At 42.8% G+C, this 124,746-nt stretch overlaps 2 protein-coding genes and 1 pseudogene across 5 annotated transcripts; 1 reads left to right on the forward strand and 2 right to left on the reverse strand.

Annotated features, from left to right (window-relative positions):
* Positions 1 to 3,185: 3,185 nt before the first annotated feature.
* LOC114773154 (potassium voltage-gated channel subfamily C member 1-like) lies at positions 3,186 to 22,158 on the reverse strand (annotated as a pseudogene).
* Positions 22,159 to 35,917: 13,759 nt separating this feature from the next.
* LOC114773151 (tyrosine-protein phosphatase non-receptor type 13-like) lies at positions 35,918 to 106,047 on the forward strand. Of its 4 annotated transcripts, XM_028965687.1 has the most exons (36): positions 35,918 to 36,128; positions 36,746 to 36,886; positions 37,051 to 37,205; positions 41,165 to 41,230; positions 41,362 to 41,541; positions 42,360 to 42,435; positions 48,115 to 48,204; positions 48,488 to 48,566; positions 48,697 to 48,850; positions 48,945 to 49,016; positions 49,158 to 49,332; positions 49,409 to 49,544; positions 49,675 to 49,813; positions 50,081 to 50,233; positions 52,839 to 53,024; positions 60,053 to 60,212; positions 61,646 to 61,832; positions 62,448 to 62,536; positions 62,631 to 62,705; positions 70,573 to 70,680; positions 72,247 to 72,363; positions 72,469 to 72,644; positions 72,738 to 72,839; positions 73,141 to 73,234; positions 73,463 to 73,548; positions 74,379 to 74,550; positions 79,115 to 79,320; positions 84,778 to 84,876; positions 90,114 to 90,523; positions 97,457 to 97,676; positions 99,354 to 99,524; positions 99,863 to 100,037; positions 100,108 to 100,318; positions 100,403 to 100,440; positions 103,022 to 103,091; positions 104,236 to 104,294. In XM_028965687.1, exons 2-35 carry the CDS (start codon positions 36,763 to 36,765, stop codon positions 103,069 to 103,071), a joined length of 4,731 nt encoding a protein of 1,576 aa, XP_028821520.1. In that variant the 5' UTR covers positions 35,918 to 36,128; positions 36,746 to 36,762; the 3' UTR covers positions 103,072 to 103,091; positions 104,236 to 104,294. The 4 variants fall into 4 exon arrangements, with proteins under 4 accessions (XP_028821520.1, XP_028821519.1, XP_028821521.1 ...); XM_028965686.1 differs by lacking the exon at positions 103,022 to 103,091 and having other exon boundaries at positions 36,743 to 36,886; positions 104,236 to 106,047; XM_028965688.1 differs by having other exon boundaries at positions 102,000 to 106,047.
* Positions 106,048 to 110,447: 4,400 nt separating this feature from the next.
* On the reverse strand, positions 110,448 to 124,272 carry LOC114773152 (AP-3 complex subunit mu-1-like). The gene is made up of 5 exons (XM_028965689.1): positions 124,064 to 124,272; positions 119,323 to 119,456; positions 118,939 to 119,146; positions 115,406 to 115,550; positions 110,448 to 111,530 (listed from the first exon to the last, which is right to left on the reverse strand). Exons 1-5 carry the CDS (start codon positions 124,088 to 124,090, stop codon positions 111,430 to 111,432), a joined length of 615 nt encoding a protein of 204 aa, XP_028821522.1. The 5' UTR covers positions 124,091 to 124,272; the 3' UTR covers positions 110,448 to 111,429.
* Positions 124,273 to 124,746: the final 474 nt, after the last annotated feature.

The raw sequence follows: 124,746 nt of genomic DNA on the forward strand, positions 1-124,746 counted from the left end.
GTTTCTGTTTATGCCACCATCTGGAACCATTGCAAATAAAAAGCAATTTCTGTTCCTGGCAAGATTACTGAAGTGTCTCCTTTCTTCTCATCGTGATGACAACTCGCCACAATACAGTAACACCGTATACAACCAAGGCTAAGAAAAATCACAGACAAAAATAAATAAATATCGAACGATGAACAGTAATTGTTAAGTCAATATATTGACTCGTGAACAACCAGGGAAGATTTAAATATCACATAAGTGAAGGAGGAAAAAATATAAATACAAAAGAAACCAGGAAAGCAGAGAATGTAAAAGACAGCACGTAGCCCACATGGAAATAACAATGCGGTAATGCAGGAAATGGGGGTGAGGGACAAACTAGCACAGGGTTCTAATCACCCACACCAAACAAGTGTAAACTGGCGGTGATTAGAATCTGTGCGTGCATGTAATTGGCTGACCCAGGACTGCCAGCAATCACAGAGCCCCCCTCAATGGCCGTAAAATTGAGGTGCCCCAGAACAGACACAGGACTCCTGTTTTGCCTGCCTTGGTGTCCTCTCAGGGTTCACCTTCTCTGGTGGCCATGGCACAGACAGACCCAGACCCTCATGTGGCTTCCCTCACCGGACCTGTTGCAGGTCGGCCCGCCTGGAGGTTTGTGGTCCTTGCCAGTCCTGTCCCAGGTCGGCCCGCCTGGAGGTTTGTGGACCTTGCCAGCCCTGTCCCAGGTCGGCCTGCCTGGAGGTTTGTGGACCTCGCCAGTCCTGTCCTGGCTTGGCCCATTCAGCATTTCAGGGAACACATAGGCCTGCATGTCCCCTCTGACTGGTTGGGGACCTCCTAACTCAGCACCTCAGAAGGTGGGCCATGTTGCCCTACCAAGCTCCAGCCCCCTTCTCCTCCGTGATTAGACCCCACTGCTGGAGTCCCCAGCCCATAATGTGCCCCTTAAAAATGTCTAGATAAAGGGGAACCTGGAGGACATGCAATCCCAGCTTTGGGCTGGTGCTGCTGGGTCAGTGGTCTCCACACTATGGTCTGGATTCTCAGTGTGCCCCCTGAGAGAGGGGGAAGGAGGATCAGTCGGATCCATTCCTGGCATCCTTTGTGGAGCAATCTGATGCGGAGACAACTGGGGTAAGGGCAAGACTTGTGGACTCTTATTCCTGCAGTCTGAATTAGCCTGGATTCACCCAGTCTTCCTTGACATTGGCCGTGCTTAGCACCGGTCCAGCTTTCCAAGGGGAGTAGTGGATGTAACCAAGTTAATGTAGAGAAGTGCGGGTGTAGGGTTGAGGATGCCACAGCAAGTGACCTGGTGACGGAGCCCTTATTGCATTTGGATCACACCAGTCACCTTCTTCGCTGCAGTACTATACTCTAATGTGCCTGTCTTCCTCCCATGGGCAATCAATGAATCTTTGCCACCATCCCATCCTCGTCCTGACATGTTCCCCCACAAACTCTCACATGGCTTGATGCAGGCTTGGGGCTATTCAACAGCGCATGCTGCCACTGCGCCATCCTCTCACCCAGATTGCCAAAGGTAGTCATTGAGCAGAATGGGATAACGTTATTCCCCAGTCACTGTTGCCCCCCACCTTGCATGTTGGCAGTGCTTCGTAGCGGTCCTGCATTCTGTAATGCCACAGTGGTAAGATGCCAGGCATGTTAAAAAAAAAAATGTCTCTATTACAAATACTAACTCAATCAAAAAACAGCCAGATTAACTGGTTTCTACTTTCTCAGCTCCGCAAGTGCAGCATTCTGCAGTATTAATGAAGTTCTTTTATATAACAGATCCAACTGAGTGTGTTTGTCTAACACAAGCATACACACACAGACACACACACAAAACTAAAAAGGACAGTGTGTCTGTGGTAGGTGATGGCCCCTGTTTGGTTTGGTTTAGTTTGCTTTCATTTTTTTTCATCTTTGTTCTCCACACTCATCCCTGGTATGCCCACATCAATAATAGAATACAGTTGGACAATTGTTGGACAAGTGGCCACTGCAGTATCCCATTTCAATGCAGCATGCAAGCAGACAATCACGTCACTTGTTACAATGTTTTGGCTGATCACTGTACCTTCTTACACGCATTCATTCTTTCATACTCAAATGCATATCTGCTCGTTTTGAATGCATACAGGCATGATAATTTCACCATCCCCCCTAATTTGTTTTTACAACTCGACTACTGGTAACAACCAAATCCGCACAACCAATCCACACATGCAAGAAATCAAGCCACAGATGTCCATAAATTGAGTTATGTGTAATAAAATGAAATGACAGGAGGAAAGTATTGAACACAGGCAGACAGACCCTACAGCTGTTCATTGGATTCTTAATATTATTTTTCTGCCTTAAAACTTTGTTGTGCAGTGATTCTTGGCTTGAGCTGCAGCTCATGAGACCACACCCATCAATTTCCGCCATATTGAATGTTTTACTAATTTGCTAAACCAACTTTTTGACCCACATGCACAAATTTGGTGTCATTTGAAGCGCAAGAGCCTTTTTGTAAATAATAAATCACAAATCTGTGTGATTTTACACAGTTTGCAGAATCAGTAATTACTCAAGAACCACGTGGACTGTGGCCACCAAAAAAAAGAGTTGCATCTTGCATGTGTGTTCCAAGTAAGAGAGCCAAATTGCAGCAACATCGGCCCCTAGGTGGCGCTATGGCACATAAAAAAGCACTGACTTCACATTATTAACGCTCGTTCATCAATGAAATGGCAAAAATGTGCATTATTAACCTCAGACAGTGGGTCTAGCACACTGTAAAATATAATTGTCATAATCAAACTCTATTAAGGAGAGTAAAAATAGCAGGGGTCCGAATAGTCAATGAGGAAATTGCCAATCGCATGTGGTAGAGAGACCAGGGGAGATGGGGATCTACTGGATTCAGTTTCTCAAGGTGAAAACCATGATCGGTCAAGAGGAGGAAAATCTATTTAATCTATAAAGCAAAAAAATTTCAGTCACTTGTTTCATGTAGTAGGAGCGTGGAAAGACAATCTCCCCCTTTTTTTGCAGTTTATGACCACAATCTAGAACATTGGGGAAGTTTCCCAAAGCTTTTGGTTTAGCTCAAGTTTTGATCCAGGTATCTTGTCAGTTTCCAGGATATCATATAGTTCAGATATTCTCAATTCAAGGATTAAATTTTTTTTGCACTTTTAAATATAATTATCTTCATTTAGTTTCCTTACCCGGTAAATTGTATTTTTTATCTCAATTATCTTTTTAATTTTCTGATAGCAGTAGAAGTAGCAATAGTTACTATTATGAAAAGTTTTCTTTTCATAATATATGTGTGTGTGTGTGTGTATTTATATATAAAATAGAAGATATTTTTGATATTTCTTTGTATACAGCAGTAAAATAAGTTTGAACATTCCCATTTAGCTAAGGTTTTCAAGATTGCTGCCACTATGGCTTCCTGGTTAGTCGCCCCAAAACCGGAATGGTTTATCTGAATAGAGAATATCTGAACCATATGATATATATCTTTTTTTATATCTAAAAGTCACAAATAAAACACAGAGCAGAGACTACTGGACATACTTAGACATACACTGCACGATTAAAATAGTCAGTCAATCATCAAGCAAATACCTACTATCAAATCACATATGTAAAATGGTGGGATTACAATCCTAACTACAGGCAGACATGAAACAGATTGTGGGATTAAGTACCTACCTACAGTCACATATTAGATATGTTTGCACTGCAATGGCGGCCTGGGAATGGGATGGAGAATGAGATTCAATTAAACACAGAAGAGAGGATGAATAACATATAGGCAGATATTGAAAAAGAAAATATGATGGGTAAATGTAAATATTCAAACCAGGTTTTAAGAGTGCAGTGTATCTTGTTCTGCTATTAGGGTCACTCATGTAAATTGACCTCATAAAGGCTACAGAAGGCTACAGAATATATGATATAAATCAGCATTCACCACTGCAGATCAATGAGTATTTATAGAATCAGTTTGTGTTTCCTGCAATTGATTTCAGGATTTGTTCATCAGTTGAGTGATTCCACTCACCAAAATGTGTAAAATGCACAATGCCCTGGATCAAATATTTGCAAGGGAGGTTGTCACATAGACAGAGGCTAAAAAGTCATACAGAATGCCAGAACACTACAGTAAATTAGTCTGATGAAAGGGGACAGCAGATATTTTCATTCATAAGAAGAAGCTTTAACAGAAAGAAGAAAGCATATTCCATCTGCTCTCAATGGGTCTAATTCATGAAACTTCAGACGAAGTGTTTGTAGAGTGAAAATTTGTAAATTATCAATATTTATTGTCAAACCAATCGTGTGAATAAAAACACATTATATACAGTACAGGCCAAAAGTTAGCTCCACATGTGTTCATTCATAGTTTTGATGCCTTCATTGAGAATCTAACAATGTAAATGGTCATGAAAATAAAGAAAAAACAATGAATGAGAAGGTGTGTCCAAACCTTTGGCCTGTAGTGTATAAGCCATTTGTATCTCACATTTTAAATAACTAAAACACACATAATATATTTTATGATGTCACATGCTGGCCAGAAATTTTAGCTTCCTTAAATGCAGGGCACACCTGTATTTGTTAAGATTTGGGGCATGGATGGTTATAGATGATGAACTGACTTTACTAAGCTGACAATCTATGACAGACTGTGGGCTATTTGTGGACCTAAAAAGTGCAGTAAGGGAAAAATATATTCGGAATTTTATCAATATTTAATGAATGAAATTCAATGAGATTATTAATGTGAGATTTCACAGACAGATTAGGGCTCAATGACACAGGTAGGAACATTCATTGCAATGCCACCACTCACACACACACAAGTTCAGATAAAATGTCTACCAATAATAACTGACAAAATTATTTTTAACTTATGTACTCTGCACTGCAACAAAATCCACAGGACAAGCAGAAGAACGGAACAGAAACTGCAAAAGAAAGAAAAGAAAAAAAAGAGCAAATGTCCCTTTAGGCCAAAAAGTAGGAGGAGCTACGATCCTGCTTTACACTCAGAGGGGATGCTGGACCTGCCTGAAGGCCAACATGCCAGTGGTCTTCAGTTTGGTGGCTCAGCAAGACTACAATTTTATTGTATTTTATACAATTATATTTCTAAAAATTTTTAGGCAGGTTTTACCCGTTTCTTGATTGACTGAAGTGGTCTTCAGTTTGGTGGCTCAGCAAGACTACAATTTTATTGTATTTTATACAATTATATTTCTAAAATATTTTAGGCAGGTTTTACCCGTTTCTTGGTTGAGACACTGATGCCCCACACACTCCATTGTGTTTTAAAGCGGGTGAGCTAGGTATTATTTTAACAAAACTGAAAGTATTTAGGCTGTCTTACCTTCCCCTCGAGAGGTTATCTGTCAATCAGTCAGTCCAGTATCTCCAGTAGTCTGTCAATATGTCAGTCAGCAGGTCAGAGTTTGCTTCACAAACACAAACATATGCACAAAAGTGGCAAAAGCCTGATCGCTTCATACCACGCTAAGCCTGGTGTGAGGAGGTTGGGTGAGTAGAACCTAGCCAAGACTGATAGGCGCGGCACAGTACAACTCACACAACCTCTGACACTGGTGACACAGACCTGCTGACAGAGGGGAGATTTTCAAACAGTTCCCCAGAGTCAAAGGTCACGAGCAAGAGAGACAGAAAAGGACAGAACACAATAAGCAACACAACACACAACACACAAAGTACAGAGCTCACACACTGGGCAAAGTGTATTAGGTATGAATGAAGAAGCCTACATACAAACGCGTGATATGACACAACCTACAGAGAGAGACAAACCAGAGCACATGAGACAAGGTCCCGTCATCAACACAGCAGAGTTTCATCATCATAATTTAATCTACAACACATCTCCTAAACAGAAATCGGATGGAACATGCAGAATTATCTAATGTCAGGTGTTAGGAGCAGTCTTCTGTGATGTGTGTGTGTGATGCTGGTTCATGTGACTGTTTTCTGCTGTGATTTACAGCCTTCCTGTGATGGTCCAGTTATTGATGAAATTTAGATCGGAAGGACAAGTGAGGGATAGGAAGAGGGGAACACTGGATGAAACCTGTTTCTGAGGAGACGAGGATGTAGCTGTTGATGAAGCTACTGAGCAGGACCATGTCCACATGGCAGCTATGCAGATGCTCACCTTTCCTCACGTTTGAGTCCGGTGTGTGGAACTCGCGCGTATTCAGAAGGAAACAGGCATGGTCCAGCTGGTAACGCTTGTGGGCATGGCTGGCTGGACTGCGCTCCTCTGGACTCAGCACCTGGTCGATGGTCGGGCAGTCCTCGTTGGCCAGGGCTGCGTTTGCAGTGTCACCATTTTGCTTTGAGTCTGAGAGATGAGAACACAAGGAAAAGATGGAGGAGAAGCAGGAAGTTAAGTAAGTAAAAGGTAGAATTGAGAAAGAAGATGGAAGTGTTAAAGGAAGGATGCAAGAATGTGGAGAGGGGAAAGAAAAGAACAGAAAAAGAGTGAGATACCTGCTACAGATGAAGAGAGAAAACAGATCATCAAGCAAACACACACACAGGACACTGCTCTGCATGCAGGATGTTACACAGTTCTAAATGGACAAGCAGAATGGAGGAAATAAAAAGGTAAAGTGGAGGGGGAAAGGGAAGGAGATAAAAAGAGAGGAAGGTTGTGGAAGGTGAATGCTGCTGTCCTGCTGTCACAAGTCCTCAGTATTACTGGTGGCACCATTCACTCACACGCTCCTGCCTTAACGTCATATCAGGATTTACATGAGACCCCAAATAACTGGTCTACAACTCAAGATTTCCAATTTTAGTTTTCTAGCATAGAATCAGTGTAACCATGTTTTTATCCCTGAAATGATCTTCTCTCCCTTCTAGAGCCACCTGAATTCTCACTGATGACTCCAGTTTTACCCCAAACTCACCTGAGATTTACCGGCAGTTACATACCTCTGTTTATCTCAATAATCTCCTCCTGAGCCAGTGGGCAGTCTCTTCCAACAACGCCTGAGCCCATCACCCCCCTAAGACGTTTCCCAGAATTCCTTGTGGTGAGGCGGTTGCCATGGCAAGTGCATCTGGTTTGCAGTAATTGGGTGAGCCAGGCTGTGGAGCTCTTGGAATGTGTTTGTTCTTCTTCTTGGGTAACTTCTGCTTGGCCATTGCCAGAGAGTAGTACATACCAAAGTTGTTGACAATGACAGGAACTGGCATGGCGATGGTTAGTACACCTGCCAAGGCACAAAGGGCACCAACCAACATGCCTGACCAGGTCTCTGGGTACATGTCCCCGTAGCCCAGTGTTGTCATGGTGACCACGGCCCACCAGAAACCAATGGGGATGTTTTTGAAGGTGGTATGGGCGCTTGCTGTTGGGTCATTGTGGTCAGCTCCAATGCGTTCGGCATAGTAGATCATAGTGGCAAAGATGAGCACACCCAGTGCAAGGAAGATGATGAGCAGCAGGAACTCATTGGTACTAGCACGCAGTGTATGGCCCAGGACCCTCAGACCTACAAAATGTCGAGTCAGCTTGAAGATTCGCAGGATTCGAACGAAGCGGACAACACGTAGGAAGCCCAGAACGTCCTTGGCTGCCTTGGAGGACAAGCCACTCAGGCCCACCTCCAGGTAGAAGGGCAGGATGGCCACAAAGTCGATGATGTTGAGGGAGCTCTTGAAGAACTCAACCTTGTCTGGACAAAAGATGACCCGTGTGAAGACCTCGATGGTGAACCAGATCACACACACACCCTCCACATAAGTCAGCCAGCTGTCTGTCACCACTTCGAACACCACCTCCTCACGGGTCACATTTCCCACAGTGACGTTTTCTGTGCGGTTGTAAATGGTGTTGAAGGCCTCATGCGTCTCCATGCAGAACGTTGAGATGGAAATGAGGATGAAGAGGAGAGACCCAAATGCCACATACTGGAGAAAAGGAAAATAAGAAAAGAAGTCACAGGGTTAAAAAACAAAACAAAAAACCTCTACATAAACACAGAGCCAAGTACTCTAGAAATACACTGTTGAGAAAATTGAGGACATAATTAAACACTTTCACACCTTTAATGTGACCAATATCCTGAACAATTTAATCATTTTAACGAAACTGGTTCCAATAAATACTTATTAGACAAATTTCACTGTGTGCACTGTGTGCTGTGCTGCTGTGTATCACGTGTGACAATCACTTTCACTTTCACTTTAGTTATTACAAAAACCACCCAATTTAGATGTCAAAGGAGGGAGGGGTCATAGGGGTCATAGAGGGGTCACAGTGACCAGTGATGTCGAAAAAAGCATCCACACACGCACAGAATGGGGTTGACTTTTTAATTCCTCTTTGCTCTCCCTGTATCACTCTCAACATGCACTCCGCCCAGTGTGTGTATGGCTCCTCTGCTCAATGACCTACTTTACCTCCACTGCAGTGCTTCTCTCCCCATCTCCTCCCCTCTAGCCCTCTAGACACTTGCTAATATACTTATATTCTTATGCAGATTTAATAGTTTAGCCTTTATTAGTGGTTTATTATCTGTTGCCTTTGATCTTCTGAGGTTTACTCACCTCATCAGACAAGTATCTGATTATCCTAAAAAAAAAAATTGAGAAATGAGTCTAAAGGCCCCTTACTGGAAAATTATGCCAAATTATGGCAGTCGTAAAATCTAGCTTCTTCCAGTTGAGACAATTGAGTAAAATTAAGCTAATTCTCTCCAAGCAGAACTTTGCAACCGTAATCCATGCTTTCATTACCTACCGTATAGATTATTGCAATGCATCTACATGGGGGTTGGTGGATCGTATATCATGCTGCGTATCTTCTAACTGGCACATGAAAGCATGACCACATTTTACTGGTTTTAGCAATGCTTCATTGGTTACCTGTTTATTCATTTTTTTTCTTTTATTTGCTTTTAAGGCTCTGAATGGTCTTGCTACTCCATACCTCTCACAGCTTTTACAACCTTACACACCCTCCTGGCCTCTAAGATCAACTGTTGCTCCTTAGTGTTCCTAAATCTTAGCATAAGCATAAAAGGGGACTGTGATATTGCTGCTGCAGCACAGAGACTGAAATGACTTGCCCTTGTATGTTAGACAGGCTTCCTCACTCTCAGTTTTTAAATCACTCCTGAAAACTCATCTTTTCTCCTTGGCTTTTGACTCTGTAAGATGTCAATTTTAAATTGTTTTATGTGATTGTGCTTTATTTATTTTTATTATTTACAGTTAAGGCGTTTGGCAGACGCCCTTATCAAGAGCAACTTACAACGTACTTTCAAGTTACCATCGATGGAGTGAGCAGTTCTGGTTCATTAGGACCCCCAACTATGAATACAATCATTTTATTCACTCTTGTTGCATATTCTGTACACAAGTTAGACAATAAGAAGTTAATCTAAATATTCTCTAAAGAGGAAGGTCTTGATACTCAGTGACTGAGCCGTTCTGACCTCAAGGGGAAGTTCATTCCACCACTGAGGGGCCAAGATGGAGAAGAGTCTAGATGAGTGTCTTCCTTTTACTTTTAGCGATGGGGGGACAAGGTGAGCAGTACTGGAGGCTCGGAGTATACAAGGTGCAGTGCGAGGTGTAATAAGGGCTGTGAGGTAGGATGGTGCTACTCCATGTTTGGCTTTGTAGCCAGTATTATAAATTCTTATCCTGTATATTTTATTTTAATCTACATATAGTTTTTTTTTAATGCTCAATACTCTGTACAGCCCTTTGGGTCCCAAGACTATGTTTAAGTGCTTTATAAATAAAGTTGGTATGGAATGGCATCTGTCTTTCGAGAATCGCATGACCAACATTTGTGTGACTGCATGCTTTCAAGACAAAATTCTTACATTGACATACAAAAACATAGGCTGGTCTCTGATTACTGGAGTAACTTGTAAACAAAGCCCGACATGAGAATCCAGGTTTTTACTGGTACCGAGAATTAACACATTTGCAACAGGTGGACAAGCTTTCTGCTACAGAGCTCCCCTGGTTTTGAACAGCATTCCTGCTAATATTCGGAACTCAGTAGATGCAGTGTCAATATTAAGGTCCAGGCCAAAGACACATGTTTAAAGCCAAGCATTCCATACAGTAACAGTTAAAACACACAGAAACTATGATGCTCATCTCATCAAGGCTATCCTAGAACACCAGAGTTATTGTTGCACTGGACATGTCCACAGGAATCTACCATAACTCAGTCCCAGCCACCCGAGTCTAATCTGGTTCTAGATTTACATTTACGGCATTTATCAGACGCCCTTATCCAGAGCGACTTACAATCAGTAGTTACAGGGACAGTCCCCCTGGAGCAACTTAGGGTTAAGTGTCTTGCTCAGGGACACAATGGTAGTAAGCGGGACTTGAACCCGGGTCTTCTGGTTCATAGGCGAGTGTGTTACCCCTAGGCTACTACCATCCCCAGATCCTGGAGGAACCAGCTTGAAATGTACCAGAGGCTCACCACAGCCACCAATAGGGATCTTCAAATAGTTCAGTAGCATTATAAATGACATGCAGTGTAGACCATGACACTGGACCTATTCTGCACTGTCCAGTACCTCCAAACATGGACCTGTTGGACATTTTCTCTCTTCTTTTTCCCTCCCTGCATTTTTTATGGGAGTTCTTCATGGTGTAAAGTAAGGGTCATTATGTGGGGGGTGTCAGCTGTAGGGCCTGGCAAAGATCATTGAAACACACTGTATGTGACTTTAAACTATATAATAAATAAATAATGTTGTTGTTGTTGTTAAATAAATATACTATTACAGAACAATTTGTTTGGAATATTTATTAATTATTTTGTTGTTTTCCCACAGAACTCAGCCTCATTGTAGGGCTGAAATTACAGAATTGTCTTTTTTACTAATAACATGATGTAACATCTTTGGAAATGAAAATAAATAAAGTTCAAAGCTGACTGATGTCCGTCACACAAGCCCTACCCGATAGATGGTTGGTACCAGTGACAAAAATGAACAGTTAATATTTTATTTTAAAATAACTATATGTATTTTATTTTTAGTTCATATTTCTTCAAATGTATAAAAAAGATTATCCTTTTTTTATTATAGGTTACAACAGTATAGACAGCCGCTTTTTTTGTTTGTATAACAAGATGTACTTGACCGAAGCTGACCTCCATGATTCAGGATGTACCTCAGTTTTGGTGCACTTGTACCCCTAAATTATACAGGGTGGGACATTTATATGGATTCACCTTAATAAAATGGGAATGGTTGGTGACATTGGACACATTTTATAGGTGGTCAGAAACTTGTAAATAACTCACAAAAGAATACGTTAAAACTAAGCACCACCATTGTTTTTCTTGTGAAATTACCAAAAAATTTGATGTGTCACATGACCCTCTTCCTATTGAAAAACAAAAGTTGGATCCAAGATAGCCGACTTCAAAATGGCCACTATGGTCACCACCAATCTTGAAAAGTTTGCCCCCTCACATATACTAATGTGCCACAAACAGGACGTTAATATCACCAACCATTCGCATTTTATTAAGGTGTATCCATATAAATGGCCCCAACCTATATATTAGGCCCAAAGTCACTAGAGTTAAAGAGCCTAACAGTAGGTTTAGTGTCTCAGTGGGACACCCAAAGACCATTACCTTGGTCTTATCATTACATCTTAAAAAGTTATAGGACAGCCAGGCCCTTAGTTCATAAAGATGTTGTAGTAGAGGTATCATTTTTTTCTTTTCTGGTGAATCTCGGATCCATGCGGACTCCAGTAGGTCTCCTGCAATATTTGCGCCGACTGTGGTGTAATTCAACAGAAGATTCATCTGAACGAAATACACCTTCTGCCACTTTTCCAGCATCCATCCTTTTAGCAGGCTGGGGGCCTTGGCAAATGCCTTTTGTTTAGTGCTGGCTTCTGGACACTGATTCGACCATGGAGGCCATTTCAAGACAGAATCTGACCAGGTCTGGCCTTGGATTTTTGAGCCAACAAATTGTCCCCTCAAGCAGTTGGCTTGGGGGTGTTTGCCTGACTTGGGCTTGTCAAAAACGTCTCCAGTCTGAAGGTGTCTGTCACATCAGCAGTGGATCTGGTCTTCAGCCTCTTGATAATCAACATTTTAGTCTCAGGGTGAATCTTAGGCATGTTTTGCAGAGGTCTAGTTGCAGTTGATGTGAAGGTCTAGTGTACTGCGGTTCTTTTTATACACACCTGAGACATAATTGATCCATTAATCGTCACAGGTGAAGCTCATATGACAAGGCGACAAACACTTATGTCTTTGCAAAAAATTGACTCATGGGCTTTTACCATGCTTTGAATATTAGAATACTTTAACAGTTTTGTTTTGGCACTGAAACATTACTACAAAAAATAAAACATTTCTTGTAAAAAAATCTTGATTAGAAATATATTTCAGCGGCACTTAAGGTCAATTTGTACGCAAGCAACAAGACTTTTGTCAGGGACTGTATTGACACTTTATCTCACGCTTCTAAAACAAGAGCTCCTACAAGAAACAGGAAACTTAATAAGTTCCTGTGATAATGTCTGATCATTTCCTTATCACTTCTAAAATATGTTTTAGACGCAACTTCCCGCACTATAGAGACAAACGGACAATGACATCAAGCACAGTGCAGAGGTTTATTAATACCCCTACCAGATTTATAACTGCTGATAAATCTGGTGACTCACCCTCAGACCCCTCGACCAAGCATCTAAATGCCTGGAATTAACACTGCGAACTATGTTAGATTAAGTTGCTTCCTTCAGAAGGAAAATGTCAGAGATAATACCTTGGTATAATATAATACCTTGGTATAATGAAAATTATAATGAAATTAGTCTATCCAGACTATTCCACCAGTTACTGCATCTGAAAAACATTCCCCACAGCATGATGCTACCACCACCATGATTCACTGTAGGAATGGTATTGGCCTGGTGATGAGCGGGTCTTGCTTTCCTCATAACATGAAGCCCTGGCATTCAAACCAAAACAACAGAGATTTTTATTTCTTATGGTTTGAGAGTCCTTCATGTGCCTTTCAGCAAACTATAAGTAGTGGCTTCTATCTGGCCATCCTAACATAGAGAGATGGTAGAGAGATGGTTGTCCTTTTAGAAGGTTCTCTGTTCACATCGAGTACTTGATCACCTTCCTGACTAAGGCCATTCTCCCCCTTATAGCTCAGTTTAGATCGCCGGCCAGCTCTAAGAAGATTCCTGGTGGTTTTGAATTTCTTCCACTTATGGATGATTGAGGCCACTGTTAGGACAATTGATATGATTATGTTTGCTGTAGAAAGAACAAAAAGCACAGTTTGTTAACAAGGAATTGTTACTCAATTTCACAATTTTGGATACTTTGATTTTGGCTTTATTTTTTTTATTGTAATGTTTGAGTTGACCCATACAACCCGGCTACTGTGACCTCAGAATTATCTCCCCCCCCCACACTTCACCCCACAAGCACCTCTCTTGCAGTTTCAGAAAAAAAATAATTCCCTTCCTTTCTCTATGAGTTCCCAACCCACACATCCATGCAGGAGAGAGAAGGATGGAGGCAGAACACCACACCAAGAAAAATCTAATCAAATCAACATGATAAACATGACTTGCCACATCCTGTCCAACCTGGACTTCCACATGCTCTCTCAGCATCTTACACCCCTCACAGAGTTACAGCGGAAAGAACAGTGGGAATACCAAACCCCCTTAGGTCACCTGATGCAGCAAGGGACACTGCGGAAAACTGAAGGTCAGTGGGAGACGGTCAGGTGTGGGAGACAAGAGAGAAAAGACAGGGTGTACCTAACACACAGCATCTGTTCTGACACCACACACAAACACATACCCCCTCAGTGGCAGATCCTGAGGTTTAAGTCTCTTGCACTGTTTACAATTACAGTATTTATCAGATTTTGTCTTTATCTACAGATACTTAAAAATCAGTGGTGCTAGGGAAAGTCCCCCTGGAGACTCTCAGGGTTAAGGGTCTTATATACACCACTGTTATCAGTTATGGCTAAAATATTATATTATATTCATAACAATATATGGAATTGGCAGATCAGTACTGTTATAATTTCGCAATGTCCCATCTGATGCAGGCCTGTAGAGAACACCCGCATCACAGTCACTTTTTTATATGCCCTGTGAAGGATGTGTATGTGTGTTTGTGTGGATATAATATCATAAAATCTTTAAATTTACAGCATTTATCAGATGCCCTTATCCAGAGCGCCTTACAATCAGTAGTTACAGGGACAGTCCCCCCCGGAGCAACTTAGGGTTAAGTGTCTTGCTAAGGGACACAATGGTAGTAAGTGGAATTTGAACCTGAGTCTTCTGGTTCATAGGCGAGTGCGTTACCCACTAGGCTACTACCACCATACCACAATATCGCATATCAAGTCTTTATTACCAGTCAACCCAAGGAATACAGTTGCTTAAATGTCCTAAATAAACAAACAAATAAATATGCAGCAAATTGGTAGGAAAATATATTTAAACATAAACATGCTGGAATTTTACAGTTGTTCTGTTCTCTTCATGAAAGCCACATCTCTTCCAACTGTTCCTTTTCCTGATGTTGCTGCTTAGTCACCCTCACTAATGTGATGGGTTAAATGCAGAGAACACATTTTGATGTGTGCACCGTGTGCTGTGCTAGCGGTGCATCATAATGACAATCACTTCACTTTCACTAGACGATATGAACAGTAAATGTGGCAGCTGCAGATTTATTACAGGTTGTAGCTGTAGAATTTCAGAATTCCCTGTCTTGTCTGGCTTCTGATTTATTCCAACCAACACAACTGGAACATCCCTCACTCAATGCATCCTTTGAGGGTAGTGGAGGCATAGTGGGTAAGGAAGCGGACACATAATCAGAGATTGCCGGTTTGAATCTCGAACTGCCAAGGTGCCACTGAGCAAGGTACCATACCCACACACTGCTCCAAGGCACCTTTCATAGCTGCCCACTGCTCACTAAGGTAGTGGGTTAAATGCAGACACATTTTGTTATGTGAACTATGTGCTGTGCAGCATTGTTTCACAATGACAATCACCTCAGTAATAAACTGGCTGCTATTGGGCTGTTTCTGCCCCGCCTGTCAATTTGGAATCTAAAACCAGCATCAGCAGCTTCCTAAGGTTAAGTGTCTTGAACAGAAAGCGGACAATGTCATCAAAAAAGTGCCTAGCATTGTTGAACTGGGGGCTATAAATATATAACAGTTTTCTGCTGTGTTGGCACAGTTCAGATTGTTCAGTGGCTCCATACCGCCAGCTCAGATTTGTCAAGCACATCTGACAGTGTTCCTGAAAACTCCATGCGACCTTCACACACCAACACACACAAGAGTTGTTCTTAGTGAGGACCCAGTGCACTAATTTTACAATGCTACACACAAGGAACATACTAGCACATGGGCAATTTTAGGTGTCAAGGGGTTGTAAAATAAAATAAAGACGATAAATAACCTTTTCTATGATGGAAATTCCAATAGAATTCATCTGTAATCATAATGGGTCTCATTTATAAAAATGAGTGTATATCACAGTGGACAAATCAAGATATGGCAAAGTTTCAAGTACGATTCATGAAACAGAAATACCTGTGCCAATCAGTGCATAGCACATGTCCGACTTGATAAATCAGACTGCTAAACTTGAACTTGAAGGAACGGGAGGTGGAAGAAGATGTTAGAAGATGTAGAAATCACAACTGAGGTAGAGAATTTCAAATTTAATTACATTTAATTAGTTTCAGTTCGATACGCTGAATTTGAGTCAGATTGATTTAGTGATTATTCAAGCACGTATCTGGATCCACGCAGCCTAGCCGAGACCAAAATAATAAGTCATCAAAAATAAAATGTGCTAATATTTACAAGTGAGAAAAAATGTATATAAAAGGTCTTGCATGAAAAAAACAACAAAAACACACCACACACACACACACACACACACACACACACACACACACACACACACACACAAGAATAGAGATCTCCGTACTCAGAACAAAAAACAAAAACACTGTTAGTAGGCTATATCCATCCTGTATCCTACATACCCCTGAAGATTAGCAGCATCAGGCATCTAGTCCAAAAGCCAGCATAAGGCCGCCTAATTATGCAATAGAATCAAGGCTCACAGACATAAAGCATGTCAAAAACAATGGTGACCATAGGCATGTCTGTAATTATGCAATTAACTAATCAACCTGTAATCTCACAAAGGTCATTATAACTAGCTATGATGTCATTTACTGTCTGTTACAGCTTGATTTCCTCTGCTGCAGCTAGGGTCCGCAATGACAGGAATTGCGCAATGCAATCTGGAAGCAGCCGTGGACTTTAGGGTATCGTACGCTATAAGGGGTGACCCTCTTTTTCCAGAATAATCGATTCATTTTATTTTGTGATCAATACCAACCGATGTAAACTTCAAAATTATGTAATTTTTTTAAGAAGAAGCATATGGGGTGATCAATCCAACATGCATCTTAATGCAACAACATAGCTACAGCTCCAAAAGTACTTGCATCCACCTCCAGTTTAATAGGACACTGGAAGTCAGGAGCAGTTAGAACCGGGGCACTGCAAAGATTTTACAGACAAAAGCAATTTGACAGTCGTCAGTTTTAAGTGAACTTTGCATGCATATAAAGGACTGCCTCCCCCCCACTGCCCTCCACTCCGCTCTGAATCACCTAAAGAATCCCAGAACTTCAGTAAGAATGTTCTTCATCGACTTTAGTTCTTAATGCAATCATCCCAGACATCCTTATAGCCAAGTTGGTAACCCACCCACCCCCCCCCCGCTACATGTGCATGGATTTAAAAACTTCCTTACTGACCGGCCACAATCTGACAAGGTCGGTCACCAAATATCATCCATTCTGTTACTCAGCACTGGCTCACAACAGGGATGTGTGCTGAGCTCTCTCCTATACACCAGTGACTGCACCCCCACGCATCCCCTGCAACACCATCATCAAATTCGCAGATGACACCACCCTGGTTGATCACTCGTGATGACGACACTGCCTACAGAGATGAGGTCCAGCGTCTGACAAAATGGTTGTGACTACAACAACCTAACCCTAAACCCCAGGAAAACCAAGGAAGTGGTCATGTACTTCCGTAAGACAAAACTGATCCCCCTCCCCTCTCCATGAAAGTTGATTATGTGGAGAGAGTGTCCTCCTTCAAGTTCCTCGGGACCCACATTTCCGAGGATCTGTCTTGGTCTACAAACACAACTGCCCTAGTGAAGAAAGCCCAGCAGCGCCTCCATTTCCCAAGGGTCCTGTGATGGAACAGGGTGCAGACCAACCTGCTGGTGTCCTTCTACTGAGCCACAATCAAGAGTGTGCTGGTGCACACCATCCCCGTGTGGTATGCTGGTTGTACAGTAGCAGACAAGAAGAGACTCCAGAGGGTCACTAGAACAGCAGAGAAGGTGATCGGCTTCCCACTCTACTCCCTGGACTCCATTGCCAGCTCTAGATGTCTCTCCAGAGCCAGGGCAATCATAAAAGACCACCTCCATCCTAACCACCATTCAACATACTGCCCTCTGGTAAAAGGTTCAGATCCATCAAGTGCAAAACTAACAGACTAAAGAATAGCTTCAATCCATGTGCAATTACCAATTTACCCAATAGTTTCACTTATTTGGGTGGTAGTAGCCTAGTGGGTAACACACTCGCCTATGATCCAGAAGACCCAGGTTCAAATCCCACTTACTACCATTGTGTCCCTGAGCAAGACACTTAACCCTAAATTGCTCCAGGGGGACTGTCCCTGTAACTACTGATTGAAAGTCGCTCTGGATAAGGGCGTCTGATAAATGCCGTAAAATGTAAATGTTATTTCTACTGACCTTATATATCATATTTACGGGACTGCTTCTGGAAAGTGTGTGGCATTGCTAATTAAAGTCAACAAGTATTTGTTACCCCAGCTGACCTACATAATTTAAGATGATTTTTGAAAAAGGTTCCATTAAAACAAGCACAGGACAAAGTGGTGCAGGTGGGATTGACTGGTTGGGTTTTTCCTGCCAATTGACAGATGTGGCACAATCTACAATGCTTAGTAACATCCGATTTCAATCCAGGCCATAAGATGTAGTAAGTGATGCAAGATACGATTGTATGTTTTTGCCACTCCTATGTGCCCTGAAAAAACATTATCATGTCCTAAAGATAAAAGCTGTGACTGGAACTTAACATTAACCAGAACACTAACTGATACACAGAATTCCATACCAAATCACCAACAGAGGGAGGACTTCCTCATTAAAACTCCTTCCCACAAATATGCCACCAGATGTGCAGTTAAGTTCTCCTTGATAAGAACGGATGGCTGTCACTTATCCAAAATTAAAATCCTTTAGTTGTTCCTGCAAAATGAGCGGTTTATCCACGGCCAGGGATATCACATTTTCAGAACTAGTTGCACTGGACAGCGACAACATTGCATGTCCACAGCGCTGCACATGGAATAACAGGGTCCGAGGCAGAAAGTCTGTTTCACACAAGTCTGTTTCACTCAGACGGTGGGAAAATAGGAACAAGCTCTCCACCCAGCTCAACCAACAATTGCAGTGTCATGGGGTTTTCAATAACTTTTCCTCCAGCCAGATCAGTACTGAGAATAAACCAGATTCCTTTTATTGTCAGCTCTGAATGAAAAGCAACTACCTGAAAACAGATCACACCGCAGAGTGAAAGTTAAAAACTTTTTTCAGTTTTTAACAATTAGCAATAAGATTACCAGTTTTGTGGCTTTAAAAACATGCACAAGCTTCACTAGATGTTTTGTGGGGACAACAGTGGCACTTCAGTATTTGAATCTGCTACCTTCTGATTATGGGTCCATTTCTTTTCCTTCCTTACCATGATCAGAAGAAATGGACAGTGTCAGAGTAAATGAGAATGTCGACAGTTCTGTGTTTTTCTGTCAATATGGTGTGCTGTGTGTACATTCAGGTTGGTATATATTATAATTTTTTCTTCGTCAAGCATTTAACAATCTCCGAGCATGCTCTTTGCTGACAAGTTAGGCCTAATCAGGGCTCTTAGTTTTGTAAACTCAAAATCTATAGAAATCGAACGAGAATTGATGGTGTCTTCCTCTTGTAAGTCGCTTTGGATAAAGGCGTCTGCAAAATAAAGTAAAGTAAAGGTTGGAATTGACGATACTGATCTGATACTTTATACAAAAAAATCATAATGAATGTGTTTGTTCTTATTGTTTAATTATGATTAATTTAAATAAGTCAACAACCAAACTAGTTCAAGAAAGTGTGTATAAGTGTGTGTAACTCGTTGATGTATCAATCATTTTCTGTATCCATCATGTTTCAAATTACTGAGATGATTTTAACTGCACGACATACAAAAGAGGGGAAAAAATCTAAACCAACAAAAATGTTTCTTATGTTATATGAAGAATACAGTCTATTTACAGTCTAACTGACACTCTGACTGAGCAGAGTGCAGTTTTCTGTTAATCCACAGTTTTACAGAAAACTTCCATTCATGGTGGGGACATTTGATTAACAGAAGAACAGGCCTACTTTAAAAAATATAAAGCTTATTGTCTTGGAAAGGAATTTGCATGGAAAGTTGCGTGTTTATTTGGTTATGCTGCTAAATAAAAAGCTAAATAAATGTCTGTAGATATTAACACACACAATATCTACAGAAGTGCAGACTTCATACATGCAGACACACAACATCTACTCTAACAGACCAGCACCAGGCTGAACGACTGAGGGTCTACCAGCTTGTGCCCACACACACTGTTGTGTCCTCTACAGCCATCCACACAATTCAGTCCACAGAGCTTTTACTTGCCCAAGGCACCAAAGCCGGCACCAAAAAAAACAAAAAACATTTGTGAAGTGAAGTGATTGTCATTGTGATACAATGCCTGCAGATTCTATTTATGAAACTGAACTGACATTTCAGAGTGATCAAAAGACCAAAGCAGAAAATAATCCATCAGCAGTCTGAAGCTGACTGGATTTCCCAGAGTAGAACTGAACCAGAGATGTGCTTCCTCTCCTCTTCCCTTGTCTTGGTCTTTCAGGCACAGAAACTGCATGACCATCAAATGCAGTGGTGGCCTAAATTGGGGCAGTGGTGGCCTAGCAGTTCTTTTTGAAAGAACATTTTCCCCCTCCCTCCTTGTCTTCAGATCAGTGACAGGATGCAGATATGAAGGCGCGCACGCAGGCACGCACACACACACACACAGTGAAAAGCAGGAAGATAAAACCTGGCAGCAGAAAACATACAAGAATCTAACCCCAATTAACACACAAACCTGCCACATACCCATCTCAACAGTCCTGCATTATTTATGACATCAACCTCGCATCAGGACATGATACAGCATATGGACAGGTGCATGCATGAGGCATTTACTAGTCCAGCCACAGTGGGCTCCACAATTTTCTTACCCGAGCGTATTTGGAGGAGTAGGGGTCTTCAAACAGGGCCCAGATCTTCGGCTGCCACAGGCGCCACCAGCCAACCTTCCTGGCGTCCTCCTGCAGACATAGTCTTTTCAAGTCCCCGTCCGCTCCCCCCGTGACTACGTGATCGTCGTCGGGCGCGAAAGGCTCGGGGTTCTCGAAGCTGTCCAGCGCCTCCTCGGCGTCGCGGTGCTGTCGGTAGTTCATCCAGCAGCACGCCTCCACGTCCGTCTCGTCGATGCCCCAGAAGGCGAGCTCCTCCTCGAACAGCGGGCCACACACGTCGTTGGGACAGTGCAGCTTGCCGGTGCGGTAGTAGTTGAGAATAAAGGAAAAGACGGATGGGTGTCGGTCGAAGAAGAACTCGTCTGACCTGGGGTCGTAGTCGAAGTTACTGTAGGCGTCCGGCTCGGTGAGCCACGACAGGCGGGTCCCCGGCAGCGTCTTCAGGGTACTGCGGTACGTCTCGTGCCGGACGCCCCCGCAGTTGACGACGATTTTCTCGCTTTCCGGACGACAAGTCATGTCTGCGCTGTAACATGCTTTGTTAGCCGACTTGTTCCCACCCTTACGCCCTTTGAAAGAGGAGACGCACACCGAACTGAGCATAGGAAGGGGGGCTGGAGGTAGGGGAGGGAAGAGAACGGAGGGGGGCGGAGGAGGAGGAGTCTGTAATGAGAGAAAGACAGGAGATAATTACAGAAAAAGAAACATGAGCACCTTTCACGCCGAATCCTCAGTAAACCACATTAAACCTCAGTAACCATAAAAACATCTATCCACACACACACACACACACGCCCTCTGGATGCAGTATGTGTGTGCGTGAAAGTGTCACTCTCACACACACACACACACACACACACACACACACACACACACACAATGTCATTCCAACCATCAGATCACAACAAGCACTGCAGAGGCTCAACATGCAGGAACAGTCAGGGATTGTGAGGGACAGTCATGGACGGTCAGGGACAAAGAGGAACAGTCAAAGATGGTGAGGGACAATGACAGATGGTCAGAGACCGTGAGGGACGGTGAGGGGTGGTCATATACAGTCAGGGACAGGAGGGACAGTCAGGGACAGAGATGGTAAGGGACAGTCAGGGATGGCCAAGGACGGTGAAAGTCAGTCAGTGATGGTGAGGGACAGCAAGGGGTATGAGGGACCGTCAGAGACAGAAAGCAGGCTGGAGAGAATCAGCTTGATTATTATGGAAATTTCAACAAGACAAATGGGGGATGGTGGAGGATGGAGGAACAGAAGGAACAGAACTTGGTCGTCCCTCCCCCCTTTTCTCCATCCTCCAATCCTTGAACCACAGAGCTAACAGCAGGGCTAGCAAGGGGAGCGCTGAAAAACAGAAATGCCGCAGTCACCTCCCCTTGAAATGCAGTGAAACCAAACCCCGTCACACAGCTCCCCTCCCCACCTTCTCCTCATCTCTACAACATCTACACATGGATAAAAAAGACAGACATCTTTGACTAGAACCAAACAGCTGAAATGAACAGATATTCATTCCTTTTTACAAATGCAGCATCATTTCAAATGATCACATATAAAATTTACATATGACAGGAAGTCCATACAGATTTTGCTGTGAACAGAACTCCAACACCAGCAGGGGTTGACAAGAGCTTTACATGCCCCACATGGTGTAGCACCTGCCAGGTCCCACCAGCAATCAGCAGCCTCTTCACCCCTCCACCAATCAAAAGAGTCTTCATTCCTCCACCAATCAACAGTCTTTTCACCCCTCCACCAATCAACAGCCTCTTCATCATTTACAGCCTCTATGCTGCCTTACTACCCTGATGTTATCTCACCTTGGGATGGAGCAGTCATCATCAAATACAAACAGGTCACACACAACAGTGTCTTTTGAAGATCTGTCGAAAATAATGTTATGCCATGAAGGAATGGAACATGATGCAACCCTCTCACAAGAGATGACCAACATGACCACAATGCATTGTTCTGATTACAGTGCATCTGGAAAGTATTCACAGCACATTAATTTTTCCTAATTTTCAGCTTTACATGTTTTACATTTTAAATTATACCAGCCTTATTCCAAAATTGATTTCCCCCTCAGAATTCTACACACAACACCCCATAATGACAATGTGAAAAAACTTTACTTGAGGTTTTGGCAAATTAGAGCCAAATGGGGCAGTGGTGGCCTAGTGGTTAAGGAAGCGGCCCCGTAATCAGAAGGTTGCTGGTTCGAATCCTGATCTGCCAAGGTACCACTGAGGTGCCACTGAGCAAAAGCACCGTCCCCACACACTGCTCCCCGGGCGCCTGTCATGGCTGCCCACTGCTCACTCAGGGTGATGGGTTAAATGCAGAGGACAAATTTCACTGTGTACACTGTGTGCTGTGCTGCTGTGTGACAATCACTTCACTTTAAATCATTTAAAATATGATACCACAAGTTTGGCACACCAATCTATAGCCAGTTTTTGCCCATTCCTCTTTGCAGCACCTCTCAGGCACCATCACTTTGAATGGGAAGCCATATTAAGATCCCCCCAGACATGTTCAATCAGATTCAAGTTGTTGTCCTACTGAAAGATGAATCATCACCCCAGCATCCCTACAGCATGATGCTGCCACCACCATGCTTTTACAGTAGGGGTGGTATTGGCCTGGTGATGAGCAGTGCCTGGTTACCTCCAAACATGAAGCCTGGCATTCACATGAAAAAGTGCAATCTTTGTCTCATTAGACAAGATAATTTTGTATCTCATGGTCTGAGAGTCCTTCAGGTGCCTTTTACTAAGAAGTGGCTTTTGTTTGGCCACTCTATCATACAGGCCTGATTGGTGGATTGCTGCAAAAGTCGTTGTTCTTCTAAAAGAAGATAGAGTGATCATCATGTTCTTGGTCACCTTCCTGACTAAGGCCCTTCACCCCTGATCACTCAGTTTAGGTGGCTAGAAGAGTTCTGCTTGTTTTGAACTTCTTCCAGTTATGGCTGATGTAGGCCACTGTGCTCATTGGGACCTTAAAAGCAGCAGAAATGTTTCTGTAAACTTTGTGCCTGTAAAGATTTGTGCCTTGAGACAATCCTGTCTCAGAGGTCTATAGACAATTCCTTTGATTTCGTGCTTGGTTTGTGCTCTGACATGAACTGTCAACTGTGGGACGTTATATAAATCATGTCCAATACACTGTTTCTCCACAGGTTGAGGCTAATTAAGAATGCAAAAAATCTCAAGGATGATCAGGGGAGACAGGATGCACCTGAGCTCAATTTTGAGCGTTTATGTGTTATTTAAGTACACTAAGTTCTTTATTCTTTTCTTTATTTTTAATAAATTTATCAACCTCAAGTAAACCTTTTTTACATTGTCACATTGGGTATTGTGTGTAGAATTCTGAGGAAAACAAATTGGAGTAAGACAGTAACATAACAAATCCTGAATCCTGAAAACCTCAATCCTGCCCTTCAAATAATGCAGTCAAGGTTTAAGCTGTGAGGTGGTGGTCTGTTAAACTTACACTTCCTTCCTCATCTCATTTAGAAACGAAATGCACTTTTCAACTGAACAGCTTTAATGTTTGTCTTCATCCACAAGTCATGTTGTGTAATGTAAAGCATTTGCTGTTAAAAAATGCTGATGTCCTTGATATGGATACACACACACACACACACACACACACACACACACACCAGTGAAGACATTAAGGGAGTGTCAGGAACGCTGAGCAGCAACCGTGGCTCCAACATGGACACAACATTACTTGTTGAATGTTCACAAAGTTAATACATGCACACACACACATGCTTCAGGGCCCCAGCTGAAAATGCTACTCACTTGCTGTTGGTTTGTCTGTTGGCTTCTGCGTGTGCACATGAAAGAAACCCGCACATGAAATATTTCAGGCTGTCTCTTATGAATCTGGTCTTCTTTCCACTGGAAACACAGATATTACATTCAGTTAGTGGTCAAACCTCATATATTCTTTTCTTTTTCTCCTCCTGCCTTCTATACACCTCTCCGCCTGTGGAATTATATATACAGAACACGCATGCGCACACACACACGCTTACAGGTCGCTCCGTCTGTTTTCACTTTGGGTCAGGGCTGTGACTATGCAGGGTGGAGATGATCTGGCACAAGTCATAATATGGAGATCAAATATTCAGAACATTAGCACCATTGACAGATGAAACGGTTACTGTTCCACCTGGGATATATTTGGTGTAGGATATTTTGGATTAGAGCAACAAGGAGTAGAGTGTGATGAATAGAAGGTTGGGTATTAGTATCTCCCAGATCTGCAGTTCTTCAGGGATGTTCCTGGTCGGCAGGACCTACTACAAGTGGTCCAAGCAAGGAAAATACACAGACCGTGTAGCTTCAGGTCGGTCAGGGTGTTCATGTAGATTCATATCCACCACAAGGGCTCCTACAATGTCCATGTGAGCAAATCATGTAGATAGGCGGGGGATGGGGGAATGAAGGTAAGTCACTGGTGGTATTTTAATGCTTTAGATAAGGGCGTCTGATAAATGCTGTAAATGTAAACGTATGTAAATGGTCATCTGGCATTCAAGCCAAAGCGGTGGAGTTGGTTGCAAATGGTTTGTCTGGAAACCCTAGTACCCCTCGTATCTCGTAAACGGGCCTGCAGCTGTGTGGGTGTTGCATAATGATGTCTGAGTGCATAGGTCCTTAGGTACTGTTGATCATTGTGGTCTGTCACTCGTGGGGCTCCACTCCTGGGCCTGTCATGAATTCTGCCAGTAGTTCTGTGTCTTGATGCAAGTCTGCTGATGACACTTTGAGAAGCACCAAGTTCACAAGCAGCATCTGACTGCCTGCCACCGACCCGAAGGCACGCCATGGCCAGGTGACACTGCTTGTCCTTGGCTGTTTGAATGATGAACTTGGAATGACATACTGATACCAGTGTTTTATACCCACAGATTGATGAAACATTGAAAAAGGTTGTCTCTTTGTATTGTACACAATAAGACCATTGTATGGAAAAAAATTAGGTGTGTCTATCACCCCAATACAGTTGCTTCCCTATCCCAAAAATGTCTGAAATGAAACAAACGCCACATGTATGACATCCACTACATTTACATTTGCAGTATATAAGACGCCCTTATACAGAGCGACTTACAATCAGTAGTTACAGGGACAGTCCCCCTGGAGCAACTTAGGGTTAAGTGTCTTGCTCAGGGACACAATGGATGTAAGTGGGATTTGAACCTGGGTCTTCTGGTTCATAGGCGAGTGTGTTACCCACTAGGCTATTACCACCCATCTAAGTCTCTCATAATATCCCTAACTTATTGTGAGTAGTGTATTTGATATTAGTCTTCAAATTAAGGTAAATGTCATGTTTTTAGTTGTTATAATCTGATGAGAAATCATTTATTAGATTTTTGGTCAGGGGGTTTGTGTCTCTGTTACCCTAAGAGTTACACCAGCAGAAGCTCTACCTTCATGACAAAGTGCAATCCAAATAGATTACAAAAACACTTATACGCTGAACACCCCATCCCCATCCCTACTTATTTTCTGCCGATGCGCCCCCTCATACATACCTGTTGAGAACCGGCCTTGCATGGAGGCCAACTACAAGTAGGATGAACAGGCGGATCCCTGCATGCCTGCACCAGACTCCCTCCTTTCATTTTTCCCTGCTATTGCCAAGTATGGCTGTTGCATCCTGGACTCCTGTTATCTGGAAGTGATGCTATTGGTTCCCTACATGTAGAAAAGGAATGATTTGAGGAAGCCTACAAAAAAAGATCTGTGGTCACCAGCAGAGTTTCTTCAAAAACTGTGAGCAAGCATATTTTAATGAATGGATGCTGGCAAATTTGAAAGAACGGAGGCTGTTGGTAAAATGAAATGTTGATTTGATTTAGATTTATCTTCTGCTGATTCCCTGCATTTTGTTTTTGAATGCATTTTTAATTTAGTTTATAGCATTTTTAATAGCATAAAACATTTGCATGTGTATTTTATTAAATACAGTTCGTTTTTATTTATCCCATGAGTGATATTTGCATATCTCACTCAGGGACACAATGGTAGTAAATGTGGTTACTTCATGCACACGGCTAATTAACAGGGCCTAATCATTCTCAACTGAAGCTCGTTGAATGGGAACAATTTGGCCCTGTTATATACAGTAGATAAGAGAAGCTACTGGAAAACATGGCAACATTAACCTAGACCTTGAACCTTACCTGATGTGTTTAGTTTCAGTTCCTGGCAAAAGGGTGAGATTAGTTTATTATTATACTCTCTCCCTTTTTGACCCTCGTGCTGTTCTTGTATAATAAATACCTTTTTGTGTCTATGTCCTTTGCTTGCGTTTCCTTCCTCCCTCAGCCATTGGATCGTTTCCAGTGCGGTGTGGACCCATGTGACGAGGACCTCAGGGTTTCGTGGTGAGATGGAGTGGGGAGCTGGGTGAAGAATGCAACGAGTTGTCACTGGCCTGATTCTGCCTTGAGGTAACCCCACCTGTCCTGCATTAATAGTAAACTCATTCCCCCTTTGCGCAGATGTTCTCCCCGCAGGCCAGAAGCACTGTCCCAGCACTCCAGTCCACAGCAGAGAATTGTCCCCTCCTGGCAACCACCTGTACCTACTCCCTGCTTACGCCTTCCACCACCACCTGGCGCGCCAGAGGAGTCCACAGGGGTTGCCTACTATCATCACTGCACTCACACCACCATCAGCAGTGCAGCATCTATCTCTCTGCCGATATCTGCGGTTGTGCCATGCCATCTATCAGCTATCCCATGTCTTCTCATCCCCCAGGTGGCGTTGCTGATCAGAACCCTGAGGAGGGGTCAGGGAAACGACGGGGCTGGAACCTCAGATAGCTGGTGTGGAGGGTCGATCAGGCACAGGCCTGGGTCCTCCTCAAGGGGGGGCTCAGCAACAAATAGACTGCAGGTAGGCAAGAGCTTGCAGCCACGACTGGCAACTGGACTGACGACTGGAAGAGGGCCTGCTCCTCCCAACGGACTAAAGAGGGGTTGAGCTGGGAGGGGTCCACCGACACTGCTCCTGCACGTGCTCTGAAGGCACCTCCCTGTGGTCTCAGGGCGGTCTGAGACTGGGCCTCCTCGGAGTAGGGCCCTTCAGGGGGGGTACTGTAATGGCCAGGGCCTGGCCTCGTGCAGCTGCTATGCACACGGCTGATTAACAGGGCCTAATCAGCTGAAACTCGCTGAGTGGGAATGATTAGACCTTGTTATATACAGAAGAAGGGCCACTGGAAAGCGTGTTTCATAAATCCCTTTTGTGTCAATGTCCTTCCAATGTCCCTCAGTCCATGGATGTGACCAGAACTCCTCACCAGCAATCATCTCTCCAAAGCCATTATACTTCTGTGACATTATTTGATTTCTCTCCAGTGATTCATTTGTCCTCATCGTCGGAATCTGGCTAGTTGAGCAGTTCCGAGATGGTTTATTAAGCTCTGGGTAGGCTGATGAGCTTGTGTGGAATGTTGCTGGTGTAGTATTAATGAGTGGGACAGGAAAGGTTTTCGTAGGAAGGTCGGTTTATTGTTATTAAAAGTACAGACTCAGGAACACACTGCTATCACACCATAACACATTAGCAAACTAACTGGAAATCCTCATGTCCTGCCTCACATTGGAAGCCTACACACTTAAAATCTTTACACTCATCACCCTTTTCTCTTATCTTTGAGTAGGTGCATGCTGTGTGACGCTCAGTTTTTCTGTCCCATTCTAGAGAAAGCACAAGGTACAACTGCAAGTCATCTTTTTAAATAATGAGAACATAAAACAAAAACAGCATAACAGAAATGCAACAAGGACTGGAGAGACAACCGAAGCAGGAGAAGGAAACAAACTAGGATACAGAGATTACAGCTGTAATGCTATCTTTTCTGTATGATGTAAGTCTTGCGTGTTGTAAATTATTTTTGTTTAACGTTAGTTTGGTTTGCAAATCTCGGCCACTATCGTGAGGTGATGTATCTGCCTCTCGCAATTATGTTTTAAATCTGTTAATTTCCCCACACATTTCCTTTCCCTCTTAGTGTAGCGCTCGTAGTGCACACATAGAAAGCTGGGCTTTAAAAAAGCTGTGTATTCGGGCTATTACAGCTGTAACGTTCAATAGATAAATTTGAAGGTTAACAGAGATATGGCACCACCTTGTGGGCCAGGTGGAATATGATTCTGCCCTTCGCCTGCATCATAATGTACTGTCATTTTGCACTGTTTATTGCATGTGACCTGAATACTAAATATTATAATAGGTAAAGTCCTGGTTTCATTAAAATTGGGAAACTTCCATTAAAAATTTTAACATGATTTATTCTATTTCAAGCAATGGAAGAATATTACAGAGAATTAGAGTGGAATTAAGTACGATGGTAAAAGGAATACTGTAAATGTAGTTTAATACACTACAGATTAGTTGAAGCAAATAAGATTAGAAAAATATGAAATACACATTTCAAAGAAAGAATTAAATTGTATATTAAATATTACACTCTTTTTGTCATTCAATAGTACTGTCTCTGGAACAAATTCAAAACATAAACTGAAACACCTCATACTCAAAGCATGGTTCACTCCACACACACACAAACAAATACTCCCACATAGTTTCCTATAGAAAACATATAAATTCCTTCATAGAGTTGGAATTTGGTCTCCTCAATATTGATAAAGCTATCCTTGCAGTAGTAGCCTAGTGGGTAGGACACTCGCCTATAAAGTCCCTGGTTCAAAACCCACTAACTGCCATTGTGTCCCTGAGCAAGACACACACCCTGAGTGTCTCCAGGGGGGACTGTCCCTGTAATAAGGCACTCTGGATTTTGTGTCTGATTAATGTGTTTACAGTCTATTATCAGACTAATTGGAGAATAAGTAAGAGTAGATTTGGTAAATATTTTCCATCCATTACTAATTAGTAAATTAGTAATGTATGGAAAATAGAAAAATGCGAGTTGGACATTCTCTCCCACACATTATACATAGAGTGAATAAATGTGGTCTGAGTACTAGGACACCTTTACAGACTGGCACAAATTGTGATCGTTGGGGCAGCCAATAAGCCAAACCACTGACTGCTGAGACATTTGCACACTTTCAAGCCTATACACTAATATGTTGTGGTCAATTGTGTCAAATGCCTTATACAGATCAATACACAGATACACACAATGTTTCCTATCACAGGCTATATCCTTTAGAACATTTATAGCAGAAGTGCTTGTGAAACCAGACTGATGTTTTGATAAAACTGATTCTTTAACTTGCTCATTGATGAATACTAATATTTTAACCAAAACTGAGTGTTTGAAAATAGGTGTGTAATTGTTAGGCAATGTCACCTGCTTTAAAAAGTGGCCAATGAAATGTTTTTAATTTTACGCCAATCATGATAGAGGCAAGCACATGAAGACCTTGCTGCCCTCCACCCTGGACCCACTGCAATTTGCCTATTGTCTGAACCGCTACACGGATGCCACCATCGCCACCACCCTGCATCTGACCCTCACCCACCTGGACAATAAGGACACATACACACAAATTCATAGACTTCAGTTCAGCATTCAGCATCTTTGTTCCTGAGCACCTGATTGAGAATCTGAGCCTTCTGGGCCTGAACACCTCCCTCTGCAAGTGGATCTTGGACTTCCTGACTGAGAGACCATCGTCTGTCCGGATCGGGAACAGCATCTCCAGCACTACCACACTGAGTACTACAGCTAATCAGGGCTGTGTGTTAAACCCAATGCTGTTCACCCTGCTGACTTTGCAGCAAGGCACAGCTCCAACCACATCATCAAGTTCACCAATGACACGACTGTGGTGGGTCTCATCAGCAAGAATGATGAGTCAGCCTACAGAGAAGAGGTGCAATAATCTGTGAAACAATCTGTTTCTAAACATGAACAAAATGAAAGTGATGATTGTTTACTACAAAAGAGAACAGAAAAGAGAACCACTCTCCACTGAACATCGACAAATTTTGTGTGGTGATTGTCAAGACACAAAGTTCCTTGGTGAGAAACATCCCAGAGCCCCTGATGTATGCCTACCGGCCAAACAGGTCAACATCAGACACCATTCAGATGCCCTTCACTGTTCCATCTACTACTAAAAAAACAAAGTTCTTGTTCAGTTTATTTATAGAGCACCTATAAACAACCAGTTGACCAAGGTGCTGTACAAGGTAATGTTTACATAAAATGGACAGCTAAGAATAAATGCAAGTAAGCATAAAACATTAAAAACATAAAATAATAAAAGCATAAAAGCAGGACATAAAGCAATAAAACATAACCATAGGACATAAAAGTTGCAAAAATAACAATAAACATCACTCCTTACCCAGTTGTAAATAAAAGCTGCAGAGAAAAGGAGAGTTTTTAACTCTGTCTTAAAAACCTTTAGAGTGGGAGCAGATCTAACATGCCAGACCCTATCCATGCCCTATCTCCTTGAGTCTTTAGCTTAGACCTAGGGATGGTCAAGAGCAGCTGGTCAGATGACTGAAGTTGTCTTGCTGGACTGTAGATGTGGAGATGGTCACAGAGGTACTGACCCGTTAAGAGCTTTAAAAAAAATTTGCGAGATCTTAAACTCTATCCTGAACTTCACAGGTAACCAATAAAGTGAGGCCAGAATCTGGGAAATGTGGTCACACTTTTGCTTGCCAGTGAGCAGACAGGCAGACTGTGCATTTATCTTGCGTAGAGGTAGAGGGAGAGACAATCATTGAGAATATCTTTAGACCTGTCCTTTTTCCACTTACTCTCTGTAGGACGTCGTAGGACAAAGAGAGAGTTATTTTGCCATCATTCAGACAACGTTTTAGCACGCTTGTGTCTGAGCGGTGCAACAGAGTCCATAACATTTGTGCAGAGGGAACTGAAGTGATTTAAAAGCAGCTCAGTACTAGAGGAAGGATTTTCATTCTCATTACAAGATATTGAACATAAAAGTGTTGGTGTCTGTGGAGTTACTCTGCATATTTGACATGTAGAAACAGGTTTTAGCTCTAAAATTGGGAAAAGAGATAGAGAAAAGTACAGCCATATGGTCTGTACGATAACACAAGGTCCAGTGTGTGTCCTTTTTCATGAGTCGAGCAAGCCACAGACTGCACAACATTAAAATAGTCAATAAGATTTAGAAATCGCTCACCATAGGCTTTGTCTGACAAAAGACATGAATATTAAAATGCCCAGCAATTAAAAAGTAATCATACCTTATGGCAACCTATGATAAAAACTTCCAAAAAATGGAGCATTTTCACCAGTCCAGAGCCAGGTCTCAGTCAGAAGCATAAAATCAAGGTCATAGGAGGTAAAAAAGTTGTTCAGCAGGAGCATTTTGTTGGCTAGCGATCTGACGTTTAGCAGAGCTATGTGGAGAATTATTTCGAGATTCCCTGGGGGTGCAACATGTCTCACTGTCTGGAGGAGGGAATTGCAGATGCCACGTCTGCAGGCACGAAGCTTGTTGGAGTGCCGTGGGAGGGTACTGGTGTTCCACAGAAATCGAGCACAGGTGTTCCACAGAAATCGGCGACTCCTCAGTTGCCGTTTACTCCTACAACACTGTCATACTCTTTGTTGATTACAGCTCTGCCTGAACATGGTCATCGCCCACAAACTCACCCACAAACTGACTGCACTTGGCCTGCAGCCCTCCTTCAGCCAGCATCACCACAAATACTGAAATTTGGGCATGACTTTGTCAAGAAGTTCCATTTGAAGTACTGATAAGGACTTTATCATATGTTGAACAGTGATTTAATGCTGTCATTGCAAACCCGGCGTACATATTTTTTTCCTGCAGTGGAAAGACAGTTTAACCTACATGCCCCAAACCTGGTACACATGTGTATCATTTTAAGACAAACACATTTATAATTGTGTCACGTTGGGCTGGACATGGCGATCAAGGAGGACGCATACGCATGACTTCACACGACAGGGGCTTAATACAAACTACACATGACAAGGGAACATCAACACGCAGTTGACCCGACGGAGAACAGACACGAACCGGATAACTTTATTCAATTATATAAATATACAACAGGTGAACACGATCAGGGAACATTACACAAAACAAACATGAAACTCCGGGCCGAACTCCGGACCTGGAGTCACCCCTGCCGGTCAGGATCATGACAAATTGATATCCCTGTGCTAAAATGAAATTAGTTTTTTATTTGTGTTTTCTATCCCAAAAACACCAAAATTGCCAGTTCAGCATTCCACTTATCTTGGAAGGTATAGATGTGAAGATGCTTTAAAACGACCTCTTATTTGTTGACTCTTTACGTCCTGGTTTTTATGTGTCTGAAACTGGCTGCTTGTCGCTGATTATTAAAAATCAAAACAGCACACACATGGTTTTATCCTAGATTCCCCTGCAATTGATTCCAGATGTGAAACCCTGTGAAAAGACTAACTTGACTAACAAGACTAACTTGTGGCTTTCTTATAGTTTGTCTAATGCAAGAGAAACTACAACAGAGTGAAATAAATTATTATGTTTATGGTTTGAGGCCTAGTGAACCAGAACTGATAACTACATTGATGGTGACATGAAAGCACATTGTATGTGGCTCTGGATTATGCATCTGGCAAATGCCATAAATGTAAAAGGCTCAACGGCAGCTGTAGTTCCTGAGGAGGCTGAGGAAGTTTGGTATGGAGATAGTTTAGTTTAAAAATTCATTTGAGAAAATTGTTATTGCTCATGCTCATGCTGTAATTCCAATGATCAAAGTAAAAAAAAAAATCACGAATATAATTATTGATTCAACAACTAATGTAACAAGATTCACAAATATATTTTAGGACTTACAAATAAATGTAACACTGACAACAAATGCAAATGCAACGTGATGCACAAATGTCAGTGCTGCTTTTATTCATAAACCGATAAACGATAAACAAGATTAGGCTTGCTATAATTTAATCTAATTTATAGCACTAAATTTATAGGACTACATGCTATTATTTGTTATATTTGATTTTGAGCAGCTATGTGAAATCACACATGAAGTGGTATGAGTGGCTGGTCTTCAAACACCTCCAGAACATCACCCATGACTGAAAAATCATTATAGATTTGCAGATGATAGCTCCGACCACAGTGGTGGCCTAGCGGTTAAGGAAGCGGCCCCGTAATCAGAAGGTTGCCAGTTCGAATCCAGTTTGGTGCCATTGAACAAAGCACCCCACACACGGCTCCCCGGGTGCCTTTCATGTCTGACCACTGCTCACTAAGGGTGACAATCACACTGATGGAGGCAGACAACAACCTTGTCCAGAAAACGAAAAGATCCTGAACTTCAAACTAAATACTTACATTTACAGCATTTATCAGACGCCCTTATCCAGAGCCACTTACAATCAGTAATTACAGGGACAGTCCCCCTGGAGCAACTTAGGTAGTAAGTGGCATTTGAACCTGGGTCTTCTGGTTCATAGGCAAGTGTGTTACCCACTAGGCTACCACCCTACACTGCCACAGGAGCTTTCTATTTTCTGGTAAAAGCAGCACAAAGACACCTGCCTCTGCCGCTCTGTAGCAAGTGCCTTCCTGAACTCCAATCTCTGCAGTTTTAATTGGACCAGAGGCAATCAATTCGATATCCAAGGGTCTGTCCGCAGTGTCCTCAGCCTCCATCATTCTAATATGCTCTTGTTGGGAGTTAGGTTAGTTGCTGGAGATAAGAATGTTTTATCTAGAAGAAACGCAGCAATCTTCTCCAAAAATTTAGGACATATGTGTGCAGGAGTACCTGTAGAACACCACCTTCCTGGGCACTGTGCTAACATCCACAGGCAGTCTGTAGCTGCTCTTCTGGTTCATTTAAAAAAACCCATATCATCTGTGGTCAAAATCATTGTGTTTGCTGACACATCTTGCTCATGAGTGACTGTAGAAAAAGCGCAATGTGTAAAGAGTGAGTTTTGAATGTTAGTATCACACCTCTTTATCCAGCAAGGCAATGCACATTTGCGTGGGGATTCGGTCCGCACCAGCTGCACCTGTTATTAAAACCTGTTTCTCCTCTCTCAGGGGTGTGGTCTCCGCCTAATGTTAGTGTTGCTCAATCTCTATATGGAGATCTTGGGCTCGACATCCATCCTGGCTGCTTTTGCTACCCCCTGCAGGCTGCCATCTGGAGTGATGGTCATGGCAAAGCTATGCCTACCTGGCAGTGCCCTTCACTCCAAACCTTTATGGCACTTGTTCCATTGACACTGTTTCTACTACTCTGTTTCCTTTTCATTTTGTGTTCAGTTTTCAGGTCACAGTGTTTCATTTATTCATTAAAATCTCACATATTCATTAGTGTTTTAGTGTCGAGTGTTTGCAATTGCAATTGTGTCTGCATAAGAACAATTTTAGATTTTATTAATATATTTCTGTTCTAAACATGATACCAACAATACAGACACCCATATAATGAAATCATTGCCACAACTAGGGTACAACTAAGTAGCCAATAAAGATACAAAAAAATAAAATACATATTTAGAGAAGACGGACATTACGGACATTATAGAGATTAATTCCATCTCTTCTTCATGTTTTCTGTGGTTTGACTGACCTGTAAAAATAGCAAATATTATTGCACTGCAATACCCCACTGTTTTAGTAAATAAATCCTCACTCCTTATCTCCTCCTCAACTGGCTGACAACACCACAAATTATGCAAATAATTTCAGAAACCTCTGACCATTGGTCAAGGAGCCATACCTGAACAATAGCCAGAAGCAACAACAACAACAACAACATTTATTTCCTTTATAGCCCAAAATCACATACAGTATGTCTCAATGGGCTTTGACAGGCCCTACAGTTGACACCCCCCACACTTGACCCTTCTGCACACAAGGAAAAACTCCACACAAAAAAACTCTAGGAGAGAGAAAAAAAGAAAGGAAGAAACCTTGGGAAGGAGTGATACAGAGAGGGACCCCCTTCCAGGGTAGAGTGAACCTGCAAATGGTGTCAGTGCAGGGTTGGGGATGATATAATAATAAGTCCTACAGTTGTAGGGTTGGAGTAGTCCAGGATGTAGTCAGTGTCAGTTGTTTTCCTCCTCTCCAAGCCCTACAATCAGTCCTAACATCTGCCAATATTCATTATTACCTTACTACATGCCAAGAAGGTCATAATGAATAATTAATTAATTATTAATTAAATTGCATCCCAACAGTTGAGGTACATATAAGTCCATATATATTGTCATTGATTAGTAATGTCTGGAGTAAAGGGTCATGTGATCAGAAGTCCTGTCACCTCTTAACTGTTCCTGTAATCCAATTGAGGTTTTATTGCAGTGCTCTAAGAATAGGGTCAGTCTAGCTGCGTGCATGAACGTCTTATGCATTTTAAAACAAAGCACAGCAGTTTAAACTGTGTAACAAACAGATTTCTGCAGGACGTCTCTCTAATGAAAAAATCTATTTTGGAAGGATGTTCATGGCCGTGTTTTTTGTAAATGACAGGATTGTAAATGACAGGATTGCAGCACAGTCCCAACCAATAGCCAGAAGGTATGTATGTCTTCTAAGTAGTACTCTATGTTTATGCAAAGTTTTTAATAATATACTTAAATATTTATGGGGTGTGATTGGGTCATTGGTAAAACTGTAAAATCACTACTTAAAAAATTCACTACTTAATTATTTTCTGATATCACCTGGATTCAATGAACAGAATGAAATCTAAATATGATACAGTTTATGATTCCCTTTGATAACCAGGTCGTGCTGAATAATGTCATTGTTCCAAATGCTGCAGAATATTTATTAATTACTGCATGTATTGCAGTATATGAACTGAAACCTTTAACACAACATGGACATAACTTCCCAAACTCTACGTGCTGAAGTATGAATTAGTTCTTAAAGGTGTTCATGTTATTGTGCAGGATTCACCCCAGGCTTTAATCTGGTCATCCCTAGATCCCTGGTCATCCCTAATTAAATTACACTTCCTGCTTTTCTTCAGACTATGAGCCCTAGCGCTAGATGTGTAAACTGGCACAAAGGTCATTGTGCATGTGAGAATGGCTTGTTTCCTAAGTCACAATTAATTTTATTTGAATATGATTTATATTTGCATTTTCTTCTAGCTTTCTTTAATGGTCTTTCTTTCCTGGTCTAAGCAGTGTGTGTTGAGTAAGGGATGAGCAGAACATTTGTGACCCTGGCAGAAGTGCTGGAAGCAAGGGGAGGTCCTCTGGTGGAGGATGAGGTCTGGTCCCTCCTGCTAGGGGCTGCTGAGTCTCTGCTGGGCCTTGCCTACAAAGGTACAGAGTATGGAGTGACAGTGACAGAATCAAATGCTGGATTGGCCTGAATATTTGTCAACCCACCCTCTTTTCAAGTGTTTTTCAAAAGCTATCTTATGTCAGGACATTTGCAGTAATTGTTGTCGTATACTATATGTGTGCATGTTTTAATGTATTTTCAGCTCAAGGTAGCATCATCACCCCAAGCTCCATGTTGCTGTCTGGAACTGGCTTGTTGGCATTTAAAAACTGTGCCTTGTCAGACGCTGTGTCCATGTTCACTGCCCCAGAGATGCTGCAGGGACGGCAGCTGTCCACAAAATGCGCTATGGAGAAGGTCTTATACACACATACACTACTCTTTCTGACATTCATGCCAGACTGATCGTTTTTTACAACCGGAATTCCAAAAAAGCTGGGAATTTTCTTCAAATTAGAATTAAATGAACACAAAAAGACTTTCAAATCACATAGGCCAATATTTATTTCACAATAGAACACAGATAACATAATAAATGTTTCAACAAAGTGATGCTTGCTACATATCTCAAAAAAGTTGTTACAGGGGCATGTTAGCATTTTGTAGCATCTCCTCTTTTTTCAGAAAAAATCTGGGCATCAATTTTATGATTTTGGTGCTGGAATTTTTTGCCATCTTTCCTGACGTTGGTTTTCATCTGTGGAAGAGCTTGTGGTTGTCTTTGATGTATTTTTCACTCAATTATATTCTCTACGTTGTTGTAAGAGCTGCAGTATGTGATTTTTGTATTTTCCTCCTGAAATACACAAGGACGTTGTCTGGAGGGTGGCATATGTTGCTCTAAAACCTTTGTATACCTTTCAGCATTCCTAGTTCCTTCCAAAACATAACTCTCACAGAGCCTGTGATTATCAACAAGAAATTTTAAATTTGGACTATTTCTCAGATTACAGAGCCTCTGACCATCTTTAATTTTTTTGGCAATTACTTTTTTTGCTGCTGTTAAGTGTTGACTTAAAGAACCCAAGTCAATTTTAACTTTATCACAGTCACCCCAGCCTGATCTCCCTGCCTCCTTCACCGCTGCTCCACACGGAGACAGAGTTCCCCTCCCACCATGCTGCGGTGCGGCCTCAGGCCAAGCGCCTCTGGCCATCCTCCCCAGCTCTTCCAGTGCCCACTCCCCATGTGATGACTTGTCCCGCCAATGACAGTTTTCTGTAGTATCCATCAAATTTGAAATTAGCTCATTTAGTGGATAAAGGAGAATTCCCAGTTGCAAGAGCCCATTTATAGTGTGGGCTGCAGGTGCAAGGGGGCATGCCCAGCACTCAGTGTTTTGGGTACTCTTGGTCAATGGGCAGAGCCACAGCTGGATCAGCTGTGACTATATCCCCCGCAGAGCAAAGACATGAAAAGGGAATCCCATCAGGGGGCCAAACCCAGCACTCAGAGCGGAAAGTGCCCCCAAGGCAGACCAGCCACAAGATCTACGAGGAGGGAGGGTGACTACACTACCAACAGGGTCGGGCACCTCACAGGACACACAGCCCGCAGGTGCACGCTCTCATCACATAACATGCAGAACCCCATCAACACACGCATGAACTGCCACATCAAGGACAAACCACAGAACCCCAGTTCCAGATTCACCACTTATCAGACCACTGGCCTTTCACAGTTTGGAAATTTGTTGTCTTATCTGTGTTTTTTTGTTGTTCATGTGTTTTTGAAAATCGTTCAGTTTTCATTTTATTTCAAATCAACGTCCCAACTTATCAGGAATTTGGGTTGTAATTAGATTAATAGGGAAATGGTATTTGATATATAGATGGAAACTGGTTAAATAACTGAAAGTTGCTTACTGCATTTGCACTTTATTACTTTTCATTTGTCCTATATGATTTAAAACTAAAAAAATAGACATTTAATAAAATCTACCTTACAACCTGCAAAATACTTTTACCAATCACCCAACCAAATTTACAGGCCTTGAATTGTATGGAAAGAATAGATACTATAGAGCAGAAGTTTGTGTTTGCTGACCATTTACTGCACAAACTCAACCTTATCTGAACCCGACTGAAATGATAGAAATTGAGCCCAAATTTACTGGTCTAACATACACCATCACATAACTGAATTAAGGATAAATGCAGCCTGCATGGCATTCAGAAAAGCAGCTTTTACTGAAAAATAGTTAAACAACAAACCAATGGTAGATGGCTGAGAAGTTGTTACAAAATCTTGTAAATTTAGCAAAATTTTGTAATTACCAATGTTTAACAACACAGAACGGGGAGGACACTGGTGCAGGTTCCACATATATTTAATTTTGAAATCAAAACAAAACTCATAACACCACTCAGGAGTCAGCCTGGGACAGAGGAGAAGTGGCAAAGGGAAACAGGCAAAGGGAAGTCAACTCCACTCCTGTGACACAAGAAAAATGAAATGATTTTTTTGGCCACCACTGTGGCCGAGCATTACATGTGGGAAAATTAAAAGACCAAAAAAGGGAAAACATATAGTTTTCCATATATATAAACATTTTTTTATAAACACTTTCTGTATGATTTGCTGCTTGTAAATTTGTTTCAGTGATTGTGTAAGCCTTGTTGATGTAATATATAGAGAGAAATATGGACCAGTTGCTTGGTTCAATAGGATTACAATAGAGTGGGACAGAATGAAGTGGATGGAGACAGATTCTGCAAGAGAAATTATTATTTTTAAGTGAAAAATAAATGATATACAATACAACAGTCAATGATAACAACCATAAGCCATCAAAGCAAAATAAACCAAAAAATATTGAGCTTTTTTTCAAATTTGTATTTTGGTCTTCAGTCACTTATTTGATGGATGATTCAAGTGATTCAAGAAATTAAGTTCTTCAGTCCAAGAATAGGTTTATTTCTGGGCACAGGCATCTTCATCCCAAGAGAATTCAGAAATCAACCCAGGGTCTTAATCAGATCCGGGATAGACTCAACCAAAACATTCTAGCCTGCTCAATAATAGAAAACATTATTATATGGTTTCCTATTATACTTAATTATTTTCCCAAATCTTCATAATACCACAGTAATATTACATGCCTGCTTTTTAATCCAAAGTATCCTTAAGCATGTACAATGAATGAATTTCCCTCTATTTTCATTTTTAACCATTTAATATGATTAAAAATGATCAACAATTTATCTGATAAAGTCTGAATCAGTAAACTCTATCTACTTTACCATTACATGGAAAGTATTGTACTTTCACATGATAAGCCATTAAAATATACATTCTACATGTGATTAACATATTTAACAACAATTCAAGAACAAATATTTCTTTTTCACATTTCTTAACTTTTTACAGTTTCACCCATTTAACAAAATGAACTAATTTAACAATAATTCCAATCTCCCCTTTCATCTTTTCATCAATTTCATGCATTCCACGGAATTAACTAATTTAACAATAACTCATCCTTTCTTCCTCTCATCTCTTTTACCGCTTTGCAAGCCAAAAGTGAAGTTTGTTCACAAACATCCCTTTTCTAGTTAAAAATGCAACAATACAAGACAACACAACAAATTTGTATGAGTAACATAATATTTTATTATTAGAAGAGCATCTGGCCCTCAGTGTCTGTCAAGAATAACTCTTGCACTTGAACAAATTAATGTTGACAACCCAGATGTAGGGTCTTAAATTTGATGAAAGTGGGCTTAAAAAAGTTAAGTGAAAGTGATCACTTTTATTTATAGAATACACCACAGCACAGCACCCAGTGCACACAGTGAAATGTTGTTGGTGCTTTGCTCAGTGGTACCTTGGTGGATCAGGATTCGAACCAGCAACCTTCTGATTCAGCTTTCTTACCCCCAAGGACACCACTGCCTTCCTTAAACCTACAGAAACCCTTGTGTGAACTGTGTGCTATGCTGCATGAATAATAATGTATGATAATGAAAAACAATCACTTACACTTCACTTTCAATTTTCCCAATTATGAAATTATAAATGGAAAACAGTCTGTGATTGAATTTTATTAATGTTATTTCAAACTGACAACACAAGAAGCTGTCTTATTGCAACTTTCTGGCCATATTCAGAACTTAAATTTCTTTATTACAAAGCTAAATACAAGAATCACTTGCACAATGATTCATATTTTACACATGCAGAATAATGGCATGCATGTATTTTGAGACTCTAAATGATTTGTGGATACCAAATTATACAAAATATTATATATTAGACAAGAGAGAAAATAAATACATTTATTAAAAGATATAACATCTCTCTCTGTTTGTTTGTAGGTGGCTGTGTACTCTTTGGGAATGACACTGTACTGGTCCGTAGACTACCATTTGCCCCAGGATCAGGTACTGGAACACTAGTGTATGCTGTGATTGAATGTGATTGCATGTAACATAATTGTGTGGAGTGTGAAATCAATTTTATGGCCTTGAAAGTTTGTGTGAGTGCACTGTATTTGTGTGTCATGTTCCCACAGCCCATCCAGTTAAGTGACGCTCTAAACAGTCTGTTGTTGGGCATGTGTGAGGATCTTGCCCATCGCCGCCCGAACCTCACCAGCACCCTGGAAGCTTGTCAGCTGCACCACAGTGATGCCCTGCTACCGCCCCCAGGCCGCCTCATCAGTCAGCTGGTGGAGGACCTCCTTCAGGACCATGTGAGTTTTACCTGTCACTTTACACAGCAGACTTCACATATCACACATCGCGACTCCTATAAAATGGCAAGATGGCTGCCTCCAGTTGCTGATATCCTTCCAGTTGCTGATATCCTTTCTCCTCTATCCTGCTGCCTGTTTTTTGCCTGTCCCTTGTCTTGCCTGTTTCCACAAACGTCAACATCCATGGATGTTGCAGCTCACACTGGTTACACGTTCCCAGATTTACTCGACGGAGATTCACCTGCCTTCTTGCGCTTCTCCACAACTGGGGTTTCATTTTCACCTACACATGCTCGATCCCTTGTCTCGACTCCTTCCTGTGACACTAAGAGATCTTGCTGCAGTGGAGGGGTGAAGTAGCACCAGTGCAACCAGGCATTCACAAACTCCCTGTGTTTTGAGCAACAGACACATTAGGGCCATGTCATATTCTAAAACAATCCAATGTTTCAAAATGTCCATGCTGCAGTCAGAAAAGAGTGGATGTAGCCGTTTTTCATGTTTTCCACACGGGTTTGGCTCAGTGGACTTTGACCACTCTTTTTCTGCACAAGCCAAACCCGAGTAAAATGCAGAAAATTAAACGCTGAAAAAGCATTATGCTTCTATAAATTACATTCAGCAGTAAATTTACTGGTCTCATGTTCCCGTTGCCTTTCAGTAACAGGCAGCAACAAACAGATCAGTAACACATACAGTGAAAAAATAGAGCAATGTAATACACATTATGACATAATGTGTCTCCATAACTACCTCTCAGTTTGCTGAAAGATGTGTGTCTGTGTGTGTGTGGTTGTGTGTGTGCATGTGTACAGGTGGAAAGCGCATCCCTCTCTGATGGTGGCAGTCAACTAGGCAGCAGGAGTCAGATGATTCGGAAGCGACTTCATGGTACAAACAACACACAATGCTCTGTCCGTGAGAACAGAACAATTTCCACTATATCCTACCCAGACTAACCGCTGTTTCTTTAAATGCAGCTTTTTATGTCTTTTACTATGCAGATGTTAATAATACCTAAAATAACTATAATACAATAAATATGCAAATTTCAAAGCCCTTTTGTTTCTGTAAGGATTCTTATTGGGCATATTAGGGCTCGTACTGTTGGGGACACACTAAAGACAGAATTGGGAATGTATCTACGGAGCTGGCAAAGGACATAAAAGAAACAGTGGTCACTGTAGGAGACTGCTCAGGCTGACCTAACTGCTTCAGAGCATGGTGGGCTGAGGCATGTGTCTATGTCACGCTGTGTGCCACGAATTGAAAAATGATCTCCTTACGTCATACAGAAACCAGGCTAACTGATAGACAACAACACTGAAGTACCTAGACCATAACATCATCCTTTTCGAAATGAACTCAATAGCCTCCTGCAGGGCTAACTGGTGCACAAATTGCCTCAGGCTCTGACATTTCGTGGGCATCCCGTTCCGATGCCTCAACCAGGTGAAGGTTGACCCAGTTACATCTGTAGAGGCTGTCGTCTACATCCACCAGGTTTGATCTCAGTGCATACAAATTTCTGTTCCCATTAGTCGAACCTGTGCTTTTTCGTGGCCTGACTGTGTTTCAAGGCGTGACTTGTACTGTTTTGTTTTATTAAAATGACCTCGTTCAAATGTTTGTGGCATTTCCCTCCCTCTAATTGTTCACGTTCCTGACCTAGACCAGGACGTAACACATGAGGTGCTGTGCTTGGCTGCTATCCATGTTTTCAGTTGAGGTGTTACGACAGTGCAGGATGGCTTTTCAGGGATCATCACCATAATGTGCTGCTTTGTGCAACAGCATCTTTGCGATCTTGACAGCTGAGTCTGCCTTGCCATTGGCCTTAGGGGCTGTGGAGAGGAGGTTAACTCCATCAGAAGCAAAACGTGTGAACTGCTGGGTAAACTGTGGACCATTATCTGTGATGACCCTTTCAGGTTGACCATGTTGGGCAAACTGCACTTTGCAATGCTTGATTACTGTCTCACTCATCAGGTCAAGAATGGGCTCAATTTCCCAGAAGTCTGAGTAATGGTCTACTATGAGTAAATAGTAATTTTGCCTGTGGTTGAAGAGGTCCATGCTCAGAATTTGCCACGGCCTGGTGGGCAGGTCATGTGAGAGCATGGTCTCTTTTTGCTAATTGTGAGCATGTTCACTGCAGGTTCAACAGGTACTCATAAAGACTTGTTATGCCTGCATGTTGGGCCAGTAAAGTGTCTCGTACATGTCTGTAGCATGTGTGCCCCTCCTATGTGACTTGAGTGTATCCACTTGAGCATTTCAGGCCACAGTGATTTTGTAATTATTACTTTTTGCCCTCCGAATATGATGCCTTTCTGTGTTAATCTCTGTATGGCCAATATTCTATGGCAGCAAGATGTGTTTTGTTCTTCACATCTGGCCACCCTACAAGAACTGTGGAGTTTAGTGATTGCAGACTTTATTTGTTCCAGATGCCTGTCAGTCTTGTTCGGCTAGGTTACCTGATTCAGGAAGTCCACCTGCTACTACTACAGATGCTTGATAGATGTGGCATGAATTTGGCTACACAGTTTGCAAAGCTGGTGAGGCACTGCACGCCTTTGGCATCTGATGGGTTTGCATGTCCTTTATGGCCATCACCTTCTCCGGGTCGGGCTTCAGAGAATATGTCCATGAAACAGGACGTCACTGACCATGAACTGTAGCTTCTTCAGGCCCAATGTCTTCTGCATTCAGTCCTGCATGAAGTTCATATTGCTTCCTCTGATACACCTAGGGCGCCACTGATACATCCAAAGGCAGTTTGAGCCACCGTGCCCTCCCCCAAGGGGTTCAAAATGTAGTCTTTAGGCTGCTCTTGAAATATAGTTCGCACTGGAGAAATTAATCTCGGGCATCCACTAAGGTAAAGATTCTAGCATTTGGTAATTTGTAATGTATGACCTCCAAAGTAGGCATTATATAGTTAGATCATCTCAGGGCCTTGTTCAAGAATTTAGGATCAATGCAACTGGTTGCTGACTCCTCGTATTGGAATATCGACACTGTCAAAGGTGCAGCGATACGACAGAAAGAGCTCCTGGGTAGCTTACAAGTGGCAGTTTGAGTTGATAGCGTTGGTGGCGGGCTGGAGTGAGAGCGTAAAGACAGTGCCGCTCACCACGGCACTAGAGGGATCTGCCCTCCAGGTACTAATAGACCTGGCCGAGGGTGAGGTGACCTGGGCAAGATTGGTGGCCTCGTTGGAATGGTGCTTTGATGAGTGGGAGTGGCCAATGCGGGTCAAGGAGCGGTTGCATCATTGGGAGAGACAGGCTGGAGAGAAGCTAGGACCCTTGGTGGCAGATGTTGAGTGGCTGGTGAGTACAGCTTATAAAGAGCTCCCAGAGGTGGCCAGGGCCAGCTTAACACTTGATGCATTTCTGAGGGCCGTATGGTCAATAAAGCTACAACAGCAGACACGCCCAAATCATTACCAGAAGCCTTACAGAAGATATTGAGGTGGTGTTGGGCGGAGCACCTCCCTGAATGCTAGTCCGAGCGGTCATGGATGAAGGCCGGAGTGAGGAGGATTATGGAGAGATGGAGGCAACCAGGGCCTTCCGTGATGTGATCTGCAGGCACTGCAAGAGACCAGGGCATATTGTGGTGTACTGCCAACACAAGACGACAGTGGGCCGGTGTAGAAGTAGCGTCACCAGCCCGGGGAACAACAGCCCCTGAAGTGGTGCGGGTTGTGGGAGGTCTCAGCTCCAAGTCCCATGCCAGCTGGACGGTAAAGAAGTGGTGGCCTTCTTGTGTTATACCGCACAAGAATCAGTGGCGGTCCACCTCCACCTGGCTGGAGACGGTGACGGGTCAGATGGTGGACATGCAAGGTCAGCAGGTGGTAGAGCTTTGAGTGGGGACTGCCACATGTGAACAGTGCTTCTTTGTGGCTGACATTACTGATGACTGTATCCTGGGGTTTGATGCCCTGGCCAGACGGGGGGTGGAAATATGCCCAGCCGTGCCCTGTTTACGAGTGGGGGGACATACATTGGCCCTGACTCCACACTGGGTCATGAAGAGGCCTGTCCAGCTAACAGGACCACAAGAACACAGGCTGGGGAAGGGAAGCTTGCAAGACCAGATGACGGATGGGGTGATCTAGAGCCGGAGCTCAGAGAGGTCCTCTCCCAGCTGTTAGAGTGGAGCTCGGAGGGGCTGGAACCAGAAGAATTGGCTGGATTGAAGGCCCTTGTATGTGAGTTTAGTCATCTGTTTGCAGTGAAGTATAGAGGCTGCAGCCGTACAAGCTTGGCGGAGCATGGGATCAATACGGGGGATGCTGTACCCATCCGGCAGAGAGCATGATGCCTCCCACTGTCACTGAGGGATGAGGCAGACAACAAGATTAAGGAGATGTTGGCAGCGGGCATCATTCAGCCGTCCCAGAGCCCTTGGGCTTCACCGGTGGAACTAGTTAAGAAAAAAGATGGGCCAGTGCGTTTCTGTATAGACTACAGGCGGCTGAATGCGGTGACGAAGAAGGACTCATACCTGCTTCCCCGCATTGATGAGGCCCTGGATAGCCTTTCCCAATCCACCTGGTTCAGCTCGCCATTGGCCCCGGAGGCACGCCAGAAGACGGCCTTCACGGTAGGCTGAGGCCTCTACGAGTTTGTGGTGTGCCCTTTGGCCTTTGTAACAGCCCGGCTACTTTTGAGAGGTAAATTGGAGAGGGTCCTGGAGGCAGTACCATCTTTCACCTACATTGTGTACCTGGATGACCTCTTGGTGCATGCGACTGACTACGGGACGGCACTGGTGAACTTGAGGTTGGTGTTCCAGCGAGTGGAGCAGGCACAACTCTCGCTAAACCACAGGAAGTGCAAGCTGCTCTGCCGGGAAAACGAATTCCTGGGACATGTAGTGGGGCCTGGGGGAATACGCACCGACACAGCGAAGGTGGAGACAGTTCGAGGTTGGCCGGTACCGACAACCGTGCTGCAGGTGCGCAGTTTTTTAGGATTAGCCTCCTACTACCGACGCTTCATCAAAGGGTTTGCCAGCATTGCTCGTCCTCTGCATCGTATTACTGAAAAAGGTCAGCGTTTTGGGTGGGGCGATGAGTGCCAAGCCGCCTTCAACCAGCTGAAAACAGCACTGACTGAAGCACCGGTGTTGGCACTTCCTGACCCAGAGAGGGGTTTCATCCTGGACACGGATGCAAGCTAAGCAGGACTGGGTGCAGTACTGTTGCTGGCCATGCTCATCGGCCAGCACCAACAGGATTGACATGAGCATGTGCCATTATTACTCCTGGCATACCGGAGCGCGGTACAGAATTCGACAGGGTGCACCCCGGCTGCCCTCATGCTGGGCATGGAGCTGCTGACACCAACTGACCTGATGTGTGGGCTGCCTCCGGATGACACACTGCCCAGCACCCCAAGCATGGATTACGTGGTGGCTGTACAACAACAGATGGAGGCAGTACATGAGTTAGCCCGCGAACATCTGGGGCAGGCCAGGGTCAGGCAGAAAAGAGCCTATGACCTCCGAGCCAAGGGACGCGGGTTCTAGCCGGGCAAGCGAGTGTGGGTGTACAACCCAAAGTGAAGGAGAGGGTGTTGCCCGAAGCTAACATCGAGCTGGGAGAGACCATGTGTGGGGCTTACATGGCTGTCATGTGGTGTATTGGGTGAAGACAAGGGCAAACAAACAAATGGTGCTTCACCTGGGACCGGCTGACACCATAGCTGGAGGATGTGGTTCATCGGCCAAGTCCAAGGGACAGTGGACTAGATGAGGGGACTTTGGTGGCAGCAGCAGTAGGAGAGCCGGGGCAGGGCGTCTGGCCGAGGCAACCCCAAAAGTGACTACTGGCCAGCATTCGGGGAGAAGACGCCGGGCACCAAGGTGGTATGCGGACTTTGAAGTGGGGGACTGGTGACAGCGAGGGTGCTGTGTTCTGTTATGTAGTGTTGACAGTGTACAATGTAGCGTTCAGGGAGAGGTTGACACACCTTTCTGGGTGAATGCTAGTGGAATTAGTGAGTTCATGTTTTGGATAGGGGAGGAGTTTAGAACTGGGTTGTACTGTGATCTGACGTGAGTGCATACTGCTGTTCAGTGTTTAATAAATACAAGCATGGCAGAACGTCTCAACTCTCTTTACTCCCCATCCACACCCCTCGCTACAATATGTAATATAAAATGAAGTATTAAAAGAGACCACAAGAGCTTGGTTGATGAAGGGTCAATCTGCACAGCATAGTGCCATGTGCATTTAAAGGAGTATGTTCAATGAATACGACTGTTATAGCTTCCAGTTATTTTTATTATTGAATTAATTATTTACTTGATTTTTGATTTCGATTTTGGTTTTGATTTTTTTTTTTTACCTATTTTTCCTATAGATTTCTTAATAAATTATAATGAAGTTATTAATTTTAATTTCTCACTATATTCTGCTATTTTAGTTAACAGTTGGTGCATCTTTGATTTTAATCTTTTTTAACTATTTCAATCCTCATTTCTCATGGTAAAATTTGTATCGTTTTGCATGTGTGCCTAAATGGGTCTCTGTGTTCTTTGCTTGGATAGGAAAATGTGGAATTTACACTTTATACAATGAGGAAAACAAAGCATCCAGGCATCTGCGGCGACTGTCTTCAGACTCTGACATACAGAAAGGTGTGTGTGTATAAAAAGTGTGTGTTCATAGCACAGGGTGTGTAGATTCTTGATTATCTATGTATGTATGTAGCATTACCTCTCAAGTTTTGTTTTGTAATCTACCAATTTTTTTATGCATTTTTAACATAATAATAAATTATCCAATACTTCAATACTTTTTATTAGTTTGTGCGTGTGTGTGTATACTACATATGTAAATTATATTGAGGTGTGTCTAAATAATTATCGTTGTGTCTGTGTGATTGTGTGTATATGTGGGCGCATGTGTGTATTTATGTAGGTGGCTTGTGCCAGCATAGGGTTTCGGCCCCTAAGGGGACGTTCTCCCCGCCCCACTGTTACCAGAGTCTTCCTCATAGGTGAGCAGAGTATACACCCTTCTGCACCAATCAGCAGTGACTCCACACACACACACACAAACAGGCTATCAGTTCTGGGGCAGACACACTTCTGCTGTCTGAGGTGGTGTGTGTGCATGTGTTTGTGCAGGATTGTTCCCGGGTTGCGGCAGCAAGGCAGCAGCTGCTGGCTCTCCCACCGTCCCTACCTCAGCAGCCAGCTCCACTCCACCACCGGACCCCTCAGCCCCTCCATCAGCGTCAGCCAATCCTGCACCAGCCTGGCCAGCCAGCGCAGAGCCAAGGTCTCTGTCACTCCTCCTTCCTCATCTCTTTCTCTCCTCTACCTTTCCTTTTCTGTCTGCTTCTCTCACTGTCGTGTTTTCATGCTTTTTTTAGACTCTGGGTCCAGAGTTTGCCAGGATGGTGGATGAGGCTGTGCATGTTCTGGAGCTGCCTGGTTCTATTGTGGTAAAAATTACCTTCAATTTTTATCAATTTCTTTCTTCATTTTAATATTTACATTTAATATACTCGCACATATATCTCATATAGATGTAACATATGTATTTATAACATGAAGTGACATCAATTTGTATCCATTGCTTCTAGTCAAAGAAAGGAAAATCATGTGCTTCTCAGAGGGAAGTGTATGTGGTTCTGCCAAATGACCAGAGTGTCGCGGTCAAATGTGACATAAATTCCAAAGGCAGAGATGTCTTTGACATGGTGGTGGCACACGCCAACCTGGTGGAGCATTTCTATTTTGGCCTGGCCTTCATCGATGGTAATCTGAATTTTCTATCTCTGATAGAGGCTTTTTGTTTTTGTGGGTGAATTTAATAACCTACGGATTTCTACAGATGGGGAGTTCTTCTTTCTGGACTCTGAGATGAAAATCTCCAAGGTTGCTCCTGACAGCTGGAAGAAACTGCCCACAACGCCGTTTACTCTCTACCTCCGAGTGAAGTTTTTTCCAGATGACGTCTCTTTTATTCTGTATGTCTTGCCCATTTTCATGTTTCATATGTGATAATAGTATGTTGTACGAATCTAAGTGATGAAGATGTGTGATGTGTGTGTGTGTGTGTGTGTGTGTGTGTGTGTGTGTGTGTGTTTGACCTGAAAGGCACAGGCTGACACGCCATCAGTACTACTTGCAGCTGAGGAAGGACATACTGGAGGACAGACTGCAGTGTAACAATGATACCGCCCTCTTCCTCAGCGCTCTGGCGCTGCAGGCGGAGTTCGGGGACTACATGCCTGAGGTCAGCCACTCCCTGCTGGGCTACTGGGGCTGCAGACTCAACAAAGAAAAAGCTTTCTTTAATCTTCAGATTGATTCACAGTGGACAAAGAACACACACAGCAAAATAAACAAATAAATAAATAAAACATGCAGGACAATGCTGTGCACTGACCTTTTTCACTACACAAGGAATTCTACACTTACACAACCCAGTGTTTGTTCCACTGAAATATTAATTTCACCTGTTACACAATTTCTCATGAGGTGTATTTTGCTGTTGCTGCAGGTGTATGGTAAAAACTACTTCCAGGTGGAGCACTATGTTTCTAAGAAGATCCTGGAGAAGATGGTGCTGCCATCATTTAAAGAAGAGCTGCTACGGTTACATGCCAATAATGCACAGATGCTTCCAGAGGAGGCAGAGACAGAGTTTCTGAAGGTGCAGTTCAGTCTCTTCTTTTTTTCTGATTTCCATTCTCTCATGTTTACCCCAAATATCATTTAGCTTATGAATCTGAATCAAACTATCAGTACATGGAAGTGGTGGAGTATAGACTAGTACAGATGGCCAGTATGTGAATACACTAATACTACTATATACAAAATACTCCAGTTCTCTCTAATTTTTTATTGACATTTATTTGGATATTCGAAAATGTATTCTGCAATGTAAAGACACAATATAAACAATTAAAGTTTAAACAGAAATACAGTCCCTGACAAAAGTCTTGTCGTTTCTGTATTTTGTAGAAACACCTGCTATTAACTTGACTTTTAATTAATGAATTGGTGTTAGAAAACTCTACCAAATAATTAAGGCATTGAAATGAATTAGTTTCACTGAAAAAAGATTTATCATTTAATCAAGACAAAAGTTTTGTCCCCTAAGAAATTGAACAAACTTTGAAAATTGAACAAAGAAAAATATGTCAGCAAATTAAGTAGTGGTGCTGTGAGATCCAAATTTAATATCTTGTATAAGCTTGAAGGGCTGCATCCATGCCGTTTGGCAAGGATTCATACAATTTATTTATGAAGTCATCAGGAATAGCAAAGAAAGCAGTCTTGCATGCCTCCCAGAGTTCATCAATATTCTTTGGTTTCATCTTCCACGCTTCCTCTTTCATCCTACCCCACACATGCTCAATTATGTTCATGTCTGGTGACTGGGTTGGTCAATTCTGGAGCACCTAGATCTCTTTCGCCTTGAGGTACTTTGATGTGGAGATGGAAGTATGTGATGGAGCACCATCCTGCTGCAGAATTTGGCCTATTTTATGGTTGGGAATATAAAAGGTAGCTAAGATTTCTTGGTATTTCAGATGATTTATGTTGCCTTTCACCCTGCAGATCTCTCGCACGCCCCCATACTGGATATAACCCCAGGCCATGATTTTTCCGCCACCAAACTTCACTGTTTTATGGGTGAATCTCGGATCCATGCTGGCTCCAGTAGGTCTCCTGCAAGATATATCTGAAAAAATCCACCTTCTGGCACTTTTCCAGCGTCCATCCTTTTAGCAGGCTTATATTATATATAGCAGGCTTATAGGCCTTGGCATATGAAACACGTTGTTTCAATTATCTTTTGTTTAGTGCTGGCTTCTGGGCACTGATTCGACCATGGAGGCCATTTTGAGACAGAATCTGACAAACTGCTGTGGTTGACACTGGTGGGACTTCAAGTGAATAAGGTCTCGTGGAGCTCTGCTGCAGTGGAAAATTGTCTGGCCTTGGAATTTTGAGCCAACAAACGGTCCTCTCAAGCAGTTGTCTTGCGGGGTCTGCCTGACCTGGGCTTGTCAAAAACATCTCCAGTCTCTTCAGATCTTTTTGATCCTCTGTACTTGATGCTGACAAACACTGAAGTGGATCTGGTCTGGTCAGAGTGTTGGGATGAGCAGGTCGTCTTCCCTGCACGTATTAACTGGTTCCACCCGCAACCCGGGCGACCCCAACACCTACTGCATAGTCCACGTCAATGCAGCAACCTGCTGCAATCTCATGGCATTCTGCCTACAGTAGAAATTACATTTTCTGTTGCAGAAGATAGGTAGGGGAATGTATGTAATGTAGTTTGGACGCTTGTGCATCTGCATATGTGTAGATCACAAAGCCAAATGTAAGTAAACACTCTAACCATCTCACCCATATGCACTTCATCAACATGACAAAAAGGAAGACCTAGCCAATGGTGCACAGTTGGGCTAAATGCCCTTCTTCCAAATCATGTGTAAATGGACCTATAAAATGGATTCCTGAAATGGATGCCTGTTACAACCCCAGTGCCATTGCTCCGCCTGCAGGAGGTGCCCAACCGTCCACAGGGCCATCCACCCGGGAGCAGGCGAGGACGAAGTAGAAACCCGCTATATACATCTGGCCACAACCTTAGCTCCTCGCCCGCTCTTCAGTAGTGATTAACCTCTTTTGCTGCTTGCCTCTCCTCACGCTGACCCTCTTTGGGGCAGTGGTGGCGGCTTAAGGAAGCGGCCCCGTAATCAGAAGGTTGCCAGTTCGATTCCCAAGATGCCAAGGTGCAACTGAGCAAAGTACTGCTCCCCGAGTGTATCACAATGACAATCACTTCACTTTCACTTTCATTTTGACCTGCTACTGTTTGTGCTTGATGTTTCCTGACCCTGATCCTGATCCCACAGTTACCAACCCATTGCTCGAAGACTATTCTATTGTATTCAAATGCCCCGCCCGGTTCCTCCTGAGATAATGCCAAAGAGCTTGAAGTACACAGTCACTGAAGTTCTAGCAACAACTGAATGAAATGGCTACTCATATCATAAGCGTTTATAAAAGAAACATAAACACACACAGCTCCAAGTGGAAATGATGGAGGACAATAGATGCAAACAGATGCAAACAATCGGGATAATCAGGGAATCACAGGATAAAGCAAACACAAAACTTAGGACCAGAATTTCTGGAGATGTTCGGAAACGTGACAGGAAATATGAAGGGGTGATTGTTGACTACTGACTATCTGTGAGTTTTTCTATATGTACCATATCTATTTGTGTTTGTTCCAGTTTGCACAGCAGTTGCCAGAGTATGGTGTGCTGTTCCACCGTGTGGGGAGAGACAGGAAGACAGTATCTGGGGACCTTTTACTGGGGGTGTGTTCTAAAGGCCTGATAGTGTTCGACGTGATGAACAGCACACGTTTCATCAACCGGTGCTTCTACTGGTCTGAGACTGACAGCATCTCAACAAGTGTGAGTACAGAAAATGAAAAGAAGTGTGAGGGAGATGTGGTGAGTAAGAAGCCTTATACTAGTTGTCAAGAGTGTTTTTTTTTTCATTATCACTTTATGCATATGTTGTTCATTCAGTGCAAAGTTCAAATTAAAAATTGTTCCCCTGGGACCAGGTGCATCGTAAATAAACACAATGAAATATATAACACATAACCCAACATGAACTGCAAACATGAGCAAACACAAATAAAATTGAACAGAAAACAGATCAGCAAACAATGGTACAAAAAATATATATATAAAGTGTAATTAATTTCATGAACCCAAATATGATGTATTGTAGTGTCACGCCGGCGAGCTGACAGGGGAAGGAAGCACAGAGGCGGGACATACTTGGAACATGGATTTATTAAGGAACACAAATAAACGCGGCTCGGTGGCCGAAAAATGTGAAACCTAAACAAGGGAAAAAACTAGCAAGCAGGCATGTGGCGGTTGCCAGAACTCAAAAGGGTGCCAGGTACAAAACCACACACAAGATCACCAAAGAGTTCACGAAAATTCTGTCGCTGCAGAGGGGTGGATCCACAGGCTTTTAAAAGCTGTCCGGATTGGGCACAGGTGATGTGTCCAGGTGCCATCAATCCTGACAGAGCCCCCCCTCCCTGACGCAGTCCGGCATGGCGGCCCCGGTCCCTCGGGCTGGAACCCCGGCGTGGTCCTTCATGGCAGCCCCGGACCATCCAACCTGCACACATCAGGGCCGATCCTTCCTGGAAGGTGTGGGTCCTGTCTCCGCACGTCCCCTCTGACGCGTTTTGCATCGTTCCATGCAGCATACAGACACAAATGCCATGCACACACACAGACAGAGACAAACAGAAGAGGACAGTTTTTGAGTCGACGGAAGTGTGCGCGGCAGCATTCGAGAAGCTGACACTGGCACTGACCACAGCTTCAGTACTCACACCCTCTGATCCCTCAGCCCCGTTTTTTTGTAGATACCGACGCCAGTGACAAAGGGATTGGAGCTGTGCTCTCTAAGCTCTGGGGGGGAGAGGAGAAGGTGGTGGCCTAATACAGCAGGCGGTTAAGCAAGACGGAACAAAATTATTGCACGCAGAGAGCTGTTAGCCATGGTAGCTGGGCTATGCACCGACCATGCGGCATTGACGTGGCTGATGAGTTTCAGAGAACTGGAAGGCCAAGTGGCGAGATGTATTGAGTCACTGCAAGTGTGAAATCTTACTGCTCTCAGTGGGACAGTCTGGTGGTGCGTGATGATCTACTGTATCGGCACTGGGAGAGCGTGGTGCCGGGGCAGATCCTGTGGCAGCTTTTAATTTTAAGAAAATTGAGAGAACGAGTGTATTAGAGTGTGCACTGGCCAAATATTGGTGTCAAAACGCACAAGCGCCTGCGCCAGTGGTTCTAAAGGCTGGGTTGCAGACGAGACGTGGAGTTATTTGTTCACTGCTGTGATGCCTGTCCTGCAAAGAAAGGACGTTCTGACCGGGGACAAGCCCCGCTAAATCTGTTTCCCTACGAGCGCCCCCATGGAGAGTGGAACTAGGACTATTCCCAGTTACTGAGGCCGGCAACCTTGTGGCTATGGATTACTTCACAATGTGGGCCGAGGCATACGCGGTTCTGGACCAGAGTGTGGCCACTACTGCGGATAAATTAACTGAGGAACTTTGTTGCCATTTTGAGGCCCCTGAGGAGCTGCACAGTAACCAAGTTCACAACTTTGAGGTTGTGGTGCTAGAAGAAGTCTGTCGCCGGCTGCAAATAAAAAAAAACCCCACACTAAACCACTTCACTCTCAGAGCAACGGACTCGTTGAGCATTTTAATCTGACTCGGACAACCCAGCTGACTGTAAAAAGACTGGGACAAGTACTTGCCACAGGTGTTGTGGGTGTAACGTACGGCAGTCCAAGATTGAACAGGATTTACCCCTGCAATGCTCTTGTTTGGACGGGAGATTCAAGCACTGGCTGACCAGGCATTCGGCAAGCCACCAGAGCCAGAAATTGAGGCTTGCTCCCAGGGTACGTGCAAGAGCTATGGAAATGATTGGAAGCAGTTCATCACCTGACTCGGAAACACCAACAGGCTGCCAGCGGTGAGCAGAAACATGCCTATGACACCTGGTGCCAAGGAATGCCCCTGGAGGAGGGCATGCGAGTTTGGATGTACAACCCCATACGCAAAAAGTGGGCAATGGCAGGGGCCGTGTACGATCTTAAAGAAATTATCAGAGGTGGTGTACCGGGTGCCAATCGGACCTGAACAATGCAGTGCTGTCAGGTTCAATAATGTTCATTGTTTTAGTTAAAAAATGAATGATGTTATTACTGTTGGGAGACAGTTAGATGGCTGCGGGGAAGGACCTTGGGATGGTGGGTCACTGGGATGGATGACCCATGAAGGGGGGGGGCTATGTATCACGTCGGGATCATATCACTTTCCATGTACCATCCGCCTTTAAACCAGCCAGGGTTCTTCCAATCCTAAAGAAACCGACTGCTGATCCTACAGACATTAACAATTACAGACCAGTTTCCCTCCTCTCATTTCTATCCAAAATCCTTGAGAGCTGAGTCTACAACCAGCTATCACTCCATCTATCACAGAACAACCTCCTGGATCCTAACCAGTCTGGCTTCAGAACAGCTCATTCCACTGAGACTGCCATTCTGGCGGTTACCGAGCAGCTACATGCAGCCAGATTGGCAAAACTGTCATCTGTGCTTATTCTCCTTGACCTCTCTGCAGCATCTGACACCGTTAACCACAAGACTCTCTTGTCATTCCTGAAGAGGCTTGGAATCAGCTCAGCATGGCAGTGGTTTGCTTCCTACCTTGATGAGCGATCTTACCAAGTGACTTGGAAAGGATCCACCTCTACCTCACGTAGACTCTCCCCTGGTGTCCCTCAAGGCTCAGTGCTTGGTCCTCTCCTTTTCTCCCTCTACACGAGATCACTTGGTGAGGTCATTTCCTCACATGGATTATCCTACCACTGCTATACTGACGACACACAACTCTTCTCCTTTCCTCCCTCTGATCTACATGCTGCTTCCAAAATCTCTGCATGTCTAACCTCTGCATGTCTAATCTCGTCTTGGATGGCAGCCCATCACCTCCAACTCAATCCCACCAAAACTGAACCACATCAGGATCTTGCTATTTACCTAGACAACTCGCAGCTTTCTCCTTCTGCAACAGCCCGCAACCTTGGCGTAACAATAGACAACCAACTCTCCTTCTCGACTCACATCAGCAATCTTTCCCGCTCATGTAGATTCCTTCTCTACAATATCAGATGAATCCGCCCTTATCTGTCAACCCAGGCCACCCAACTACTGGTTCAATCCTTAGTAATCTCAAGACTGGATTACTGCAACTCCCTTCTAGCTGGTCTACCACTATGTACCATCCGACCTCTACAACTAATACAAAATGCCCTTATTACACCTCGCACTGCACCTCTTATACTCCAAGGCTCCAGTACTGCTCGCCTGATCCCTCCATCGCTAAAGGTAAAAGTCAGAAACAACAGGTCAGGTTCTGATTGGTCTGTGACAGCTTCCTATAGGACAGGTGTATAAAAATCTGTTTACGTGTGGGGGAGTTGACTTTTTTTCTTTCTCAGCTGTTTTTCCATTGAAACCGGATTTTCCGGTTGTCGAGTCTTCTCTCTCCTCTCATTTTTCTCCTAGATCAGGTGATGTCTCTGAAGCTTGGTTCTGGCTGTACTGTCTTATTCTATCTTTTCCTCCTGGCTCTCATTTTGGTTTTCTCTGTAACATTGGTACCTTTTTACATACAATATTCACATGTAACTGCAATGATAATTTACTGGTGTTGTTAAATTAGAAACTGCTCATCATTTTAACCTCTATTGTGTCATGCCTCTGTATGCCAGGTAACATCAAGTTGGAGTGGTTTGAATACAGTGCTTTTGTGTGTAGAGAGAGAGTTTTTTGCTCTGTTCTCCTGGGTTTTTACAGCCAGAACTGAAAACAACTAAAACAACAGTTGCACGGTCCACATAAAAATGTTGCAGCCAAGCCTTATAACCGCCATGCAGATTGGTGCCAGGTGTGTCTCCAGCTGCACCTCATTGTGATTTATACAAAGCTTGTAATTATTTTCAAACCCTTTCATTGACAATTTCATCAAGTTTATGCAAAGTGTTGGCCCTTTTTTTCAAGACCTCTGCAATTCACCCTGACATGCTGTCAATCAACTTCTGGGCCAAAACCTGATGGATGGCAACCCATTCCTTCTTAATCAGTGCTTGGAGTTAGTCAGAATTAGTGGTTTCTTGTGTGTCCACCCGCCTCTTGAGGATTGGCCACAATTGGATTTCCTGGCCGTGGACCTAAAATTCCATATACTGGATACTGCCTAACTGCATTTATGTAGTCCTGATCAATCACGCGTAATTGGCCTCAGCTCAGATCGTTCAGCATAAATCGTTCAGCCCTGCCTATGCACGTCCCTCCCTCCAGTGTATCTAGAGACATCTGTGCCCTTTGGGATGAGCAGGCCCACTCCCTGCCCCTCTTGGCTGGCACCATCTGCCACCCTGAGGATAACACCCATTCCGGCAACCTGGGAGTCCAGCCCTGTCACTGTCCCGCCCACCCCCTCAGAAGGAGAACACAACCCGGCCTGTAGCAGCTCATACTGGATGCTGCCTTACTGCATTTAAAAGTCCTAATCAATCACAATAATTAGCCCCAGCTTGGATTGATCAGGACTCCAGTGGCCCCTGGGCAACAGATCAACATAAACCTGTAGCACGTGAGGGGTGTGTGCCTTCAGGATACTAGACAAGATGCCAGCTCCTGTTTAAGCACTTAATGGACCAAGATGGCGGTGTGCTAGGTCGCGGCGGCCTCACCGGGTCCTGACCATAGTACACTTTTTATAAAATTTTGTGAGTGGTGTCGTGTTATGACCATCAGAACCACGAATAAACTCCTCTACAATAGTCTACAACTTATCAACCATGGAAATCACCATCTAACCAAGTCTGATGAATACACACTGGAGAGACATGGCATCCTCCAGGCTCCAAGCGAGCGGACCATGGCAACACCACGGCAACACCATAGCGATCTTACACAGAGAAAATCAACAAGCCACTTTATGTCTTAAAATGACACACAGCGCATGTGGCAGGGGATCCAGACCATCACAGGCTATCCAAGCCAACACATCAGGCCTGCAGCAGCGACCCCTCCCTGTCGGTTGAGCTTCTTTGCATGGTTTGAGGCAGAGATCAGAGAGCCACCCAGGAAAACGACTCCCTCTCCCAATGACCAGGTCCTCTGTCTTTCCACGGGAAACGTCAGGATGACCCTATGCAGAGTCAACCCACGGAAAGCAGCAGGACCAGACAACATTCCTGGTCGAGTGCTACGGGAGTGTGCTGACCAGCTTGCAGACATCTTCACAGATATCTTCAACACATCGCTGAGTTCAGCTGTGGTACCTACCTGCCTCAAAACCAGCTAGTATAGTTTGTTTAGTGTGTGTGTGTGTGTGTGTGTGTGTGTGTGTGTATATATATATATATATATATATATATATATATACATCTTGTGTGTCTTATTTGAAATATCCAACATATCCACTTACAAGCATCCTGCATGATGTCCAGTTGTCCTGTTCGACCTGTTCATTTTACAGAAAAGTTCAACTTTTCTCGTGTAGAAAAACGCGTACAATATTTAAGCTAGTATAGTTTGTTTAGTGTGTTTATACTTGTGGTGGGCCGTTATCGGCGTTAACGTGCTGCGTTAACGTGAGACTCTTATTGGGCGATAAAAGAAATATCTCCGATAATCTATTCACAAAGTTGGGTTGGGAGCTGGGTCTATACTACGCAAGCTAATGTGTCGGAGTTAAATGGTTACACTACAATTATAAGTATATTTCTTCTTTCTTGTGTCTTTTAGTTTCTTATTTTCTAAAGACTTTTATTTTGTTTTTGAGACCCGGTTCAGGTCTCTTGGACACATGGCGTGAGCTGTGAGTTATTTCTTTCATTTTAATTTATGTACATATTAGGAATATTTTGCATGTGTGTTATTTTGTGAATATTTTTTTATGTTCTTTTAATACTGTATATTGTAGAGAGAGGTGCAGAAAGACGCGTGTGACACGATGTTCTGACGCGACCTTGCTTTTTGTACAGAATACACTTTGCACAGAAAATCTCTTGGGTGTCAGCTCATCATTTGTGGTTCAAGAAACGAAATCAAAAAGTTACACAACGCAGAAGAAGAACCGCTATACTATGATTACTTTCACCTTGCTATTTTAGCGCAGCTGTATACCTAGCCGAATTGCACTGTAGGGGGCAAGAACGAGTCTTCGAACTGTGAAATTACCACATCAAACGTGACGTGGTAACATGGATGCAGCTATTTAACTGAATAAACAGTTGGTAAACACAAGTACATCTTATTGAACATAATTTATTTTCATCATCAATTATCATAGTAGAACAGTTTTCTCAAGCAGTTTGTGATGCATTTTGGAAACAGGAGATGAGCCCCTGGTCTAATTGAGAAACCCGTTCTCAAAGACCTACTTTTAGTCATTATTTGGGTAGCACACATATTCTGAATGCCTTCGGCAGAATTCAAATGAGCCATTTTAATCTAGATTAATCTATATTAATGTAGAATATAGATTAATTTAGCCTACTCTAGATTAATCTAGATTACAGTGAGATTAATCTAGATTAAGAAAATTAATCTATGACCACCTCTAGTTTATACATATATATTTTTTCTTTTATGATTGCACTATGGGGGGGGTCTGTGTGAAACATTATTTCAATACATGGTATACTGTTTTACTGACAATAAACCAATCTTGAGAGTTTTTTATGTTTTTCTCATTTACCAGAAAATCAGTTTTAGGCCAGAATCTGATTGTGCTCCTGTTGTCCATCATCAGGCAACATTTTTACTCATCAAACTGTTGTATGGATTGATTCAAGAGTTGTGTTTTCCACAGAGGCGAAAGATAACCATCGAGTGTGGGCCCAGCGGGAAGAAACATTCATTTGTCACTGAGACCTCAAAGATTGCACAGTACTTGCTCAACCTCTGTTCTGCCCAACACAAGTTCCACAGCGAGATGAACTCGCGTCAGCTCACACACACTCTCACATCAGGTAGGCAACTCAAGCTTTATGCAACATCTTATCTTTTTCTTGGCCACCAATATTGAGGATTAACGAGTTACATGTGACAGGGTTACCTAATTTATTTACAATTTCAGCAGTTGGCAGACGCTTCTTTTCAGTGACTTACATGTTTTTTATTTCCTGAAAAGGAACGTTTTTAACATTTGAAGATCTTTATTGAAGATTTGGAATTGTCCATGGTTTCCCCATGGTTGCATGCAGTGACAGAAGGAGAGATGGGAGAATTGTCCAGGGAGTTTTTAAGACCCTTGTGTAGGGAAGAATGTATAAGGGTGGTAGAATTCTAGTAGCTAAGATACTTGCCTATGAACCAGAATACCACAAATTCCACTTAACCCCAACTTTACTACCATTGTCTCTCTGAACAAGGCACTTAACCCTGAGTCTCTCTAGAAACAATTTGCAATAATAGGAATTTGTTGCCTTTCAAGGAGCTCAAGGTTGTTTAAAATAAACCTGTTAAGCCTGGAGGCCTTATAGAATGAGTAAATCTTCAGTTGGCTCTTGAATTTCAAAGAGCAGGACCAGCAGCACTGAAGGGCCTATCACCAAAGATGCACAACCTGGTGTATGGAATGGAGCGTAGTCCTGTGTCTGTAGAGAGGTTGAGGGGCTGTGGCAATGGCATGGCATTTAGAAGGAGGTTAGAAGTAGGTTAGAAGGAGGATTTTATAAGTGATTCAAAACTTAGCTGGTAGCCAGTGCAGACGGATGTGGAATTACCATACCTACTGACACATTGCACACAACCCTGAACCGCCAAGGTGCTGCTGAGCAGAGTACAGTCTCCACGCACTGTTCCGTGGGTGCCTTTCACGGCTGCCCACTGCTAGCCAAGGGTGATGGGTTAAAAGCAGAGGACACATTTTGTTGTGTGCACGTGTGCTGTGCTGTGTTTCACAATGACAATCACTTCACTTCACAACTACTGGATATTTCATCTCCATACCTCTGTTGAAGTCTTCCTACATGCACAGGAATATGTATTTTTTCCCACAAAAACATCACAGTTTCTGTAATTGTATTGATTGTTGTTTAATTTTACAGCTTGTCTAGTTTAAATTTTTATTTACTTAAATGTCATTGTGTGTAATATTGCTTTATCTATGTTTATGGTAATATTACAATTTCAAACTCATTTTGACTAGGAGGAATATTGTTTATAATATATATTTTATTCAGAATTTATATTTTTATTTAAAATTAAATTACAATAAATAATATATAATTAAGTTATATAATTTAAGTCCAGGACAACAATATTTGTAAATTATGATCATGGTATTTGATGACAGATTGCTAAATTAGACAATAAAATTAGTTTGTTCTGTTAAGTACCCTGTCTGGACCTGAACACTCAAACAGGATTCTAACCTCTCTCCACATCATTGGTTTGCCAGATGAGATCCTGGATAAATTCTCACCACAGCACCCACAGCTTAAGCAAATGTCATGTTCTGAGGTGGTTCTGAACAATGTTGGCCTGAATACAATGCCACGTCAATCCATCAGCAAGTCATGTGATGACCTGACAGCCAAGATGGAGACCCAGTTTCGAGACCAGAGAGAACAGAGACAGGGCAGCAGGTATTTACACACTTTCACAGAGAGACATTTGCACTTATTCATGAGTTGATATAGCACTGCTGTATACTAAAAGCCTGCTGGAGCAACTTTAATGTTATTAGGTTTACCTCTTAACTACTGCTTCAGCCACAACCACTAGTCTTGACTTACAGATGACTATATCATAAACAAATTTATTATGAAATAAATGGAATAGGAAGCAGAGGGTAAAAGGTTCAATTATATTTTAATTACATCTAAACAAAAACTAGACATATTACTGAAAAATATTTTTAGAATTTATGAGTAAATTGCATGGTGTTGTAGAGGTTACACCTCCAAGGTTGTGAGTTTGAACCCTGGCTCTTATGTGTGTGGAGTTTACCCATGTTGGTGTGGGTTGCCTATGGGGTATCCTGTTTGCTCCAGTCATCTAAAGGCATGCATGCTAGGTGATCTGGTGACTCGATGTATGTGAATGAGGTGTGTGTGAGCTCTGAGGTATGCTAGCCCCCCACCCTGGATGGGTGCCTGCCCTGCATAGGAATAAGCAGTTAAATGTAGTGAGTTTATGATATTATTCTAATTTCTAATTTCCATATGTGTTTAACCAATGTGTATATGTCTGCACTACAGCAGTCCAAAGATGCTGCACTGTGCCCCATCTGGAGAGTCTCTGCAGAAGCAGGACTCGGAGGCTGTCTCTGTCACTTTCTCTGCCTGCAGTGAGCATCTTTTAATGTATTCAGCTCTGCTTTCGCCACCTTTCCCACAAGAATACACTATATGTATGCTGCTGTGAAATGCTCTGTTCCTCAGACACACCCACCCAACCCCCCCCAGAAAGAGAGATCATCTGTGTCACCTTGAAGAAGGATCCCGAACTTGGCTTTGGTGAGTTGAGTAGCTCTCAAGTCTGAACAGCTGATCTGTGGAGCCGAAATAACATCCTCTATATTGACTCACACAAGGACAGTTCATTGACAGTTTACAAAGAGACTAGGTTGTCCAGATCCTTTAAAGAAATCATGATAATAAAGCTTGGAAGTCTAGAAGTGTATGCAGAATAGGGCTGAACGATATATTGTATTCAAAGGCGATTGAGGCCCTGCTCCATCAGTTAATATCAGAGTTCCTGTGGGAAAACTCATGCACAAACATGCTAGATTGACTGGGGCAGTGGTGACCCCCTGGGGTGTTGGGGATGTAGGCAGGAGAGAGAGAGCTGCAGCAACAGCATGATGGGGAGAACGGAACCGGTGAATGGCGAATACAGCTGAATGAAATCTTTCCAAGACTCCTTGAGACTCGGGATGATAAGCACTAGACAGAACATGCCTAATGGACAACTCACTCAACACTTCCTTAAATAGGCATGATATAAAATTAGAGTGAACATAGCAGGATAGCATATTGTGTCACATGATTCCATCATGCAACTAGGAGCAACGCGGAAACGAGGTAACGTGTCTCCTATAAATTGACGAGAGAGCAGCTGCCGGCTGCTCGGTCATTGAATGACACCCGTCGTCAGAAACCCTCAAGCCAAGTAAGCTCGTTCCAGTATTATCTGTCATCCCGAAACCTGAACTCCTTCCTGTCTCCCTGTTCTGTCTTTGTGCCTTAAACGCGAACGACCACATCAGCGTGGTGTTGCGGCTCGCGCCATCTGCGTTCGCAGAGTTACGCGGCGGAACTTACCTGCCTCCGCGCGTCCCCCTGCACCGAGGTCTCTCGTCTCCTCCTACACGCCTCTCTCATTCTGGTCCCGGTTCGCATGTCATATTGCAGCTCACAAATCACCTGATTTCCTGCTACTTGACAGCGATGGCATGGCCAACAGTATTTAACAATGTTGGACTTTAAACCTGGCCAAAAGAAGTGCCGTTAAATACGGTGGTATGTCTGATTTACACCCAAATGAACTGCAAAGTCATGGTCGGCCAGTAACTGACCTTTAAATTTAGCAGGAACCACAAGCTGAATAACCGCATTCCATCCCAAATCTTCACTGTGTGGTGGAGTCCACTTCCACATTAACAAAACATCTTCCCAGTAAACTGATGCTGATGTGTTAACTACATCTCCTTATTTGGCAGCAGCAGTAAAGCACTGGGCCAGAAAAGAATCTGACTTTTGTTCATCAGCAATTAACACCTTATTTAGGCTCAGCAGCACTTCATCAGGAGCTGCAGCACCACCAGATGTGGAGATTGCCTCAGGTGTATGCGCAGAAGAGGCAGTTTCCGATCTCGCAGGCGAAGGGTCGAACAACATAAAAGTGTCAGATAACCCGAATGCATCTTGATAATTATGGGTTTGAGCTTGAGTATCGACACATGTAGGAAAGGCTGAAGCAAGACTTGAGTCCACATCCGAAAGGCGCATCAAAATCTCTTCTACTTCCGGAACCGGAAGGACCTTTCCTCCAGCAACATCATTCCCCATCAGAAATGAAACCCCTTTGACTGGAAGCCGAGAAAAAAACGCAAACCTGAAAACACCAGAGACCAACTCGATTTTTAAGTGTATAGTGTGCAACGGGACTCTAGCGAACCCCGTTTCAATCCCCTGCACCAGAACGTCAGAATCACAGCAACTCTCCATAGAGAAGGGGAGAACAGAATCTAGGATTAAAGATTGTGCGGCACCAGTATCGCAGAGAATTTTAATAGCTACGTCATCTTCCACACGGCCAGTAAGTGACACCACTCCCTTTAAAATAAATGGCTCATAGCCAGGATCAATTTCATTGTGAATGTTCTCCAAAATCGAAGTGTGCACTAGCCCAACTTTCTTTGGGAGCGATTCTTTTTCTGTAAATAAGGAATGGCATCAATTAAACGACCCAGCTCATGGCAATAAAAACACCCGCAAGGGTGGTGAAGATTTACTGTCAAGTCGGGAATTTCTCCAGCTCTGTTTCGGGCTGGAAGGTGACATGCGAACACAGCGTGAGGGAGATGAAGAGAATGGAACAAAAACACTTTTGTGTGTCAGAGCATACAGGGAGTGCAGAATTATTAGGCAAGTTGTATTTTTGAGGAATAATTTTATTATTGAACAACAACCATGTTCTCAATGAACCCAAAAAACTCATTAATATCAAAGCTGAATGTTTTTGGAAGTAGTTTTTAGTTTGTTTTTATTTTTTAGCTATTTTAGCTATAGGGGGATATCTGTGTGTGCAGGTGACTATTACTGTGCATAATTATTAGGCAACTTAACAAAAAACAAATATATACCCATTTCAATTATTTATTTTTACCAGTGAAACCAATATAACATCTCCACATTCACAAATATAAATTTCTGACATTCAAAAACAAAACAAAAACAAATCAGCGACCAATATAGCCACCTTTCTTTGCAAGGACACTCAAAAGCCTGCCATCCAGGGATTCTGTCAGTGTTTTGATCTGCTCACCATCAACATTGCGTGCAGCAGCAAACACAGCCTCCCAGACACTGTTCAGAGAGGTGTACTGTTTTCCCTCCTTGTAAATCTCACATTTGATGATGGACCACAGGTTCACAATGGGGTTCAGATCAGGTGAACAAGGAGGCCATGTCATTAGTTTTTCTTCTTTTATACACTTTCTTGCCAGCCACGCTGTGGAGTACTTGGACGCGTGTGATGGAGCATTGTCCTGCATGTTTTTCTTGAAGGATGCAGACTTCTTCCTGTACCTCTGCTTGAAGAAGGTGTCTTCCAGAAACTGGCAGTTGAGCTTGAGCTCCATCCTCAACCTGAAAAGGCCCCACAAGCTCATCTTTGATGATACCAGCCCAAACCAGTACTCCACCTCCACCTTGCTGGCGTCTGAGTCGGACTGGAGCTCTCTGCCCTTTACCAATCCAGCCACGGGCCTATCCATCTGGCCCATCAAGACTCACTCTCATTTCATCAGTCCATAAAACCTTCGAAAAATCAGTCTTGACGTTTCAGCTTGTGTGTCTTGTTCAGTGGTGGTCGTCTTTCAGCCTTTCTTACCTTGGCCATGTCTCTGAGTATTGCACACCTTGTGCTTTTGGGCACTCCAGTGATGTTGCAGCTCTGACATATGGCCAAACTGGTGTCAAGTGGCATCTTGGCAGCTGCACGCTTGACTTTTCTCAGTTCATGGGCAGTTATTTTGCGCCTTGGTTTTTCCACACACTTCTTGCGACCCTGTTGACTATTTCGAATGAAATGCTTGATTGTTCGATGATCACGCTTCAGAAGCTTTGCAATTTTAAGAGTGCTGCATCCCTCTGCAAGATATCTCACTATTTTTGACTTTTCTGAGCCTGTCAAGTCCTTCTTTTGACCCATTTTGCCAAAGGAAAGGAAGTTGCCTAATAATTATGCACACCTGATATAGGGTTTTGATGTCATTAGACCACACCCCTTCTCATTACAGAGATGCACATCACCTAATATGCTTAATTGGTAGTAGGCTTTCGAGCCTATACAGCTTGGAGTAAGACAACATGCATGAAGAGGATGATGTGGACAAAATACTCATTTGCCTAATAATTCTGCACTCCCTGTACTGATCAGCACAAACAGCAGCTTGAGCCAAAGTAGTCAAAAAAACAAATAAATAAAGAAGAAATACATAAAAGCGAATTACAACGAATAACGACAAGCAAAACAAGTAAAAAGAGAAAAAACAAAGAAACACAGACAAGCAGGCAGACACAACAAGATCCTAGGGGAAGCGCAGGGGAAACCGGGATTGATGCTATTGGGAAATGCTAGGGATGGATGGCATGGCAAGTGCAGCCCCGAAAAGAAAACTGAGGCTCCTTTAATTCTGGCTGTCCACAGCAGGAACAGGTGGGCTTGCAATCACCAAGCATCCTGCAAACACAACACAAATACAGAACAGAAACACACCAAAAAAATAAATAAACAGGTCGTAAGAAGAGTTACAGTAATCTAGTTGTGAGATTACTAGGTGCTGAACGAGTATCTGGGTGTACTGTGTTCATAGATAAGATCTGGCTGATAATGTAGAGCACAAATCTACATAAGCGGGAAAGATTGGTAATATGAGTCGAGTAGGAGAGTTGGTTAACTATAGTTACTCCAATATGTACAGTTGCAGATTCTGTGAGGCAAATAGAACGATTTTTATGTGAAATCTTCTGGAATGAATATTAGTTCAGTCTTGGTTGGATTTAGCTTTATATGATGGGCTGCCATCCAGGATGGAAAGTCAGTTAGACCTTGGACGAAGCAAAAGAGATGCTGTGTGGTGTCAGCATAGCAGTGGTAGTATAACCCCTACCTCAGTATAACAAATTACCTCACCAAGTGATCTCTTGTAGAGGGAGAAAAGGATATAACGAAGTACTGAGCCCTGAGGGACACCAGTAGAGAGTCTGTGAAAAAGACATAGATTCTTTCTATGTCATTTGGTAAGGCTGCTCATCAAGGTAGGAAGCAAACCACTGTCATGCTGAGCCCCAAATTCAAGAAAGAATAGAGAGTCTTGTGATTAACTGCACCAAATTCTACATAGAGGTCAAGTAATGTAAGAATGGATGAGAGTTTTGCTCATCTGGCTACCTCAAAAACAGGCAGAATGGCTGTCTCAGTAGAATGACCTACTCTGAAGGGATACTGGTTGGGATCCAGGAGGTTGTTCTGAGAGAGATTAAGTGATAGCTCATTTTAGACTCAGCGCTCAAGGACTTTAGAAAGAAATGAGACAATAGAAACTGGTCTGTAATTGTTGGTATCTGCAGGAGCAGTGGTGGGTTTCCTTAGGATATGAAGAACCCTTGCTGTTATAAAGATCCCCTATCGTGAAAATTTTAACTTTGTGAGATGATTTAATTTTAATTACAAGTTCCCCTAGCCTGTCTTTTGTCGACTTCAGTAGCTAGAAGGTGTAAAGAGTGATTTGGCCATTTTGTTTTGCCGTTCAGAGAGTGGCAGCTCAGACGATCAGATCTGAAATTTGTCTCCTTTCTCCGGCCTGGCCAGAGAATTTCCCATCCCTCCCCTTAAACATTATCTCCAACGACCGCTACTCTCTTTGCTCTCGACAGAGACAGAAGCATCTTTTCTCTCTCTCTCCCTCCTTCCCCTGTTTACTGCTTGCTCCTTCGTCTTGTCTACCTTGATAGACTTTCCCAGCCCTGCTCTCTGAAAAGAGAAAATCATAGATTTGATCTCAATGCGATTGACACCATCTTGTTGAAGAGAAATTCAGGTGCGGGGGAACCTGAGAGTCCTTCTGAAACGTATGCAGCAGGGTACGTCATGGACAGTTGAATAGCGTGCCTTGCAGCTCTTTCTGTGGAGGACATTGAGGATATCTACCTATTCGGGACCATGATAACAGGTCTTGTGCTGATTGGATTAGGATCTGCCCTGGTTGATAGAAAATAACAGCTCCTCAAAACCCACTGGACTGGCCAGGATGATTGAAGGAGTGGGAAAGGCTGATCCAACTTTGATGTAATGTCTTTAAAACAAGTCAAATGAGGCTCAAATCTCCTCCCAGACCTGGACTAAAGGTCTGTGGTGCAAAGTGGCATTGGTGGACAGAGCATGATATGCTCAATTGGATTCAGGTCTGGGGAACGAGCGGGCCAGGCTGTAGCATCAATGCCTTCGTCTTGAATTAGGAGGATCCCAGGGCCAACAGCACCAGCATATGGCCTCAAAAGGACTCTGACGATCTCATCTGATCCTAATGGCAGTCAGGTTACCTCTGGTGAGCACATGAAGGGCTGTGCAGTCCCCCAAAGAAATGCTACCCCACACCATTACTGACCAAATGACAAACCAGTCATGCTTGAGCATGTTGCAGGCAGCAGAACATTCTCCATGGTGTTTCTTCTGTGAAGAGCACAGGGTGCCAGTGGCTAATTTACTAATCTTTGTGATCTCTGGCAAAAATGCCAAACGTACTGTACTGTATTGGGCTGTAATCACAACCCGTCGGGCCCTCATACCACTCTCATGGAATCTGTTTCTGACCGTCTGAGCAGAGACATGCACATTTGTGGCCTGCTGGATGCCATTTTGCAGGCCTCTGGCATTGCTTCTCCTGTTCCTCCTTGCACAAAGAAAAAGGTAGCGGACCTGCTGCTGGGTTGCTGCCCTCCTATGTAGGGCCCTATGAAATCAGTTTTATTTTTTCCTAATTTCCATTATAAATGTATTTATTTTGTAAAACCCATCTACCAGCCCAGTGACGGAATCTGATATGATGGGGAAGGATTTAACATTTTTTTATTCTAAATGAAATAACAATTATAGAGGGTTAATCTACTTATCAACCAGATAAATCATTCTAGACCTGCATTATCTGACTTCAATGTAGCTACCAAGATAATTCACTTAAACAGGTAGTTGGAATGAAAAGGACAATAGGGACTGGATAATTTAAAAGGTTAGGAGAAACAAAAGACTTATTGAGTCTTGATCAGTTAATGGGCAGTTAATAAATCAAGTATAGTTAATAAAATAACTTTCTACCATGCAGATTTGCACCGACTTACTGGCTGATCACACCAGGGGCAGGATGGAAGGAACTGTCTATGGTTCACACAAAATTCCTGCTTACGCACTATAGGATCAAGAAATTCTTTAAACATACATCACTCCAGCCTGTTGCCATATGATCAGAATGTTCCCCCTATGACCAACAACTTTAGTTGACAGAATTTTCGATAATAAGACTGGAGATTACAAGATAGAATGATAGAAAATCAATCCAACATACCCAACAGATGCTACACACAGCACTGGATAAAAAAACAGGTAGCAGAATTCTTAATAACCACAGCATGTGTGGGAGAAACTGAATGCAGTGACCCCCTGAGTGGCACGTTACCTACCCTTTTGTATCCTCAATCTGGATCACTTTGGTTGTCACACGACGACCCCTGCAAGTGTTGGAGACCTTTGATGTAGCTATGGTTTGGGTTTAGCACTATAATATTTGTTACATGTTAGATCCGTTTAATTTATGTGACGGGACATTAAGCCAATGAGAATGAGACTAAACACACATGTATTGTCATGATACATCCATATATATCCAAAAACCTAAGGAACACTTCTGCTTCCTCCAGGAGTGAGTGGGCCTTCTGGTTACATTTCCTGGTTGTTGTGGATCTTCTGAGGTGGCAGGATGTCCCCTGTTATGACAGGCTGGTCATGCCAGGAACCTTACAATTTACCTAAAAAAACTGCAATATAACAAATCATATTTAATCACTGTTCAACAAAGTGCTTGGGCATTTTCTGTTTGTAGAACCATCTACATGTAAATAATTTGCATGTTTTATGCAAAGAACTTTGGTAAAATAAAGTGCATCACATTTGACCTTAACATTTATCAAATAAAAAAACATTGAGGGGAATACAGAAAAAAATTGGTGCCAACTTGCATAATGAATGTTGGATTCTGCGATACTGTCCACGTTCTCCAGTTCATGGAAATCATAGGGCCCTAATTACGGCCTCCTCCACGTCTCCTGATGTACTGGCCTGTCTCCTGGTAGCGCCTTCATGCTTAGGACACTGTGCTGACAGAATCAGCAAATTCTGCCATGAGTTCTTGCCATGAGTTCTCTGCAAACCCTAGTGCAGGTAAAGGCTAGTGTATGTTGTCCTGAGCATGCCAAGAGTGGCATATGATAGCCTTTACCTTACACTAGCAAAAAAGCCCCATGCTGTGTCATATGTAACATTTTTCTTAAATTTTACAAATTTGTGATTTTGAAATTGCATTGAAATATTTGTGCACTGCAGGGTTTATAATTGTAGGACAGGACAACACTGGGAAGCTGGATCTGGGAATTTTTATTGCCTCTATTGTACCTGATGGGCCTGCTGACAAAGATGGACGAATCAGACCAGGTAATGTCTTTCTTTTTTTTATTCTATCACACATTTGTTTTGTGTATTACAACATTTAGGACAATATAAAATATTTAAATGGAATTTAATGATTTTCAATTTCACCCAATACACAGTAGGAAACATAGATTTTGATAGCAGCAACAAGTACAACAAAACACAAAAAAATAAGTGGTACTAATAGAAACAGTTGGAGGAAGATTTGCAACTAAGTAGGCCCGTAATAGCTGGTCAATAATATGACTGGGAATAAACAGAACATCATGAAAAGGCAGAGGTTCTCAGAAGTAAAGATGTAGAGAGGTTCACCAATCTGTAAAATGTTGGAAAATTCCAGAATATTCCTCTACATAATATTGTAAAGATTTTCAACAATTAATCATCAAAAAGATTTAGATGCAATCAGTTTTGGATTCCTTTGATCTACAACAGAGGGTTACAGTAGTCCAGTTTAGATGTTATAAAAACATGTACTAATTTCTATGCATAAGAAAAAACTTACAGAATTGTTGACATTTTTAACAAAAAAAAACTGAAATATCACATGGTCCCAAGTAGTCAATTAATGGGGAGTACAGAGTACAGTGTCAGGGCCATCACATGAGTCGATTTGTTGTGGCAATCTTTTTTCATCCCTCCATTCACTCCCATTCATTTTACACAGCAACAATAGTCACACTTTCAGCCTTCTAACCACCACACATTTGACCTTTTCACCAACTTTAGCCAATTCAGTTAATCTGATTACATTTAACCTCTTTCCATTCACCCCCCTATCCTCCACTGCTTCTTTTCATCCCTCCATACATGTTCCCTTTGTTTCTTTGTGTAGAGAGTAGGTCAGTTGTTAGGGACAGTGGTGGCCTAGCAGGTAAGGAATTGGACTTGTAATCGAAAGGTTGCGGGTTTAAGTCCCAAACTGCTAAGGTGCCACTGAGGAGCCACTGAGCAAGGTGCTCTCCCCACACACTGAATTTGGCTCTGTGTGATGTTCATTGTTTGGGTAATAATACCCTGCAATTTTAACTGAAAGTGTCTTTATGCCTGACTAACAAACCGGGTGCATTACCACTTTCATCTTTGTTTTCTGATGTCTTTCTGATGTTCCACAGAATAAGGTCTAGTGGAGTTCAGGGCTGCTGTTCATGTTGGGTGTGGGTGGTGCTAAAAGTCCCGTGACATTTTTTTTTGCATTTATATAGGTCTGTACCTGAAGTCTCTTTACAAAATTCAGCCTTGGTGCAGAATTACAGCCACTTTGAGCCAGTGGCACTATGAGATTTCCTTAATAAATGCCCTTTTTGTGTTTGGGGATGAGTTAAGGGGATGAAATAAAGGGCTAAATTCCAGATCCGGCCACCTCAGCTGCTGCTCTCTGAACAACGAAGCAGAATGACCAAAGCACTCTTTAGACCTATTGCTATTTCTAGCCACTGCATGACCATAGACAGGTTAGGGGAACTTGTATTAATGTTAAATAATCTAAAAATGTGAAATTTTCATGTCATGGGACCTTTAACCTCATTGCTCATTGCAAAAGACTTTATTTGTATATGTGTATGTTAGGAGGAAGATTGATCTCTCTGAATAAGACCAGTCTGGAGGGTGTGACGTTTAACATCGCAGCATCAATCCTACAGAACAGTCCTGACGAGGTGGAGCTTATTGTCTCTCAGCCCAAATGTATGAGTTGCGACAATACATATGCTTAATTTTTACATGTTGTCACTGTCTGCTGATATTTGTTGGATGGGCCTGCCCATACTTATGCTTTGATTTGACCTCCAGTGGACCGGAGAAACAGAAAGGTCTCTCTGGGTGTGGTGTTGGAGCGGAGCTATGACTCCCAGACAACATTGAGCTCAGAGTTCCATCCTGGGATGGAGGAGCTGGAGGATGCACTAACTGCCCCGAAGGTGGGGAAATGTCTGCACATACCTGTGGTTCGCATCCTGGATGCACAGGTACAGGTGTATTTTTTAATGTATGTTTCTGTTCAGAATGTTTGGAATGTGAGTTTTGTCTGTTGTATTTCACTGCAAGTGTTTGTGTCTCAGGATGGCTGGTCTCAATGGTCCTCCAGCTACAGCCTGAGGGAAGGGGAACTGCTGACTGTGGAGCTGTTGAAGAGAAATGGAAGTCTGGGCATTAGTGTGGCGGTGAGAACCCGCACAATGTGTAAAAAATAAAAACAAAACAGTAGTAGCCTAGTGGGTACCAAACCAACCTATGAACCAAAAAAACCATAACGTCAAACCCACTTACTACCATTGTGTCCCTGAGCAAAACACAAACACGAAAACACGAGTGTCTCCAAGGCAACTGTCCCTTTAACTACTGACTGTAAGTTTGTGGATAAGGGCATCTGATAAATGCTGTAAATGTAACAATGTAACAAAAAAATTTTTTGCTGTGCCTGTTGTTTTTTTATGTAAATAAATGTTAATCTTTATTTTGCAGGGTGGTGTGGGCACCAGTACACGACACGGAGGAACCTACATAAAGAGTTTGTTGCCAGGCGGCTCAGCTGATCTTGATGGACGCATACAGACAGGTAACCATGACTGAAAATTCATTATTAATACATAATCATTTATCAGTTTGTAAATTAACAATAATTTATTTTGACAAATCCAAGAAAATTGGGAACATTTGGGGCAGTGTGCTGCAGTGTATCACACTGATAATCACTTCACTTTAACTTTCAAAATGTAATAATATGTAATAAATGTATTCATATTTGCAATGCAAGCTCACTTTACTAGGGTGTGTTTTGTAACAGGCGATCGACTACTTGAGGTGAATGGGGCAAATGTGAGAAGTGCAACCCATCGACAGGCTGTTGAATGTCTGAAGAGCACAGGAGAGGTGAGTCCTGCCCCCACAGACCCATCTTGCTGCTCTTTATCACCCCCCCAACTCCTCGTCTGTGTTACATTACTCTACTTTTATCTAGTGTTCTCCACTGCTCTGTTCTCAAGCATTTAAACAGGGGTATGAAAGGAATGCAGTGTTAAGTAAAGTGCTGAAGGGGAAGGAACATTTTTTAATAATGACTAATGGAATTACATCTATGCAAGCATTTCAATATTTTAATGTGGTTGCTCTGGAAATAAAGTCAAATCCAGCCCCATAAGACCCCTTTGAAAGTTCATTGACAGCTGTAGGAAAGCAGTGATATACAACAGAATAAGACTTCAATCGATTTTTTTTGTGTCCCGTGCTATAAATACATTAACATACTGTGATTAAGAAAATAATGATTCTGTGAGCTCACAGAGAGGTCTCAATTGAGCATGTCTGGTCTGATCCCACAGAAGAGCTGAAAAATTTAATGCTGGTCGTGATAACTGCTGCACTTTGCCTTCTGACATCTTGCTGTGTTCTATGACGCTGCAGACCATGCTAGCTCGTGTCCTCCTCCAAGCAGCTACAGCAGCTTTATGTTTATCTGTGTATATTTGTTACATTTATGGAATTTCAGACGCCCTTATCCAGAGCATCTTACAATCAGTAGTTACAGTATATGTACAGTCCCCCCGGAGACACTCAGGGTTAACTGTCTTGCTCAGGGACATAATGGTGGGGCTTGAAGCAGTGACTTTGTGGTCTTCTGGTTGATAGGTGAGTGTCTAACCCACTAGGATAGTACTACCACCATTTTATGTGTGTTGATTGTGTGTTTTGTTATGTGTGAGGTGGTGACACTGCTTCTGGAGCGGGTGCAGTTGGACAACTCCAGTCCCTCTTCTTCCATGGAGCACCGCCTCTCTTCATCCTTATGCTGCTCATCAACCTCACCTCGCACCAATGTCAGTGAGACATTGTCGTTGCTTGCCAAGGCAAAGGAGTATTACTTTGTGTCTGATGGTGAGTAGAAATGGTGTGTTTGAGTGTTTCTGATTTCAATTCAGATTCATTCAGATGTCACTTCTGTCACTTTCCATCAAAGCAACCACAATTATAAGGCCAATACTCAGCTGCCTCGTCTCAATGCACAGCAGCAATTCTGAGCCTCTTCCAGATTGAGCTCAGTCCTCATTCGATCAAGGAGATAAACTCCAGCAACCCTGCAAACAAGCCTGATTTTGGCCAATTGTAGGAGAGACCCATTGCTTCTGATTCTCACCCCAGCTACTTCACAGTCAGCTGCAAATCGTTTGTGTGTGCACTGAAGGCCAATGGTCAGTTGTGGTCATTATAAAGAATCCTCTGCAGATAGCAGGGATGTAGCCTCCAGATCCTGAAACCACAGTTCCTTCAATTCTTGGCTGCATCTTGATATCGTATCCCTGAAAACCAAGAACAGTAGTGACAAGACAAATACTTGATTTAATGGCAAGTATACTTCATTTATACAGGGACAAAACACCATGGGGCACGATCTGCCAAGGTGCAACTGAGGTGTCACTGAGCAAAGCACCGTCCCCACACACTGCTCCCCGGGTGCCTGTCATGGCTGCCCACTGTTCACTAATGGTGATGGGTTAAATTTCACTGTGTGCACTGTGTGCTGTGCTGCTGTGTATCACATGTGACAATCACTTCACTTTTTAAATTTTTTTTTTACATGAAATATTCCTGTAGATCCTATCAAACACACATCCTACCTACCACACACTGAGAGTCTTCTTCACATCCACAAGTCAAATGCAGACTGAATTTTCATACTTCTAAGTCAAAACCCCTCTCATTTTCCAAGTAAAAACTCGTCTCATGTCTTAGCTTTTGCAACTGCCTTAGTTGTAGACTTTTTGCACTGTTGGCACCTTTCAGTTGAATCTGGTGAACCCTTCTGGTGAACAGTGCTCTATGTAACGAATTAGCTCAAGAGGAAATATCTAGAATTAATTATAACTGGTTATAATTAATAATAAACATTTAGACTAGATTTGGGAATAAGCTGTAGCAGAATTAATGTTACAATTACTTGATCTGTCCGTCCACGGAGCAGATAATATAATTATTTATCAATTCTGGGAATGATTATCCCCCCTCTTGTCAGGAAAGGTAGCTTTCCCACTCTGCGTACTAGCAGTAATTTAGCATGTAAACTTAAAGGGTCAAACGTTCAGTGACTCCAGATGTGAGCAGCACACAGAAACAAACGATTGTGAATTTAAAGAATTTAATAAACACGGCTATAGGTAACATACAACAATTAGACAAACATATACATACAGGGTAAAGAAAAGTGATGAAAAGAGAATGGCAGTATTACACATCAATTTACCACAGCCTAATGAGAATCGCCAGAGAATTCTTAAGTTCACCTTAAAAAGGGGTTTAAACGTGCATCTAAATAGTTACTTGCATTGGTCCTTATTTCATGCAAAAGAGTCCTGATGCGGTAGGGTCACGATCTTCGATCCTTAGGCCTGGCGCTGGAGGTCCTCCTTGAAGGTAAACTTTCCAAAGAGTCAAAGTGTTGAAAGAGGTGTCTCGGAAGGAAGAAGAGAAGTTCTGAGCCTTCGTGCCTGTGTGACGCTCTTTTTTGAATGCTTTTTGGCACGCCCATCATGTGGCCTGAATAGCCAATCACAAGTGTGACATTTTGGCGGGAGAAGTTCCCTTTGTCTGGGTTTACGACTGACCGGAATTTTTTAGGGCTGGTCCAGAGAGAGACTGTAGTTTGTTGCAGTTACAATTTCTACCTTATAGAAATTGTATGATGTATTTTGTGATCACATGGTATGCATCACTGTTCCAGTAGTAAAGAGAAGTTCCTTCTGACACCAAGAAAGGGACCTTTAGGAGGTAGGAAAGTAGAGATACACTTATACACTTAATTATAGGTAATTAGAGTTTACCTAATGCACAATAGAAAGTTGTAACTAGTATAATTCATACAAGGGAACGTACACACAACGCGTGCATATACGGGATCCACTTATAATCACATATTCCTAGCACAAGATACAGACAATATGTTTTAAGTGTGTGCGTGATTGTGTATTGCGAAGGTGGGGCCAGACAGGAGGTCTTTGGAATGCTTTGAAGCTTGGAGCCCCGATGAGCAGTTTGCAGACCCCGTCTGCTTCGCATCGTCTTGGTGACAGTGGGGGCAGACGGGACAATCAGGCTGAGGGTCCAGGTTGTAATTTGTATGTAAATGTCAAAGGTTAAAAGGTTCTTTGAAGATCAACCATCTATGATCCTACGCAGACGCTACATTTGTGACAGTGGGGGAAGACGGGACGATCAGAGTGAGGGTCCAGGGTTGTAATTGGTATGTAAATGTCAAAGGCTAAAAGGTTCTTTGAAGATCAACCATCTGTGATCCTACGCAGACGCTACATCTAAAAGCCTTTTTCTTAAACTTTATGCCTCCTTCATTGCTGAACCAACGCCAACTTGATGTTACCTGGCAGAAAGAGGCATGGCACAATAGAGGTTAAAAATCAACAGTTTCTAATTTATTGACACCGGTAAATAATTATTGCAGTTACATGTGAATATTGAATGTAAAAATGTACCAAGGTTACAGAGAAAATAAAAATGAGAAGAAAGAGTAAAGGGGGAGAGTGTCACGTCCATGCGGGAATGACGCGGCGGGTGAACGTAGAAGAGGACGAGGAGTGACGAGGAACGAAGAATGAAGGACGCTTTCACCTGACATCACGGAACAGGGGTTTAATTGGTGAATCACAGGACAGGGGAGACATCCGAGACGAAGACACTGGTGAACATAGAACATAACTTCAAAGACCTGACAGCGGACAGAAACGAACAGGGCAGCTTTATACAATTAACACAGGTGAAAACGATTAGGGAACATTACACAGGACAACAATGAAACTCCGGTCCGGATCCTGATCCTGATCCGGACCGGAGTAACCCCCCTTTCGGACCGGATCGTGACAGAATCCCCCCTCCTATGGCACGACGCCTGGCGGGCCAGACGAAGCAGTCCATGAAGGAGGAAGGATAGTCCAAACACAGTCTTAAATGGTCCGAGTGGACAGGAGGAATCGAATGGAATCGATTCGAAAACCGGAAAAGATGAGATGAACAGAGCAGAATGACAAATGACTGAATGAATGAATGGTCCGGTATTCCAGATGGACGAGCGGCGGATGTCCAGCGCAGACGGCTTCGGGCCAGTGTGGTACCGACACCTCGTCCGCCGTCCGCATGCGTCCGCCGCTCCCTGTCAGTCTCCGGCTCGCCCCGCTGAATGGCCGCTCCTCACCTTCAACGCCGCCAGACACGGGACTGAGAGGCAGGGGTCGGGACCCTGCTGAACATGAAGCCATGGAAGGCCAGGGACAAGGAAGCTGGCGGCGTCCTCACGGCGAGTCGCGGCTCCTCCGATCTCAGCGGGGCTGCGTCAGGTGGCGTCCAAATGTGGGTCAGGTCTTTCTGTCACGTCCATGCGGGAATGACGCGGCGGGTGAACGTAGAGGAGGACGAGGAGTGACGAGGAACGAAGAATGAAGGACGCTTTCACCTGACATCACGGAACAGGGGTTTAATTGGTGAATCACAGGACAGGGGAGACATCCGAGACGAAGACACTGGTGAACATAGAACATAACTTCAAAGACCTGACAGCGGACAGAAACAAACAGGGCAGCTTTATACAATTAACACAGGTGAAAACGATTAGGGAACATTACACTCCGGTCCGGATCCTGATCCTGATCCGGACCGGAGTAACCCCCCTTTCGGACCGGATCGTGACAGAGAGAGAGATGGAAAGACATTCCCAAAACCAGTTTTCTTTCCTGAGTTTTAGTTTTGAGTTATTGAGTTTATTTTTGCATGAGTAACATCAACTTGGCACTCAACTATCCTCTACTGGTGGTAGACCTGCTACTCAACTCTACTCACCCTTCAGCACATCAGCTCAACAACACTCAGCTCCCAGACAGTCTGTTTCTCATTTCTACTAAGCGCAATCTCAACGTGAACACAAGTGGGTGGTGTTGTTCTTTCATATTTGTATATAGTACAGTCAACATTCACCTCCCCATTTTGCGCTACTCTACAATTGGGTTCACCGCCCTTTCTATATTGTCTTCTGACTGTGTGTTCACACAATGGCGTGACAAGTTCCAGTCCACTCAGTCCAGTCTGTCTTGCAAAAGCTTGAAACTTCATCGTCCCCCATCCTTCATCCTGCTGACTCCAGGGGTCTGTGCTCATAGCTCCATACCAGGCAGGGTACATTTACTAGGCATACTTATTGGCTATTTGGGCCATCCATTAACCTTAGACCAGTTTGACATGGGAGACCCTGCCAGGAGCCTAATGCTTTCAACATATCTCTGGGCATCATAGAGCCACACAGACCCTTACACCACCATTAGGTGATTGTCCACTGGGGTGCACTACAGTGTGTGTTAATATTCTGTGCTGCAGATGTTCTGTAATATAAAAGCTGTGACATGGTTACATTAGACATTATGGGGTTCTTGTTTCCTGCCAATAGGGAACACCCTGGAGGTGACCCTGATGAAGAATATGAACAGCCTGGGTTTCAGTTTCCTGATCTGTGAGTTGCGGTCTCCTCCCTTCAGTGTGGTTCGCATTAAGAGGCTGTTCCCCGGCCAGCCAGCTCAAGAGTCTGGTGTTCTGCAGGAAGGAGATGTCATCCTGGCTGTCAATGGGGTATTACTGAATGGCATGTCGTACCAGGTACATTTCATTTACCTGACCTTATACAATGGCATGCAAATACTTAAAATATCTGTTGCTGTGAATAGTTATGTGCGCTTAATCTCTTTGTGCAGTGCCCCCCTGGTGTAAGCACCAGTGCCTAAACAGTAGTCAGTTTATTCACAATGTATAAAAAAAAAAACTAACTACAAGTGCATTTCACAATACACAAGTGCCAAACTTTATAGAACTATTCTAGCTACATCCAGATACATGCAGCGACTGCAGAGAAATCAGCAAATGAATTAAAAGCCACTCACGTCCTACTATAGTTTGTATTATTGTGATACAGAGCACACTTTATTAACACTCAATAAAGAACATAAAACAAATCCTAAAAGCACATGTAAGTGAATTAAAGATCACCTAAAAACTAATACAAAAATGCGCTTAATATAATATGTACTAAAAACACACAAACAGAATAAACACAACACAAACTTAAATCTCCATCTCTTGTTTGAGACAAATCACTGCAAGATATACACATATGCACACTGAAACACCAATGAACATAAAACACAAACAAAAGTAAAACAATCTTTCAATCAAAATAACAAATGGTGTCTGGGGAAAAGAAAACCCCCAAAACAAATAAATTAAGGCTGGTGCCAAATCAAAATGAAGGCAAATGCAAATCCATAAACAAGGCGAACCAGTAATATTAAATACAAGCAAAACTAAAATCCGAACTATGAATCAATAACTCCCACCTTTACAGGTTAAGAAGGCCTTAACCTGTTCAGTAACTGCCGTCTGATTGTTCCCATTGGCTAGATCCATAGTGGAAAACCAACGAGCCCCAGAAAGCACATCCAGGAATTCCTCAATACGTGGCAATGGAAGCCAAGCATGCATCTCAACCCCATACTCTCACTTTCCCAACTCCTTAGGGGACCGGATACATCACAGCCTTATGGCACTGCTGCAACACTTGCAACAACTGACCATGGGCCTTTGTAACCAAAGGTAAATCAAACAGCGAAGGGCCATGGTTGCCAAACAAATCTTGGTAACATTTACTAATGACATTCATTCCCAACACTCCCGGCACCTGCAAAAGTGTAGATCCTTGACCACCAAATGCCACGATTTACCATTACTTTACCACAAAGTTCTATATTGAGCTCAAGTAACCCAAACAAGGGATTTCTATAACTAAATATTTAGTTTACTAAATACAAACAACACGGTGCGTTTCACCCAATTCCATTATAGAACGTGTAGGAGGCACTTGCATTTCTTTGGCAGAGGTTCTGGCTCCCACAGGCTGTTTTTTGCATTATGGATTATGGGGAACATGCTACAAACGAGCAATGCAATGTTGCCCATGACATGTAAGTAACTGATTTTGTGAACATTATTTACTTGAGTACAATACATTTTAGTGATGCTAGAAAAGTACCTTTCTGGAAAAGTACGTATTCTGGAAAGTACGTTAGCATGCATTATCTCAGTTGCACCTCATCAGGTACTTGTCACCTGTTTGCTATGTGACACACTGCATAGAAGCATAGAAGTTGACTCTGGGGCCATCATTTTGATTTAAAATATATATTTTTAAATGTGTAAAAATATTGGTATGCGATCACACCAGACATAAAACTGTGTCTAGAACCTAGTGTTTTAACTTTGTGAAGTGCATCAATGGAACATTCCTAGCCAAGAAATGTCTGCTGTGTACAGCAAGAGTAAAAACTACCTAGCATTGTCAAAAAAGCTTTTATCCTGTTTGGTTAGCTTGAAGAGGTTAGGGGACAATTGGGTATGCCTTTTCCAATCCTTTGATCAATTAGAACTAGTGACCTAAATATCCAACATAAAGGCATAAAAACTATGTGATTATGGAGTGTGTAGGAAACAAATAACCTGAAATATGACAAATCACATTTAATCACTGTTCAAGAACTACTACCCGGAGTGGCGCTGTATTCTGTGGATCAGGCCACCACAGTCTACCGTCTAATTTCAACACCTCTATTCTGGAATCTTACCCAGAATAACCCCTTTACTTGAAGAGTGTCACATTAGAGCCTGACTGAGGTTTGCCCTTGAACATTTGAAAGGTAAAGATGTGTTTTGGAAGTCTGTGCTTTGGTCAAAACTAAACTGGATCTCAGGGCCCACGTGGCTAAGGCAATATTGGTGCCATCCAGGGGGCACCACAACTGGAGGAAGAAAAACGTGTTTCTTAACACTATTAACCCATTTGTACACTGGGCCAATAATTACCTTTTCGCAATGCTGGATAGTTTTCCACCAATACAATTACTCTTGTTGTACAAAGCAGACATTCCTTGGCTAGTTTCAGACTTTTCAGCAAACTTCAGATAGCTGTAAATCCTATTCTGAGGCATTATGCCAACTGTCTATGGCCACAGAAGTTGTACATTAAAAGTTACACTGAAAAACAAGATTGTATTTTCAATGTGAAAACATGTGGCTAGCAAGTACATGGTAAGCATTTCAGTGGCCACATGCTAACAGGTGGCTAATTTGTGGTGAGGTGAGATGATGATGAACAAATTAGAATAAAAGCTTAACAATGTACACTTACAAATAAATAATGTTCACAAAAGCATTTACTTACTTGTCATGGGCATCACATCACTCGAATGCAGCATGTTCAACAACATTTATTTCTTATATAGCCCAAAATCACTGGCTGTTATATCCCCCCACACTTGACCCTTCTGCACACAAGGAAAAACTCCACACACAAAAAAAACTCTAGGAGAGAGAAACCACTGAGCAATGCACCGTCCCCCACACACTGCTCCCCAGGTGCCTGTCTACCACTAGGGTGGTAGTAGCCTAGTGGGTAAAACACTCGCCTATGAACCAGAAGACCCGGGTTCGAATCCCGCTTACTACCATTGTGTCCCTGAGCAAGACACTTAATCCTAAATTGCTCCAGGGAGACTGTCCCTATACTACTGATTGTAAGTCGCTCTGGATAAGGGCGTCTGATAAATGCTATAAATGTCATGGCTGCCCACTGCTCACTCAGGGTGATGGGTTAAATGCAGAGGACAAATTTCACTGTGTGCACCGTGTGCGGTGCTGCTGTGTATCACAAGTGACAATCACTTCATTTTAATAATTGACACTGTGTCTGGGACTTTAACAGTTTAGATTTAAACACTGAGACGGTGTCTGAGTCCCGAACACTGAACGGCAATCTGTTCCACAACTGCGGAGCTCTATATGAGAAGGATCTTCTCCCAGATATGACCTTCTGTACTTTGGGTACCAGTAGTGACCCTGCACCCATTGATCGCAGGGGGCATGGCAGGTCATAAATAACTAAACAAAAAAACACAAACAGTACTGTGGGGTGAGACCATTTAGAGCTTTATAGGTCAAAAGTAGGATTTTGTAGTCAATTTGATGTGTAGCCAGTTTAGTGATTATAAGACTGGAGTGATGTGGTCAAATTTCCTAGTTCTAGTTAGAACTGCAGCATTCTGAACTAGCTGAAGTTTACTCATGCACCTACTAGAGTATACAGACAGTAATGCATTGTAGTAATCAAATCTTGATTTAATAATGGAATGGACCAACTTTTCTACATTGTGCATTTAGATTATATTTCTTATTTTTGCAATATTTCTAAGGTGAAAAAATGCTATCCTAGTGGTATTATCTACATGCAAATCTAATGAGAGGCCTGCATCAATGAGGACACCTAGATTTTTTACTTCAGTACTTGGTGAGAAAGAAAGGGTATCCAGAGTTATGATGTAGTCAGCCAGCTCATGTCTGGCTGCTTGAGACCCAAGTACGAGAGCTTCTGTCTTATCAGGGTTTTCCAGAAGAAAGTTGGTGAGCATCCACTGTCTAATATCCTTCAGACAATTCTCTATTCAGTTCAGCGGCTGCCTCTCGTTTGACATTGCTGATAGACACAACAGTGTGTGTCGTCAGCATAGCAATGAAAGATAATACCGTGTTTGCGAACGATGTCACCTATAGGTAACATGTATAGGAAAAATAGCAACAGACCTAGGACAGAACCTTGTGGAACACCAAACTCTACTTTACTATGTGAAGAATGAATCACCAATAATGTCCAAAAACTGATACCGAACGGTCAGATATGACCATACAAGGGCTATTCCCTTAATCTCAAAAACATTCTGTAACCTGTCAAGGAGAATAACATGATCAATAGTGTCAAATGCTGCATTCAGATCAAGCAGGACAAGCAGCAAGATGTCGTCCTGATCAGGGTCAACAGCAGGTCATTAACCACTTTAACCATGATGAGGTCTAAATTCCGATTGATATACTTCATGAATATTGTTGCTGTCTAGGTACGTGCTCAGCTGCTGGGCTACGACTTTTTCAAAAATTATCGATATAAACGTAAGGTTGGATAGTTATAGACTTTGTTTCTAAAATAACATGTTAATGATCATTTTCATCGAGAAATCTGCATGGAGAAGTCGTGTCTAATTTCATAAGGGGGGCTAATAATTTTGGCCTCAACTGTACAAGAGATTATTGATGTGACAATCAAGCAACAAATACATTTGAAGATCACATCTAACCATTTTACTGATGCAACTTGTTTTTCCTCATTAAGGTGTCAGATATTGCAAATTGTAAGAAAAACAAAATAATTGGTAAAGAGAAATAACACAGACAAGAATAGACAGCGGCTAAATTGTAGGGACGTGGGATCACAGGGCAATTATGGAAAGCATGTGGGAGGTGTGGACTAATCAAGGGCTCGACCATGTAACCACTAAATGAACCTGAACCACGCCCAGGTCCCACTCAATGCCTTGAGTCAGTTTACTTATATGCTGGACTTCATTAGGCAGTTTCAGACTGAACAGCATCCAGTGAAAGCTTTGTTCCTCAGTGCAACATGTAGTTCTGGTTAACACGATTTTGAGAAAGCGGTGCGACCTTCTTCACACACTGTGATCAATGTGTGATGTGATGCATTGTTGCACAACCAATTGAAATAAAGCATTAAAGCAACTCTGAAATCAAGATGGAGGAGGTTGATTACAGCAGTGATTATAAGTTGATTATATCGATTTAATTTAACTTCCTCAACTTCCTCACATTATTATGTGGTCTTGAATATTAAATATTTAAAATAGCAGTGTATTATAACACTGTTATAATACAATAGCATGTTATAACATGAGGCCTGAAATCCAATCTTGTTGTCACTCTTATTATATTGTCTTTATTAAATTGATCGGTAATAATAATGTTAATTCATATATTGAAGTGTGCTTGATAGCTGTACTAAACATCAAATACTATGTAGTATTTTAGGCAGACAGCTATATTGGTGATACATTATACTTATACATTATAAATGCAATACCACAGAGGTAGTTTTAGCCTACAAAATTTTGAGCACTCTAAATCCCTCACGTAATTCTCTAAACTACTCCTTTTTTGGTCATTCAGAAAGTTCTCCATCTCCTTAGAGGATCTCCGGTGGAGGTCCAACTTTCCATCTGTCGACCAGCACAAGGCATGCTCCCAGATCTGGACACAAGCTCTCTGGTGAGAACATACATCCACAAACACTGCATGTGAACAACATTTAGAAACTAGAGGACATATATACACATATTATTACAAAAAGGGATCCTTATGGATGTTGCAAACAGAGATTTGGGGCCAATTGCAGATTGACCATCACTGGAAATAGAATTAAAGGATACCAATTCCTAATCAGAGTGTGATTGCATAAGACCCTCAACCTAATTACAGCCTTCAATCTAATCTTATCTAACCTGTTATCAATTAAAGAGACTCTGATTAACTCTAAATAAATTTCAGCTTTATTTTTACTCAGTTGTCTGCAACAGCAAAAGCCATGACTCAAAAATGTAATGCAAAGCCACACACAGTTGGATATACCATGGAACACAGTGACAGGAGTAATCATAAATTAGGGAAAATATGGAACAGTGAAGTTGCCAAAAACTGGACATTCCCCCTAAACTTGATGAAAACACAATATAAAAAATGGTTAGGGTGTCAAGAGATCTACAGCAACACTGACAGAGCTACAGGAACTGGTTCAAGTTAAAGCATTATGCTTTGTGGTTGCATTGGAATGCTTTTGCAAAGAAGAGTCGGCGATACAGCCAAGTCATCATGTGCCACTGTCAGGATTGCCTGCAGCTGGGCTCCACACCGGAACTCAATCCTGACGCCCCATAAATGCCGGAAGTTTCCGCCCTTTCGGGGTCGCTGGCATTTTCGTGGACTCTGCACGAACTTGACCTGGTTTTGTTTTGAGTGTTTTGAGTTCTGGCAATCGCCACACGCCTACGGGTTTGTTTCAGTTCATTATTTACGTTAAATTGTTTTCGGCCATCGCGCCATTGTTTATTTGTATTTCTTTATTGTTTGTTGTAATAAAACCCCCTTCCCAGAATGTCAGACCTCTGCGCTTCCTTCCCCCGTAAGTCCGTAGACGTGACAGAATGCCAGCGACCCCCCCAAAAGCGCAGAGGTAGAAAGCAGAGGAGAAGAAACGCCGCGAAGGACGCAGCCCGGCGCGGCGAACGCGGACGGCAGGGGAGAGACGCGCCGCCCGTTCTGGTGGAGCGTTTTCTCCCCGAGAAGCCGTGGTACGCGGCGCCGCGTGATGACGTCACCCCCGGGAAACTCCGCGAAACCCGGAAGCGACAACGTCGGCGGGTGAGTGGGCGGAGCGTGGACGTTGGCGTCGGCAGCAGCGAGGAAGTGACGTGGGCAGCGAGCGCAGAAGATGCGACCCCCACGATCTTCGGCATGTCGAGCCAAGAACTCTGCGCTCTGCTGGCAAGGCTCCCCGTGGACTGGGACGACACGGACGACGACGAGAGCACGGGAGACGAGAGTTGGGCTCCGCCCATCGCGCCAGTCTGCGATCGTCGCAAGGTCCGTGGGGACCCACGTCACTTCCAGGGGGGTGAGAAGCGGCAACAACAACGGCGGCGTTCCTCCAGCGAGGAGGTGGGCAGCCTCCAGCCCGAATGGCCAGAGTACTGCCCATGGGAGCTTATCGCGCCATGGGTCCAGGATGTCCGCAGGGTGGACGACCCTTGGAGTCACCGGTGGGAGGACACGGATGACGAAAGCGATGATGACGTGGATTTTCGGTGGGCGGTCGGTGCCGGGATGGCTCCGCCCAGCGTGCGCGTCCGAGATCATCGCGGCGTCCGTGATGACCCATGTGACTTCCGGGGGTACGAGGTTGACACGGACGACGACCAGGATGACGCCGTTTGGGCAGTCGGTGCCGGGAAGGCTCCGCCCATCGCGCCCATCCAGGATCGTCACGAGGTCCGTGGAGACCCACGTCCCTCCCAGCAGTGTGAGGAAAGCTGGTGGAAGAGGGCGACGGGAGGTCGCCAGCCAGCAACTGCGCTGCCGGGACTGCCTCGCAGGGAATCCTCCATTCCTGCTCCAGTCGCCGACCCGCCTTCCCTCTGCCCGGACGTTCCCCAGCAAAATGGCAGCGCAGCACCAGCGTCCACACCTGCTGGAGAAGACGTCCACCCCCCTCCACACCACACACCTACCACCATCTCCAGCGACGTGCCCAGCCCCGTGTGGGACCGCCCAATTGTCCCGGGACCCTTCAGTGGGGCAGCAGACACAGACGAGATCACTGCCATCCTCACGTGTCTGACTGGATCAGCATGGGGCTGGAGCACAACCCTCTGGCAGCAGGGAGAGACAGACAGGAGTTTTCGGGACTTCCAACAGAGACTGAGGGCGGAGTTTGATCGGCCTGAGCCAGGGATCGAACTCTGCCCCTCCACCACATCCAGTGCCAGTCAGGATCCGGGGCAAGAAGACCCAGCACTGGTGGGCGACGAGAAGGTCGCTCCTCCCGAGATCCTGGCTGTGCCCCCTGAGGAGGTCCCGGAGAGCCCAGAGAGGGAGCCAGACGACCCTCTCTTCTGTCTGTCTCTGTCTGTGTGTGTCTGTGTGGCATATGTGTCCGTATGTCGCCCCCACTTCCCCTCTTTGTGTCCACCAGATGGCGACCCAGCCGCGGAGCCGAACCCCAGGGAGGAGGTTCCTGACCCGAATGTGCTGGTCCAAGGCGAGGTGGACAAGCCCCAAGGTACCCCTAAGTCCAGCCGGGGGGGGTGCTCCCCCAAAGAATTTTTTGGGGGGGTGCAGTTCGGGTTGGGGACTCCTCCTGAGGGGAGGGGAGGTGGGGAAGCGATGGAGCTGGGTCCTCCGGTAGCCAGTGAGGAGGGCGGGGGCAGGCATGGGCCTGCGTCTGCCTCCAGAGGGGTGGAGCGCCATAGAGCCCCCGGGTAGGCATGAGGACCCAGCTGGGACAGGCAGAAAGAGGGCCTGCTTGTCCCAACGGACGCAGAAGGGGCTAGCCGGATGGTCTGGCAATGCCCCCCCCTTGGCACCAGGGCCGTGCAGCGAGAGGTGCTGCATAGTCCCAGAAGGCACCAGCCTGGGGTGCCTGGAAACAGTCGCCGGAGGCTCTGGGACAATCTCCCTGCGCGGTGGCAGGGGGTGACACTAGAACGTGTCAGAGGGGACATGTGGAGACAGGGCCCACACGTACCCAGATGGATCGGCCCTGATTATTGTGTGCAGGTACGGGAGTCCGGGGCCGCCAATGCGGGACCACGCCGGGGAGGCCAGCCCGAGGGTCCGGGGCCGCCATGCGGGACCCACGCCGGGGAGCCAGGCCTAGGTGTCCGGGGCCGCCATGCGTGACCACACGCCGGGGAGCCAGGCCGAGGGTCCGGGGCCGCCATGCGGGACCACGCCGGGGAGCCAGGCCGAGGGTCCGGGCCGCCAAGAGGGAAAAGAAGGGGAGAAAGGAAGAGGAGGGAAGGGGAAGAAAGAGGGAAAAAGGGGAGAAAGGAAGAGGGGAAGGGGAAGAAAAGAGGGAAAAAGAACGGGGAGAAAGGAAGAGGGTAGGGGCGCCACGCCTGACCAGCGGGGAGCAGCAGAGGCACGGGGCCGAAGCCATGACCGCCGGGGAGCCAGCCCGAGGACCGGGGCCGCCACGCCTGACCACGCCGGGGAGCCAGCCCGAGGGACCGGGGCCGCCACGCCTGACCAGCCGGGGAGCCAGCCCGAGGGACCGGGGCCGCCACGCCTGACCACGCCGGGGAGCCAGCCCGAGGGACCGGGGCCGCCATGCGGGACCACGCCGGGGAGCCAGGCCGAGGGTCCGGGGCCGCCATGCGGGACCACGCCGGGGAGCCAGGCCGAGGGTCCGGGGCCGCCATGCGGGACCACGCCGGGGAGCCAGCGCCGAGGGTCCGGGGCCGCCATGCGGGACCACGCCGGGGAGCCAGGCAGAGGGTCCGGGGCCGCCAAGCGGGGACCCACGCCGGGGAGCCAGGCCGAGGGTCCGGGGCCGCCAAGCGGGACCACGCCGGGGAGCCAGGCCGAGGGTCCGGGGCCGCCACGCCTGACCACGCCGGGGGAGCCAGCCCGAGGGCACCGGGGCCGCCACGCATGACCCCGCCGGGGGAGCCAGCCCGAGGCACCGGGCCGCCACGCCTGACCACGCCGGGGAGCCAGCCCGAGGGACCGGGGCCGCCCCGCCTGCCACGCCGGGGAGCCAGCCCGAGGGACCGGGGCCGCCACGCCTGACCACGCCGGGGAGCCAGCCCGAGGGACCGGGGCCGCCAAGCCTGACCACGCCGGGGAGCCAGCCCGAGGGACCGGGGCCGCCACGCCTGACACGCCGGGGAGCCAGCCCGAGGGACCGGGGCCGCCACGCCTGACCACGCCGGGGAGCCAGCCCGAGGGACCGGGTCCTCCAAGGGGAGGATACAGCAGGGCAGGAGCCCTGTGGTTGCCGCCGTCCGCCCCGCCGCCTCCACTGATGGTACTGTTGGGGCTCCGAGGACGTAGCCCTTGGAGGGGGGGCTCTGTCAGGATTGCCTGCAGCTGGGCTCCACACCGGAACTCAATCCTGACGCCCCATAAATGCCGGAAGTTTCCGCCCTTTCGGGGTCGCTGGCATTTTCGTGGACTCTGCACGAACTTGACCTGGTTTTGTTTTGAGTGTTTTGAGTTCTGGCAATCGCCACACGCCTACGGGTTTGTTTCAGTTCATTATTTACGTTAAATTGTTTTCGGCCATCGCGCCATTGTTTATTTGTATTTCTTTATTGTTTGTTGTAATAAAACCCCCTTCCCAGAATGTCAGACCTCTGCGCTTCCTTCCCCCGTAAGTCCGTAGACGTGACAGCCACATTAATAAACTCCTACCCAAGAAGACTACAGGCTGTAATTAAAGGTTATAGGTCAAAGATGGGAAAAGTTTAGAAATTGTTATTGTAGTCTCATTCAAATATTTCAAACTAAAGTGACCAAGCTGTAATTTAGAATTAATAGATTAATTTTGTTTAGAAATAACAGAATTTTTTATAAGCGTCTAGTAAGTTATAAACGTCCTTGTAATTTTATAATATATAATATATTTTTTATATTTCTTGAGCATCATTTTAAGCTAATATATAAAATAAAACCCTGAAACTAAATATTGAGACTAGGGAAAGATCACAAGTATTTGCATTTTGTGCTGGTGATTCTAACAAGGTTGTAAGAAGAGGTTCAACATGCAAAAAGAAGAAACAGGAGCAAGAAACAAAAATAGTGTGTAGGCAATTTATTTTAATTGCATTTAAACTTACTGCATTTAAACAATACTGTGCTTCTAGACATGCACAAATGAGCCCACAGCCAACAAAAGTATACATTAGTCTCACTCCAAATGGATTCTCTCTCTAATCTTTATGTACCAGAGTCCCTCAAATGCCCGAGAAATGAGGTCCAGATCACTAGATCTCAGGATGACCAACATCTCCCATGACTTCAGCCAGCTGCTTCTGCTAAAAGTGGAGGAGAAGAAACGGAAGATGCTGGAAAACATAGCAAAGTTGGAGAACACTGCAAAACTAGATAGTCAAGAGAAGGATGAGATGATGAATCTGGCCAGAGTGCGACCTCCAGAGTTTCAAGCTGGCAGTGACAGTGATCCATCTGCTGGCCCTTCATCCCCATCATCGCCTGAGTCCAGCAGTGAAGCTGGAGGTCATGAGCATGTTGAGGGGACAGAGTTGACTGAAGTCACCAGAGCTCCACAATCAGTTGTACCACAAGAGCCAGGAGAAAGCAACACAGACAACAATTGTGCCAGTCCGACATTAACCAGGTAACAACAAACATTTATAGGGGAATAAATGATTTGATTGCCTCAGAACCCAGACAGAATTCTGTCTCCCACAGAAACTGTGCTCAGGTCATGTGCAAATTTGACCCGTACAGTGCATCCATAAAGTATTCACAGTGCATCTCTTTTTCAACATTTTGTTATGTTATTCCCAAATGCATTAAATGCATTTTTTCTACACACAACACCCCATATGTTGCAAATTTATTATAAACTAGATAAACGTGAACTTCATGTTATGAAATTCAAGTTGGCTGAAATGTGTTTTTTGATGTGCAAAAATACAGAACAACACAACAATCAGTCCCAACTGCTTTATTGCTTGTAACTGCACAGTCTCACTGCACAGCCTCATTGCGAGTGTAATAAAGGTAAAAGTCTATTACCTTTCATGTAAAATATTAAAAAGTGGGTAAATGTTCCTGCACTGACAATAAAATAGATTCATGGATTAAAATAAAAAATAAGTGGAGGTAAATGTAAGTGCAAATAATGTTTAATGGTAAATGATAATAGTAAAGGGGTCTCCAATGTCAAAGTGAACTTTGAACTTGAATGCTGAATTTAAAGAAACATAGCATGTTTCATGTAATAATCACTCACTAACTGAGATGGGTTAAATGCAAAAAATAGTCAAAAGCCATGTATAGCCCCACCACAGTGCACACAACAAAAGGTGTCTTCTGAATTAAGACTATCAATCAGTGGTGGCTAAGCGGTTTTGGAAGCAGCCCCATAATCAGAAGGTTGTCGGTTTGAATCCTGATCCATCAAGGTGCCACTGTGGTGCCACTGAGCAAAGCACTGTCCCCACACACTGCTCCCCAGGCACCTGTCATGGCCCACTGCTCACTAAGCTATGCTATGGAGCTCCGCTGAGCATGTTTTGAATAGTACCATTTTAGGCATATTTCATAGGTGAACTGTCGGTTGTGCTTTGGTCTGAAAGGAATCTGCACATATATAATCCGGCTCGTAAATCATCCAGAGGAAGACAAACTACCCTTCCGACTACGAGACCTATGGCGGGAACGGACGCAGCCACATTAGGGACTAACACAAGTCTTTTAAAGCTGAACTTCTGTCCGTGCTGCGAGTGGATTTGGTCGATGCCTTAAAAACCAAAGTTTGGGCATGAGGAGAGTGAGTTAGCCTCTATTAAATCGGACATACGAGCGGTCAGGTCCAAGCTGAAGGAATACAGGGAGACTATTACTACCGAGTTGTCTGGACATTAAAGTGAGCAATATGGAAGAAAGCCTCTCGTCATGCACTGACGATAATACACGTCTGCAGAAAGAAGTAGGTCGCCTTATATCACTGACTGAAATGTTGCAAAATAAGTGCGAAAATGCGGAGGCCAGATCCAGGAGGAACAACATCAGGATAATAGGAGTTCCTGAGGCTCAGATCTGCTCCACAACTTTCGTTTCGACACTACTTCAGCAAACTTTTGAGATGAAAGAAGCGCCACTGCTGGACAGGGCACACAGATCTCTTCTTCCAGTGCCCAGGCAAGGGGAATCCACCTCCCGTCTTCGTGGGCCGCTTCCACTACTACCAGGACTGTGCAAATATCCTGCGTCTTGCCAGAGAGAAGCATCGTATCAAGATAAATGACATGTCCATCTCGGTCTTCGGAATCTGAGCCAGAAATTGAGGCGGCATCAGTCCCAGGGTATGTGCAGGAGCTACGGCGACGAATGGAAGCAGTTCATCACCTAACTCGGAGTCATCAACAGGCCGCCAGCGGTCGGCAGAAACGTGCCAATGACATCCGGTGCCAGGGAACGCCCCTGGAGGAGGGGACATGAGTTTGGATGTACAAGCCCAAATGCAAAGAGGAGCTCTGCCCCAAATTGTGTGGGCAATGGCAGGGGACATATACGATCTTGAAGAAATTATCCGAGGTGGTGTACCGGGTGCGAACCGGACCTGGACAACGCACTGTTGTCGTATATTGCAATCGGTTGACGCCCGACCGGGCCAGAGAACTGGTTATCAACTCCGTACCAAGCACGCCAGCCCCTCCGGCAGCAGCGACACTGGAGACGGAAACAGGGTAGAAACGCAGCCGGCAGGAGGCGGACTGAATTAACACTTTTTGGAATTATTACAGTTTGGACAATGGAGAAGGGTTCATTGTTTCAGTTAAGAAAAAAAAGGATGATGTTATTACTGTTGGGAGACTGATAAGATGGTTGCAGATGGTATAATGGGTCACTGGGACGGTTGACCTTTGAAGGGGGTCTATGTAACGTCGAGGAATTATGCGTGGTTCCCAGATTGCATTTATTCCATTTGGATGAGCTGTCTATTCCTTCTGACTCCTGGCGCTACAATATGTTAAACTGGGTGGTGAGTATATTGATCCATCAAGGGCAATTGAAATAATTCCAAGAAATGTAATAAATTGCTGAATATAACAATATATGACCGATTAGCATTTAGCAGTAGTGATTAACACATGGCAAGAGCACAAATTGGATATTGCTCCATACTGCTTGCATGTTTAATTCAATTCAAATGAACAGACAAAATAACAGCCATTCAAAAATGGCCCCATGTTATGTCAATGGGAAAAATATAATATTCAAAAAATTATAATGAGAAAGTGGAATGTCATATTGCTTATAAGGACATATCTACAAAATATAAACTTCCTGAATGTACGTAAAACTGTGGGATTAGTTGCAGTGAGAAAAAGTGGCAGAGAAAAAGAATAAGATCTTAAACTGGGGCGACACTTCATCTTTCAATGACCGTAAGCACACAGCCAAGATATCAAATGAGTGGCTTCAGGATAACTCTGTTAATGTCCTTGAGTGGCCCAGCCAGAGCCCAAACTTTAATCTCTGAAGAGATCTTAAAATGGCTGTTCACAGACGCTTCCCACCAAGCCTGATGGAGCTTGAGAGGTGCTGCAAAGACGAATGGTAGAAAATGGCCAAGGATAGGTGTGCCGAGCTTGTGGCAACATATTCAAAAAGACCTGAGGCTGTAATAGCTGCCAAAGGAGCATCGACAAAGTACTGAGCAAAATCCATGTATACATATGTATATTCAGTGATTTCTCAGTTTTTTGTTTTTTATAAATTTGCTAAAACATCAAGAATACTTTTTTCATGTTGTGATTATGGGGTGTTGTGTGTAGAATTCTGTCAAAAATTGAATTGAATTTATTTTGAAATATGGCAGTAACATAAGAAAATGTGGGAATAGTGATGCACTGTGAATACTTTCTGAATGCATTGTAGATTACAATTAATCAAACAATTAACAATCAATTACAGATATGCATGATCTAAACTCATTATTTATAAAAAGCACTTCTGTCAGTACAATAAGTTTCCTCCATTACAACCTCTCCACCACTATGGGAAAGACCAGAGCTGATACAGCTGGAAACTTTCATAATGCGGTGGTGGATGATATAACAACTGGCCAACTGATGCATCTAAACATCGACATCTGCATTTCAGCATGCATAGGAGCGATCATTACAGTGATTTTTCTCTGCACTCTGGGGGTTTGAAAAGTGGGGTGGGATTCCGGGGTGGCCCAGAGTCAGAACCCAGGGACCTAGGTTTCTTCTCTCCACCTTGCAGCTGACTGTCCAGTACTCCTTGCGCCGCCAGATCAGCATACTGTGTCAGAATAGCATACCGGTAGAGAAAACATGCAGAAGTTGCTGGGCCTTCTTGGATTGTGTGTTGAAGCTCCAGGAGAGGTTGTCTATGCTGCTGACGATCACAACAGCAGATACAACGATGTTCAGTGAGGTGGGGACAGTCGGTTTCTTTCTGAAGTTGACAACCATCTCTTAGTCCTTGGTGACATTGAGAGTCAGGTTGTTGCTCCAGCACCAATCCACCAGATGTTTTATCTCCTCTCTGTAAGCAGACTCATCATTGTTGGTGATTATCACTACTGTTGTGTCATTTGCAAATTTGATGATGTGGTTCAAACTGTACTGTGCAGCACAGTTGTGTGTCAGCAGAGTGAACAGCAGTAGGCTGAGCACGCATCTCTGTGGGGAACCTGTGCTCAGTCTGAGGATCTTGGAGGTGTTATTTCCTTAATACACAGACTGGGGCCTGTCTGTTAGGAAGATCCAGCTGCCAGCTGCAGAGTGGAGAGCTTATTCACAGAATGTAAAACTTCCTCGGCAGCTTCTGAGGGATGACAGTATTCAATGCCGAGCTGAAGTCAATAAATAGCATTCTGGCTTAAGTGTTTTTTGTTGAGGTGGGAGAGGGTTGTGGAGTGGTTCGTCAGCAGGCGAACTGAAGTGGGTCCAGATTCTGTGGAAGTTGGGTCTTCATGTGCTTCAGAATCAGCTTCTCAAAGCACTTTGTAATGATGGGTGTGAGTGCTATGGACCGGTAATCTCTGAGGCATGTTGACTTCTTTGGCATTAGAATTATTTTATACATATACCTGAGAGTGACAAATGAAGCAAAGCATAAAACCCAGGTAAGGCAAAAGACTTACCTAGATTTAGGAGTCCGATGAGATGCATTGAAGTGACAGTACATGGTTACTGCACAAAAATATTTTTTATTCACAGTCAAATTATATGTAATTTTGTTACCTTGCCATTTCAAGACTGTTCGAGTTATCAAAAACTTTTGCATCTTGTCTTTATAATTGCCAATTTTATAGCAATTCCAACAAGCCGTCTTGGATCCTTGTTTCATTTGCCTTGGATGGGTACGTTAAACAATCAATTTTATCTCACTTCTTGTTGTATGGATTTAATGGGTGTTATTGGGGAAAATGTTCATCCTAAGAAGATGAACATGGCCATTAAATTTGATGTTGATACATGAAAGTATGTGCAACTGCACATACGCTGCACATAGGGCACGCTTCAGAGGGCACAGTCAAGCCCCTGGTGTCAGGATTGACTGCAGCTGAGCTCAACACCGGTGGCCAATCCTGACAGCGCTTAAATGCCAGAGACTTCCGCCCCTTCGAAGTCTCCGGCATTTTCGTGAACTCATTCTGAACTTGACTTCCCTGAGTGAATGTCTTTATGTTTTTGAGTTCTGGCAATCGGCACACGCCTGCGGGCAAGTTTACGTTCTTTATTGTAGTTAAATTGTTTTCGGCCACCGCGCCGCTGTTTATTTGTATTTATTGTTTATTTGTTAATAAAACCCCGTTCCCAGCATGTCAGACCTCTGCGCTTCCTTCCCCCGTAAGTCCATAAGCGTGACACCTGGTGACTCCCAGGACCCATTATTTCTGGAGGCCCTTGTGGCCCTAATTCCTAATGACTGTGCAAACCTGGGCATTGGAAATGTCTCAAAAATGCCCTAAACCTGCAATAATAATAATAATTAGAGACCAAAATTCCAGAGGTCCAGGCGTTTTTCGTAGGAGCGCGGGCATAACCTCTTGAGCTGGTCTCAGCTGTGAACTGCTAACAAGGCGTGACCAAGATGCGTCACGTTAAATTTGGTGACGTTTGGAGCTTGTTTAAAAATTAGCATGTTAGCATTCTAATACTAGCATGCTAACATCAAAAAGCCTAACAGGGCGTGGCCCAGATGCATCACGGTAAATTTGGTGATGTTTGGAGCTTGTTTAAAAATTAGCATGTTAGCATGCTAATGCTAGCATACTAACATTAAATATGCTAACAGGAGCGTGGCCAAGATGAGTCATGTTAAATTTGGTGACATTTGGAGAATGTCGAAAACTTAGCATGTTAGCTCAAGGCGTAGCATGTTAGTGGCCGAAGGACCAGGCATCCCTAATAAAGTGGCCAAAGGACAGGGCGTCCCTAATGAAGTGGCCGAAAGACAGGGCGTCCCTAATAAAGTGACTGAAGGACTGGGCGTCCTTAAAAAGTGGCCGAAGGACAGGTCGTCCCTACTAAAGCGGCCAAGGGACCGGGGGTCTTAATAATGTGGCTGATTGGCATCCTAATGAAGCTGCTGGTTTAAGATTCCATTGAATTACAGTGCTGTGGCTGCTGCTGTATCAGTACCTCTTGTAGGGCCCCCTTTGCTGGCAATGACACAGTAGCAGTACCACTGAAAAGGGGCCCCATTTTACAAATGCTACCAATGCTAAAATTAGCATTCAATGCATTCTAATGGGCAAATGACCCTGTTTAAGCACTAATAGCTTGGCATTAATCGCTTGGCAAGATCTACGAGACAACATCAAAAACTTCTTTGTATGTTAAACCATCTGGACGTCCAAAGAAGTCAAATTTTGGACTAGGATAATAAATTCGTTCCGAAAACACTTTTTGGGGAATTGCGTGCAGACCGTAAATCCGACCGAGCCAAGCCATATGTCAAACCGTGAGGAACGAAAAGCCATTTATATGAAAGTTGTGTGTGTGCGGTGAACCCTGTCATCGTAAATTCTAAGAAACCAAATTTTTTCACATTTTTAATAGTTTTGTCACAAATTGTGGGCGTCCCCTGGTCCCCAACGAAGCAACCAATATGTCATTTTGTGCAGAGGGGTTCGTTGTTTCTGTGCATTTCATGGTCTTAGCGTGGCAGCCACAAATGCAAGACATGGCCTTTTTTGCTTTTTTCCTTTTTTTCATGTTTTCCTGACAACTGTTGGGGGTAGCAACACATAAATATGCACAAATTCTGCAGTCCAGTTTGTTTCTATAGATTGCAACATATGTGTAGGAAGAGGCGTATGGATCTTTTAGGTCATGTTTTTGTGCATATACAACAGTTATAATTGATGTTATTAATTTTTTTGGGGATCGATATCCAGACCTCTCGCTGTTTATAGGGAAACTCTCTTGTTTAAGTTGTATGTTGTCTTTTGGAAATCCCAGAGGCAGTGGTGGCCTAGCGGGTAAGGAAAGGACCCGTAATCAAAAGATTGCCAGTTTGAATTATGTATGTTGATGACACTCTAATCTGTGTGCAGTGACACAAAACATGATGCAAACAGCTCCACCTACTGCATGGTATCGAATGGCCTGGCTTTCCTGGCCACTGAAGATTACCTTGCCGTTGCCTCAGTCTCAAGCCCTGTTCAGCCCCCTGCCCATCCCTCCTCACCCACACTCCTTCCTCACACTCCGACTGAAGGCTGGCTGCAGCCACCTCAGGAAGTGGAGGATGAAGAGGATGAGGACCCAAGGAAGGTGAGAAATCAATGGTCACAGCTAACATTGAGTACGATGCATAGTGGTTACAGTGTATAATTAATTATTTGTTCCTCTGAACATTTTTAAAAAGTGGATTTCAAACTTAAATTTAGGTAACACGTTTATGTTATGTATAGTTTATAATAGACAGTTTATGTGAAAGAATGGCTTGTTCTGAGGTGCTCAGTACAACCATGTTAGGATGCCACCTGTACAATAACTCAATTGGCGAATTGACTACTGAATGTTGAACAGTAAGTATTATAACAAAGTAGAAGTAATTTTGGGAGTAATTCAGCCATATACTAGTAGGCAACGTAAAATATTAAAACGAGGAATAGAGTGTAGATATGAAAAATTTGTCATGCAATTTTATTACTCTCATTCTAGAGTTGCAGAATTTAGAATCGTCACTTCATTGAACATGCATGCAAATCATTGAAAAATTCAGCAAAAAATTCAGCAAATGTTTTTTTAGTTTCTGAATTAACTTCAACCAGTCTGGACTCTGCACTCCATCGTGTTCAGATGTAACTTTGCATACAGTTTATGCTTTTTTACACACCCTTTGATTTACATTAAAATATTTTTTACGTAACTTAAAATTCACAATGCATCTGCATTTCAGAATTCTACATGCAACACCCATATAATTAAAAAAATTAAATTGAGGTTTTGGCAAATTATAAAAATAAACTGAGAATGTACATGATCATCTTTGAGATGTTTCTGCATCTTTCTTGGGAAAAAAAATGGATTGGCCATGATTTGCCAAAAGGCATCTGAAGGACTAAGATCAAGAGAAATAAAATTCTCAAAGATTAAACTAAGGGTGATTGGCTAAAAGCAGAGGACACATTTCATGTGCTGTGTAGCAGTGTATCACAATGACAATCACTTTACAAAAAAAGGCCAATACCATCCCTACAGTGAAGCATGGTGGTGGCAACATCATACTGTGGGGATGGTTCACCTTTCAGCAGGATAACAACCAAGCCAAGATATCAAAGGAGTGGCTTCAGGACAACTCTGTGAATGTCATTGAGTGGCCCAGTCAGATTCAGAATTGAACATCTCCACAGAGAGTTTAAAATGGCTGTTCAGAGATGCTTCCCATCCAACCTGATGGAGATTGAGAATGCTGCAAAGAGGAAAGGGCAAAACTAGCCAAGGATAGGTGTGCCAAGCTTGTGGCATCATATTCAAAAAGAGGCTGTACTGCACCAAAGGTGCATTGAGTAAAGGCTTTGAATACATTTACGGAATTTATCAGACGCCCTTATCCAGAGCGACTTACAACCAGTAGTTACAGGGACAGTCTCCCTGGAGCAACTTAGGGTTAAGTGTCTTGCTCAGGGACACAATGGTAGTAAGCGGGATTTGAACCTGGGTCTTCTGGTTCATAGGGGAGTGTGTTACCCACCAGGCTACTACCACCCTTATACTTATGTACATGTGATTTTCTCAGTTTTTAATTTTTGAAACCTTATATAGAATTTTGGAATAAGGCTGTAACAAATATGAAAACTGTGAATACTTTCTAGATGCACTGTAAATATATGCTTTGTCTCCTTAACTCAGTTCTCTATTCTGACTGACAATACAGGCTAATATGGTTTGCAGATATATGTAATATATTATATAGTATACTGCATGCATTTTGTGTGCCTTTAGGATGTGCTGAAGGAATTTGAACTGAATGTTAGACTCACCAAGTCTTGGAGTGGCAGTTTTGGCTTCACCATCACTCGCAGCAGGATAGACGGCTGCTACTATGTCCAGGACATTGTGGACAACCCAGCCAAGGCCGATGGAAGGTTGAGAGCAGGTGATAGATTAATCATGGTATGTACATACAAACACATGGACACACACAGAATAATATATAAATATTGGAATGTTACCACAATGTCCAAACTGTAATTTCTTAAAAGCAGAAATAACAAAAGGTGAATGAAGAAAAGTGAGAAGTGAACCAGGTTTATAACCCCACCCCAGATATACGTGCAATCAATATATGTATTAGCCCAACCCTGCTTATGCTGTGACCGGCTGGGACATAAAGCACGAGGGGGTCATCAAAATAATAAAACACAAACAGGATTTCACCTGCATACTTAAAAAAAGTAAAAGACATATAATACATTGCACGTGTAAACACATGAACACTGGTCTGTCTGCAGGTGAATGGATGCAATGTGACCTTGGTGTCAGATGACGTGGCTATGAGCATCCTGCGTTCGTCCTCAAAACACCTCAATATGGTTCTCGGACGTGCTGTACAGAACCTCATTGCTCCGCCCCCTCCAGAATGCCTGCCCGACATCATTCTGCACAAAAAACCCAGTGGACAGCTTGGTGAGGGGAATGCTGGGTTGTTGGAATTGGGAAGATTTTGTGATACAGAACTGTGTATCTGTCACCATAGGGATCAAACTGACTGGGGGCATCGGCAGCAAGTGGCAGGGCATCTATGTGGTGGAGGTGGTGCCTAATTCCCCCGCAAGCGAAGAGGGCAGTATTCAACCAAATGACAAGATCCTATACATCTGCGGCAAGTGCACCATGGGAATGTCCCTGGAAGATGCCGTAAAGAGCTGTGAGAACACAACGCACAAAGTGAAGCTGAAGGCTCTGAGGTACAGCTGATGCAGTGCATGGATGAGGGTGCGCTGGAATATGCATTATAGCTTTGGACAATTTTGCCTTTTTTGTTGTTTCAGAGAAGACCAGCCTGTGACACCCAAGGCAAAATGGAATGGTATGTATTCACGTACATTGACTATTTGCCAGTATAAAATGTATTAACTTCTTTTGGATCTCAGAAGTGCAGATTGAATCTGTCCCTTGTATAGGGTAGTAAATTAATAGTCTGACATACCACATACCATAATAAATCTATAAAAAGAGGACATAATAAAGTGAGTTGTTTGTGAATGTGAGTTATAGGTGCTCAGAAGTCTGTGTAGTGAGTTCGGTTTGTAGCAGTTATGCTCTCAGCAGCAGCCAGTTAACATGATCATGATTATTGCTTATTCAGCCTAGCAATAGATACTGATTATACATCCACAGTGGTGTGAAAAAAGGGTTTGTCCCCTCACAAATGTTTCACTTTTTTCCAAGTTATAAAATTAAATGTTTCAGATCATCAAACAAATATAAATACAGGGAGTGCAGAATTATTAGGCAAGTTGTATTTTTGAGGAATAATTTTATTATTGAACAACCATGTTCTCAATGAACCCAAAAATTCATTAATATCAAAGCTGAATGTTTTTGGAAGTAGTTTTTAGTTTGTTTTTATTTTTAGCTATTTTAGGGGGATATCTGTGTGTGCAGGTGACTATTACTGTGCATAATTATTAGGCAACTTAACAAAAAACAAATATATACCCATTTCAATTATTTATTTTTACCAGTGAAACCAATATAACATCTCCACATTCACAAATATACATTTCTGACATTCAAAAACAAAACTGCTCACTAAGGGTGATGGGTGAAATGCAGAGGACACATTTAGGGAAAGTGTTGGCTTAGTGGGTAAGGAAGCGGACCCGTAATCAGAAGGTTGTGGGTTCACATCCTAGTGGTAGTAGCCTAATGGGCAACACACTCGCCTATGAACCAGAAGGCCCAGGTTCAAATCCCACTCACTACCATTGTGTCCCTGAGAAAGACACTTAAATTGCTCTGGATAATGGTGATTGGCCCATAAACTAAATAACTGGTTGGGCCAGAGAGTGGAGTGCAGGACATGGGAGATGGCATCCTCTGTTGACCTGTTGGGACAATAGGTGAACTGCAGGGGGTCAATGTTACTTGGTATGGATGAGGAGATGATGAGCTTGTTTAGTCTCTCATGGTCCCCACGTGTGCAAGGAACTCGTTGAAGATAGTGGTCACATATCAATTTGCATATCAGTGACGTCATCACGTAGTATCTGACAAGTGTCACGCACCATGTATTGTATTATATTAAAACATTACATCCAGATGCACAATAAATAGGTTCTTATTTACACATTACTTTGCGTGATGACGTCATACAAAATATATTAAGTATACAAAATAATTCATGTTTTCTCAAATTGACTGGCCATCTCAGCAAAAACATTATTTGAAATATGTCTGTTTAGCCATAACTATATTTTTGTATAAAAATATAGTTGACTATTTGTAAAAGTAATATAAACTCTGTTTGATAATATATATATTTTTTAAATATAACACTGACAACAAACAGTTACATCCTTTTAAACAATCACAGTGTACTTACTCTTTTTAACATTCTTTGATTTCCATTTCGATGATTCACAGATTAGAAAGGATATCATCTTCGTCTTCACTGTCCAGCTGCTTTGTCACTGAGCTGGTATCAGCAGAAGAGGATGGTGTAGCTTTAAAACTGTATGCTGCAGTGGTGCCAAACTGTTGTAGTATGTCATAGGGTAGCTTATGCTGGTAAAAGTTTAACCAGACAGCTTCAGTGCATACCGAACAAGGAGTATGGAATTAAGAGTGTGCAGTGACAGTCTGTTTCTGTTTCTAGTAACAGTCTGGGTGGAATAAGGCTGTAGTAGTAGCCTAGGGGTAACACACTCGCCTACGGATCAGAAGACCCAGGTTCAAATCCCACTTATTACCATTGTGTCCCTTAACCCTAAATAACCCTTAACCCAGGGGGACTGTCCCTGTAACTACTGATTGTAAGTCGCTCTGGATAAGGGCGTCTGATTAATGCTGTAAATGTAAATGTTTCTTAAATTTGACTTCACCACGCTCATTTGGATGAACAGCTGTTCAACCTCTACATTTGAGTGTGGCAGTGAAAGGGCAGCCAGTGCTGTTCTTCAAATGGTATTGACCAAGAAGCATCTGTGTAGTTATATACTTCACTCCAAAACAGTTGATTCCCAACTCATCAAATGTATGTTTCTCCATTGGGAAACTATTTTGTCAATTGTCTGGGGCTTGTACCCCAGTAGCTCAGCTACATTTATAATTTCAGTGTTGCTTTTATTGTGCTTCAGTGTTTCCTTAACACTGAATAGAGCCATGTAAGATTTCGAGATTGTCTGGGAGCCTTGCTTGCAGTTCCTTGCTTAGAGCAATGACATAATTGATGCATCGTCTTCAAATTACCTTTTCATCCTCTATGGCAAGACTGAGCTGGGACAGTGTACTTTCAAAAAGGTGACCAAGATATGGTGCTGGACTAAGATGACCATAAATGGCATCCTTTAGAACATCAATCTCTGCTGCAAACTGATAATAAGAGGTTAACCAGATTGTTCAAAAGCTTTTGGTGCGATGCATATGGAAGTTTATTGCTGCAACAGAATCTGAAGAGGCAGTGTCGTGGAAATTATTTCCATCACCGAGCGTCTGAGGAGCCACAATGAGAAACAGGTAAATGAATTTAGTCAGGCATTATTTACATGTGCACATGTGAAGACTCGCTATAAGAATCTCCAAAGGTCTGAACACAGTGATGTGTATATAGTCAGTGAAGCACTGATGTTTATCTTTGTGTCTGTTGGTGCCAGTACAGAACACAATCTCACACATTCCTTCAGAGATAAGACTGTCAGACCCAAAGATTGACGAATCTGTTTCCCTGGCTCTGGATGAGAAACATTTAAGACACACTCTTCTTTCACATTAAACACTTTGCTTTCCAATTTCTCTCACAGCAGCTTTGCAAGCGATACCTAAATGGTCACATGCTAGCAGTGAACAATGTTCCACAATGGCCATTGCCATATTAGCTTCTGCACTTTTGCAGTTATCCACTTTCCTAACTAGCTGTGGTAATGTAGACTGCTTTGCAGGGTTATATGGTTTTGATTTATTTATATGCTTTGCTGTATATTTTTGCAAGCATATCTGATTTGCAGTATGCACGGTATGCTTGGCAGTCATCCCCAGGTACTGGCTTCAGCTATCCTTTAAATTCAGGTACAGACTCCCACTCCTTTCTGTATTTCTTGCCGACCAGCATTATAAGCAGTGGTCCGGGCATTCACTGCAGGGCAGATTGGTCTGTCATCCCATGGTTTCTGTTTCGGGAAGAGTGTGATGCTAATTTTTTGGGCATTTCATTACCAAGCATGCTAACTAAGATCATTGATACCTCCTCCTATCATTGATGTAATCTGCGCAGGCCCGCAATCGATGTCATCGAGTGCGTCCTGCAGCGTGGCAGACAATTCTAAAAATACGGTCAGACTCAGACTCTGGGGCAGAGGACATCTGGTCACCCTAACAAAATTTTAAAAAGTAGGAACCCATTGGGATGTTTGACAGCTCTCACCTTCTGATCTCACACCCTGCTTCTGCATTCTAGAACACTTCAACTTGTTACAGTCCAGCACAGCACAACATCTCAACCATAACCAAGACACTTTATCATTCTGATAGCGAACTTGCACTTAGCCTTACTTTGCACCTGGAGCACAACAATTCAATTGATTTCTCAAGACAACAGCCCGGTTTTGTTTTAGCAGCTGACAGTGAAATCACTGGGATAGGTAATGTCAACTGTTGTTGCCAGGTGCATGCATTCAGGAGACAGAGAGGTTTGGTTCTACAAGCAGCAAGAAAGAAGGGTCCACCTCAGTGTGATGATCAGCAGGATGATTCAAAGAAGTGCTGTGCCTTCAGAAAATACAAAAAATGTCTGAACCAGCCTGCTCAGATCAAGAAGAAACAAACAACAAACAAAGCTGAATTATTTAAAAATAATATAAACCTTACTTAAACTGTACTGTAATTAAAAGTATTTTCAAATTGCTTTGTTGCCATGTATTTGCAGATGGTTGCTATAATGCATATTAAAAATTTAAACATATCAAAACCCTGTAGACTGACAGTAAATATTTTTCTCTCTCACCCCAATACAGGTACATTGTGTTAGCGAGTGTGGCTGCCATGTGGCTCCATTTGAAAATAATTTAAATGCACACACCAAAAATGTGATCTGAATCTTGTTTGATTCCATCTTTATTCAAGATTCAATAGAGATTTATTGTCAGTACAACAGTATACACAGTATACCGTGTATTGAAATACTGTTTCACACAGACCTTAATCCATTGTGCAATCGTAAAAGAAAGATTGCAAAGTGGGCAGAATGTTAGGAGGTGCATGAGGCTGGAAGTGTATTGATTGTTGGGTTTAAAATGTTTTGGTGATTGGCAGTGCATTGAGAGCTCTGACTGCTTGTGAGAAGAAGCTCTTGCAGTGTCTGGCAGTTACAGTTCTGGTGCTGCACAGCCATCTGCCAGATGGTAGGAAAGAGAACAGAGCATGTAAGGGGTGGTGAGTCCTTCACAATGTTGCGAGCTTGACAGATACAGTGTTTCTCGTAGAACTGAGAGTTGGGTGGAAGTGGAACCATGATGATGCACTCTGAGGTCTTCACTATTAGCTACAGGGCCTTCTGTTCAGCGACAGTCCAGTTCCCGTACTAGACAGTGATGTAGCAGCAGAGAACACTCTCAGTGGTCCCCCGGTAGAATATGGGGATTGTCTTTGGCTTAGATGATATAGATTATAGTGTTCACAGACCTAATTTTGTGAGAGAAGTGTAAAGATGGATTTATTCTTTCACACAACCTCCTCTTCGCTCATATCCACAGTTGAACTGTTCACATATAGTAATCAACAAAATGATTAGAACACCCGCTTTACATATATTGAACTTAAAAGGTCCTTTTCTTCCTTTTTCTTTTCTCTTCATGTCCAAAGGAAACAGCATGCTTAATACAACAGAGTCAGGAACAAAGTTCATTAATATGTACAGCAAATCAACCAAATAAATTTGGTAACAAAAATACAAATAACATAAATCAAACATAACAGGCACACATAAATCCTTCATAGTAATACATAAATTACTGGCAGTTACATGTAGTCTGCTCTGTAAAATGGGTTTTGCAGAGCTAAGCATACTGTACAAAGCTCAAGTACTCATGAAATATATCTGGATGTATATACTGTATGAAATTATTATTATAATATATAACAGTAACATTAAATTAGAATCATTACAAATGTGTATTTCACAACACAAGGGTACAAATATCTGTCCTCTTTATTTGTGGCACAACTATATGTGAATATTTGTCTAAATACTTTGTATTAAATTATTAGTTTTAAAGAGACAATTTAAGAGAAATTCCTCTTCAGCCACACAATTTCACATCTACACCACACAGCAAATAAGAGTCCTTCAGGAGCTGCCACTAAACCCCTTATGTTGGGGGAAAGAAATTTTACATTACATTTACATTTATGGCATTTGGCAGATCTAAGTTTTATTTGCTGAATGATTTGAGCTTGTCCTCGATTGTTAATCTTTTTGTTTTACAGTATTCACTTTCTTTTATTGTTTTGAAACTGCCTTGTTTTTTGTTTTAATGTCTTGTAAACACTTTATTTTCTTTCCTGGTGGTCTGATCAACCAACTTAAAAATCCCCCTTATGTGTCGTTTGGGCAGGTCAGTTGTTTGGTCTAAACCTCATTTATGTTTGTTATAGTGTTCTTTTCAGTTTACCTTTTTTGGTGGAGAACTTATCTTGCTTATGTTTCTTCTGTTAAAACAGCTGACTGGGTGATTTAACTGGGTGTGTCACCTTACACATGACTGTATATCACTTCTGCTGTAGAGATTCATGCCACAAGCATTATGGGTATGTCCTGTCTGCTGATGGGGTTGTAAAATGTTTGAAAAGAACTTTTCACGGACTGCTTGCCACTGATTCAGTTTGCATCATATAATCAAAATGAAGTATGGTGAACCTATACAATGTGTCTAGTAAAAAACCTCTGCAGTTAAAGTTTATAAATAATTGTCATGTGCCCACGTAACCCTATCCAGTGTTCACCTGCCCCATACCTGCTGTTTCACATCTGTTGCAATGTCTTGTAACTGTCATGACTTCTATGTTTGTCTGTTTTAGTTAGTACTTTCTGTGTCTCTTTCTGATATCTAATGTCTAATTTCCTGATACAAGTCTGAATTTGTCTGTTTTGTTGTTATCAGACCTGTCTGCAGGACAATAAAATTAATCATTTGCACTCACCATCTTACATTACAAAATGTTCATAATCTATGTGTTTTTCACCATCAGGAATATGTGGTTGCAATTAAAAATGAATAAGAACAAATGAATGAAAACATTAAACTAACATTCATCTTTTGCTCCTTTTAATGCATTGTTTAAAGCTTGGGAGATTGATATTGTATTTGATATTGGCTGTAGAATTTCATCAGTTTTCAACAGGGCATTATCTATTATTATTCTACCAACCTTTACATGTAGCAAATATTAAGGCAAGAAAGATACTTCACTTAAAATCATATTTTAATACAATTTTGCCAAGAAAACTGGGCAAAATATTTTAACCACAGTTTATTCATCATTTATACCATCTGAGAGGATCTTCCTATTTGGACATTGCTGGCTCTGTAAAGAACATCTTAACTTTCTTTATCACCATTTCATTGTTGTGAATAAATGTTTTCTTTGCCTTATATAGGATGAAATGGTCCCAGACATTAGAGCAAGTGTGGTGTATTGCAGACATCCCAAGTCTCCCATATGTTCCAGGAGCTCCCTGATGCCCGTAAATTGAAAAAAATATCCTGGAAACTAGTGCAAGCAAATAAGAGCATGCACAAGAGACAGTAGGGTGTAATCGTGCACTTGACAGAAGCTCACAAACAATAGAATGAGACAGAGAGAACATGTGTATGTGTAGATTGCTTATTAGATTTCAGTGCAAGCTGCCTTTTATTTAACTTCTTAAGTACCAAAATTATGATGACTTTGAAAACTGCTAATTGTTATCAGTTCAGTGGAGCATCATGGCAAAAAAAAATCTAGAAAACACATTAGAACAACAATTTATTTTTGTATAGCCCAAAATGTCTCAATGGGCTTATCATTGGACTCTGGAGGTGCTTTATAGGATAAAGTAGGAAGGAAGAGAATTTTGTAGTCCATCCTAAATTTTATGCACTGCCAGTGCAGTGATTGTAGGGTCGGGTTCATGTGGTAGTATTTTCTGGTACTCTTCGGCATTCTCAAACTAGCTGGTGATTACTCCTGCACCTACTAGAACCTCCAGACACTATTTAGTAATCTAACCTTGATGTAATAAAGGTATGGATACTGACGATACCGAACAACCGCTCTTTCCCCGACCATCCGACTGCTCTCTGACAATTCTCAAGCCTTCAGCCTTCATCTACAACTACACCATGGTAACCCAAGTCTCCACTTCATTACCGTGTTCCTGGGCTCCCGCCAAGGTGCTGAACTATGCCCCTCCTCGTTCTCCAGTGTGCTCCCACTCACAGCCCAATTCTCCTTCATCTACTGTCCCTTCTGCAATCCAAATGCTGCCACTCCACGCTCATCTGTACTGCTATTCATCCAAGTCCTGTTCCGTCTGCATGTGTGCCCAAGTCCCGAAGCATGATTGCTATCTTAATGATATTATCTACATGTGAATCGAGTGGGAGACCTGCCTCAATAAGGACACCTACAGTGGGTTCAGAAAGTATTCAGACCCCCTTAAATGTTTCACTCTATTATATTGCAGCTATTTGCTAAAATAATCAAATGATCAAATGATAAAAGTTCATTTTTCCCTATTAATAAACACACAGCACCCCATATTGTAAAAAAAAAAAAAAGAATTGTTGACACTTTTGCATATTTTTTACAAAGTAATATCATATGCTCATAGGTATTCAGACCCTTTGCTGTGACACTCATATATTTAACTCAGGTGCTGTCCACTTCTTCGGACCATCCTTGAGATGGTTCCACACCTTCGAGTGCAGCTGTGTTTGATTATACTGATTGGACTTGATTAGGAAAGCCACATATAAGACCGAACAGCTCAAAATGCATGTAAAAGCAAATGAGAATATTGAGGACAAAGGAACTGGCTAAAAAGCTAAGAGACAGAGTTGTGGCAAGGTACTGATCTGGCCATGGTTACAAAAAAAATCTGATGCACTTAAAGTTCCTCAGAGCACAGTGGCCTCCAATCCTTAAATGCAAGATGTTTGGGATGATCAGAACCCTTCCTAGAGCTGGCCGTCCGGTAAACAGTCAGGAGATGGGAGAAAGTTGTAGAAAGTCAACATCAATGCAGCCCTCCACCAGTCCAGGGCTTTACGGCAGCCCGACAGAAGCGTCGCTTAAAAAAAAAAAACAAAACAAAAAAAAAAAAACAGAAGGACTCAAAGATGGTGAGAATAGATATTCTCTGGTCTGATGAGACACACACAGACCATTCTGGCCTTAAATCTAAGCAGTATGAGTGGAGAAAACCAGGCACTGCTCATTACCTGTCTAACACAACTAAAATAATGAAGTGGCTTCACAACAACTCATGGCGCAGCCAGAGCCCTGACTTAACCCAATTGGGCATCTCTGGAAAGACCTAAAATGGCTGTCCACCAACATTACCATCCAAACCAGCCACAACTGGTGAGGATCTGCAGGAAGGAATAGCAGAGGATCCCCAAATACAGGTGTTGAAAAACGTGTTGCTTATTTCCCCTAATAGACTCATGGCTTTATTAGATCAAAAGAGTGTTTTTACTAAATAATGAGCAAAGGGTTTGAATACTAAGGACCATGTGATATTTCAGTTTTTCTTTCATAATAAATCTGCAAAAATGATAAATGTTTTTCCCTGTTAATATGGGGTGCTGTGTGTACATTTAATGACGAAAGAAATTCACTTAAATGATTTTAGAAAATGACTGCAATATAGTGAAGAGTAAAATTTAAGGGGGTCTGAATAATTTCTGTACCCACTGTAGATCCTTTAATTCTGCACTTGGTGAGATAGAAAGGCGGTCCAGAATGATGATTTAGTCAGACAGCTTAAGTGAGGCTGCATGAGGTCCAAGTACAAGAGCTCCTGTCTTATCAGGATTTAACAGTGTTGGCCCAGACAGGTAACACTTGATAACATTTCTAATAGTTCAGGATGTTAAGTGGGGACAGAGATAAATCATCATATACAGATTTTAAAACATTATTAAGTGCGCTCATTAGTAAGTTTCTGATACTATAACCACAACCCAAAAAATGTGCCAATGCCTGTGATGCTGCCCCCACCACGATGCTGCCCTGGGCAACCGCCCATATTGCCCATAGCAAAATCCAGCACTGTGTACCACTTTCACCACATATTTCTGTACCAGTTCTACAATGCCACCATCTGCCGCTGTTCTGTCTGTTTGTTCTCTCTGAGGCACTGAATCAAGTGCCAAGACCACCTCCAGAGTTTAATGAAGAGACCACAGAGGGATCTAGTCACTGGCAATGAGCTGCTAGGTGATATGAGCTCAGCCACGAAATTACCACAGCCATCACCACCATAAGGATTAAAGCTTCAGGGATCTTCAAATGGACCCATAGCATTATAATGTACATGCATGTTAGACCATGCCAAAGGACTAAGACCTACTCTGCCCTTTTCTTTTTTCTTCCTTGGACAAATCATCACCGACCTTGCACTGACACCATTTGCAGGCTCACTCTACCCTGGAACTGGGTCCCTCGCTGTATTACTCCTTCCCAAGATTTCTTCCTTTCTTTCTGCTAGACTTTTTTTAAGTGTAGTTTTTGCTTGTTTGCAAAAGGGTCAAGTGTGGTGGGTGTCAACTGTAGGGCCTGTCAAAGCCTGTTGAGACATACTGTATGTGATTAAGGGATATATAAGAAATAAATGTTGTTGATATAAATCTAGTTGTTGTCCTTTTTCTCCTTTTCCATGTTGTTTGTCTATTTAAACAAAAACTAAATATACATTTTTTTGCGATTCACAAGCAAGCGTAGCGTGCTTTACTATGTCTTTATATACAGTCTCTTTTTATGTGTTTTGCATGGATCTAGACAGATTTCATTGCTTAATCTAGAGCAATACATTGTTTCTGATTTGATATGAATTCTGATTGATTTGTTTTTTTATATAACTTTTTACCTCCGCCATGGTACCTGCACTGTCTCCAATATTCTGACAAAAACCTGGTTTTACTTTACTATAAAGTGAGACATTTTCAGATTTTTTTTGATTGATCAATTGGTTTAATCAATTTAACCCCTTGCTTTCAGTGAATAATTATAACAAATCAAATAAAATTACAAAATGGACATAGAAATGATCATACATCCGGTTTTCTAGGGTGCTAGATTGATAAATGAGGCCTATTAAAATTATTTTTAAAAATTCTTCCAAAATAAGAGAACATAACTAAAATTGACCAAATAACACAACGGACACTAATCATTTTATTTTTTCAACACTTTAAATGTGAGTTCTCTTTGTTTGTAAATATATACAACCAAATAGTAATTGCCATACACTCAGGCAAGTCGTACCTCTGGGGGAAAAAAATCTCTTAAATCAAGGTGTATATTTTAATACACATTATTTTTAAAATAATATGCGTTATATGTGTGCTTTCTTCAGTAAGAATGTAATTAGAGTACTATAAGCATTATGCAAAATGGCAGTCACTTCATGGACATGGACACAATCACACTAGTGAAAAGCACCATGGTGACAATGACTGATTTGAGCTGATGTATTAGCTATAACCTGACCATGAAAATGAACTGAGCAAACTTCCAAAAGTCCCTTTCCCTTAAGAGAAATTTCAAATCAAATATACATTAAGCACTACTAAATGTTAATATCCGGGAAATACACTTATGTTCGGACCTGAAACTTTCCAGCTTTTGAGACATACTTGACACCTTTAAAAGGCTTGTACTTCTCCCCATACATGTCCAACCGATTCACCTTCAGTCCTGTGAGAGGAGCAGAGTGAGGACATGTTAGTACACAGACAAGACACATTTGAAAGGTGTATAGATTGCCAAGTATTTACATTGGTAACTATATTCAGACATACAGTGGATACAAAAAATGTGCACACCCGCTAGAAAAGCCCGATTTGTGTAAACAAAAAACAATAAACAATTTCCAAAGATTTCATAATTTTAATGTGACTTATAGAATTCAGTGGAATAACAAGGCTGACACAACCCTGTGCACACCCTTAAACTAATACCTTGTTGCAGCACCTTTTTATTAGAGCATTCAGTGTTCTTGATACACGCCCCACATCAGTTAACCCCAAATACAGCGGAGTAGGATCCTAGTAAGATTTTCCTTACTTTTAAACAGTTTTGCTACATCGAAAGCCATATTTGCCAATAGAGCTTATTAAGCATCAGAGGGATTGCATTATTGAAAGGTATCAGGACTGCACAGCATTGGATATACAAAAAACATCCAGGCTACAATTTATGAGTAAGAACTGTGTTTCTTCCACCATCTACACCATTTACTCAGGTGCAGGTCATTATAAATACAGAGGGTACAGAAAGTATTCAAACCCCCTTAAACTCTTTGTTATATTGCAGCCATTTAAGTTTTTTCCTCATTAATGTACACACAGCATGCCATACTGACAGAAAAAAAACTGAATTGTTGATATTTTAGCAGATTTATTAACAAAGAAAAACTGAAATATCACATGGTTCTGGTTATTCAGACCCTTTGCTGTGACACTTATATATTTAACTCAGGTGCTGTCCATTTCTTCTGGTTATAAATTAGGATAGCCACATACCTGTCTATATAAGACCTTATAGCTCATAATGCATGTCAGTGCAAATGAGAATCATGAGGTCAAAGGAACTGGCTGAAGATCACTTTGGGCACAAGCCAACTTCCCTCAGATTGACAAATTTCTGTGGATGCAGAATGAAACGTCTCTACCTTATAGAAAGAAAGTCCAGTTGCCATGATTCAACTTTCAGACAAATTCATCTGGTGACTGAGAATCTTCACAGACATGAATGCAAGTACAGGTAGAAAAGTACGAAAACCAGGACCTCAGACTGTCCAACCAGACAATGACCCTAAGCACACAGTTGAAATGGAAAAGAAGTGATTGTCTTCAAATCACCCTTAGTGAGCAGTGGGCAGCCATGACAGGCGCTTGGGGAGCAGTGTTTGGGGACGGTGCTTTGCTCAGTGACATGGTTTTAGCAAGTGCCTGCAATTTAACACAAAGTGAAAATTTTAAGTCTGAATACTTTCCATACCCACTGTATACACATGTAGCATCCAGTGCAATACAACCTAATGGGGTTTGTGCAATACAATCCCCCAAATCCACAAAAGAACACCATACCCAAAGTGATTATAAATGGCTTCTACACTTAATATCACTAACAGAACATCATACTCACATGGATTATCAATCCCACCAAATCTGAACTAATATTCATTCCAGTAGATTCTTCACAACATCAGGATCTTGCTATTTACCTAGACAACTCACTGGTCTCGCCTTCTACAACAGCCCGCAACCTTGGAGTAACAATAGACAACCAACTCTCCTTCTCGACTCACATCAGCAATCTTTCCCACTCCTGTAGATTCCATCTCTACAATATCAGACAAAGCCGTCCTTATCTATCAACACAGGCCACCCAGCTACTGGTTCAGTCCTTAGTAATCTAACGATTACTGTAACTCCCTTCTAGCTGGTCTACCTCTATGTACCATCCGACCTCTACAACTAATACAGAATGCAGCAGCACGACTGATCTTCAACCTTCCCAAATTCTCCCACACCACCCCTCTGCTACATTCCCTCCACTGGCTCCCAGTAGATGTACGCATCAGATTAAAAATACTGATGCTGGCCTACAAAGTCAAACATGGAGTAGCACCATCCTCCCTCACAGCCCTTATTACACCTCGCACTGCACCTTGTATACTCCGAGCCTCCAGTACTGCTCACCTGGTCCCTCCATCTCTGAAGGTAAAAGGACACTCATCTAGACTCTTCTCTGTCTTGGCCCCTCAGTGGTGGAATTAACTTCCACTTGAGGTCAGAACAGCTCAGTCACTGAGCATTTTCAAACGGCAGCTCAAGACCTTCCTCTTTATAGAATATTTAGATAAACTTGTAACCTTCTTATTGTCTGTTTTATGTATAGAAACTACAACAGAGTGAATAAAAATATTGTATTCATAGTTGGGGGTCCTAGTGAACCAGAATTGATCACTTCATTAATTGTAACATGGAAGCACGTTGTAAGTCGGTGTGGATAAGGGCATCTGCCAAATGCCTTAAATGTAAATACCCATGGTGATAGTGTATGTTTGGTGTTGCTTTTCTTTAGCTTGCAGAAATTCTGAACAGTTCCAAATGCAATCCACTCTTTGGCCAAAATCTTGCATTTACGGCATTTATCAGACACCCTTATGCAGAGCAACTTACTATCAGTAGTTACAGAGAGAGTCCCATTAGAGTGTCTTGCTCAGGGACACAATGGTAGTAAAGTAGGGTTTGATCCCAGGTCTTCTAGTTAATACGTGAGTGTGTAACCCACTAGGCTACTACATCTTGAACTGTCTGGTAGAAAGCTGAAGCTAAAAAGAAGAAAGTAGAGAAAGTCTTAACCAAAATAAAGTTAGTTTTGGACAAACTATTAAGAAGACTGAATGTTGTTTTTTAATTATTAGTTTAAGAGTGTGCACAAGTATACAACCATCTTGAGTGTTTCTATTAGCCTGCTTACAGATTTGTTTGTTTGTCTACTGAACTGCATAACTTATAAGCAGGGGTGATGCCTGGGAGGTGAGCAGAGTGGGGGTGCCATGTATGCAACACACTTTTAGTAGTATGAAGGAACTGCTGGATATAAATAGGAAATTTCAGGTTTTAGGTACAAATTTGTCATGTTGAAAAAGTAATAAACCCTCTGCAATAATACATACTCTGTATTTATTTGGCTCACCACCTGGAAGAACAGGAGTTAGCCCCAGAGTTTTATATATGTTGTTTATGTGTTCACCATCCCCTGATGAGGCTGGCAGAGATTAACATTTAATACATTTATTTACAAAATGCAAAAACCTTTAACCAATCACTGAAACAAATTTACAAATCATTTGGAGAAAAAAAGGCACTAAAGACCAGAAGTTTGTGTTTGCTGACCGCTCATTTACCATGTAAGCAAAAATTAAATTATAGAAATTAATTTACAGCTCTAACCTGTGTTACCAAACTCCAATCCGGAACATGCAGTTAACATACTGAGAGAGACTGAGCAGATCTCAGTTTAGTTAGTTGTAAAGTTTGTGAGAATTACATAATATATTGTCGCTTCAGTCCAAATACACATAATATCATGCATTCGCACAATTGTGAACCCAGATGTGCACAGCGTGCCATGACCGGTGGATTACTGACAAATTAAAGGCTTGTTTCATATGATTTTGGAAAAAAAAAATTTCCCTCCTCACTAGGCTGTTCCTGATTCAGTAACATCAGAGAAAAGTTTTATATAAATAGAAATCCCACTCTCAGAACACATCCACTAGCAAGTGCATAATTTTGCCATCTAGCTCCAAGGTCTCCCCTTCCCTATTTTTCAGATCACGTGTGAGATCAGCAGGAGAACCCAATATATCTTTATTTATTTTGCAGCCACGTCGGTATGCCAGAAATCTGGCAAGGCACATAAATGCTATCAGCCCTGTATAAGTCACAGTGAATTCAGGGAATTACTTATTGTGGTTTTTACATCACAAGTATGTACTTAAGTATGTACTAATGCAGTTAAAGAGGCAAGTTCTACATTGCTACATACATTCCTACCTGAGATAGCAAGCTGCTGGATTTTGAGGTCAATGTTCAGGCTGGGGCTCTCCTCTGGTTTAGGAGCTCCACACTGCAGGGTCAGACTACCTTTCAGGTTGGGCAGCTTCTGTTGACTCAGCTTCCCAATATCCCATACGAGGGTCTAAGTTAAAAAGAAACCAATAATGATACAGCTTAATATCATCCATATTCCAGAATGTACATTCTGACTCATTCAATTATTAATTGTACAATTATTAAATGGCCCCTATTTAGCTACCAGCTTTTACATTTACCATAAGGTTATTTAAATATTGCGGCAAATAATAAAGACAAGAATGATACTTCATGCAAAGACTTATTTTATACATTTTAAGGACACAGTTGTAAGGCTATTTCAAAATCAGTTTATTCATACTAAGGAATCCCAAAAAAGTTTATTTCACTGGCAACTGGACTTATTATGGATCCTTCACAAGGTTTCGCCCTTCTATTCCACACATACAAATCAGTACTTGCTGTTTGACTTCCACCACACTCTGGAACACAAACTGGGAGTAATCAGAACCCTACACCACCAGGCAGAAAAAAATCCCACTAGAACAGAGGGAAAGGAGAAAGAACACAAGCATATCAAGGAGTCAATCAGAACATATAGATATCCGAACTGGGAATTTATGAAATCCAGGAGAAGATCCAATAAGAGCACTGCTGCAACTGCAACAGGGAACAGAACAAACATAAAAATGTTGATATTCCTAATTTTGCAGGGTTGTCTGAAAAGCTCAGGAGGATTTTTAACAAACACAACATCCTCGTTAATTTCAAACCAGGCAACACTCTGAGACAGAAACTGGTTCACCCCAAGGACAAAACACCCAGACACAAACAGAGCAATGTGGTATATGCAGGACATCAGGACAGGACTCAGCAGTCCTCCTACATCTGAAGGGCAAAAGCCACTCGTTTGAAGACAATGAAGTTAGAATTTTGGACCGGGAGGATGATTGCTTCAAACGAGGTGTGAGAGAAGCAGTTTACTGCAAGATTGAATAACCCTTATTAAAACAGAGGAGGTGGCCTTAAACTTAATCTATCAGCCCCGTACAATGCAGTTCTTTCAACTGTACCCAGGAGGTTTCAAAGTCGTTCACACTCTGGCTCAAGTAGTCTCATTAACATAGATGAAAAGCCAGGGAGATGGACATCCCAGAAGTGGAACAACTGGCAGGAGCAGCAGGTTTATAAACCATGTGGAATCCTGAAGGTGGGATTCCACATGGTTTATAAACCTGCTGCTCCTGCCAGTCCGTCAGACTTGAGAAAGCCCTCTGGAATGGAAGGGCAAAACATTGTCAAGGATCCATAACAAGTCCAGTTGCCAGTTTTGAGACAAGCATGACCTGGATGACTGAGAACCTTCACAGACATACTAAGGAATGTCAGCATTTCAACGTGGCCTCAGGTCAGATTTCCTCTCTTCTGACAGAGACGATGTAGAGCAGATTCACTCTGATAGGGTAGATGCACAATATATTGCCAGGTTCAACAGTGTGGGAAAACACACTTCATTTTCATTCCACCATCAAAGAGGGTCTTCCTTTCTGGATATTGCTGGCTCTGTGAGGAACATCTTAACTTCCTTTCTCACTTCATCAAACTTGCAAATAGTTTTTTCTTAGCCTTATCTAGGGTGAAATAATCCCAGACTTTAGAGCAGTTAATGTGAAATGGACTGCCATTCTTGTTGTTGTCTCCGAATGCTATTGCGATTCTCAAAAGAGTGTGGAGTATTGGAGACATTCCAAGTCTCCCCATATTGAAAGCAGTTCCATGCCCACAAATTGAATAAAATATACACCTTCATGAAAGGCCAATTTAATTTTCCTTTTTCACCCAAACCCCTCCTTTTATATATCACTCCATCCTCCCATTCACTCCCATGCATTTTACAGAGCAACAACAGTCACACTTTCAGCCATCCAGTCACCACATATATCACCTATTCAACCAATTTAACCACATTTAACCTCTTTCTACTCATCCCCCTATCCTCCACTACTCTTTTTCACCCTCCATACTCTAATTGAAGCCAATTCATTTTACAGAGCAACAACGGTCACACTTTCAGTTTTCCAACAAAGACAAATCACATGTCCTAAACATGACCAAATTTCACGATTCATCATGTCCTCAGCCCGTTAGCATTGTTAATGTTAGTTTTATAACAAAAGTTTTCATTCATTAACTGAAATGCATAATTCATGATTCAGCACAGCACATGAAAGGGTAAAAGAAAAAGGAAGGTCATACAGTACAATTACATATACCAGTCAAAATAAGACGTAACATAGAAGACACAAAACAAACCTAATGTTACAACCTTTTCCTTTCCCCTCACATTTCCTTCCTTTCTAGTAATGGGTGCAACACTAATTAAACTTCAAAGCTAAGGCCCCTGCGCCCATAGACAGCACATTAAACAAAATGTTAACACCCATAAACATGTATAAATTCATACATATCGCATTTCATCTTAACATGGAGAATCTCGACTAAAGGCACACCAAAATCAAAACTACATGAACAAAACACAATTCCAATGCCATTCACATAAACAAACATATAAAAAAAAAAAAAACTCAATATCATGTCTGATAGTAAATAAATGAAAAATTAATCAATAGCCCCATACGCAGTTTAAATACCGCACCCCTGCCGATAGACGTTGCTGCCTCTGTATATTCTGAAAGAAGATCAAACCTTATCACATGGTAAAAAAGCCACAAGGCCAAAGTGACATTAAACACTGAAATTTGGGGTCCATGGCCAGGAAACTCCTTAAACATTAATCGAGAACTGCAATCCTCAAGAGGCAGGTAGACAAAAAAATCCCCACAAATTCTGACCAATTCTAAACACTGATTATGCAGGAATGGGTTTCAATCAGTCTGGAACTGGCAAAGAAGTTGATTAACAGCATGCCAGCATGAATTGCAACACAGGGCTGCAACACTGCATTGATTCTTTGCATAAACTTAATTGTCAATAACAGCATTTGAAACTAATAACATTATAATTATACTAAATTAGAATTATACTTCAATACACCACAGAAACAACTGATAAAAAGATCTAAAAACAATGAAGCAGAAAAATTTGTCATTGTCAAAACTTTTGGCTGTAGGGACTCATCCTGCACTCCACACAGGTATAGAACACTATTCTGCCCACAGGTGTTTTGTTTTTGTTTTTTTTAACAAACGATCTGGAGGTTGCATTATACGCTATAATATGCACAGTCTATGAGGATGTGTGTTACTATGTGTAAAAAGAACTGATTCAAGCAATGGCATGATACAATAATGTAGATGTAATGTAGTTCATTTATTGCATTGATTATTGGCATTTTATATAGTTTTTTTTTATACAACTTATATTTTCATTTTAGTTTTCATTATTGTTATTTTTCTAATTTAAAATAAATAAATATTATTCTTGTTCAGCCAATTTATTTTGCATTTTCATGTTCTTTTGATATGGATCTTTACCTTGGTGACTGGGTTGTAGGTATAGTTTCCCTGGGTTGCTGTCAGATTGGCACTTAGGACAACTTTGGGCATGTTTATTGTAACAAAAACAGCCTCCACAGTCTTGCCCATTGTCTGTTTAGGGCCCACTGTGATGTCTAGCCGTCCTGAAGAGCCAGTCTCAAAGAAACTGATGTTCTGCTTTACATAAATAGGAATGGCAACTAGACTGAGAAGAGAAAAACAGGAAGTAAATAAAATACAGTACAACAAAATTCATCCAAAACAAAGTTATGTCAGCAAGTATGTCGCAACGAAAGCACAGATTATTCTCAGTAGGGCCTGAATTCCAGCACAAAGAAATAAAAAGTCATTCCTGTTACAGGGAGACTCCCATATACTTACTTCTGTGCACTAACATGGTAAGAGAGGAGCCGGAAGTTTCCATCAGGAGGAATAAAGGAGAGAACCCTCTCAGACTCCCAGCGTTTGAAGCGAACACATGGGTGAAAACTCACATCATCCAGGAGTCGAGGATTCTAAAGAGAAGTCTGTTTTCAGAACAGGAGCTAATCATGAACTTCAAACAGTCAAGTGTTTCACAAAACAATAGCTTGGTAATTTCAAATAAAAAAAGGATTGTGTGACAGGTACAACTATTCCGTAACATAGTATTCATGACAGTCATGATCCGAAAATACAACATTTATTTTATACAGTTCAGGCCAAAAGTTTTGACATCTTCTCATTCAATGTGTATTCTTCATTATGGTAGATTTAATGTGTATTCTTCATTGGTAGATTCTCACTGAAGGCGTCAAAATGAATGAACACATTTGGAGTTATGTACTTAACAAAAAGTGGAGACCTGGCCTCCACAGTCACCGGGCCTGAACCCAATTGAGATGGTTTGGGGTGAGCTGGACCGCAGAGTGAAGGCAAAGGGGCCAACAAGTGCTAAACAGCTCTGGGAACTTCTTCAAGACTGTTGGAAAACCAGTAATCTAGTTTTAGAAAAAAATAGAAATAAAACATGTTTTCATTTTTTTCACCTTTTTTTGTTAAGTGTATAACTCCACATGTGTTCATTCATAGTTTTGATGCCTTCAGTGTGAATCTACCAATGTAAATGGTCATGAAAATAAAAAAAAACACATATGTACTGTATATAGCCCAAAATCACATATACGTCTCTATGGTTTACTGAGATTACTTACCAATAGATACGTGTAATAATTATGAGAAGTGAAGTATACTGAAGAATTAAATTTTTAGCAAACCCTATTATAAAGCCTAAAATAAAAAAATGTCTTCATTGAGAACAATCATAAACAACTCATACTGCTAGTGGAAAAAGTATGTAAACCCTTGGAATTAATAACTGGTTGAACCTTAGCATCGACAACCTTAACCAGGTGCTTTCTGTAGCTACACTTTGTTCAATAGGAATCATAGTCCATTCTTCTTGGCAGAACTGCTTTAGCTCTTGTCTATTCATAGTCATTGCAGAACATTTCTTAGGTTGTGGTCTGGGTTCTGACTTGGCCAGTCCAAAAGTGTTTCTGAAGACATCCCACCGCTGCCAAACCTTTAGGAGCCAGTGACTCAATGTATAATGTGTCTGACTATGGATCTGAAGATTCAAGGTTTGACTCCTGGCTAGCTCGTGCTTTGCTGCTCTTTTTGGGGCAGCGGTGGCCTATTGGTTAAGGAACGGCCCTGTAATCAGAAGGTTGCCGTTTTGAATCCCAATCCGCCAAGGTGCCATTGAGCAAAGCACCGTCCCCACACACTTCTCTCTGGGTGCCTTTCAGTGCTGTTTATCACAATGACAATCACTTCACTTTCACATTCAGGTAAGGACTCACCACATGTAGAGTTTCTTATCATAAAGTGCCGCCGTTTTACCTGCCGAGAGAATTCCCCGTGGTGCTAATCGTAGCCATGTACCTGCCGCCTAGCGCTAATGCTAATCTGGTGCTAGCTGAACTGTACGAGGCTATCAGCAAGCTCCAGACCACGCACCCGGATGGATTTCTCATCATTGCCGGCGATTTTAACCACGCAAACTTGAAGTCAGTGTTCCCCAAATTCCATCAACATGTGGACTTTGCTACCAGAGGGGAGAACTGCCTGGATAAAGTGTACACCAACGTGCGTGGTGCCTACAAAGCGGCAGTGCGCCCACACATCGGTTCCTCAGACCACGCCACAGTGATGTTGCTGCCTGCATACTCAACACTGCTGAAACGCACAAGACCTGCCAGGAAGACCATCAGAGTCTGGCCCAGTGGAGCCGTCTCAGCACTCCAGGACTGTTTCGAGTGCACGGACTGGAATATTTTTAGAGAGGCGGCGACGTACAACGGCTGCGTTAACCTGGACGAGTTTGCGGAATCTGTGACTTGTTACATCACCAAATGCATAGAGGATGTTGCAGTCCTAAAGAACATCACCACCAGAGCCAACGAGAAGCCCTGGTTCACACCACAGGTGGTGCTCTGCTGAGAGAGAGAGATGCTGCTTTCTGGTCCGGAAGTAAAGCTGCCCTCAGAACAGCGAGGGCTAACCTCTCTCGCTCTATACGCCAAGCAAAGAGAGCGCACGCAAAAAAGATTCAGAATCAACACAAAACAACACAAAAGACACTCGCAGTTTGTGGCAGGGCATCCAGGCTGTCACTCAGTACAGGCCAGCACCAAGCAGCTGTACAGGGATGCCACACTCCCCGAGGAGAGGAACAAGTTCTATGCACGGTTCGATACACTGAACTCGATACACTGAACAACACGCACACGACGAAAGCCATGCCTCCCATCACCGACCAGACCATCACTCTGCCTGCAGCCGATGTGAGGAGAACCCTCGCCAAGGTTGACCCACGAAAAGCTGCAGGTCCAGACAACATTCCTGGTCGTGTGCTGAGAGACTGCACTGATCAGCTAGCCGAGGTGTTCACAACATCTTCAACACTTCGCTGAGCCAGATGATCGTCCCAGCGTGCTTCAAGTCCACCACCATCATCCCAGTGCCGAAGAAATCTTCAGTTTCCTGCCTGAATGACTACCGGCCCATCGCTCTGACCCCCATCACCATGAAGTGCTTTGAGAGACTTGTCATGGCACAGGTGAAAAGCAACCTCCCTCACTCACTGGACCCTCTGCAGTTTGCTTATCGCACAAACAGGTCAACTGAGGACGCGATATCCACTGCACTTCACCTTTCCCTCTCACACTTGGACAATAAAGACTTATGTTAGATTGCTGTCATAGACTTTAGTTCAGCATTCAACACAATCATCCCCCAGAGACTGTGTGTGAAACTGAGCGAGCTGGGACTGAGTACCTCACTCTGTAATTGGATACTGGATTTCCTGTCAGAGAGACCTCAGTCCGTCCGAATCGGCGAGAACGTTTCCAGCACCATCAAGCTGAGTACCGGAGCCCCTCAGGGCTGCGTTCTCAGTCCACTTCTGTTCACACTCCTGACTCACGACTGCACCGCCCACAGCTCGAACCACATCATCAAATTCGCCGATGACACGACCGTGGTGGGGCTCATCAGTAACAACGATGAGTCGGCTTACAGAGATGAGGTACAGCAGCTGGCTGCCTGGTGCAGTGAGAACAACCTGTTGCTGAATGTGGACAAAACAAAGGAAATGATCGTCGACTTCAGGAGAACTCGCCCCACACCACCCCACTCAGCATCCACGGCTCCACGGTTGAGACTGTAAAAGACACCAAGTTCCTGGGAGTCCACATCTCAGACAATCTCACTTGGACCACCAACATCACCTCCATTACCAAAAAGGCCCAGCAGCATCTCCACTTTCTGAGACGGCTGAAGCGAGCCAACCTGCCCCCTCCCACCCTCACCGCGTTTTACAGGGGCACCATAGAGAGTGTCCTGACCAGCTGCATCCACCTGGTTCGATAACAGCACTGTTGCCGATATCAGGCAGCTTCAAAGGATCATCAAAGCAGCTGGTAACATCATCGGAGCGTCTCTTCCGCCACTGCAGGACATCTTCTATAAGCGCTGCATCAGAAGAGCCTCCTGCATCGTGCTTGACCCCTCACATCCATCACATGGACTTTTTACACTCCTCCCATCCGGCAGACGTTACCACAGCATCAGGTCTCGATCCTCCAGGATGCGTGATAGCTTCTTCCCACAAGCCATCAGGCTCCTGAACACATTAACTGCACTCATACTTCCCCCCACACACACTCGCACTGTGGACTAACTCTGTTGCACCTCTGCACTTTATACCTCATTGCTGCAAATATGCACACGCTGCTATACGGACTACCTCTTCTTGTTGCACTGAAACCAATAACTGTACTATCACTACTGTTGTTTATTTGCACAGTCTAAACATGTATATATCACTGGTCACTTTTTAACACTACATTTTTAGCTAAATTGTATATTCTGTATCCTATATTTATATATTGTATTTCATGTGACGCATCGGTTTTCTGTTTTTCTGTTGTCTACTTTTATGTTGCACTGTAAACTGGAGCCACGTCTTCTCGTCTCTCTGTATATCTGCACAATATATAGAAGAGATGACTAAAGGTCACTTGAACTTGAATAAAAAAAAAACTGACTTTGATATTTTGGGTCATTGTCTTGTTGCATCACCCAACGTCTACACCTGATGTACAGACACTCACATTTGCTGCCATTTTAGCCTAATCAATGCACAAAACATTTACCGATACAGCCGTAAAGTACTCATGTGCCCTTTCGCAAACTTCAGGCATAAAGCAATGTTCTTTTTATCAAGCAGCGATTCCTAAGTGGTGTCTTGCCTCTTTTGCAATGTTTTACGATCAAATGTGGGTTGTATGTTTACTTCTTTGATGAGTCTTTGTTGTAAGAACAGATTTTTTCACTCCCTTGTCCACTCCCTCTCTTGTGAACTATTTCAGTTACAATCTAAGGTCCTAATGTTAAATCTATTCACAGTTCTTGAACTGTGATCACACTGATTTCTGATTAAATTAGTTTTATTCAAAATTTAAGACAAAAAGAGTGAGACAACTTTTGACACAGAATAACTAAAACTGATTAGCTTTTCATCTTTATTTCCAGCAAAAGTTCAATGTTTGTGCCATTAAATTTAATCAGTTCTTACCATGAATGAGAGTGTGAGGTCTGGCATCCCAGTGAGGTTCACACAGGCATCTATCACACCCTGGATTTCGGCAAAAACAACTGATCCTGCAAACAATATTTACAGAGCAAAGGACATTTCAATGCACTCACTCACTCATTATCTATAATCTATAATCTTTATCAGGGTCAGAGGCCTAAAGCCCATCCCATTATGAAGGGGATTCACCATGGGTGGAAAACCATTCACGCATCAAAATCATGTTAATATAGTTAATATAGTACAAGTACCTAGTAAAACAGACAAAAAAAAAAAAGATTTTCTTTTAGTCAAGGTATAACAAGGTTATATTTTATTATATTATTGTTAGCTTATGACTCAAGAATACTCTGAATCCATTCCAGACATGCAAAATGCTCTGATTTGTTCCATGATATTCAACCATATATTTGTTTTCTTTTCCCCTTGCACCCCGTGCTTCCAAAGATTGTTTCATTATTTTCTCCCAGCCAATCTGCTAACTTCTGCTATCTGAAATCTCCACTCAGACCTGCAGTCATCTGTGCGACCGCATAGGAGACTACATTTGTCTACATCTGTCGAAGGGCAAGAGTTTCTTGGCAGACACTGAGGGCCAGATGCACTTCTAAAAATCAAATATTAATGGTATTTTATCTCACTTAATATATTTTATTTATATACAG

This window comes from Denticeps clupeoides, unplaced genomic scaffold, assembly GCF_900700375.1.
Source record: "Denticeps clupeoides unplaced genomic scaffold, fDenClu1.1, whole genome shotgun sequence".
Lineage (NCBI taxonomy): Eukaryota > Metazoa > Chordata > Actinopteri > Clupeiformes > Denticipitidae > Denticeps > Denticeps clupeoides.

Bases quoted from the DNA above. Each gene is read 5' to 3' on its own strand.
- LOC114773151 (XM_028965686.1), top strand. From the start codon at position 36,763: ATGAGCAGAACATTTGTGACCCTGGCAGAAGTGCTGGAAGCAAGGGGA. The intron at 49,333-49,408 runs GTAATCTGAATT...GGATTTCTACAG, and splicing joins TGGCCTGGCCTTCATCGATG to ATGGGGAGTTCTTCTTTCTG. The intron at 50,234-52,838 runs GTGCAGTTCAGT...TGTTTGTTCCAG, and splicing joins CAGAGACAGAGTTTCTGAAG to TTTGCACAGCAGTTGCCAGA.
- LOC114773152 (XM_028965689.1), bottom strand. From the start codon at position 124,090: ATGCCAGACCTCACACTCTCATTCATG. The intron at 119,147-119,322 runs GTAAGTATATGG...TTCTCTTCTCAG, and splicing joins TACCATGTTAGTGCACAGAA to TCTAGTTGCCATTCCTATTT. The intron at 115,551-118,938 runs GTAAAGATCCAT...TTTTTAACTTAG, and splicing joins CCTACAACCCAGTCACCAAG to ACCCTCGTATGGGATATTGG.